Below are 144,179 nucleotides of genomic sequence, written 5' to 3'. Positions count from 1 at the left end.
GTCCTGGGGAAATTCTAATCCTTTGGGGTCTATTGTTTCAAGAGCCTGATAGCACAGGCATCTCTTTAAAATACACCCTTTCCTGCCAGGAAGACGACACAGCAGGAACTCCAAACCCACATCCTGCCCAGCCCTGTGAAATGAGCTAAAGAAGAAGCCATGCTCTCCTCTACTCCTGGCACTCCATAGGAGCAAGCTGGTAGCAGGATCTTGTTGGTGTTTATGAAGTTGCTTCTACTTTTAAAAAGTCAGGGACAGGCTCTGTAATGGTGTGGAAGTAGTATGTGTGCCACAGACTCTGTGGTGTGTGTGTGTGTGTGTGTGTGTGTGTGTGTGTGTGTGTGTGTGTGTGTTTGAAACATGGTCTCAAGCTGGTGGTGCTGTTTCAGGAGGTTGTAGGAGGTGGAGCCTTGCTGGAGGAAGTGGGTTTCTGGGAGCTTGAGGGTTCCAGTTTGGGGCTCTATCTCTAGTCTGTCCCTCTGTCTGTTAGCTGGTTTGAACTAGCAGCCCTATCCTGCTGCCACAGCTGTGAGCCACTTTGCAGCCATCCATAGCCATCTCTAAACGCAGCTTTACACACAATAGTGACACACAGAAAGAGCCAAAAGGCTACAAGATTGTCTTTGAGTTTCCAAAAGAGGAAATGTTGCAGTTCTTCAGGCAGGAGCTTGGAGGATTTCTTGTGCTTTATTTTAAAAAGAGAGAGCTGTGATTTGAGATGAGATTTGAATAAGGAAGTCAGTGATGGGGGAGGGGTTTGGGAGGGACTTCTTTTACATCATTCTTTGCCTCACCCTGTCTCCATCTGATGCCCATCAAAACATATTTCATGTTTTAAATAGAAGAAAGACATGTGCTGGTGTAGATACCTTAGTGGCTTCATGTGTGTGCTGGTTGATACTGTCAGGCTGAGAGGACCTAGAGTCACCCTTGGGCATGTCTGTGAGGACCTTTCTAGATTGGGCTGATGGCGGTGGGAGATTCACCCCGAAGGCTGCATATCCCCTGGGCTGAGGAGGGGCTGTGGGAAAAGGAGAAAGTGAGCCTTCAAGGAGAGACCATGCTTTGCAGACAGTTTTTCTCTCTGTGTGTCTTGCTCTCTCTCTCTCTCTCTCTCTCTCTCTCTCTCTCTCTCTCTCTCTTTCTCTCTCTCTCTCTCTGTGTGTGTGTGTGTGTGTGTGTCCTCACCCCTATAAAAAGCCTTTCTTTAATCAGAGAGAGAGAGAGACAGAGAGACAATGCTGAGCAGCAGCAGTCTTTGCTCTCTGCTTCCTGACTGTGGATGCCATGTGACCAGCTGCCTCACGCTCCTGTCTTGATAGATTGATTATATTCTCAAACTGTGAGCTAAGATAAACTCTGCCTTTCTTAAGCTGCATTTTGTTAGCACTTTTGTCATAGCCCTGAGAAAACTGATGCAATGTACAATAAAGGAAGTGAAGGGAGAGAAAAGACAGCAAGTGCCATCATTGGGGTTTTCCTGTTGCTGCCAAAACTCAGAAATCACATGATCATCTTCTGCACATGATTATGAAAACCCTGTGTCTTTCATGGAGCTTCCCAACGGTCAGCATGTTTTGCTCAGAGCTGTAAGATGGCTCATAAGATGCCTCAGTGCCGAAGGGCATTTGCAGTTAAGCCTGATGACTTGAGTTCGATCCCTGGAAGCCACATGGTAGAAGGAGAGAACCGATTCCCACAAGCTGTCCTCTGGACTCCACATGCTCACTGTGGCATGCACACTCTCCCACGGGGTGTCTTTCTCACCCTGAGGTTCTCTTGCTTTTTTTGTTGTTTGTTTTTTTGAGACAGGATTTCTCTGTGTAGCTTTGGAGCCTATCGTGGCACTAGCTCTGGAGACCAGGCTGGCCTTGAACTCACAGAGATCCACCTGCCTCTGCCCTTCTTACCCCCCCTTTTTATTTTTTGGCTAATTGCAGGATGTAGCAAGTTTTGGTGTATCCTCAGCTGACGCTAATCAGGTCCTGTCCCAGACCAGCAGTGCCTAGGAGCAGCCCTAGAAGGAAATCTATTAAATCCTCTGTCAGTCCAGCCTCCTGGACTGAGGCCCTGGTTGGGCAATCTGATTTTCCACTCTTCCATGCCACTTTCATCTTTGTCTTCTAGCCTCTTCCATTTGTCTGAGGCCACAGAATCTCAACAGCTAACCCCACCAGAAGAGGAGAAAACAGCCAGGTGCGTGCACACGCGCGCGCGCGCGCACACACACACACACACACACACACACACACACACACACACACACACACACACACACACACACACAGATAACAGCTATGTTGGTTAATATCATTTATTACCTTAATCTAGTCACCACAGATAGGACCAAGCCTTAAACCTTAGGGAACAAACCATGTCTGTTATAGTTTGAACATGAAATGTTCCCTGATAATGTGTTTGCATATTTGGTTCCCAGATAGTGGTGCTGTTTGGGAAGGCTTTGGAGCTTTGAGGAAGTGGAGCCTTGCTGAGGAAAGTATGTCCCTGGGGGCAGGCTTTGAAGGATTATAGCTTGGCCCCACTTCTGTTGTCTCGCAGCTTGCTGACTGCTAGGCTGACCTCATGCTCCTGTAGTTAAGCATGCTTGCCCTGCCATAATAGACTGTTCCCCCTGAAACTGTGAGACAAAGGGTCTGCAAGATGCTTTTGTCCAATATGCTCACATTGACAGAAAGGAGCCAAGGCAACCCCCAGGCCATGGTAGTCTCCACAGGGTGGACTTAGGTAATGGCAGCCTCCTCTGTCCTGCTGTGCTTTTTCTGTCACTTCGTAAGATTTATTTTATTTTTTAATTCATGTGTATATCCCCATTTTCTAAATTGATGGGGTTTAGAAGGGCAGACAAGTTACTTGTTCAAGGTCATACACAGCTGTACATCTGGCTCTGGAGAGTGAGCACTTCGCTCAGGCAGTTGGTATTCAGAGTCATTCTGTACCGACAGAACTTAGTAAATGGGTACATCCTTGCTTAAAAGGAAAAAAAAAAAAAAGGAAACACCCCTTTTCTCCTTTAGGCAGGGTTTCATGTATTCCAGACTGGCCTCAAAGCTACTATGTGGCCAAGGATGACCTTGACCTTGCAATCCTACCTCTACTTTCCATGTGCTGGGATTGCAGCTGTGAGCCACCATGCTTAGTTTTATGTGGTGTGGGGATCAAATCCAGGGTTATATGTATGGTAGGCAGATATTCTACTGACAGGGCCATTCTTTGCTTCTTTTTGTTTTAACCTGAAATAGTTTGTATTTTGTGAGGTAAGTTATTGCTCAGTATCACTGGCAACAGACATAGCTTGACTAATTTTTATTTTCCAGTTAAGTAACTCTTTTAAAAATGTTGTTTTTAAATTTTATTACTTTTGTCTATCATCTATTTATTATCTATTATTTGCCTATCTACCTACATCTATCTATCTATCTATCTATCTATCTATCTATCTACCTATCTACCTATCTACCCATCTATCTATTATCTATCTGTGTCTGTGTATCTTTGTATGTGTAAAGGCACATGCATACCATGCCTTGCATGTAGAGGTCAGAAGACAACTTGCAGGAGAGGTCTCTCCATCCACCACGTGGATCCCTGGAATTGAACTCAGATTGTCAAGCTTGGTGACAAGTGCCTTCACCCACAGAGCCATCTTGCCAGCCTTAATTACTTCTTGGTGTCACCTTAAGAAGCAGACTCTTTACTGCTGGGGATGTAGTTCAGTGGATGGGCTCTTGCCCAACATGAGTCTTCAGTTCAATCTCTAGTATGGGGTTGGAGGAGCAGAAGCCTGGGCGTCTTTTGTCCCCACCACAGTCAACACTGCCCTCTTGTACTTTGTCTGCCCTTGTATTCCTTGGAGAGCAGCAGCTGTCTCAGTCTCCCTCGTGTGAACCTGCCATCTTCCTGGCATCATTAAAGCAAAATGGATGGTTCAGCTGCACATCCGAGTGCCTCTGCGGCTACTTGATGCAGTGGAGAGCTTTGCCCTTGAAAGACAATAGTTTCGGGATGATAGAATGGTACATGATGAAGCCTTCCTTTTGGAGCCATAAAGAAAGGTAGAAAAATGATAAGAACCAACACAGGACTAGACTTGAAGAGAAATCAGGGTGACATCTTGGCTCATGTGTATCCAGAATCTTCAAAACAGGAGTAGATGAAGGGCCTTGGGGTCAAGCTGAGTGATGTAACCCTTTCTGTTTTATAGGTATATATGTTAAAAGAACATACTTTCTTATCAAACATATAGGGCCATTTGTAACATGTATGCTAAGTTCCAAATATTTAGTTATACCAGAAGGTACTAACAGCCCCTAACCTCGATGACATTGAAGCAGTGCTTTCTGCTCTCTTGAGATTCTTCCATGGGAGACAACCAATACTTGCCTTCTCTTCATAGGTTCCCAGGGACAAAGCAAACTATGTTTCTACTTGAGGGTTCACCCCAGAAACCAGTGAGTTTATTAGGTGTATTACAGAGGCGTTGCTTATAAGAGCATGGGAGACCACACAGCAGTGTACTGGGTTCATCACCCAGCTCGGATGACGGCTTCTCTGGGGCTGCCTCTTCCCTAACCTCCTGCTGCCTATGTGCTATAGAAACACTCAGGATCCTGAGACACAGGCCAACTTAATATACAAATTACTGGGCAAAGAAGTTACATCATAAGAACTCTTCTCGTGACCCCTTCTGTGAGAGACAATCAACAGTCCATCACAATGGACACTTGCAAGCAGGCAAGGCTGGTCTGCTGGGGATGGCAACTCCAAGCTTCTGCTTGGAGAACTGTTCTACAAGAACCAGCCATAAGCATACTCTAATCTAGAAATTACCACCAGGTTTTACCACTCTCACATATCCTCATACACGTCCACTTCCACCTTACCTAGAAATATAAATGGATAAGTAGGAAAAACATAATTTAAAATTGAAGAGAAATGTAAACATACTATGGCAAAAACCTGTGGGTGTTACCTGGAGGAATATTTATAGACCAAAACACATTTATTAAAAAAAAAGATTAAACATTGACATAACTACTTAGATGCAGAATTTCACTAACAGCAGGCTACTAACCAGCTGTAGCTATGAAATCTGTTAAAAGTGAGTGAAATTATCAATTCAACTCTTTGGTTGCACAGAATACACTTTAAGGGCTCAAGAGTCACATGTGGTTGATGGTGGACATAGATGTTTCCATTAGGGCTGAAAGTCCTATTGGAACATATTCTGGCAGATAGCAGAAGAAGCAATAAGAATCACACTGCTTCAGAGAGATGCGTGCGCCGGCACACATGTGCCACAGTGCATCAATGACGAAAAGCTTAGGCCCTCAGTTGTAGGGGAAGCTGCCTGCTTAGGGGTGTACCTAACCACACCTGCGAGGGCGTGGTCAGGGTGATGTAGAGTGAGAGTTTCAGGTGGCTGGGTTTTGCTTTCGCTTTTCAACTTGCTATACAGACTGCTGCCACGCCGGCTGGCTAGGTCACTCTGTAAGTAAGGCTTTTCCCTATGAAATACCCTTATATTTCTGCTTTGCTCCATATTGGTAATTTCCCACTTTATCTGGAGTCAGAAGTGGGATAGGAGGTGTTCAGGCTTGGACACCTCTTTCAGAGGACTATAGGGTTTAGTTAAAATAGATAGGATGTGACAAAAGCAGATTGTTGTATCTTCTTACATTTCACCTTTATGATTGTTAATTTTGGATACTTTACACTGTTAAGTTTTAATCCTCTTTTAGACTAAAAGGGGAATTGTAGGGGAAGCTGCCTGCTTAGGGGTGTGCCTAACCACGCCTGTGAGGGCGTGGTCAGGGTGATGTAGAGTGAGTGTTTCAGGTGGCTGGGTTTTGCTTTCGCTTTCGCTTTTGCTTTTCGGCTTGCTGTACAGACTGCTGCCACACCAGCTGGCTAGGTCGCTCTGTAAGTAAGGCTTTTCCCTATTAAATACCCTTATATTTCTACTTGGCTCTGTATTGGTTATTTCCCACTTTACTCAGCAGACCATTGAACAGAAGTCTTCAACAAACATTATCCACGAGCAAAGGAAAGGCAGCTCAAGGGATGGCTCAGCTGTAGAAATGCTGCTGTCAAGCCTGGAGACCTGTGTTCTATCTGCCTGACTTACACAGTGGAATGAGAGAGCTGACTCCTGCACAGTGTCCTCTGACCCTCACACATGAGAGCCTTGATGCAGGTGCACCACCACCTCCTGTAAATAAATAAATAAATAAATAAATAAATAACAATTTTGCAGAGAGAAAGATAAAATAGACTTGGGAAAAAGACACAAACAAGAATGCAGAAGAGCTTTCCATAGTATTGTAGATGGTTGGGAGGTGGCCTAGTGGCTAAGAACATTTCCTGTTCCTACAGAGGACCCAAGTTGGGTTACCAGCACCAGGGTCTGGCAGTTTATAATCCTTCCACCCAAGTGGATACAGCCCCCTCTGCTGAACTCTACAGGCAATGCACACAAAAATTTACACATATACACAAAAATTTAAAAGTAGTGTGAGTGACTTCTTACTGATAACATTGGGGACCTAGATAAAGTGCTTTTGATAAGAATAAGAAAGAACCCAGTAGACATTCCCCAAGGGGGAAAAGCAAAAAATACCATAATGACACTGGAGAGAAAAAAGATCTACCTGGCTGAAGAGACTAGGCTGATACTACTTAGGGATGGATTCTGTTCCATGTTCAAGGAAGAGCTAATGGCAATCTTAAACAGCAGCAGAGCACACAGAAAGTGTGCAGAGCTGTTGAACTCGGGTCAGCCTATTAGCATACTAAACTTGATTGGCAGAGCCAGATGCATTCTGGTGTCTGCTCCCGTATGGAGTGCACTGAACTTTTGTGTGTGATGTCATCGTCCCTTGAAAACACTGTAGACTTGTGTGGGAATAAGAGTGAGAAAACCAACAGCCTCTTGGTATTTAACAGAGACGGTTTTGACCTCATGAGTGCTCAGAAACGATCTCTAAGACAGAATTCCTGGGCACACTGGAAGACAGTGCAAGCAGATCAATATCAGTCAACATGGATTTGTGTTTTTAACAATATTCTGAACTTGGTGCTTTTGTCCGGCTTCTATCAAGAACATGACATGAAAGATTACGCTCAGGTAATTTATCTTGGGAAATGATTCCAGAGGTGATGTGTTGGGATTCTGGAGAAATGTGTTGGGGAAGTCAGTTATTACTGTGGGGACTCTCAGGGAGATCAAGTGGGATTTGCCTTAGAAATCTCTGCTGCAGACCTGGAGGTGTGGACTGTTTATTTACTGTCCCATCTTTGATTGGGCATGGACTTTTGGAGGGAGGGAGGGTCACTTCCCTGAAATTTATGGATTTGCCAGTGTAGCAGAAGGCTGGGGTGGAACAGGAGATGGGTATACCTGGTGTTGCTAAGGGGAAGCCAGCAGTCACACCTGGAAAGAGTTGGTTGCCACAGTAACCTCTGTGCACAAATAAGCCAAGAGAATGGGAGACAGTGCTGACATTATGTGGGAAAGTTCCAGAATAATACACGTAGCAAGACAGCCTCTCTGTAAATAACAAAATTACCAAATAGCATATATTTTCTCTATATATGTGCAGTCATGCATTGCATAATGACATGTGGTGAATAAGTGATGCCTCTAGATAGTGGTTCCATAATATTTTATCACTTAGTGACATCGTAGCTGTCTTAGTTTGGGTAAGCACATGCCCATGTTCACACAAAGACAAAATAATCCAACAAGGGCTGGGGATGTGGCTGAGTTTATAGATTGCTCAGCATCATTGTGTGATACTGTTCCTGTGGAGATATGAAAAGTCTATTCACCCCAGATAGGAAACCAAAGACAGACCAAAGTCCCAATACCACCAAAGTCAAACTTGGTAAATGCAAAGGGGAGTTGGAACAGGCCAATCTACCCCTTCTAGGCAACAGCATATGTTTGAGCTAGGGAGAAAGAAGTTCATGCAATGGTGAATTTTGATTTAGATGGTCCCATGCTTGAAAATACTACCAGGGCTAAGTGGTGCAAAGCGCCTGAGAAGCTGCTGCCCAGAGCTGAGAGTGATGAGAGCAGAATTGGAGCCATTTTTTTTTTCTTTTTTTAAATTTTTTTTATTAGTTCAATTTAGGAACAAGCTTGTTTCACATGTAAGTCCCTTCTCCCTCTCCCTCCCCTCACCCTCACCCCTCCTACCCCACCCCGACCTACCCCCACCCCATCCATCCTCCACTCCCAAGGCAGGCTAGGGCCCTCAACGGGGGCTCTGCAAAGTCTACCAAATCTTCCTGTACTGGGCCTGGGCCCTTCCCCATGTGTCCAGGGCCAGAGTGTATCCCTTCATGTGGGATGGGCTCTCAAAGTCCCTTCTTACACCAGGGAAAAATACTAATCCACTACCAGGGGCTCCCTGGAGTGCAGAGGCCTCCTTATTGACATCCATGTTCAGGGGTCTGAATCAGTCCTGTACTGGCCTCCCAGACAGCATCTGGGGTCGATGTTGGAGCCATTTCTTGACTGTGCCCATAGAGTTCTACCGTTCTGTAAGTCAGCCATTCTTCCTTGCATTCACTTTTATGTAGCCAGGCTATGGCTGTGGCTGTGGTAGTAGAGTGTTGTGTTGGGGTTTAAATGTGAAATGTCCCTCATAGGCTCATGTGTTTAGACACTTGGTCTCCAGCTGGTGGCACTGTGAAGGGAGGCTGTAAAAACTTTAGGAGGTAGATCCTTGCTGGAGGACTTGCTGGAGTGCATTTTGAGGCTTTATAGCCCTGTCTCAGTGTAGATGGAAGTTTCTGTCCCTGGTCCCACAGCTGTTTAGTACTAAATAAACTGTTTGGCTTATAGCTCAGGCTTCTTATTGGCTAGCTCTCTCTTAATTATTAACCCATCTCTAGTAATCTGTGTATCTCCACATGGTCTTGGCTTCCCAGTGATGCCCAGGTCTCTTGCTTCCTTTGTAACTACTCTGCCTACTACCTTCTCTATTCTTGTTTGGATTTCCTGTCTGGTTAAATCCTGCCTGTCCATTGGCTGAAAGAGCTTTATTCATCAAGCAATAAGAGAAACATATTCACAGCATACAGAAGGATATCCTCCATCACCCCCAGGCAATGCAAGGTGACAACGGTGCTTCATGCTCCGGCCTCTGTGCCTTCCCTGCTGTGAGCTGTATCCCCCTTGGAACTGTCAGCTGGAGTAAACCTGAGTTGCTTTGCTCAGGTATTTTGTCACAGCAGTGTGTAAAGTAACTGAGGCAGCTAGCCTAGCAAAGACAAGGCCCTGTATTTGTGCCCAATCCCCAAAACTTCATAACTAGACCATGTCCAGGACTAAGGAGGTGGAGATGGATGTTGGAACTACAAGATCCTCCTTGGCCACAAAGAGTCAAAGCCCTTCTTGAGCTATATGAGACTGTATTGCAAAAAAAAAAAAAAAGTACATATAGTTAGGGGTCTTTGGTTCATACTTACAGATATTTGAGAGGCTAAGACAGAAGGCTCAAACACCAGGGGTTTGAGATCAGCCCTGGGAATATAGGAAAGTAAATAAATAAATAAATAAATAAATAAATAAATAAATAAATAAATATGTACATACAGAAGCCAGTGTAGGTTATATGTTTTAAACATATATAACACACCATACCACATAAAACATATATATGTTTTAAACATATATAACACACCATACCCCGCCCCCACGCACACACACTCATGCATGCTGCCATAGTCTCTGTGAGTTGTATGTGCATTAATCCTGCTGCAATTGGAAGACATGTTTTCCTTGGAGTCATCCATCCCATCTGGCTCTTACAATCTTTCTGCCTCCTCTTCCGCCTAGCTCCCTGAGCCCTGACGGGAGGGGATAACCTAGTTTTAGTCAGGTGCAGCTCTGTGAACTCATGTGGTCAGGGAGAAGCTGCTTGGTGAAGCAAATCTCAAGGAGGTAGGTGTGTAAGTGTGTTCGGGAACAGGTGGGAGCTTTGACATTTGGGGAGGATCTTAGGCAGGGCTTCTATTGCTTTGATAAAACACCATGACCAAAAGCAACATTCAGTTTATAACACTCAGGATATACTCATCATGGTGGGAAGTCGGGGCAGGAACTCAAGGCAGAAACCTGGAGGTAGGAACTGATGTAGAGGCCATGGAAGAACACTGCTTACTCCTCATGCTTGCTCAGCCCACTTCTTTTTATAACCGAGGGCCACTTGCCAGGTGAGGCACTTTCAGCTGTGAGCTGGGGATGGGGTGGGGGGGGTGGGGGGCTCTATGAATTAGCAATCAGGAAAACATGCTGAAGACTAGGATTGTCTTGTGCATATGATAGACATTTTTCAATTGAGACCCCTCTTCCAAAATAACTCTATCATGTGTCAAGTTCACACACACACACACACACACACACCCCACCCAGGACAGGGAGAAAGATAGTATAGGGTGCCTTCAGCAGGTTTTATGTGTGTGCTGGCGAATGTGCGCACTTAGATACCTGTCTGTGGAGGACAGAGGCCAACCGCGGGTGTCATTCTTCATGATCTAGGCATCTTCTTTTTTGAGACAGGGTCTTTTGCTGGAACCTAGGGCTCATTGTTTTTAAGCTAGGCTAACTGCCCATTGAGACCCAGGAATCTTCCTGTCCCCACCTCCCCAGCACTGGGACATTAAACTCACACCAGGCTGGGCTTCTTACATGGGTGCTGAGGAAAGAACTCAGGTCTTCCTGCTCATGTAGCACTTTACCAACTGGCCATCTCCCCACCCCACAGATGTGGCTTTACACTGAAAGAGAACCCTGATATCCATGACTTTCTGAAGCCCCATGAGACTTTCCTGTGGGTGAAAACCCCTTTAAGCCTGAAACATTATTCTGTGTGACATTTAAGCTCTGGGTAGCCTTCTGCATGGCTTTAATACCCAAACTCTCCTAGGAACATAGCCACTCTGCCATTCAAGGAGAGATTGTAGTGTGTTTTGTTCAAAGCATCACCTAGAGCTGTTCGCCACCTTGGAGTGCGCTCGGTAAATGGCAGTGGCCTTGTGCTGGCTGAGTCATCCCTGCATCCCCATGTAGTAACACTGGCTCAGCCTTGGCATTTCCAATACATCTACAAGCACCTGGCTCTCTCAGTGCATCTTGCAGTGCCCCGAGCATCTACTTGGTAAAACGCCTTTTATTCTAAGCTGTTGTTACTGTTCTTTGCAGGATGAAGGATCAAACCTGAGACTTTGCTTGCACTGGGCAGGCACTGTGCCACCTAGCTACACCCCCAGGTCACAAATTGCTTTTAATTCTCTTTTTATTACAATAGGGCTTCATTCTGATTGCTTTCTGAAACATGTCTTTGTAGGTGGATTGTGTTATCCATGAATTTTGGTTTGGGGATTGAAGAAGAGCTGTTCTAAGAATAGTTGTTTTCTGAAAGAGAGGGGTTACATGAACATCGTTTTTCAAGAAGGGCAGCCTGTGTGGACAGCCTGCTTGCTCTGACAAGTTCAAAGTGGTCTCTTTTCTTTGACAGAGGTTGTTTTGGTTATGAATTTTTGATGTTCTTTTGTCCAGTGAGATAAGGGGGTGGGGGTGGGGGTCCTTGGGTAGCTATGGGGGCCTTTCTCTCTTTCCCTTCTTTCTCTCTTCAATTGTTTTTATTCCTCCCCCCTCCCAAATATTGGAGGTTGAACTCAGGTTCTTGCACATGCTAGACCCACTCACCCCTCCTGAGCTACATCCACAGTACTTTTTAATTAAAAATATTATTTGGTGCCAATCTTGCAAATTTACCCAGACTGGCCCTGAACTCACTATGTCACTAAAGTTGGCCTTCAACTTGTGATTCCCCCTGAGGCAGGACAGCTGGGATCATAGCCTTGGATCACCAGGCCCTGCTTCCTTTTCTTCTTGAGCAAGATTTTAGTATATAACCCAGGCTAGTCCTCAAACTGGAGATCCTCCTGCCTCTACCTCCTCAGTGCTAAGTTATAGGCATGAACCACTGTGTGTAGATTTGGAGGCTCAGAAGAGATGGCATCTCTGTCCCTTGATCCCAGGCTAAGAAGTGAAGGACAGTGTCTGTAAGTTGAGGTGGCAAAGCTCAAGGAAGCAGAAGCCACATCACCTGGCATGTTGTTCGCTGTTAAACAACCAGCCCTGTGGGACTGTTCTTCATTTGTACTTAATCTACTTGTAAACCAGAAGTTATGAGAGACTCTGGGAGGGTGCAAGGTCTGGATGGTACCACCATTTGGCTTTGTTATTGTTAAAATTTGCCTCCCCAGATGAAATAAAACCAACAAAACCCAAATCCCCTCCAACAGAAAGAAGTAATAACGCAACTGATTAAAGCAAAACATAATGAAAAAGTTGCTTCTCTTCTAGCAGATGCCAATCTGGCCTCCAGAGGCAACAAATGGCACCGATCTCTTGCACATTTTTCTAGAAATAGTCTATGCACATACAAGCATGTACATCTATGTATTCTCATACAAGTGCATCTGCTGGGGCTATGTCACATTTAATCTGTCCTCAATAAAAAAACTGTAAGTTATCTGGGCATGGTGACACACACCTTTAATCCCAGCACTCAGGAGGCAGAAGCAGGTGGATCTTTATGAATTTAAGGCCAGCCTGGTCTATATAGTGTGTTTCATGCCAGCCAGAAGTACACTGTGACATCTTGTCTTAAAGAGGCTGGGAAGATGGCTCAGTGAGGAAGAGTGCTTGCTATGCAAGCATGACAACCTGAGTTTTGATCCTGCACAGCCACTAGAAGCCAGGTGGGTCCACACGAAACTGTAACCCCAGTGGGGGCAGAAACGGGCTTGCTGGCTGCCAGCCTATATGAACTCCTTGTTTCAAGGGAAGAAGGCCGAGAGTGATAGAGGGTGGCACCAAAGTCCTCCTCAGGCCTCTGCACACTCTCACCACCCCCACCCCCACATACACACAAAAATTATCTGTAGAAAATTCTCTGAACAAGTTTGGCCCATTGGCTTGGTGCATCTTGCTTCAACTGTGTCCAGAGCACTTCCATTAGCTGACAGTTGATAAATCACCTAACACTAGTTTGGGTTTTTCTTTTCTTTTCTTTTTTTAAATTTTGTGTTTTTAGAGACAAAGTCTCCTGTATCTCAGGCTTGCCTCAAACTTGCAGTGCTGCCAAGAATAACCCTGAACTTTGGATCCTCCTGAGTGCTGGGATTATAGATGTGCACCACTGTAGCAGGCTTTCTTTTGGGCTACCAACCAGCTCCCAAATCATGACACAGAGACTTATTATTAGTTATGAATGCTCAGTCTTATCTTATGCTTGCCCCACTAGTTCTTATAACTTAAGTTAACATGTTTCTCTTCAACTATGTTTTGCCATGGGGCTTTTTACCTTTCTTTCATTCTGTTTGTCCTACTCTCTGCTTCCTCCATGTCTAGCTGGCTGCCTGGCTGGCTGGCCCTGGGAGCATCCCTTTCTTTCTCCCTGGTTTCCTCCTCCTGCCCACCAGCCCCACCTATGTCTTTACTGCCTCGCTATTGGCCGTTCACCTTTTTATTAGACCAATCATGCACCTTAGGCAGGCAAAGCAACACATTTCTACATAGTTAAACAAATGCAGCATAAACAGTGTAGTACATCTTTACACAGTCAAAGTAATATTCCACAACACACCGCTAAGCCTGCTTCTGTGGTGCCAGGGATGAAACCCAGGGCTCTGTGCATGCTAGGAGAGTGCTCTACCACCTGGCAATTAGCAAAGTTGTTTTTTTAATGCTAGTGCTGAAAAGCTCACTCCAGGGATTTACTGAACCTTGGTAATCCGAGCTATCAAATCTTAGGACACCCATTATAGAAATAAAATTTGGCTGAGTGTGGTGGTGCATGCCTTTAATCCCAGCGCTCAGCAGGCAAAGGGAGGTGGATCTCCATGAATTCAAATCTGAACCCAGGTCCTCATGTTGCATAACAAACACTCTTGCCCTCTAAGCCACCTCTCCTGAACCTCTCTCTGCTCTTCCAGAGGTCTAGGGTTCAGTTCTTAGCACCACATGGCAGCTCACAGCCATTCCAGGGGATCCTGGCCTCCACAGGCACAACACAAATGTGGCATAGACACACATGCACATCAAATAAATTTAAAAGTCTTTAAAGAGTGGGGAAAGTCATCTGGGCAGAGCAGGCATGCATTCATTCATTGCTGTATATTATCGGCTGCGGCTGTGACATTTCTAGCTGCTTCAAGTCCCTGCCTCTTTGGCTTTCCACCAGTCTGGACTGTAACCTGGAGCTGTAGATGCCCTTGAACTTTCAGCAGCCATGGTGACCTACATGGAACCTTTACAAGGTTGGGCTCCTCGACACTCTGGCATGGAGTGGGGAGGGGCTCACTCAGCCTGGCCTCTCCCGGAGGACTTCTAGGTGGTTAATGATTGTTGGGAGAGGGGGGACATTTTCTCCAGGAATATAGCTGCTGGCAATGTGCCTATATTCCAGTAAGCAACCCTCATGAAGCACAGGAACCTTCAAGATATGAAAGTGATGAGGGGGGCTGGGCAGAAGATGGTCATTGGGAGAGGAAGGAGGATGAGAGAGGGTAATTGGGGTGAATATGATCCAAATGCATTTTGTACATGTATGAAATTGTCACAACAAAACCTACTGTTTTGCATAATAATATAGACAAATCAGAAATCTTTTTAGAAGATTGACAGAGTTGTTGAAGCTGGAGGAGGGCACAGGTGCTTTCTTTGTATCATTCTCTTTCTGTCTATGTTTTAATTTTCCCATTAAAAGAAAGAAGACTCTAAAGAGAGGGTTTGGGATCAGATTGAGTTTATATACTAGTTATGCCACAGCAGTCACGTGGGAGCACGGGCAAGTTCCTTAACCTTTCTGAACCCTGGATTTCTCATTTGTAAAATGGGTATAGTAGCATGCACCCACAGTGTTATTGGGCTAAACTAGGTAAATTGAAAGTATAGTCCCCAGGAGATGGCTCAGTGATTGCCACATAAGCATGAGGACCTGGGTGTGATCTCTTAGAGCTCACATACAAAATCCAGGCATGGTGCCACATGCTTACAGTTATAGTGCTGGATAGGAGGAGATAGGAGGAGCCTTGGGGGCTCTCTGGCCAATTACTCCAGGCTCAGTGAAGGACCCTGTCATAAAATGAGGTTGAAAGTGATTGAAGAAGACGCCCAATGTCAACTCCATACATGTAAGCACACACTTGCAGACACACACGCACCCATGTATAAACATGGCTGGAGAAATTATTTTTTTAAAAAATACTGTGCTCTAATGTGGTAACAGCTCCATGGAGCTTGTGTAGTAACAGAACAAAAAAAGCCATAAATCTCTGTACTTTTCAACTACACTTGAGGAGGGATAGAAGGATGAGAAGAATGGGGACATGGAAAGGGAATGGAGGCTTTCCCTTCCCAAGAAGTCTAGTGGAAGGTCTCCAGCTAGCTGAGAAACAGAAACTCCAATACAGCCAACAACATTTGCTTATGACCTTCGTCCTTCCCAGCTGTGACCCACTAGTCTTTTAGGAATCTCACCATAAACCCCATTCACAGTAAAAGCCATGTCCTGAGGTCGCTGTCCAGCCCCAATGGCTCCCGGGCTTACTTTATCAGATCATAATTCCATGACTGGTACCTCTGAGGACACCCAAAATCTCACCTATCAAAATGAGAGGGGAAAGGGAAAAGGTGTCTTAGGACTCCTCTGAAACGCTCTATGTGGGTGATGCCAGTACACTTAACTGTGACCCCGCTTGAGGATCCCAACCTACACTTGAGTGTGTCTTGTTCTCCCCCTCAGTGTCTCTTTTTCTCTTAGTCCCCATAATTAAAATTGATGTCAAACATTCTCTTAATAGGACTGTGGACACTGCTCAGTCAGTAAAGTGCTTGCTTTGTAAGCATGAGGACCTGAAGTTGATTCCCAGAACCCAAGAGAAAAGCTGGCTGTGGAGGCACAGGCCTGTAACCCTACTGTTGAGGAAGTGAAGACAGCTCAGCAGCTCACTGGCCAGATGGTCTAACCAAATAGTCGAGATCCAGGTTCAATGAGAGACCCTGTCAAAAAAAAAATAAGATGGAGAGTGAATGAGAAAGACACTTAATGTGAGCCTCTGGCCTCCGTGTGCATGCTCGCTTGTGAGCACGAACGCACGTGTGCGTGCACAAACACACACATACTCACACACACCCCACAAACACATACCCCACCCCCCACATCCATGTCTTTATAAACTGCAACTTGTCTTTGAGAGTCTCACACCCATGCCCTTGCCTCCTCCTTTGCCACTGCTAACATGCTCTGTGTGTTACAGTTCAGTGGGGGAAATCCACCACAGGCCTCAGGTACTGTCTAAAGGCCTTCAGATCAGTGGAAACAGCCAATGTGTTAGCAGATTTCAAACATATTTACCTGGTAGTCACAAGGATTATGTCTCTTAGCCCACATGTTAGATCAAACATACATGTCTGCAAAAATGAAGTTCTTACTCTAAAAGGGATAAGAGACAGTTTATTCTGGGCCCAAATATAAGTGATCATGGCCCCAGAACACAGATTTCGGTCATCTCAAATTCCATGCTCCAATGAGGTAACAGTTTCATGGAGTTTTTGTTGCAATACAACAACAATCAAACCCCAAACCAAAGCACTTTTCAAATACAGGGAGGGGAACATCAGGTGGACACAAGGGGTGGAGTTGGGGGTGGGGTGGGGGTGAGAGCTGGGGGAAACTACAGCAAGATGGTTGGACTGCTGTGGATAACACTCTTAGCTCTTGGTGGAAAACTAAGGGTTTGTTAAGTCAATGCATTCCAAAAGGTACTGTCTAGGTACTGGTTTCAGGATGTTAGATGTGACTTCATCTATTGTTACAGGATGTTAGGTCTGTCGCAGAGGCAGGCAAGGAATGGTAGCTTTGGAGGCTAAAGGTAAGTTGTGTGGTAGTTAGGCTCCAGACCTCCGACATCCCTATCTCTCTGTATACTGAAGTTTTAATCAGTCCATCAGCTTTTGCCGACACAGCTTCTTTTCTGGGATTCTCAGTCACACAAGGATGGGCAATGAAAAGCTATTTGGCTCCGGACCTGTAACATTCTAACTCCTCAATCATGAGTGGGCTAGCCTTGAAGAAAGAGTCTTTAACACAGGTGTGGGTTTTTGTTTTTTTTTTTTTTTCTTTCTGGGAATATCAGTTCATACTTGCATGTCAGTATCTCAAAGCAGCATAGATGTCACTGTTAGGTGGAAGGTCCACCCAGCCTGCCTCACTCTTCCCATTCCAGATCCTGCCCCTGAGAAAGCCCGCCAAGGGTCAACTCCTGCTCCTGAGATGCTCAAGACCACGCCTTCAGGCTATTTAAGGCAAGGTCTGACCTGACACAGATTGTCCTCTCTTCCCCTGGTACCATCTGGGAATCCTTTGCTCAGATTAAAACGCGGCTTGATTGGCTTATTATATCGGCGGGGTTATCAGTCACGAGAGACTTTTCTCTGGGAACCATGTTTTAGATATATACTCACCCCAGCCAGGGCATCAACGATAATAAGTTTGTTGGGGTTCTTTTGGGGAACATGGGTAACGCAAAGGCCATCACCGAGGCCACTTACTGTGAGCAACCACTGAAGGGAGCTGTAGCTAGGAGCATTTAGCAGCTGAACAGCTGCCTCCTCCAGGCGGCTGGCCTCCCTCTGCAGCAGTAGCTCAAGCTTCTCTCTGGCTTCCCGGTGAGCCTTCTTAGTCTCGCTTCAGGACTCCCTTGTTTACTTCACTACTTACAGACCGCCCTCCAGCACAAAGCTTCTCAACTCAGGAAACTGCTGGACAACAGAGGGCCACCTTGTGGCCCCCAGCAACTAAATCCTTTTGGATTGGAAGAGTTACCACTAAGCAGGCAGAAGCAGCACGGGTGGGAGGTGGGGGGTTGGGGAATGGGAGGCCGCTCTGAGGAAATTTGAAGCCCAACACCTTAGAGAAGACAGCATAGGCGGAAGGCAGATTGTGGACCCGTCTTGTTAGTCTCGGAGGAAGGGAGAAATTTTCGTGTTACAGCAGTCACAGCACCCACTGTTCCCACTTCCTGGATGACCTGAAGGGGAGGGAATTCTGAAGAAGGGTTGGGAGGAGAGGTTAAGGTGTACCCATTTTACAGGTGGGGGATGTGCCAACCTGAGCTCAGTGAGCTTCCTTGGGAAATGACAATGGCACATGCCATTCTTCTGGAAGTCCAGCATTTGGGGAGTCTGTTAGGGAGTGTGAGATTCACAGACAGGCTTTGGGCAGGAGCCTTCCTTATGTGGGCTGTGATTGTGAGAAAGAGGCTGTAAGTGGGTGGGCATTAGCTTACGACTGGAAACACCTGCCACCCTTCCACCTGTCTGCCCTTCAAGTCTCCAGGAGCCAGGACCAGGGCATCGCATTGGAAAGGAAAACCAGCCTCTCCTGTTCTTACCCACCGAAGAACCCCTACTGTCTACTTCCCAACCCGCAACCTTTTGTCCATTTCCTTATGGACAAAACCTGGCTATCCTTCCACGAAGTTTAATTGACACCACTTGGGTTTAGCATGGGACCGAGGGCTAAGGGCTCAGTTTTGCCAGACTGCCTCCACTTCAGATGGCAAGCACAAGTCACAGGTGATAGCATTGCTCATGACATCTGTCCCACTGGGTCAGAGTTCCCACGGCCCCTGTGTGGGTTTGCTCATTTGGTAGAGTGGCTCTCAGAACCCGTGAAAACAGTTCACTTACTACTGCAGACCTATTACAAAGGATATTATAAATATTTAATGGAAGCATTTAACAAAGGATATTTTAAATATTTAATGAAATATTTTATTTCATTGCAGATGAACACTAGATGAAGAAATTCATAGGGTGGGGCTCAGAAGGCCCCTAATTGTGGATACTTTTGTCTTCTCAGAGTTGGGGTGAACTAACACGGTCAGTTTGGGCTTTTACAAAAAAATGTGGTAGCTCAAGTAATTTTTATGACATTGAAAAATTTATTCTCTCTCTATGTGCACGTGTGTGTGTGTGTGTGTGTGTGTGTGTGTGTGTGTGTGTGTGTGTGATGGTATGCATGTGGAGGTCAGAGGACAGTTTTTAGGAGTTAGTTCTCTCCTTCCACTGTGGATTCCAGGATCATCTCAGGTCATCAGACTTGCCTGGCAATCACTTTTACCCGCTGAACCATCTGATTGGCTGGATCACGCATTTGCTTTTGTTTTGGTTTTGTGCCAGGGTCTCACTGTATATCCCTGACTGCCTTCAAAATCACCATGTAGCCTAGGCTGGCTTTGAACTCACGGAGACTTACCTTCTTCTGCCTTATCAGTGCTGGGATTAAAGGTACAGATTAAGTATTTTGACCTTGGAGATCAATTCAACCTTAAACCACTCTCTTCTCCCTGGAGGAAGGTGGGGAGTGGTGAGCTGGAAGTCCCAACCCTCCAATACACAATTGATTCTCCTGGCGGCCAACTCTCTCTCAGCCTGTGGTTAACTAGCAACCCCCTCCCCCAAAGATCCAGAACATCAATGGACCTTGGCTGTAGTATCATGGATGTGGAGTGATGGAACTTTGCAGATCCAGACCCGGAATTAACTTGGGTTATCTTAAACCCCTTAGAAAAATAGCCATTTATGAGCCAGGGAGATGGCTCAGCAGTAAACAGAGGGTGCAGCTCTAGCAGAGGCCTGGGTTTCAGTTTTCAGCACCTATGTCAGTCAGGCCACCCATGAGGGCCTGTAACTCTTGCTCCAGGGGAACTGATGTCCCCTTCTGGACACTATGGGCACTGCACTCAGTTGCACAAACACCAATACACCTGCATACACAGAATTAAAAATAAGAATAAATCTTTTAATAAAACAGCCATTTACTTTTAACCTCTACCTGACTTAACATTCTCATGACTATAATGCAAATGTCTCACAATGTGTTGTTCAGCTTAACAGGTCTTGAGCATCTACAAACCCTGAAGCTAGGATGCTATATAAAGACACCAGATAGAAGGTATTTCCCAGGAACTAAGGAGATCGCTGTGTCAGTAAAGCAATTGCCATGCAAACACAAGGATCTGAGTTGGGTCCTTAGAATCATGTAAAAAAGCAGGATGTAATGACATGTGTTTCTAATCCCAGCACTGGGAAGGCAGGGACAGGTGGACCCATGGGTCCTGAAGAGCATCACCTAAGGCTGTCCTCTGGCCTTCATATGGAAGGAGTGAGGGGAGAGGATCCTACCTGTGTTGTAGGCAGCCTACTTGTCCACCCATAGAAGTATTGTTAGCTATACTGATCCATGTATGACTTCCTTTGTTTTTTATCTGTAAAATAGCATTCTCTTTTATAGAAGACATATTATTTAGAGTAACTTGAATCTTGTTTTAGAGCCATGATTCTTCCTACTTGGCTCGGGATAAATCATGTTGTATTTCCTTTAGAGTTATTTCACACTGACATGCACTAGGGCAGTCCTGATCTAGATATATCATGGGATGACATCCAGATGTCAGCTGGGGCTGCTGTCACACAAGGGCTTGATGGGGCTGGAGGAGGTGGCTTTACCGTAAATGTCTTATTTCTTTTTCTGAAGCTGTGATAAAATGTCCTGACAAAAGAAACTCAAGGAGGAGAGGATGTGTTTTAGCTCCCAGTTAAGGTGGTCCACCCTGGTGGGGAAGTTAAGGTGGCAGGGCTGGAAGTGGCTGTTCACATTAAGTCCAAAGTCAGAGGGGAGGGCAGATTGCATGCTAGCGCACAGCTCAGTTTCTCATGTCATAGAGTCTAGTCTGCCTGTAAGAAATAGGTTATGGTGTTTTCAATATGGGGTGCACTTAGAATTAGTTCAGGGAACTGGACACGCTGGGACCCTCTCTTTCCTAGCTGGCAGCTGGTGCTCCATCGTTTTGTAAGTCTGAGAACTGGAAAGTTACAGGTGCTCTGCTATGTGACTGAGCCCACCTCAGGAAGAGGGGGCAGTCTCAAACCCCAAGGTACCTACTAGGCGCTGTGTTCTGAGCCTGAGGTGGGAAGAGGGGAAGGGGACAAGCCCCAGTGTATGAGAGAAGAAAGCAGGGACTCTCAAAGGGCTTTAGAAACCATGGTCTTAGCCAGAGAAGCACCCCAGACATCCTGTCTTTTTCTGTGCTGGGTTATTTCATGCAGAACTGTATAGTAAAAGCTGTCTTTTGAGTTTGCTATTATCTTATTTCCAACACACTCACAATTAAGATCTGTCTTCTTACTTCAATACATAATCAAGATAATCCCCACAGGCAAGCTCAGAGGCCCACCTTCTCCTGATTCTAGATTCTGTCAGGTAGATGTGTGCACAAGTGTGCCTTGTCAGGAAGAGCATGGGGTCCTCACTTGATCATTCCATAGCCTGCTGAAGCACTTGTCCTGCTAAAAACACTCATGGGGGACGAAGTCCAGGTCTACCTATGTAATCTTCTTATAGTGGACACTTGGAATGGTACCTGCAGATTCACCAGTGACCAATGGTGACACTAAGGGTCACACACACAAACTGAATAAAATGTCAGCACTAACATTTGCTCCTGGAGGAACTTTGTCAGACTCAAGAAGGGAAAAGAGAAGAGACCAGTGCATTTAATTAGGGCTGACATTTATTGTTCTTAGTGATGCCGTATTTTATCAGCATCTTTGCTTGTGAGTGGGGTGTGTGGTATATGTGTGTGGTGTGTGTGTAGGGGGGTAATATGGTCTCATGCACCCATGAATGCACACATGGAGGTTGGAGCAGGATATCAGATGTCTTCCTCTGTCACTCTGCCTTATTGCGTTGAGACAGCAGGGTCTCTCTCTTAGTTCAAAGCTCACCATTTTGGCCAAGTCTGCCGGCTAATAAACATCTGTGGTCCACCTGTCTCTGGCTTCCAGTGCTGGGATAACAGGCATGAACAGCCATGCCCAAATTTTTATGTAGGAGCTGGGGATTTGAATGTGGGGCCTTGTACTTGCAGAACAAGTACTCATATCCACTGAGCCATCTCTCCATCCCCTACTTGCAATACTTTTTTAAAAAGAAGATTTTATTTTAATTATGTGTCTATGTGGGTGTGAATTGGTGCACATGAGTGCAGTGTCCATCGAGCCAGAGAGATGCCCTGGATCTGGAGTACCAGACAGATGTGAGCTGTCTAATTCCGGTTCTGGAAAGTAAGCTTGGGTGCTGGCAACTGTGCTTGGGTCCTTTGCAAGAGCAGCGTATGTTCTTAACCACTGAGCCCTCTCTCCAGCCCATACTGTCAATGTCTTAGTGAAACTGTGCAAAGACTCTACTTCCCTACCAGGTACAACGAAAGCATTATCTTGGAGGTCTAGGGTTGTAGCTCAGTAGTGAGTGATTGTAAATCACACACAAGCCACTGCAGTCCCAACAAAACACTGAAAGTACTCATCGTTATAGCCTCCTGCTATTTTCTGTATTGTCTGCTGTACTGGCCACCGCATCCAGCTTCTTCATGCTCTACCGCAGAGCTGTGCCCTTAGCCCTTTTGCTGGAGCATATTTTGCATGTTCTTGAAATGTACATTACTTATTAATGCTCCAGTTCCTAGGAAAGAGATGTAAATATGCATATCGTGGTGGGGGTGGGGCTTGAGATGGGTTTAGAATCATGAAAGGCTGGGATAGGAGCCCTGCAGCTACTATAGGATCTCCCGATTGAGAGGCAAGGAAACCCAGGGCGCTGCAGTCTGAACAGCACTAAGGAAATGAAAGTGGACACCAGAGAAGGCTTGGGGCAGGATTTTCCAACAGGTACCTTTGTGCTTCTGGCGATCACAGCTCCTGGGCAGGCTATGTTCCCCTTTTGGAGCCAGGAAGCCTCCATATGAGGAAAGGTGAGTGCTGTTATAATTCAGATTGTGTGTGTGTGTGTGTGTGTGTGTGTGTGTGTGTGTGTGTGTGTGTGTGTGCGCGCGCGCGCGTGTGCATGTTTGTACATGTGCACACATGTGTGTGCCATGACCCACACAGCTTTGGACTTGATCTGACTAGAGTGACAGGGAATGAAGAAATGACAGACACAGAGCATAAACGTAAACATAAAGCTGGGCTCGGGTGGGCTATGTGCTTGGCTGAGGAACACCAGCAGCCTGGATTAGGGGGTTTATTACATACTGGAAAGGGGGTGGGTTACTTAATCTTGGTAGTGGGGTCATTAGGTGTCTTCACCTTGTTTTCTGAGGCAGGCTCTCTCAGTCATCTTGGAGCTCACCAATTAGGCTAGACTGGTTAGCCAGAGAGCCTCCAGGGTCCTCCTGTCTCTACTTCCCAGTGCAGGGATTATAGGAGCATACTGCCTCACTCAGCCTTTTCCATGGGGATTGAAGTTGAGTCCTCACGCTTGAGTAGCAAGCAGTTTTACCAACTGATCCATCTCCTCAGCTCCTATCCTTGGATTTTAACAGTTTCCTCAAGGCCCATGTTGAAGGCTTGGTCCTAGGTTTTAGCACTAATGGGAAAAATGAAAAATTTAGGAGGTGGGGCCTCATGGGGGATGTCAGATTGTTGAAGGACTCCAGTCTCTTCCGGTTTCTTTGGTTTCCCAGGCATCATGGGGTGAGATGCTTTACTTGCCCATGGGCTACCCACCATGATGCCTCACCACATACCTAAATCAGTATATCCATCTTATGAATTGAAGCATTCCTTCTTGGAGAGAGGAGGGGGGCTTAGAAAGTAAACACAACTTACAAGTCTTAGAAAGCTAAAACTTACAAGATTCACAAGCAGCACCCCTCCCCCAATGCCCAACCAAAAGCTCTAGCACACAGCTTTTGTCAGCTGTTACTCATGCTTGGAGGAGGGGGTCTTTCTGGTGACACAGTTGTCTTTGAGTCACCCATGCTCTGTAAGTAACCCCAATAAACTCACTGGTTCCCTAAGATAGGCTTGGATAGAATTGTTTCCTTGGTCTGCTGGCAGTGCCCTGCCTAGGGTGAATAGACATTTGTCGCATCTTCCAGGGGAAGTCATACCACAATCCAGTGGCTTTGAATTGGCACCAAGAGTGCAAATAAAACTCCCCTTTCTTTAATTTTCTTAGGTATCTTGCCACAGTTACATTAAGTTGGCAAGCACAGTAGAACTTCAGGGTAAGGTCATTGTACTGGGTTGATTTACCTGAAGGTGTCAGGTAAATGAGAGTCATTTTCACACTGTTAGTTAAGGAGTCAAAGGTGGGCTAAAGCAAGAGTAGAACATGAAGACAGGAGACTTGCCACTCTTTAGGACCCTGAAGAAGAGCATCAGGCCATAGAAGAAGCGGCTTGTACCCCACCCCTGGGTGGAGTTCATCGTTACCTATAGGCTACAAGGAACTTCTTGGACAAGCATGGCTTCGAGGAATCATCCCATCTTTTTTTTTTAAGATTTTATTTATTTATTATGTATACAGCCTTCTGCCTGCACACCAGCAGAGGGTACCAAATTTCATTCAAGGTGGTTGTGAGCCACCATGTGGTTGCCGGGAATTGAACTCAGGACCTCTGGAAGAACAGTCAGTGCTCTTAACCGCAGAGCCATTTCTCTGGCCCCAGGAATCTTCCCTTCTTTTAATAATTACTGTCTCTGATTACCTGCCATGGAGAATTGTCAGCTTCCACCTGACTGAATTTAGAGTCATCATGGGAACACACCTCTGTGCTTGGCTATAAGGGCTTTCTAGACTGGGTTAAATGAGGAAGGATGGCCCACCTTAAGTGTGGACAGCGCCATCTTGAGTCCTGGGCTGAATAAAAGGGAGAAAGCGGGCTGAACTCCGGCATCTCTCTCTCTCTCTCTCTCTCTCTCTCTCTCTCTCTCTCTCTTCTTTCTGACTGTGGTTGCCACGTGAGCATCTGTCTCCTCTGGCTGCCATGCCTTCCTCACCATGATGGTCTGTACCCTTAAACTGTGAGCCAAAATGAACTTTTCCTTCTGTCTGGAGTTTTGGCCAGGCATTCCATCTCAGTGATGTGAAAAGTCACTAACACACTACCCCTCCCTTGGCTTCCTTCATCTTCTTTGCCCCTCACTTCGTCAGGATCCTCCAGCCCTTTTTCTCCTCCACCTGGTCCTGACGCTTCTCCTGACTTTTCCTCCATCCCTTTTTTCCATAGCTGTCCCCTGTCTCTTCTCACTACCTTTCTACCTGTCTTGGTTTCTTTCCTGTCACTGTGATAAAATGACCCGACAAAAGCAACTGGAGGAGGGAGATTTTGTTTAGGCTCCCAGTTCAAGGGTGCAATGCATCATGGTATAGAGAAGGAGGTGGTGGCAGGAGCTTGGAGCAGCTCATCACATCTAATCCACAGTCAGAAAGCAGAGTGAGAATGCATGTTCCTTTTTATCTGGTCTATGGAATGGTGCCACCAACAGTGGGCAGACCTTCCCATCTTGGTGAACGTAATCCAAACATTCTCTCGCTGATGTCTCCTAAGTGGTTCTAGAGCCCATCAGATTGGTAATTAACACAGCCCCTGTGCCTGGTCCTGGGCATCACCTTCTGTCATGGCTCCATCCCTGGAGACAGGAGATGGAATCACAAGAGGAGAATCTAAGGCAGGTTCCTGCCTGTGCAGCACCTCTCACCTGCAAGTCATTTGATGATCTTCCTAGGTTGTGTTTTTATTATTTTTAAAAGTTGTATGCGCATGTGCCAGCATGTGGGTATGTGCATGTGAGTATAGGTGCCTGGATCCCCTGGCACTGGAATTGCAGGCACTTGTGAGCCTCCTGATTTGGGTGCTGGGAATGGAATCTGCAAGAACAGCAAGTGCTTTTAACCATTGAGCCATCACTCCAGACCGTCATCCTGTTTTGTTTGTATCTTTCAAGATAAGAAAAACAATGTCAGCTTTAATTCTTTCTCTGCTACTCTCTGTTACATATTTTAGACGTTATTTTTAAGTGTGTGTGTGTGTGTGTGTGTGTGTGTGTGTGTGTGTGTGTGTGTGTGTGCAAGCACAGGTGCCTGCAAAAGCAAGAAGAGGACAAGGGATCCTTGGAGCTGGAATTGCAGGTGGTTATGAGCCATGGTTTCTGGGAATCGAACTCAGGTTCTCTGCAAGAGTTGAATGTGAGGCTGAGCATAGTGGTGCACACCTTTAATCCCAGCACTCAGGAGGCAGAGGCAGGCAGATCTCTTTGAGTTCAAAGTTAGCCTGGTCTACATAGAAAGTTCCAGTACAGCCGGGGCTATATAGGGAGAGCATATCTTTAAAAAATAAAAAATAAAGCAGTATGTGCTCTTAGTCACTGAGCCATCCCTCTAGCTCCTGTCCCAGAAGTTTTTTTTTTTTATTTTTAATTAAGAGTTAAAAATTTAGAAATAAACCGAATAACGAAATATAGGAGACCATGTGAATTAAACAGATAATATACATAAAAGTATTGTGTTGCTATAATAGAATGCACCTTGCTGTCAATGAAACAGTTGCTTTGCAAGCATGGGGATTGGAGTTTGATTCCCAGAACCTACATTTTAAAAAGCTAGGTGTGGTGGTGTGCACATGTAAGTCTAACACTGAGGAGTTGGGAACAGAGTGGGTCTTTGGAGCTTGCTGGCTAGGCAGCCCAGACAAATTGGTGTGTTCCAGACCAGAAAAAGACCCTGTTCAAAAAATAAGGGGACTGGCTTATGAGGAGCAACACTGGGGGTTGACCTTGAGCCCCTACATGCATGTGCACACATATGTACTATCACAAACATGAACTCACACATATACCCTCACATAAAAAGAATGAGTCTGAACCATGTGCCAAACTTGGAGAGATGTGCAGGCTTGATTCCTGGGAACTGTGGGTAACTGAGAAGTTGCCAGCGTCATAGGCAGTATAATATCATTTGATAATTAGGCACCAAATATTAGTATCCTTTAAATAACAATTTTTAAAGTTCATTACGTATTGTGTGTATGCATGTCCATGGGATTGTGTGAGTTTGTAGGTGAGTGCATGCCATCACGTGAGTCAGAGGATGTCAGAGGACAACTTGATTAAATTAGTTCTCCCTCCATCTTCAAGGGGGTTTCAGGGACCAAACTCAGGTTGCCAGGCTTGCTTAGCAAGTGTATTTACCCTCTGAGCCATCTTGCCAACCCCACACCAGCTAATAATGTCACCCTGGGGGTTGAGAGTAACAGAGAGAACGATGTGGGTGTGCCTTTTGGCTTTATGTTCTTGTGTCTTATTTAAATGTTATTAAAACAGATGTATTCATTTTGTTATATAAATAATTTTGGAGAAGGGAAGAAAAACATTCACTAGTCCTTCTCCCAGCCAGATGAATATCAAGTGATGGAACAGCAGAAGCTGGGTTCCGGGAAAGCATGGCAGGGGAAGAGCGAGATTCTAAATTCTGTTCTGACATGTTACTGGTTCCTTTTGCCCTGGGCTCTGTTCTCCCAGGCATCTTGCTCTCTGCTTCCCTTTCCCAGACTTTTTCTTCCTGTGTATAGCTTGTGACAGAGATGACAGGATCAGTCTTAGATGCATTCCAGTACTCTGGCTGGAGGCACACATGCAAATGTCCATGGCTGCCCTTATACCTCTGGCCCTCCCCCAGAGCCCTGGGTGTTTTGCTGGCTGCCCTGGTTCCTGCCCCATGGCACATGGCTTTGAGAACCTGGGCTTCCTTCCCCAAAGCAGGGCAGGAACAGAGCCAGGCGCAGCCAACATAACCAACAAAGCCCCTGGGATTCACTACAGTGGTGTTGAACTTAGAGCTAACAGATGGAATCGTATGAGCAAACTAATTATATTTTTTTTCAGTTTTTTTTCTGGGTATTTGTGAGTCTGCAGGAGCTTAATTTATGTATTAGTTACACCTCAGATCTGAAGAAGGGGGCTGGGGTACCTCAAACAGCCTCTGTTGTATTAGGAAACATGGTACACTGAGTCGGGTTTGGAGGGAGGGAGCTTCCTGCAGTTTCCTTCTGAGAAGCCACTGGGCCTCCAAGAAGCAGAAGCCACCAGATGGTCCAGGGGGGTGGCCCAGGTGGAGCAACTGTGTGCCAGGCTTCCATTCTGCCTGTGGGCTGATTTGACACACTCAGCTCCGCTGGGCACCTTCTCCATCCAGCCACCCAATTAGTCCCTGGTGCCTCCACCTTGTGTGAGGCTCTTCCCTGATTGGCTGTGAGTGGCCGTGTCCCATTGAGTTTCAGCTTCCCTGTCACAAGCCCAGGGAGGTCACAGACAGGTCTTTGGGGGCTGAGGCATCTGGAAGGCTGTCATTCTCTGTGAGACACCTCCACAGAGAGGACAATATGGAGGGTTAGGCCTCACTGAGACTGCCTGGACCTCTTTGTCCCCCTTCCCAATGTGGTCACAGTAATAAATTTTCCTAATCTGTTTTCTACTATTAATGTGGTTCTTTTAATTAGTTTATTAAGAACAGGTAGCTGAACCTGTCTTGGGGCACAGACAGTGACCCCCAAATTTGATAACAGATGTATTTTCTAAAAAGAACTCAGGAAATGCCTACAGATTGACAGATAGGTACCCACATGGTGGCAAGTCCTGAATGCTGAGCTGAGACACCTAACCAGCCCATCTGGATCTGGCCCACAGAATACCACTATGTGCAGCCCTCAGATGGCCCTGCCTATGGCTCTAGCTCTTTCAGGGGCTGGGAGATCCCCACAGGGCAGGGAGAATGTGGACTTACACAAGATGTCACACACACAGTGAGCTCAGGAGAGAGCTGGACATTCATGAGTGTCTAATGATGAGGAAGGAATATGTTGGGAACACATTTGCTCATTGAGGTCTCTCTGTGGGTTATGGATGTTTTGTCTACTTTGTTCATTGCATTCTGGAACTCCAGGCTCTGGACAGGAAGCTCAGAGATAGAGCACCTGACTGGAATCCCCTGGTGAGGTACTAATGGCATGCTTTACAGGTAGGCATTACTTAGCATCTACCAGTGATGGGATGTGGGCATGGCTCAGTGGTAGGGCACCTGCCTAGAATCCCCCAGTGGTGGATTGGGGGTGTAGCCTCACTGTAGAGTGTTTACCCAGTATATATGAGGCTCTGGGTTCCAGCCTAGAACCAAAGGAAAAGGAAAAACAAAGTTTTAGTTCAATTGCAAATGTGTTTAAATCCGAGGTCTTGAGCATGTTAAGCACACATGCTATTATGGGGCTACATCCCAGCCCTGACAATTATGGTCTAGATTAAATCTGCCAAGAACCTAGAAAAGAACAATGTATAGAGCAAGTGATCTTTGAATGGACATGAAGGAAGAAAGCTGGGAGAGCTGGCTAGTGATGTTGCCCAATCGTCTTTGTGGCAGAGCTAGTGAAAAGTGAGTACCAGAGAGTCTCTCCATTTGACCTGAGGTCACACAGCTAATTAAAAGGTTGGGCTTGGCTGAAAAGTCTTGACCAGGACTCTTGGACTAATTTTCATTCTTTGACCCACCTGTGTCACACACAACCCTTGCCTGTGGCATTCATAGTTGCAGCTCCCAACCAGTTGAACTAATGAAGTAACCAGTTTGGCCAGGTGCCTTGGGTGATGCTTAGTTTTGTTTGTTTGTTTGTTTGTTTTTGTTTTATTTTTTCTTCTTCTCCAGGGATGCCTCAAAGACAAGGAATTTTCATGAGTGAGATTCTATCACTTCTGTGGAAGTGTTGACTCTGTAGCAATGGAACAGAAGCTAGGGGAATGCCAGGGGATGAAGGAGTGGCCTCCATGTGGATGCTGGCAGCTGAAGGATGATAAGGAGTTCCAAGCTGGTGGGCTTCCTTCCTGGTGTTCCATCTGTAGTCCACTACCAGCTGCATCACCAGCTTGTCTGTTGGGGGAATGTATGGCAACTGAAAATGGGAAATAGGAAGCTCTGTGCATTTACCTAGTCACCAGCTTTCCCTCTATCCACCAACCAGCATGGCAAAAGGTTGGCTGGAAACTGGAGAGGTGGCCATCAATAAAGTGTTTTGTACACAAGTGTGAGGACTTGAGTGTCATCCCCAGGTCTAATGTGAAAACCCCAAGCATGCTGCTCTGTGCTTGTAACCCCAGTGCTGGGGAGGGAGACAGGAGAATGCCCTTACTGACCATTTAGCCTACCCTAGTAAGCTCCTAGATGGATGGTTCCTGTAGAACAACACCCAAGGTTGACTTCTAGCCTACACACACACCTGCACACAAGTGTGCTCACTCATGTAAACATATACTAACACATGTGTGCTCAAAGGAAGCCTGGCTCAAGGCTCTAGCAGGACCAGATGAGCCATGTGTTAGCATCCTCCTGGGGTCAAAACTCAGGTGTATGGTCACACCCCATGTAGGGCAGTAGCTAGCTTTGGCCCCTGCAAGGATCTCTTGCTTTCCTGACAGTTCCCCCTAGGGTCCTGAGTTTGTGAGCTCCTGGCTTCACCAGTGTTCTCCTTCGAGTTTCAGTCCCCAAGTCCACATTCCATGTGTTTGTTCTGTTTTTGAGACAGTATCTCTTGTAGCCCAGACAGTCCTCCAATTGACCGTATAGCCAAGGATAACCTTGTATTTCATATGCTTTTGCCTCTACCTCCCAAGTGCTGACATTACATGCTTGTAGCTCTACTCTGCCCAGTTTTCTGGGGGTGCTAGTTTGGAACCTAAGGCTTCATGCATTCTAGGCAAACACTCTATCAACTGAGCTACAACCCCAGCCCACAGCCTTCTTAAGATAGGGTTGGAAGATCCTGCAAGATCTTCCTGAAGAGGTGGCCAGCATGTCTGACAGCAGTGCTCCAGATCAAGGCTGTCTAAATACATTTGTCTTGTCCCCTCACATGCCGCCAGCCTGGAGACAAGACTAACCCTTCATGACAGAATCAGTTCATCCCTGTCCTCTGAGCAGAGCCCAAGGTGGGTAGAGTCTGGCTGGGGCCAGCTGGGTGCTCTGCCCTGATGGTTGGGGGTAGGATTAGGGTTTGACAGCCAGGTGATCAGGACACCGAGCAGCAACTAGGAGAAGCTGAAATGGGGTTCTGCCTCTATAGTTCTTCAAAACTCCAGACAGCAGTCAAAACAACAGGGAGATGGGTTTCTCTTAGTGTGTGTCTGTGTGGTGTGTATCTATCTCTATGTGTATGTGTTAACACTGGAACAACATCCTCTCTGTTGCAATTGTGTACAGAATGCAGTAATTAATGACCATGCTACTGCTTTATATATTTGCTGTACTATATATTTAATCACTAATTTTGAGTGCACTTCTACTTATATTGAGATTTTATTCCAGGAGGGTAGCTCAGCAGATAAAGATCCTTACTGCCAAGCCTGGTGACCTGAATTCAATCCCTGGGATCCACCTGTTGAAAGGAGAACTGTGCATGTGGAGTCTGTACTCCTTGCTCTCACCAAAATAAATAAGTAAATACAATTTAAAGAAAAATCCAGTTTACTCTGGAAGTGTTGAGTGTACAGCAGCCTCGAGCACCTCAGTTATCACGTTTTTTTTTTCTTTTTTTATTTTTGTTGTTGATTTGTTTGAGACAGGGTTTCATGAAGCCCAGGTTGGCTCAAGGGTGGCCTTGTATTTCTGAACCTCCTGAGTTCCAGGATTACAGATGGGCTCCACCAACCTGGTTAGGTGGCTGGGGATGGAGCCTAATTCTTTGTGCAGGCTCGTCAAGTACTCTAACCATGAAGCCACATTCCCAATCCTGCCACCTATCTTCATGGCAATAAGGAACCAATCAGAGACTGATCTGGAACCTTTCTGGTCAGTGATCACACAATGACAAATTGTCTAACAACTCATCTCTCAGAAGCTGTCCTGTGGTTAAGCACCCAATGTCAATTCATTTGGGAGGTGAGGCCAGGAGATCCAGGAGAAGGTGGGATGAGAAGCCATGATTCGTGTACAGTGAGGAACTCAGAGTGGCCCTGGTCAAGCCCAAGAGCACTGGGCTACTCACAGCCAGCTCCCATAGCCTTGGTGAAGGGCTGTTCTGCTGGGTAGTGTGACCTCTGTGGCAAAGGTTAAGAGTCTGAGCAGTGTAGGAATGGATGTGACAGGTGAAGCAGCTGTCTGGGTGGGTGTGTCAGGTGAAGTAGCTGTCTGAGTGGGTGTGGCAGGTGAAGCTGGGTGGGTGGGTGTGGCAGGTGAAGCAGCTGGCTGGGTGGGTGTGGCAGGTGAAGCTGGATGGGTGGGTGTGGCAGGTGAAGCAGCTGGCTGGGTGGGTGTGGCAGGTGAAGCTGGATGGGTGGGTGTGGCAGGTGAAGCAGCTGGGTGGGTGGGTGTGGCAGGTGAAGCAGATGTCTGGGTGGGTGGGTGTGGCAAGTGAAGCAGATGTCTGGGTGGGTGTGTCAGGTGAAGCAGATGTCTGGGTGGGTGTGTCAGGTGAAGCAGATGTCTGGGTGGGTGGGTGTGGCAAGTGAAGCAGATGTCTGGGTGGGTGTGGCAGGTGAAGCAGATGGATGAGTGGGTGTGGCAGGTGAAGCAGCTGTCTGGGTGGGGTGGGTGTGGCAGGTGAAGCAGATGTCTGGGTGGGTGTGTGGCAGGTGAAGCAGATGTCTGGGTGGGTGTGGCAGGTGAAGCAGATGGATGAGTGGGTGTGGCAGGTGAAGTAGCTGGGTGGGTGGGTGTGGCAGCAAGCTGGCCCTTTCTGCTGTTGCCAGGGTAAAACTGACTCTTGTCAGGTTCTGCCCAAGCCCCAGCTGGTAACTGCCATGCAAGGTTTAGCTACCCAAGCCCATGTACTTTTTAGGCAGAGTTTCACACAGTACATGCTAGAGTATAAATCACTTCATAGCCAAGGGCGACCTTGAATTCCTGATGCTCCTGCCTCCACCTCTCAAGTGCTGAGATTACAGGTGTGCTCCACCACTTCATCTGAGTAGGGAAAGGTGTCTGTTGCTAAACCTCCTGACCTGAGTGTGACTCCAGAGCCCATGTGGTGGAAGGAGAGAACTGACTCCATCAAACTTTCCTCTTCTATATGTATGTTGTGGCACATATTTCCCCAATAAGTAATAATAGATGTAAATTATTTTAAGAGCCAGACATGGCGGTACATGTGTGTAACCCTGGGGCTGTGAAGGTAGAGACAGGTGGATCCCTGGGGGTTGCTGACCAGACAGTCCCACTACTTGATGAGCTCAGGGCTATGAGAAGCACTGTCTCAAAAGGTGGATGACACCTGACAAATCACACTCACACTCACACACACACACACACACACACACACACACACACACACACACACAAGCATGTGTATACAAAAAGCCTGTGATGGCTTCACACAACTGGAGTCAAATGGTACTCATGCTACTTAATAACTGTGTGACTTTGGGGAAGATGCTCAACCTTTCTGATCAACAGTTTTCAAATCTGTAAAATGGGTCCAATAGTATGTATCTGGAGGGGTTGTTTTGGGATTCTATAAAAAAAACCTGGTGACGTGACTGGCCCATGTCCTCAAGGCTGCAGAGATGCTGCTACTCTCCTTGTCCCTTCACGCCTGTTATGGTTTTGAATAGAGGTCTGAGATTTAAATCCCCTGATTGGTCCTGCTCGGGGCAGCTACAGCAGGGCCTCCCTCAGGCCTAGTGCTCCCTTGGTCTGGTGCTTGTTGTGGATGGCAGTGCTCCCTGCCTGGCTCCCTTATGATCCCACAGCTCATCTCTCTGTGTGTGTGTTTTCTGATTGAAGATCCCTTTATGAATCACATAACCAGGGGCCTGGCAGGGAACCTTTGGACTCTCTCCAGTCTTCCCACTAGTGAGGGCCCTGTGTGATGCAGGGACCCACAGAAAGCTTCTCCTGCTTCCCACAGTAACTGTGGCCCCTTCCCCTTTTGTCTGTTGGGAAACACCCCAGCACCCCAGGCCTTCTTGTATTAAGTAATTTAAATAAGACTTGCTTACTTATGTGTGGGAGGGGAAGCATGCATGACATGTATTACACATGTGGGGTCAGATGACAACATTTAGTGGTCATGTTTCTACCATGTGTGTTCTGGGAGCAAGTCAAATGTCAGTCTTGGTGGTGTACCAGCTAGCCATCTTGTTGAACCCTGGATTCTAATATTTTACTAGCTTGCAGCAGGATTACCGTGCCTTTACAGATGTTCTCTGAGTCTCAAGAGCCTCTTTCATTTTTCATCTCTCTCTCTCTCTCTCTCTCTCTCTCTCTCTCTCTCTCTCTCTCTCTCTCTCTCTCTCTCTCCTCTCTCTCTCACTGTGGCGCTGGGATGGAACCCAGGGCTTGCTTTGAGCACGCGTTCTGCCACTGAGCTACATATCCATTCCATATCTTCTGGTTTATAAAACTCAGATCAGATGGTCCTCCTGTCTCGAACCTTTCTGACCTTCGTAGGCAGAAGGAACACTTTAGCTACCCCAGGCTGTTTTGGTCTATTTAATCTAGGCATAAAAACATTGTATGGCAATGGTAGCATATGCCACCAGGGGGCGAGTCTCACACACGCGTTCAAGGCGCACCTCCAGAAGACTGCCTCCTAGTTTGAATCCCAAGTAGCAAAGGGACACTAGAACCAGTGTGCTGAGTGCGGGGCTACTGGGCTCCAGGAGACCTCAGGAGGTTGGTCCTCAGGCCGGCAGAGTCCGGCTGAGGGTCCAATGGCGTCTGTTTGATTTTGCAGAGCTCGGAGTACACGGAGCAAAAAAAAGAGACGGTGTCAAAAAGAAGGTAGAAGGGGAGATCTGACTCTGAAACTTGTCCTTTAACCTTTGCCTTGGCGCTGTGTCACACACACACAACACACACACACACACACACACACACACACACACACACACACACACACACACACACACATGCCCACGTATTAGCACATGAGCACAAACAGCACTCTTGAACATACACACACATACACATATACAAAGAAATTACATTTGTGGAGGCAGGTGTGAGAGTTCCTCTGCACCAGAGACAGCCCCACCAGCCCCCACAGGCCTGTGAGCCAATCCTTGGTCACAAATTTCCTGGTGATTTCGTCTACCTCAACCTGGTTTTGTCTGTCTGGTGGAGTTCTATTCCAGCAGGTGCACAGGCAAGTTCCTACTGCCTGGAGCCAAAGCAGGAGGCAGGCTGAAATAGGGTCTGCGAGGGGCATGTACCAAGTGGTAGAGGGGTGCTGAGACAGTTGTCACATAGCCCTCTTAGTTGAAATGTCAGAGGAACTATTACCCTCATTTAAACCATTTTTGAAAAGTATTTCACTATTTTGCTTATATGGTTGTTTTGGCTAATTTTATGTCTGTGTACCACATGTATGCCTGATTCATAAGATGACAGCAGTGGGTGTTGAAGCCCCTGCAACTGGTGTTAAGAACAGTTATGAACCACCATATGGGTACTAGAAATCTAACCCTAGTCCTCTGGAAGAGCCTCTGAGCCACCAAGCCATGACTCCAGTTCACATTGTTGTCCCCATTTTAGAACTGAGGATATTGAGCATGGAGCATACACAAGCACTAGCTAGAGGCTCTCCTTAACTGTGTGTGTGTGTGTGTGTGTGTGTGTGTGTGTGTGTGTGTATGCAAACAATCCCCTTTGCACCCTGATAACATATAGTATTTTCCTCTGAATAAATCTTTTTCATATGTTTAGAATAAAACAAATGATGTTACAAAAGAAATCATTTTTAAAATGACTATTGACACACACATTATTTAGACAGAATCTTATGCATCTCCACTGACCTTGAATTGGTTACGTATCCGAGGATGAGCTGAATTTCTGATCCTCCTGCCTCTACCTCCAGAGTGCTGGGGTTACAGTTGTGTGCCATCACCCCCACTTTATGTGGTAGTGGGGATGGAATGGAGGGTTTAGTGCATGCTGGACAAGCACTTTACTAAGTGAGCTGCTCCTCCAGTTCACATGTGACTTTTAAAAATCAATATGGTCCATTAGCCAGACTATGGATGGCGTACAGATCATGAGATTCTCTGCTGTAACCATAGGGACTATCTGAGGCAATAAGAATACCTGTGATTCCTGGTGGCCAAGTCCTACCTACTGCCACCACCACTCACCTTCTTTACTTCCTTGTATTAGATTGTATTTTTTTTTGTGTGTGTGTGTGTGCGTGCGTGCATGTGTGTGTGTGTGTGTGTGTGTGTGTGTGTGTGTGTGTGTGTGTGTGTGTGTTCAAGTTCACAGAGTCCTGGTGACCCTTGATTAAGGACAGGCTTCCCCACTCTCATGGTGCCTGCTTGATTGGTGGATTAAGATCTCATTTTCCCCTCCCTACCTGGGGCTCAGATGGTCTCTCACATGGAGCCCTAGGGGACCACATGGTAAGACAAAAGAAACTTGCACAAATGGCCCTTGTATCCTTGACACCTGACACTGGACCACTTGTATTCTTCACATTCTCCCTGATGTCACTTGGAAGTCTGAAGCCATTGCTCCTCCCAGGTACAGAGGTTTCACCAGCTAGCTTTTATGTCACCTTGACACAAGCTAGACTCATCTGAGAGGAGGGAATCTCAAGTGAGAAAATGCCTCCATAAGACCAACTGCAGGCAAGCCTGTAGGACATTTTCTTAGTGATTGATGGCGGAGGGCCCAGTCAATTGTGGGTGGTGCCACTCCTGGGTTGGTGGTCCTGGGTTCTATAAATAAGCAAGCTGAGCAAGCCATGAAGAACAAGCCAGCAAGCAGCACTCCTCTATGGTCTAGCATCAGCTTCTGCCTCCATGTTCCTGCCTTGTTTGATTTCCTGCCCCGACTTCCTTCTATGATAAACTATGACGTGGAAGTATATAAACCCTCTTCTTCCTCAAGTTTCTTTTGGCCATGGTGTTTTATCACAGCAATGGAAACCCAACTGAGACAGAAGCCATGGCGCCATGTGTTTCTGTAGACCATTCCCATGTCTGTGTCCACAGAATGGACACACTTAACCATTTGGCTTGTTCTGCTGCAGGCAGAGTGCCTTTGCCAGTTGAGGGGGATCAGGCAGTGTCTCTCAGTGGATGTTTCCAGAAGAGCACAGGGGCAATGGAGTCTATTGCCCTGCCTCTCCTAGGTGCCTACTATTGGCTCAGGTACAGCAACTTGGGAGGCCCTCTGGACCCCACATTTCCCTCTTGTTGGTGAAACAGCTCTCACTGCAGAGGAATAAAAAGAAAGGTAGTTTATTCTGGGATCAGAGATGAGTGCACATGTCCAAGGAACACCTATAGGTCATCCCAATCACCATGTTCCAATGAGGTAGCAATTTCACTAACTTGTTACAGTAGCAAAGAAAATCATAAGCAACACACAATTCAAGTATATTGGTGAAATATTGGGTAGGCAGGTTAAAGGAAGCAGGGAGTCTTTGATGCTGCCTGGCAAGTTTCTTAGCCCTAGGACTGGTAGAAACTAGGAGTGTGTGCTGGTTAGTGTTTTGTCAACTTGACACAGCCAGGGTCATCTAGAAAGAGGAAACCTCAACTGAGAAAATGCTTCTACCAGGTTTATACTGTGGGCAAGTCTGCAGGGGCATTTTCTTGATTAATATTTGATGTATGCAGTGCTATCCCTGGGCAGGTGGTCATGGATTGTGTGAGAAAGCAGGCTGAGCAAGCCATGGGGAACAAATCAGGAAGCAGTGTTCCTCCATGGCCTCTGCTTCATCACCTGCCTCCAGGTTCCTGCCTTGAGTTCCTGCTCTGACTTCCTTCATGATCAACTGTGATCAAAGGCTTAAGCTGAGATAAAACCTTTCTTCTCCAAGTTGCTTTTTGGGTGATGTTTGGCACAGCAAAACAAACCAACAAACTAGTAGTCACAAAAAATGTTAGGTCATTAAAACAGAGGGCAATAAATGGCTATTAAGAGTGCTAAAGAAGCCCCCAAGGTAATTTGCCTCTGGACCTGAAACATTCCAACCCCTCCACATCATTGAAGCTCCAGTCAGTCAATTATCAGCCTTGCAGCTATGGCCTCTTTGCAGGAGTACTCACTCACATGTATTCACTGGATGAGCCATCTTATCTGCTGCACCTTGGTTTTTGAAACAAGGTCTCCTACTGGTTTGGAAGCCAACTAGTCCTGGGGACCAAGTACTTCTGCCTCCCCGCACCCAGCTAGAGATTATAGGCTCACACCACCATCTCCAGCTTCCCTCTTTAATTTAACCAAGGGTTCTGGGGACCAAATGTGGTCCTCATCTTTGCACAGCAATCCTCTACCAACTAAGTTTATCTCTCCTGCCACGGGAGCTTAGACCTTTGCCTGTAGAGGCAGAGGAAGTTTTCTAATTGCCAGTGACCCTGAAATGGAGTCATCTGTGTGACCATCTCACTGAGCTACAAGCCCTCAATGGATCTGCCAGCATCCTGTGTCCTTCCAAACACTTTGCAAGTTGAGAAAGCACAACTTCTGATGGGTTTGTTGATGCCCTTCTGATCTTAAGCCAGAGCTGTTCAACTAGTGGGCACAGAGAACCAAGGGGCAAGAAGAAAACTGCCTGTGTCCCATGCTCTGGACAGCCTGCTGTGTGGGGATGTTCCTGGAAGGAGAGGCATATTTGAAGTGTCTGACGTTTTCACAGAGCTCTGACCTCACCTCCAAGACAGGCAACATGAAATAATTCTTGAATCTTAGAAACCGAATTCTTTCCTGCAGAAGGAAGGCTGGCTGCCTACAGCTTTTAGAACCATGGACAGTGGCAGGGTGACTGACAAACCTTGAGGTATGAGGAGGATGTGCTTAGGTGGCTTAAGGAACAGATGAATCAGAGGGTGCCTTATATACAGTGTGATGTAGATGATGCTTGGGTGGACTAGCTGCCATCTGCCCCCTCTCTTACCAAACAGGCAGAGGGTCCTTGTGAGTGGAGACAAGAAGAGGATGATGTCATCATATCTGTGCCCTCCAGGAGGGTGCAGAGCTGATGAGGTTCATTGATAAGGTAGCACCACATTGTTTGTAACAACTCCTTGCCCTGCCGTGATGAGTCTTCAGTGTCTGGTATTCAGTCGATACTCTAGCTTATGTTGGTTCATTGCAAGGATGTGACTAGTAATATCAGTTGTCAACTGGACAGGGTCTGGAATCACCTGGGAGACAAGCCTCTGGCCATGCCTGTGAGAGAGTTTCTAGATTACCTTGACTGAAGTGGGAAGAGAGACTCTTGATGGTGCAGCGCCATCCCACGGCTGGAGTCCTGCTCTGCATAAAAAGGAGAAAGTGAGCTGAGCCCCAGCCTTCATCTCCTGACTGTGCATGCGATGTGACCACTGCCTCTCACTCCTGCTATCATGCCTTCCTGCAAGATGGACTGTATCTCCAAACTGTGAGCTAAAATAACCCTTTCTTCCTTAAGTTGCTATTGTCAGGTATTTCGATTTAACAATGAGAAGAGGAACTAACATAGAAACTGAGCCAGGATCTACTGTTAAGTTCTATGTCAGCATCAACACAGGGCCAAGATTTCCTCTAGGGGAAGCCCTAGGTCTCATGTTAACTTTTGATCAAAGTCTGCCTTCCCAGAATTCCATAGGTATTTGGTGAGAATTCAGAAGCTTACTTCACTAATAAGGTTGCCAGGAACAAATAGCCACACCTTCTGGTGGCCTCTGGGGGCTAAGGCCAGCTTACTGGGCTGGCCAGGGACAAACACTCTCAACTCTTTTCCTTTCCCTGGATCCCCAAATCCAGTCCTATTGGGAGACCAAGGCACTGAAAGACAGAGTCTTTCCCTAAAGAATACATCATCATAAAGGAAGAATTCCCTCTCAGGAGACAGGATGCCTGCCACTGGTGGCATGGTCATTTATCCCTGGGACATAGGAGGCTTGGGAGAGGCAAGGTATGTATGAAGAGGTATTAACAGGAAGGCAGAGGAGGAGGTGGGTGGGTCACCTGTTCATTGGCTCTGCTGCTGAGATACGAATGTTTCTGACTGGACTCCTTTCTGTCTTGTACATGCTGGGGCAAGTAATGAGGCAGTGCCCCCTTTGAGACAGAAGACCAGGCAGAGCATCAACAGGCAGTGAGCTGAGAAGCTTGGCTGGTTCTCTGGCCAGCATGGGTAGGAATGAGGTTGCCCAGTGCAGAGTACCGGCATAAATCAACTTGGCATCAGACAGCTGGGTTGCAGTTGAGAGGATTATGGGGGACCTGTCTCCAGGAGGGACAGAAGCAGGTCCTCTACTCTCTGAATCCCCATCAGGAGAGATAATTAGGGCCTTAGTCACTGCCTCTGAGAGACCAGGCACGGGCTCTCTGGGACTCGCCGACCCTCTTGACTCAAATGTGTTACTGTGATCTGGCTAATGGCCCTGGAGGGTGTCTCCTCACTGGGCCCTGAGGAGAGCTGTGAGCATCTTCAAAGGATGAGGCTGGAGCACCCCCCCCCCAGTCTTCCCTCATTTGGGCTCAGTAGCTGGGAATGGAATGACTGTTTGGGTTACAGAGGCCCTGTGGGCTGAGCTGTGTCTATCCCTGGCCATCCACTGTGGGGTACAAGTTCCTTCCCAAACAAAACTCTACAGACCATGATTCCCAAACCCCACTGCATCCTAGACAAGTGACCTGCACCCAGTAGACAGTGTCGTCACCTTCCTTAATATGCTTAGTCAAGCCAAGGAGGGAAGGAATTAATAAGACTGAGGGAGGCACAGAGCACACTTGCTTCTGTGGTACCTCCAAACAGTCCCAGGGACAGAATGGGGATGAGGATGAGAGGCAGGTGGAGGGCAAAGGGAATCTGGGAGGGATACTGGGGAGATGACCCAGTGGCTAAAGTGTTTGCCCTTAAGTGTGAGAACCAGCATTTCAGTTCCCAGCATTTTGGGGGCAGAGAAATGGGATTTGGGGGCAAGATGACTGGCTAGGCTGACTGAATTGGTGAGCTCCAGGTCCAGTGAGAGAGTCTGCCATAGTAAATAAATGGAGAGCAACTGAGAAAAAAAACCCAACATCACCCCAGGTCTCCACATACATGTACACACATGTTCGTTCACTCCTGCACCTAAGATTACTGAAATACATTTAAACATACATACGCCATGCATGTATGCACAACACACACACACACACACACACACACACACACAGTTCATCCGCATGAGTAGGAGACAGGTAGGCTAGGAACATACAGTGTGGCATCTACACCAGTCCCATGTGCAATCCCTTTCCCCCACATGCCTTCTGTTCTGTGTATACCACTGTCTTGGGCACTACATGCCATTTAGTCAGCTTCACCTCGACCAGACAGACCTTTCCCATCTTCAAACCCAACCTGTCCTGGCTTTACACACTCTCTCTCTGTATCCTGAGACAAGTTTCTTCTGTGTTGTGGTGTAGCTGACTAGCTGTGGGCAGCCTCTGTCTGTATGCACCATCTATGTCTAACAGGCCTGTCCAGGCCCCGTGTCAGGCTTGCTCCTCCAAACAGAGCATAAGCTATTCATCAAGAGCAGCAGATGTGTGCTGGTGCATGTGTGCATGTGTGAAGGTGCATGCGTATATGTGTGTAGGTGCATGTGTATGTGTCTGCATGTGCATGTCTGTATGTGTGAGGGCAAATGCATGTGCATGTATGTGTGGAGGTGTGTGTGGAGGTAAATGTGGAAGCCAGAGGGCAACCTCAGGTGTCACCTTCAGGGTCACCTTCCAGTTTTTTGAGATAGGGTTTCTCCTTGGCTTGGAGCTGGGCTGGCTGGCCAGTGAGCCCTAGGAATCCTTCCATCAGCATCTCCACCCTCACCTCCCTAGTACTAGGATTATAGCACAACCCTCTCCACCAAGTGTGTTTGCATAGCTCTTGGGGATTAACTCAGGTAATCAGTAAGCACCTTACTCAGCCATCTTCCAGCCATCTTCCCTTACTCTTCCTCCATAAAGAGCTTCTCTTGGATTCTACAGGTGTGAGCCAGAGGGTGGGTACTTGCTTAGGATGTGTTAGTCCTTGGAAGAAAAGAAAATAAGGATTTAAGAGTATCTTTAAATTTTTCTTTACTTTATCATCTCTCTCTCTCTCTCTCTCTCTCTCTCTCTCTCTCTCTCTCTGTGTGTGTGTGTGTGTGTGTGTGTGTGTGTATGATGGGGCAGGAGAAGGCATGCCATGGCGTGCAAACAGTTGTCATAGGATAACTTCATGGAATCAGTTGTCTCCTTTCACTTTTTTATGGGTCCCAGAGATTGAACTCAGGTCTCCGGATGTTCACAGAAAGATCCTTCAAATACTGAACCATCTCCCTGCTTCTGTTTCTTTTTTTTTTTAAAGATTTTATTTATTTATTTATTAAGTATACAACATTCTGCTTCCATGTATATCTGCTCACCAGAAGACGGCACCAGATCTCATAACAGATGGTCGTGAGCCACCATGTGGTTGCTGGGAATTGAACTCAGGACCTCTGGAAGAGCAGTCAGTGCTCTTAATCTCTGAGCCATCTCTCCAGCCCCAAATTCTGCTTCTTGAGAGAGCTTTGTTATGAGATCATGCATGTGAAAATGCCCAGCCCTACAAAAGAATCAATAATCTCTAGCCGTTCTCTTCTCAGGCCTTCCCCCTGGCCCTTGGTGGGGGTGGGGGCTCACCCGCCAGATTGAGCTGACACAAATTGGGTGAGACAACAGCACAAGGAAACATTAGCCAGTTAGAACCAGTGGCTGGGAGCTTCAGATCTGGAGAGGCGCAAAGTTTGGGATTCCATCATGACCTGGAGCAACTAAGGGGACATTACAAACACCAGTGACATTTGCAAGAGTGGGGGATTCATCTCAGTTGTCCAATCTTAATACTGGAGCATGTGTCTCAGTACTGTACGCATGAAAAGATAAAAGTACCTTTAGAAAACAAATAAAGAAGCAATTCTCTTTGGTGCTGAAGAGATGACTCCGTGGGTGAAAGTGTGAGGACCTGAGTGCGAATCCCCAGAATCCACACAGAGCCAGACCTAGCACATCTGTGACCCCAGTGCTCCCACAGGAGATGGGAGGTGAAGGCAGGAGAAGCCCTGCATGCTTCCTCCCTCCCTCCCTTCCTTCTTTATTCTTTCCCCCCTATTCTTTTTCGCTCCCCCCTTTTCTCCCCTCCTTTCTCCATCCATGCATTTCATCCCCCCCCCCCACAGCTGCATTTTAGGTCCCTTTGCAGAAGTTCCTGCCTTCTAGCTGGCTGGAGGTAAGGGCTGGTTCATCTCAAGCCACGGCTTCCTCTCCTCTCCTCTCCCTTTCCTACTCTTCTTTCTAGCTCCTCTCCCCTCCACTCTCCACTCCGAGGACATTGCTGTGTGCATCTGCATCTCCACATCACCTCTGAATCCCAACACTGTCCACAGCAGACATGAGGTCTCCCTTCAGAGGTTCGCTGTATCCCATGGTTTGCCTGAGCCATGCATGTGGCTCTCAAAGCTGATTCGTCTCAAATTAGTCCCTTCTAATGTTTATCCAGCCAGTCCCTCACATGAAGAGGTAAGAGCTAACCCTGACTCAGCCTCCTCTGCCCTCTTCCTTGGCTTCTGTCTAGATTCTATCAACTAGGCTCAGACTTCTTTGTTCAAGTAGAATTCACCACCCATCTCTCGTCTGCAGTCTCACACCAAACCCCATCGCATATTGCTAGGTTATGAGACAGTTTCTTTACTTTTGCTCCTCCCACTATCCATCCACCATTGTCCCAGTCATCAGAGGTGACTAGGGAAATGCAAGTGGCCCTTGTCACTGCCTTGCATAAATGCGCCCAGCATAAATCCAATGCATTTCAACATAGGTACGTGTGTGTGTGTGTGTGTGTGTGTGTGTGTGTGTGTGTGTGTGTGTGTACACCAGAGGCTATCCCTGAGTATCATTCCTTGTTTTTTGAGACAGAATCTCACTGGCCTGGACCTCACCGGGTAGGCTGGAGTAATAGCAAAAATCTCCTCACCCACAACTGAGTTCAAAGGAGAAAGAGACTCAGGTTCCCCAATTCCCTTCAAGGGCACACCCCCAATGACCTAAAACACCAGTCAGCCCTACCTTTCAGAGTTTTTACTTCCCTCAATAGCCCCAGATGCTGGGACTAATTTCCCCCTCCTCACTCCCCCCCTTTCCCCCTCTTCCCTCTGTCCTTCCCTGCTTCCTTTTCTTCTTTTCTCTCCCACCTTTCTTCTCTCCTCTTTCCTTCCTTCCCTTTCCTCGTGTTCTCTCCCCCATTCCTTCCCTCCCCCATTTATTTCCTTCCTTCTTCCCTCTTTCTACAATATCATCTGTATCCATAAGACACTTCCCTTCCGCGTGTATGTCAGTTTCTGCCTCACCACCTGCCTCCACTTTGAAGTCTGGAATTGTATGATGGTTTAGTGTGGCACTGGAGATGAAACCCAGGGCTCTATTTTTCCCTTCTCCTTGACAAGCACTCCGCTAGCTGAGTTACAATCCCAGACTCTGGATTTGACTTCAAATCAGGCCTTGCAATTTAAAATCATGCCTTAATATTTTAATGAAGCTCATAATTGATATTCATGAGAGGACACTTGCTGAGGATGACACAGACCCCTTAGGAGAAGCAGAATCCCTGGTGACAAGGGGTTCTCCAAACGCTACTTACCACACTACCAGACCTCGCTACTGGGGGGTAGAAGACGGTAGGACCAGTCACCTGCTAGCTCTGCTCTGCTCAACCCGCCACCTAGTGGACACTCGGTGGAGGAAGCCTGCACCCCCTGCAAACCAAAAGGGCTCCCAGCAAAGCCGAGGCTGTGAAAGGCTGCTTTGTGGCAGGGAGCTACGGGGTGGGCAGGGCTGCACAGTCCACATTCTCTGCTTTGGAGGAGGTTACAGTGTGATCATGATGTTTGAATTTCTTTCATTAACCATAAACCCATCTATTCCACCTTGCTTGGTATGCACAACTGTCACCCCAATTGTCACAACCCACAACAGCAGAGGGGAGGATGGTATCTGGTGGTGATGATGGCATTTTTATACCAATTCACTCACTTAATTGTCCCAGGAACCCCAGGCAGATACTTGCTCTATTCCCACTCTGCATGTGGAGACAGAGACTCAAAAAAGTGAAGCACTTTGCTCAAGGTCACACAGGTTACAGGGACAGTCCTGGAACCCAACACTGTGCTTCCCAGAATTTCTCATTCTAGGGTCACTCTGGGCAGAGAGGGGAGAGATCTGAAAATGCAGAAAAGCCATTGAAGATTATAGCCCAGAGCCACATTGAGGCAGGTTTTGAGAGACCCTGGTCTAGGTGGAGGAAGATCCCAGTTCTGACACATGTATGGACCCTGGGAAATCCCTTTGTATCTTCAAAGCATCTCTTTTCCCATCTGTATTAGAGGAGAAGGAACATAAATGCACAAGACTGTGTCTGTTAGGGAAGGAAAGAGCACTCACAAAGCAAATAAGGTGTGGTAGGTATCTCTGTCCCAGGTAAGGCTGGCCCAGGCTAAGCCCAGAAGTTCTTTGTAGGAATATCTCTGAGACCTATGTTATGATGGAATAAACTGCAGCAGCCAGGGGTGGGGAGCATGTGACCAGAGTGACAAAATGGGTTAACTGAGCCTCAAGAGCATCCGATAAACACTCATTCTCTTTAGACCACTGTTTTCAGAAAGTGGACCTGTTCTGGAGGGCTGGGAAGCTAGAAACAAGAGGTGGGTGTCATTTATCTGTGCTGGGAATGGATCAAACCCAGGGCTTCCAGCAGATGCAGACCAGGGGCTTTCCCCTCTGATGTAGGGGTCTTCCCTACACACAGGAGGGGCTCCTTTCCCTCTTTTATCCATCTTGCTGCAGTAGAGGGAAATAGAAAACCATCCTTTAATCTGTGTCCAGCTGCTTAAAGACTTAGGCTCAGAGGAAAAGCACACATGCATTAGGGTACAGGAAGAGCAGGCTGGGGCATTATAGGAGATGAACTCACACACCTGTCTGGAGTGGGGCTCCCCATGCCCTCAGTGTGCATACTGAAGGTAAGGGAGGGCAATCTACTAAAACATTCAGTGTCTAAAATGTCGTGATGACATTTAATACTTTGTATGATACTTTACAAAAGGAACCAAGTTTAAAGAAGAAAATGAGTATCAACAAAAGGATGAGAGGGAAGGGGGCAATGCAAAGGAAGAGAAAGGAAAAGAAGGAGGAGGAGGAGGAGGAGGAGGAGGAGGAGGAGGAGGAGAGGTCTGACTTTAAGAAACCCAGGTTTAACACCACTACTGATATCCTGTCTCCCCAAAGGCCACACTTTGATTATTATTTTTGTTCTCTGTTCTCACTTAGTTCCCTTTTTATTTTTTAAGTTGTCCATCATCAGTTACTAAACGTGCTCAAAATCTCACTTTGAAGGGCTAACTAGACCTATAAGACTAATTGGCCACCTCTTCCCTTCTGAACAAAATCAAGGTGTGTCCCATGTCGCCTTATTCCTTTGCCTGGAAGTTAGCTGCATTCTGTAGTGTGTGACTCCCCACACCCAGTGAAACAGCTAAGTTTTGAAAAAGAAAGTGAGGAAAACAAAAGACTGCAATATACAAGTGTGAGCACTTCTGTTTTCAAGTGGGTTTTCTCAGGGAGATGAGCACTAGCCATTGGCCCGTGGAGGAAAGTGTCTACACCAAATAGATTCTGCCCTGGGGTATTGGCTTTCTAGAGTTCTTCCTGGCAGTCAGCGTGGCTCAGCTTGTAAGGGTACTTGTTGCTAAGCCTGAGTTTGATCGCTGGACCATCCCACATTGTGGACAGAGAGTACCTAATCCTAGTAGTTATTCTCTGACCTCCACACAAAAAATATGTATAAATGATTTTTATTTTTTAAAGAGTCCTTCCAAAAGTTAGTGGGGGCTCGCTGGAGAGGCGTTTTTCACAATTTGAAGTCCTAGTTTTAGGAAAGATCACCCAGAAGCAAGACGGATTAAAATCTGGTCACTCTGAGGCTTCTAGAGGGTCCTTCCCACAGAGCTGGAGGCTGAGGCTGTCCTGGACTTGGGGCCGGTATAGACAGAGGATGCATTTGGTGACCCCACCAGGACCTTGTAGGCACCACGATTCTGAACACCATCATAGCCATGTGTGACAGGTGCTGTGTGCACCCGCTGACTGCGTGCGTGCGTGGGTGCCAGTGCATGGTGGTCTGTGGGAGGTGTGTGTATCTATGGAGCCCCAGCGGGGGGCTGCGGCCCGCGGGTCCCACTTGTGGCTCCTGGGCGCCGCCAGCAGGCATATCTCCGGAGGACGCCGCGGGATGAGAGCTGATGACAGGAGGGCGCCGTCTCCCGAGTGATGGCAGCGCACGCCGCTGCCTCACCGCCTCCGCCGCTCCGTCCTGATCTCCTTACGTCAGGGTAGCTGGGTCCCCCCTCCACCCGGGAGCCAGCGAGCAGCGGGAGAGCAGAGCAGAGCGTGCGGTAGAGCCGTTCCAGAGTCCGGTTGAACCCTGCCAAGACCCGTCAATCCCAGCAGAGCAGGAGCTAGCGCCGTTGAGCCAACACCGGACGCCTCACCGGACCCAGCATTCTCAGCCACTGCCACCTGGTACCTGCCGGGGCGCCAGGCTCGTCCTGTGCGCCCCTCGCCATGCGTGTCGGACTCTTCGACTCTCCAGATCAGTTCCAGCGCGGTGGCCACCGGATCCCAGGTCCGGATATCTCCCGTTAAAACAGTTGTGTAGCCAGGACAGGGGTCTCCACGTCGGGGACCGCGGCGGGGACCCGCGGAGTTGGCGTCCGAGCGCGTAGAGCGGGGCCACCCGCGCCGCTCCACCATTACCTCCCAGGCCGGCAAGGAGGAGCTGGTGGCGGTCGCCTCTCGGCTGTGGCAGCGGCGGCGGCGCGCCTGCTTGGCGGCCGTCGGCGTGCTCCTGGCCATGGCACTGGGGTTGCTGATCGCGGTGCCCCTGCTACTGCAGGCGGCTCCCCCCGGCGCAGCTCACTACGAGATGTTGGGCACCTGCCGCATGATCTGTGACCCGTACAGCGTCTCTCCCGCAGGGGGACCCGCGGGCGCCAAGGCTCCACCGCCGGGACCCAGCACTGCTGCCCTGGAAGTTATGCAGGACCTCAGCGCCAACCCCCCGCCTCCCTTTATCCAGGGACCAAAGGGCGATCCAGGGCGACCAGGCAAGCCGGGGCCTCGGGGTCCCCCTGGAGAGCCAGGGCCGCCTGGGCCCAGGGGTCCCCCGGGGGAGAAGGGAGACTCGGGGAGGCCAGGGCTACCCGGACTGCAGTTGACAACCAGCGCGGCCGGTGGCGTTGGAATGGTGGGTGGCGGAGCCGGGGGCGGTGGCGACACTGAGGGCGAAGTGACCAGTGCACTGAGCGCTGCCTTCAGCGGTCCCAAGATCGCCTTCTACGTGGGACTTAAGAGCCCTCATGAAGGCTACGAGGTGCTCAAGTTCGACGACGTGGTCACCAATCTTGGCAATCACTACGACCCCACCACCGGCAAGTTCAGCTGCCAGGTGCGGGGCATTTACTTCTTCACTTACCACATCCTCATGCGTGGAGGCGACGGAACCAGCATGTGGGCGGATCTCTGCAAAAACGGGCAGGTCAGTGACTTTCTCCCACATACCCCTCCCTACTTTATCAGACCCAAAAGAATCCGCAGACCGGGATTGCCAGGAATTTTCCTTTTTCCAGCCACCTTCCAGAGACCCAGAAAACTCTGGGATAGAGTGGTCTCTGGAGCACAGCATCCCGTTCCCCTGTGCAGTCCTCTATGCTTGCCCAAATGCTGCACGCTTCAAGCTGGACCCCGGGTACACAGTGACCCTCACACCTAAACTAGGTTCTAGGTCCCAATAGCACGCTCCTAGAACAATGTACTTGTCTTTTCCTCTATGATTGCACGCGGGCCATCCCATTTCCCTCTAGCTTTCTTCATCATGGCTTTAACCCCTTTACACACTGGGCCAGTGTCCGCAAGCCCTCTCCTCTTTCTTTGACTCTGCTGCAGACAGAACTTGGAGCTGGGGAGGGAGTGTTGACACTGAAGTAGCAGACAGAGTCTGCAAGGGGATGGGCAAGGGAGGCCAGGCGTTTACTCTGGAAGAGGTGCAAGGGTCCACCCACTCCTCTGGTTCGCCCCGCAGGTGCGCGCCAGCGCCATAGCCCAGGATGCGGACCAGAATTACGACTATGCCAGCAACAGCGTGGTACTGCACCTGGATTCAGGCGACGAAGTCTATGTGAAGTTGGACGGCGGGAAGGCTCATGGGGGCAATAACAACAAGTACAGCACGTTCTCGGGCTTTCTCCTATACCCAGATTAGGGGCTCAGAGAGCGAGAGCGCGAGACGGGGTGGCTTCAGGCGCCCCATCCCCACAGGGTTCTCACCGCCATTCTTGGGTGAATGTCACTCTGCGGCTTCATGACACTTCCTGACATCTCCGTTGGAAAAGACACATCCCTGCTGTCCTACTTGTCCTGCCTCAGGCCTCAGTGTGTCTGATTCACAATGCTGTGGGGAGGCTGTGTCCCTGGTCCCAGTGCCCATCCCGGGGAGGGAGAGGGAACAATTAAGTGGAGAGTTGGGTGAGAATCTTAGCTCTGGCCAGGAGGGGTGGTGGTGGTTGTGGGGCAGCCCAGACTTGGGAAAGCTGATTGGACTGGACAGACAGCCCTAGGGAGCACGGAGTTTCCCCAGCTCACTTCTCCCTTCCAGTGTCCCCAGGTCAAGGGCTGCAGGCCTGACCCAGGTGAATGCCACTCCCTGGGACCTCCCTTTTTGTGACCCGAAATGCCTGTGCAGATTTTCCTGTTCATCAGCCAAAACCCCACCCGTAGCTGAATTCCAACAAACAGAATATTCACCTTGCCACACATACTCTCCTCTGACTTCCTCAGCCATGCATTAAATTATGTTTTTAGAGCACCGGCTCCTGTTCTTTTTATTAATGCAGCTCCTTTACCTGGACTCCAGAAATCATCCTGGCCTTACAACCTGGCCAGTACCTTATCTCTAGCCAGAGCACTGACCCTACACCCGAGGTTGGTTGAAAGGTGTGTGTGTGTGTGTGTGTGTGTGTGTGTGTGTGTGTGTGTGTGTGTGTGTCTGCGGGGACCAGAGCAGCAGCATCCCATCATTTGCACTGCAGTCCTTAGTTGGGGGGGGGGGGTGGAAGGATGAGAGGTGAGTTAAAGGGAGGGAGGAGACAGGTGATAGTGTACAATTTGTGCAACTAGATCTCCCTGGCCCTGGTGGAGGAGATCAGAAAGGAGGGTCCCTGTGAAATAGAAGACAATTATGAGATACTTGCCAGTGGGGACCCTGTGAGTTTGGCGGCTCTAAAACAGAGGAGCAGAAAGAAGCGTACCTCCTCGGCTGGAAGTTCTCACTCCCCCAAAGACCAACAGCACACTGTGGGGCAGGGTGTGTATCTGTTCACAGGGCAGCTAGGTCCTTGCTCTTTGAGGAGTTAGTAAACTGAGGTAGTTCTGTGGCTCATGTCGCAGTTCAGCGGGGGACATTGTGGAGAGGGAGATGACACCACCTCCAGGAGGGATAGATGCTTTTGGGGGTCGTTCCTTCCCTGAAAGAAGTGACACAGCAGCTGGGGGGCCTGTTAGCTTTGTCTCTCTTCTGGTCAGTATCCTGTACACCTAAGTCAGGAAAACATTCCCACGGTGTAGGCATTTGGGTTCCATTTTCTTCCTTCCTGCTTGTTTTATTTTTATTTTTATTTTTATGGACACCTAGTTGCAACAGATAGTAAGTTAATATTTCGGCTTTAAATTAAGTGAAAAAATAACTGGAGACAGATTCTCACTGTGTAGCTCAGGCTGGTCTGGAACTGGCCATTCTCTTGTCTCAGCTTCCTGAGCACTGAGATGATAGGTATGTGCCAGCACATTTCCTGGCTGTACGGAAAAAAGCCCTTTTTATCAGAAGGAAATGTGTTTGTGGGACTATGAGATGTCTCAGTGGGTTAAGGTACTTGCCACCAAGCCTAAGGACCTAAGTTCAATGCCCAAAGCCCACATGGTGTAAGGAGAGGATCAGCTCTTTTACAAGTTGTCCTCTGACTTCCACAACTTCACCGTGTCACACACACACACACACACACACACTCACACACACACACACACACCCCTAAATGCTTAAAGAAGTGTGTGCACGCATGTGCATATCTACACAGAGGTAATCCTGGCATGTGTGTATCTAGGTAAAGCTGAACACTTGAAAATTGATAGTGTAGGTATAATTGTTCTCATTCAATTCATGTTGCACAGTGGCATGCATTCATGCCAATGTGGTGTGTGAAACGTTCTTGGTTGCTGTCTACCCTCAAATGGCATTGTTTGGGAGGTGATGAAAGCTGCCAATCCCCTTTACAAGACGATTATACCCCCTGCCTTGAATCCTGTGGTTGCCACCATTCCTTTGTGCTCTCATTTTATTTGAATAATGTTTTCTAGTCATTCGTTTGAATATAAGCAATGATTATGCCTGCATTGAGTCCAAGAATAAAGTGCACAAAGAAAGCTAGAGAAAAAGAAATACTGTCAAGCTATCATTTCCCAGTTCCATACACAAACAGAACCCTGATTTCCTACCACATGCCATGCTACCCCCTCTGACGGTAGATCCCAAACCTGACTGAGCCCACCTACACCCAGGAACAGTCTATGGTTACATGGTGGGTATCACTTTCGGATGCCTTGTTGATTGTATCATCCTGAAATGCGATTAAAACCCAATGTCTGCAACCCAAATGAAGTCTAATTGCTATGGATCTGCAATCCCCATCGGGCCCCTAATCCTTTTTGACTTATTCCTCCCCTTCCTCTGATGAGATGGAGCTTAGACACAAAGCCCTTGGTTTAAATTTCAAAAATTAAAATTGACATGCAGCTATGGCTTTCCTGAGAGCTGGGAGGAATTGCTAAGGAGGTGCCCCAACCCAGTTTTAGTCTCTGCATTAAGAAGCAATTTGTACTTCTAACAAAACCCCCGCCCCTTCCCCTTTGTCAGAAGGCAGGGGAGATGCCTTGCCTGGGTCCAACTATTCACAACACTTAGACAAATTTGAAGCTGAGATTCCTCCATCTGTCTTTGCCTTCAAAACCGGGCTTCTTGTAATTCTAATACTGGGCTGCTGGAGCTTGTGCCAGAGGTGTCAACTGCTAAGAGCATGATGGATTGATGAGGGAGCTTTGAGAGGTTCAGTTAGCAGAAGCTGGCCAGCAGTCACTGTGTCTGCCACTCCCAGGTCCCAAGCTGGCTCCTCACACCAGCTAAGGGCCATCCTTGTGGGAACTCTCTGCCAAGGGGACAGGCTTGGATGGAAGACCAGGTCTCCATTCTAGCCACCTTTATGAAGTCATCAGATTTTTGGAGGGGGTTATGGGATACAAGAAGCCCTTTGCCCCAAATACTCATCCTTATAGTTTATTAAGCACTTCCCCAGTTTCTTTCCTATTCCCAGGAATAGAACTATGAGTATCATACACTCAGGGCCAACAGACACACAAGGCACTATTTTTGTCTGTTCAAAAGCTGGAGAAATGGGGCTTGGAGAAATTCATGACCTATCCCAAGTCCTCAAACTTTTAACAGTTGCATCTGGGAGCTGAGGAGATAGCTTACTTAGTAAATTGCTTGTGGTGCATGCAAGAGGATCTGAGTTCAATTCCCAGAACCTGTGTAAAATAAACCCAGGCATGGTGCAGCACCCCTACAATCCCAGTGCCGGGAGAGGATTCCTGGCACTCACTGGCCAGCCAGCCCAGCCTATGTGATGAGCTCTAGGCCAGTGAGAGGCCTTATCTAATAAAAAGCTGAGGAATGACATCCGGGCCTCATCTCTGGCCTTCAAACACACATGTACAATGTGCATGTGCACACATGTCCAAGTGTGAGGGTATATGTGCACACTCACATGCACACATAAAGAAATGCAGTTGGGATTCGAACTTTGACCTCCAGGCTACTGTCCTGTGTGTACAGAGAGGGAATGTCTACCTTCCATTCCCAGGCCTCTAATATAGGTGGGTCAGACAAGAAGACTCATGTGTTCCTTCTTACCCAGGCTTCCCCCTTCAGGGACCTCCAGATCCAGACTCCTCCAAGCATCAAGCCTCGGGATTGGGCCAAGCATCTGGCCGTGGGGCCTTGCTGATGGCCTAGCAGGGGTTTAGACCATTAATTCCAGATGCTCTGTTGGGAACAGTTTGTCTCCACCAGCACACCCTATCACAACAGCTTTTCTTCTCTCCCTTGGAGGTAGTGAGGAGGGAGTGTCCTGCAGGTGCCAGCGCTTAGCTGAAGTGGGCGCTGGCTGTCTCTGTTTGGCAGGAAGGCTTGTCTCTGTTCTGAGCTCATTGTCCGTGGGAGTGCTCATCTTCAGGATTGCCTGAGTTCAGGAGAGATGCACCTGGCCCGGAAGACTTGGGTGGAGGCTATGCCTTCTGCTGCATCTCTCGCCTATCTTTGAGCAGCTAACTCTTTTCAGACTCCAAGACAAAACCCCAGATCCCCCCAGCCCTGCTCCGCACCTATTAAGGACAACACTGCAGAGGCCACTGAAGGGGCTGGTCCCTTTAAATGCCCCTGATCATGCATTCGTATTGGTTAAACATTTTTTTTGGGGGGAACTCTCGTATCAACATATATATTTGATATATGAATAATTTATGTATACTGTCATCAGTCTATACTTTAAGAATTTTCCAGCTTTTGTATTTATATTCATCTGGAGGGCTCACATTCAAGTCAGAAGCCATAGCCTAGCTGGCTAACCAGGTTTGGAAGCAGGTCTCCTTTTCATTGGAACAAAAATAAAAGAGGGTTAATTTGTTATTTTCTCAGTGTTCGGCATGAAAGTGTGTTCTCTATGAGTCACAGATAAGCCTGTGCCCTTTAATTCTTGGCAGGCAGAGCTCTGGTCCTGTTTTAGATATTAATATTAGTAATTCTTAATTTGTTTGTCTCTCTTTTCATTCAACGAATAATTAGTTTCATTAATTTATTTATCATACAGAGTAATGTGTTTCGTTATGACATTTTCATAAACACATGTCATTGTATTTTGTTCAGGTTTTTTAAAATAGCCTAGACTGTCCTCAAACTTGAGATCCCCCTGCCTCAGCAGCCTCCCTGCTGGGATAATAGGCATGTGCCATCATAGCCAGTGTTTTTCCCTCTCTGTCACCAAGCCTGGCCTTGAACTCTTGAGGTCACTGAGGATGATCTTGAACTTCCGATCCTCTTGGCTACACATCCTGAATGCTTGAGATTACTGGTGTGTGCTGCCAGGCCCTGTGAATTCTCTCTCTTTTAATATTTGAGACAAGTAAATATAAAGTTTCTGCCAAGCACATACCCGTAATCCTAGCACTTTAGGGGAGGGGACTAAGGCAGGAGGAACATGATTTAGAGGTCAGCTGGGTAAAGCACTGTCTTAGTTTCTTTCCCTGTTGCTGTGATAAGATATTCTGATAAAAGCCACTCAAGGGAGAAGGGTTCAGTTTGGCTCATAGTTTAGGGAACAACGATAGCAGGGAAGTTAAGACAGCATCAGATTGAAGCAACTGGTCACATTACATCCATAATCACTATGGTGGTTTGAAAGAAAATGGCCCCCAAAGGGAGTGGCACAGCTAGGATGTGTGGCCTTGATGGAGGAAGTGTGTCACTGTAGGAGTGAGCTTTGAGCTTCTTTTGCTCAAGCTTCCCTCAGTGTGACAGTCAGTTGACTTCCTGTTGCCTGCAAGATGTAGACTCAGCTATTTTTCCAGCACCATGTCTGCCTGCATGCTGCCATGGTCCCCACCATCATGGTAATACACTGAACCTCTGAAACTGTAAGTGAGCCACCCCAATTAAATCTTTTCTTTATAAGAGTTGCTGTGGTAATGGTGTCTCTTCACAGCAAAAGAATCCTAACTAAGACAGTCAAGAAGCAGAGAGCAATGGATGCATGAATACCACTGTCCACCTTCTCATTTCCATTTTGTACAGTCCAGGATCCTCCACCCAGGGAATGATTCCACAAAATTAAGATGGGTCTTTTCACACTAGCTAATCTAATCAAGATAACCCTGAGAGGCATTTTCAGAAGCCCACTTCCCAGGTGATTCTAGATCCTATCATCCTCAGTTCATACTAACCATCACATACAGTGAGGTGTGGTCTCAAAACAAAACGGCAACAACCAGAGTTCCGACACCTCCCTCTTACACTTGACTTTTGGAGACTTTGCATTTGTGGTTGGGGGTGACTCATAGAATCATGCAGGTCTAAGCAGGGAGGGTCACTCCTGGAACCTGAGTACTGGAGAATATGTCTAGCAGTTGAGAGTTACTACTCCCCAGTCATGCTTGGGCCTCCTGTGACTCCTGTGTTTGGATTTCTTTCAAGGCGAGAGAACATTTCCCAAAAGATGGCAACTCACAACAGCACTGCACCGAAGAGTCTGTGTAGCAGATTTCAGAACAAATTCTACCATACTAGTTTTGAAGAGTGTCACTAGACCACATGAGATTGCCGTTTAGTGCTAACACCTTTAACAGCACAACCTGTCACCCATCCCTTATAGTATGTTAGGAATTACGACCGGGTACAGCTGTGGCCTCAAAGCCCCACAAGGCATATTGACATCATTCCCATTCCACAGCTGACAACACCAAGGCACTGAGAGAGAAGAGTAAGTGTTGTTACCAAAGTTCATGTGATGTCAGAGCTTCAATCCTATGGGGAATGTGAATAAGGAGCTTACTCACTTGGTAAAGTGTTTCCTAGGCAGGCTGAGGACCTGAGTTCACTTCCCCAAACCCATGTTAAAAAAAGAACTGACTGCATTGGTGTGTACTTGTAATCCCAGCACTGGGTTGTCAGGGATAGGCATATCTGTGGGGTTTGGTGGAGATCCTGCTTAGTTTACTTGGCAAGTTCCAGCCCAGGGAGAGTGCCTGTTTCAAAAACAAAAGAAGGTAAACAGCTCCCAAAGAAGGCACCACTGAAGATTGACCTCTGGCTTCCCCAAGTACATATACACATATGCATGGGCACATACATGATCACACACAAACACACACCCAAGAAAGCAAGGCACAGTGAGGGTATATTTCTACAAATGCACTATGCAGATAAGTGAAGGTCAAGAATCTCATGAGGTCCAGGTAGTGGGTGCTGACTTACTCCTAATCATTGTAATAAGTTGTAGGCAGGGTTTATCAGGATCACCGTCTCCCTAATAACTGACAAGGAGACTTTTTTATTAGTTATAAATGCTTGGCCAATAGCTTAGGCTTGTTACTAACTAGCTCTTTCAACTTAAATTAAATCATATTTCTTATCTACGTTTTACCATGGGGAGGTACTTTTTTCAGTATGTTTATTTCATGCTTCCTCTGCATCTCCCTGTGACTCTACCCTCCTTCCCAGCATTCTCTGAGTCTGGCTCTCCTGCCTAACCTCGTTCTGCCTAGCCATTGGCCAATTGGCTCTTTATTAAACCAATGAGAGCAAAACATCTTCACAGTGTACAAAAGGATTATTCTACAGCAATCACTTTGTCTTTTGGACTCTTCCCGGCCCCCCCCCGCCCCCCCGCCCCCCCCCGCCCCCCCCCCCCGCGGCCCCCCCCTCCCGTATGCTGTTATACAATAGTGGGTATCCTGCTTCCTCCTCCTGGAACTCTTTTCTCTGGGCTGGCTCCCATTTCACGAAGGCTTAGCTTGTATAACATTTCCAGGTTCTGTCACCTGATTGCTGCCCAGGGATTCTGTCTGCCTTACTCTTGGGCCCAGAGAACTCAGAACTTTGCTGCCATAATACTTATCATGGTGCTATGATTACTTGTTGGGCTGTCTGAGTTCTTTGTGGACTATAAGCTTCAGAAGGTAAGACCCTGTGTTCCTAGAAATGGAATGACCTCTGTCCCTAGAACTTACAGAGGTGCCTGGCACCAGTGAGAACTCCATAAACACTTGCTGAGTAGATAGATAGATGAACAGTGGGTAAGTGAATGGGTGGACAGATAGACGGGTGGATGGGCAGATGGATTAATGGATGATGGATGGGTGGATGAGTGGACAGATGGATAGATGTGTGCATGCATGTGTAGATGGGGTGTGAGTGGGTGAGTGGTGGCTAGCTGGATGGATGCAAGCATTCAGCGTGATCCAAAGGAGGTAAATCTTAGAAGGATTTCTCTGTGGGTGTGTAAATTTTCATATTTATTTATTTATCTATTTATTTAATTTAAGACAGAGCTATATGTAGGAATACTGGCCTTGATTTTACTTTGTAGACTACAGTGACCTTGAATTCTTGATTCTCCTGCCTCTACCTCACAAGTTCTGGGATTATATGTGTGTGCTGCTATGGCCAATTTATGAAGTACTGAGAATATAAGCTAGGGCTTCATTCGTGGTAGGCAAAAACAAAAACAAAAACAAGTCCCCAAAATCAAACAACAACAACAACTACAAACCTGAAAAACTTCTAAGTGAGCTCAATTCTTATGTTCTTATTTTTATTAAATTAAATATATTTATTTACTTATTTAGAGACAGGGTCTCATATGGCTCAGGCTGGACTGGAACTTGCTTTATAGAGAAGGATGTTTTTTAACTCATGAATTCCCCCAAATGCTAACATTACAGGTGTGCATCACCACATGCATCTTATTGATTTTATTTTGGGGACAGGGTCTTGCTCTGTAGCCTGGGCTGTCATGAGACTCAGGACCAACCTGCCTCAGCCTTCTGGGTCCTGGGATGACATTTGTGCCTGTTTCTGCAGTGTGATTTCCCAGTGGAATCAAAGTGGGGCTGAGCCAGTATTCTGAGAAGATGGGGTGTTATCTACGTCAAGCCTTGGATTGGGTGAACTATATCACTTTATATAAAGAGACATTATTAGTGCCCATGAGACCTGAGCTGTGCCTCTAGGAATCACCAGAACCTTCCAGTCCAAATGAAAGCATGGCCACGGTCACACCGAGCCCCCTGGGCTGTTAAGCTCCTTTATCCAGGACCACCTCCTGTGTTCTGGCTCCTGGGAAGATTGCTGCATTTCTAGTGGGTCCCTCACTCAGTGCTTTCGCTGTCACGATGCTTTCATTTTCTTCAAATGGAAAACATCTTTTGAAAACCATTGACATAATACACACTTTTAAAAAGATGTAAACCATATAGATAAATATAAACAGAAAGTAAAAAATTCCTCTTCCTTTTCTTTGATTTCTCCCCCAGAGATAATTTCAGTAATAGCACAGTGGTTTCTATTCTTCTAGAAGTTTCCAACACATATCAACATGGATTTGCCCACAACTTATCAGCTGCTCTTTGCCCACCCTCTTCCCCCAAGATGTAGCTACAGTAACTGCTTTTTAAATTTGTGTGCATGTACGTGTGTGTGTGTGTGTGTGTGTGTGTGTGTGTGTGTGGGTGTGTGTGTGCACATTCATGTAGGTGGATATACTTGTCCAGTGACTTTCCCAATCACTTTCCACAGTATTATTATTATTATTATTATTATTATTATTATATTGTTATTATTTTTTCAAGACAGGGTTTCTCTGTATTGCTCTGTAGACTAGGCTGGCCTCGAACTGACAGAGATTTGCCTGCCTCTGCCTCCTGAGTACTGGGATTAAAGGTGTGAGCCACCAAAACCTGGCCACATTATTGTTTTTAAAGAGTATGTTGTGGTGGGTATGTGTTTAGGCCCACGTGTGCCATAGTGCATATTTAGAGAGGACAACTTTGGGTGCCAGTCCTTATCTTCTACCTAGTTTGAGACAGGGTCTTTTGCTGTTCATGGTGAAGTTCACCAGGCTGGCCGGCTCATCATCTTCCAGAGATTCTCTTGTCTCTGCCCCCCAGCTCACTGCCAGTGCACTGGGATAACAGGTGCATGCTACCACATTGGGCCTTTGCATGGGTTGTGGGGATGCTGATTCAGGTCTAGAATGCTCACACCCACTGAGCCATTACCCTAGCTCTCAACATTGTTATTATTATCATCATTTTTGTTTTTTGAGACAGAACTTCTCTGTGGCTTTTAGAGCCTGTCCTGGAGCTCACTCTGTAGACCAGGCTGGTCTTCAACTCACAGAGGTCCACCTGTCTCTGTATTCCAAGTGCTGGGATTAAGGGTGTATGTCACCACCACCCAGCTCAACCTCATTTTTTAAAGCAAGGTCTTTCACTGAATTTGGAGCTTACAAGCTGGAGTAGGCTGGCTGGTCAGTGAGCTCTGGGAATTCATCTCTGCCTCCCCAGCATTGGGGTTGCAAAGATTTGCGTATAGGTATGGAGGCCCCCCACATTGGTACCAGTTTTCTTCCTTGATCTCTCCCACTTTGTTGAGGCAGGATCTCTTGCTGATCTCGGGGCTTGCCAGTTCCACTTTAGTTGTTCAGCTTGCTCTGGGGATGCTTGCCTCTGCCTACCCATAGGCTTTGTTTTGCCTTTATTCCACTCGTGAGACAAGGACTCTCTGTGTATCTCAGGCTGCCCTACATAACCTCTTCACTCTCCTTCATTGATGGGGTTACAGGATATATACCACCACACCCAGCTAGAGCTGTGTTTCTTTTCTGAGTGAACATACATATGTGTGCATATGCATGCCATATGTGTCCCAGTGATTGGATTACAAGCATGCATTACAATATCTGTCTTTTTTTAAAACATGGGTTCTAATGATTAAACTCAGGTCCAGGTGCTTGCAAGGCAAGCACTGTACCTCCCTAAGCTACCTTTCCTTCCCAAACTCTGCTTCCTAGTGTGTTTCTGCTTATCTAAGTGTGACTTTGTTGGGTTTGGCAAAATAAGTCCCTTTCTCCAGGTGGAGATGATACTCCCGCAAGACTACTGTTTCATGGATGTGAATCAGGCAAGCTCAGTCAACTTCTACCTAGATCCTTGGTGGTTGGCCCAGGTTCCCAGGTCTGGAGCTGGAGGACAGCCCCTCCCCCCTATCTTCTTGTCCTGCAGTCCCCATGTCCAGGGCTGGTAACTGATGAATTCTCTCACCCCACACTGGACCTGGGGCTGAGGGGTGACCAGGGGAGAGCAGGAGGGTCTACCCTGATGCCTGGCAGCTGGAGGCCAGCAGACACCAGGGTTCTGGGACATCAGGACTTCTGATGTGTCTCCAGCAACCAAACTGAGCAGTGGACAGCAGTGGAGTGTCCCAAAATAGCCTGGCCCTTTGAAAGCAACCAGGTCAGAAGGTAGAGAGGAACCAGGAGAAAAAAGCAGTTTTAACCTTTTGGGTTTTATTGAGACAATCCTTTTTATCTTTGCTAACTAGCTTAATCTCAACAATGGAGTAAGATGAGACTCAGCAAGTGAAATGTCTTAAAGGCTGAGATAGAGGAGAGAGTGATATGCCCAAGGTCATACAACAGAGGAACTCCCCGAGATTGAAACCTGGGAATACCTGATCTCAGAAGATCCACTTCTTGTCACCCAGTCCCCTCCCTCCCCCTCCCTCTTACTCCCTTCCTCTACCTCCATCCCTCTCTCCTCCTCCCAACTACTGGTCATTTGATATTTATCATCTAATTTCTCGGCTAAGGTCTTCAACATTTAATTTGTTGTTGTTATGTGTGGCCATATACGTCAGGCACACATGTGGTGTATATTATGGACTTGTTTCTCTCCTTTTATTGAATTTTTATCACATTGTATCTATTGTATATGTGTATGTGTGTTTGTGTATGTGATGAGGGCTTCCCATGGCAGGCACGTGGAAGTCAAAGGACAACTTGTGGGAATCAGTTCTCTCCTTCTGACATGTGTAAACTGAGGTCATCAGTGACAAGAGCCTTTACCCACTGAGCCATCTTGCTGGCCTTCTTCTTCCACTTTTACGAGGTTCCAGGGAAAATTTCAGGCCAGCAGGTTTGCATGGTAAGCAACTGCATTTGCTGAGCTGTCTTGCCAATCAGTTTTTCTTCTAGAAAATGCCACCTAATGTACAGGACCAGTGCAGAAAGGGAACGCTTTGTGTTCCATAGCATCTGGCACTCAAACATTTATTTTGAAAAAGAATCACTCTGGGGGCTGGAGAGATGACTTGCTCAGTAATGTGCTTGCTTTCACATTTGAATCTCAGTATCCACCTGAAAAACCCAGGTGTGGTGGTGACCATTTGTAATACTAGCTCTTAGGACGCTGAGACAGGTGGATACCTAGATCTCAGTGTCAAGCCAGCCTAGACTAAGTGGCAAGTTCCAAGCCAGTGAGAGAACCTGTCTCAAAGAACAAGGTGGTGGTTCCTGAAAAATGACATCCAAGATTATCCCCAGCTTTCCACATACTCATGCTCATAGATGAACAAGCCCTCATACAGGAATCACTTTCTGTTCAGTAGCGCTTGCTACTTTTCTAAGCAACTCATCTTTGGTAAGCCCTGATTATGGTCTGTGAACTAGGATTCAAAGTGAGTTTTACTATAAACTACCTCTGCAATACTTGAGCAGATGCTTTGCTTTTCTGTAAGATGTGGCTTGTGTCCCTCTATGTGGGTGCTTGGGGGGAATCCATGAGGTGTAAGAACACAGTAGAAGGTACAGAATAAGCTTTTGAGAAACAAGACAATAGGTAGTCTTGTTAAAATGTTGACCAGATGTTATGCTGCCCTCTGATGAGCCAAAATATTTTAGAAATGATCAAACTGAGGCTGTTGGAGTGAGAGAAGAATGGATTTCAGTTTTAACAACATGTGTCTGTGTTGGGAGTCACCAAGAACATTTCCAGACATTACTGTAATCCTTTTAGTAGTTCTGTGAAGTAAAGACAAGTGTGACAGTCAGCTGTAACTACCACCTTAACACATCCTTGAATCACTTAGGCAGAGTCACAATGAGGGATTGCCTACATTGGGTTGGCATGTGGGATTGACTACAGGGATCATCTTAATTTAAACAAATTAATGGATGTGGGATACCCATCCCACTGTGGGTAGCATCATTCCCCAGGCTGGAGGTCTTCCTAAGAGAGGAGAAGCTGAGCTGAGTATAAACAAGCAAGTGAGCGAGTATGCACGCATTCATTTCTCTCTGTTCTTGACTGTGGATATGATGTGACTAACTGCTTGAGACTCCTGCCCTGATTTCCCCACAGTGATGGACTGAAACCTGGAGTTGTGAACTGAAATATACCTTCTCTAAGTTGCATTTTTTCAGGGTGTTTTATCACATCAACAGAAGTGATATCAGAACAAGTGTATTAGTCATTTCCCTGTTGCCGTGACAGAATACCCCAACAAAAAGCAGCATAGGGGAGAAAGTGTTTGTGCTCACAGCTGGGGGGGGGGCACAGTCCATCATGGTAGAGAAGGCACCACCACAGGAGCATGAGAGAGAATGGGAGGTGGATCAGGCTCTAAAACGTCGTAGCCCACCTCTAGTGACCTACTTCCTCTAGCAAGGCCTTGCCTTCTAAAGGATCTACAACTTTCTAAGCAGCACCAGAAACTGGGAATAAGAATTTAAGCACATGAACTAGTGGGGGGGGTGGATTTCATATTTAAAGTACCACAACGAGTGCATTCATTGTGCAGGTACAACAGGGGTTGCTATGGTTGTTTTGTATATCCAAGCCAGAATTTAATACAGGACCCTTCTCACTATTCATGCTTTGGCCTCCAGAGAGGATGAGGTTGTGGTAAGCTTTACCTCTCACTGGTAAACACTGAGATGTGTATGCAACTCAGGATTATAGCACAGATCCTGATGGCGGAGGGGTGGTCCAGGTGATTCTAGGCTAATAAACCCCTGTGTAACTGGGCCTGGAGCCAGTAACTAAGGCTTAAAGCTCTGCTACATGAATATGCAAGCTCCTATTGACAGCCCAGGTCCATTACAGCCTGCTTTCAAATTGATGTACACAGCCTGTCATGCATAGCAAGGATACCCACTAATCCCACTAAAGCTCCCAAGACTAGAGGTTGTGGTGGGTCAGCACAGCCCATTCCAGTAGGTACATTGAGGGCATACTGTCTAGGCTGAGCCTCGTTCAAGACCTGCCCCATCTTTGGAATCAATATGGACCTTGGAAAGCTTTGAACAACTTTCCCCAGCTCTAAGATGCACCTGCAGGAGACCCAGCTCTAAGATGCACCTGCAGGAGACCCAGGCCTTGTTCAAGGGTGGAGTACTCTGAAGTTTGAAAGCTGGTTTGGCAAGCAAAGTCCTGGGATATAACTGCTCATTTGGTAGAGTGTTGCCTAGCATGCATGAAGTCCTGAGTTCAAACCCCAGCAGTATATAAACTGGGCTTGGTGCTACACACTGTAATTCCAGCAATTACAAGGTAGAAGCAAGATAGTTCACTTAGGAGGAGTTCAAGATTTTTCCTGGTTAGTTTTATGTCAACTTGACACAAGCTAGAGTCCGCTGATGAGAAAAATGCCTGAATAAGATCAAGTTATAGGGCATTTTCTTAACTAATGATTGATGTAGGGTGGTGGTTCTGGGTTCTATAAGAAAGCAGGCTGAGCAATCCATGAGAGCAAGTCAGTAAGCAGCACTCTCCATGGCCTCTGCATCAGCTCCCACCTCGGGCCCCTGCCCTGCTTGAGCTTCTGCCCCAACTGCCTTTGATGATGAACTGTTATAAGGAAGAGTAGGCAAAATAACTTTCCTACTCAACTTGCATTTGGTCATGATGTTTTGTCATAGCAGTAGCAACCCTAAGTAAGACAAAGGTCATCCTGAGATACACAGACCCTGTCTCAAAAAACACTCAAACACAAATATCCTGTTCCTTGTGTGTCCACCACACCCCTTTTATCTTTTTCTTTTAGGATTTATTTATTTACATTTGCATGTGAATGTCTATGTGAGCACATCCACACTTATGTGAGTATGAGTGTCTATGTGAGTGCATACACACTTGTGTGTGCGGGGTGCCTGTGCCTGTGCCTATGCATACTTTGGGAAAACAGAGGAGGGCAATCAGGTATCCTTGCCACTTAATTCTTTGAATCTAGGTCTCCTTCCGAACTTGAGATTTGCATTTTCTTGGGTACACTGAAAACCAGCAAGACTCCGCAATCCTCCTGTCTCCACTACCTTCAAAGCTGGGGTTACAGGCATGTAAAGGATATCTGGCTTGTTAAATGAGTGCTTGGATCTGAAATGCATCCTTATGACTGTGCAGCAAGTACTCTTAACTGATAATCCATTTTTGTGGTTCCTGGCACCAAGTTTTGAGTGGGGGATGGGGGTGGAACTTTAAGGATGGCTTCTGGGAAGGACTGGGGAGATGGCTCAGAGGGAGAAGTGTGAGTTTGGATCCCCAGCACTCATACAAAAGACAAGCATGGTCATAGTCTTCTGCAACTCCAGACCTGGAGGTAGGGGTGGAGGGGGAGAGGATAGGGTCCCTGAGCTCATTAGGCAGTCAGCCTAGCTGAACTGGTGAGCTTCAGATTCAGTAAGAGAACTTTCCTCAAAAGATAAAGGAGAGAGCCAAGTAGAGAGAGGTTTGATGTTGACCTTTGGCTCGCGCATTGCCCCCCCCCACTTATACACATACACACACACACACACACACACACACACACACACACACACACACACACACAGACATACCACCACCATCACCGCCACTGCCGCAGCCGCCACCACCACCACCAGGAATATAATGATCAGTTATGTTAATGCTTGTTTTGATTTTGAGACAGGATTTCATGTATTCCAGGCTGGCCTCAGACTTGTTATATAGCCAAGGATAACCTTTAGCTCCAGCCTCCAACTTCCAAGTTCTGGATACAGGCAAATGCCATCACATTTAGTGTCAGTCTTGATAAGAGGGAGCCACATCCTAACACCTGAGGCCATTGAACCACATGTTTAACCTTGTGACCCAATGTACAGTTTAGACTTGAGGCCCCTCCACACCTGCAGGGGATCCACTGCCCCCAACTCCCACTCAGGTCTGCGACTGGAACTTCAGATCTTGGTTATGCTAGACATGTGCTCTACCACTGAACTACACTGTAGAATTGGACCATGGCTGGCCTGGAGTACACAGCTTTGCCTAGTATGTCTAGAACTTGTCTTAGGTTCCATTCTCCTGCCACAACTAACAGGGCTGGACAGATAAACTTGTATCTTTACCTTTTTTTCACATTTACCTGTCCCAACAAAGACTTCGACAGTAACCGTTGTGTGTCAATTGCTCGACATGTGTTAGGTATCTCGTTTAATCCTCTCAACTACAAAGAAATAAGGTAGGATTAACTCTGGGTGAGAGATGAGGATACAAAGGCTGAAGTCAAGAATCCACAGACAGAAGTCACAGAGTCTCCCTTTCGTCCCGTCCTGTCCTCCCTTCTGAACTGTACTGGAATGATCCCTACTGATGGGTAGTGCAGGGATGCCCTAGTGGCAACTTGCGCGGGCCAGGAACCCGCCTTTGATGTTCCAGGCAGCATTTCCCGGAGCCTCCCACCCTCTCTGCACCCCTCCCACAAGCCACAGGGCTCCTCAGAAGCCATTGCCATCAGCCTGCGTGGAAACCTGCCAGGGGGACAATGAAGGCATTCAGGCAGTTATTTATTTATTTCGTAATAAAGAAACTTCATGAATAGACGGATATTTGTTCACCTAATTCACTTTTGCAAATGCAGTGTCCTTCAAAGGAAGATTTGTTTGCGGAGCCCGAGTCTCAGCTCAGGCTGGAGGTTAAAAATAGCTCCCGGCAGTACCGTATTTCTCAGTAAATCAGTGTTGATAATTTAGTAATAAAATTAGTCTTACATCAGGTACCAGATAGCAGCTCCTCTGACATGCAAATCGAATTCTGCTCCCCAGATAAACTCGGGCAATTTGTGAGGCTGCGGGTTATCAGGCTGAGACTTTGGGGGCACTATAGAGCCTTCTACTCAGGTCAGTAGGAAGACCTACAAACCCTTGTCACTCTGATGTGGTCATTTGTAACATTCAAGTTCCGCTTGGGAGGAGGGGCTTGCCTCACTCTACCTTTAGTGCTCAAGCCTCCCATACCTACCCAGTGAGTTTCATGACCACTTACTATGTGACATGTCCCATAGTAGGTTCAGGGGAAGAGGTAATCTAGATGCTGCTCTTACGTTGCTCATGTCTGCTCTGGTCTAGGAGTCATGGTTAGAAGACAATGAGAGAATCAATAGCAGGACCCAGGACCCAGAGGAATATAGTCCATATCACATCCAAGGAAAGAGCATGTAACTCAGGAAGGCTTGTCTCCACAAGTGACAAATCTACGGGTTTTGTAGGACTAATAGAAGTTCTCCAAGCAGTTAAGAATTGGGGAACCAGGAGAGGAAAAGGGAATGGTATATAAAAACTGAGGGGGATGGCCGAGAACAGGTACTGTGTGGAGAAATTATAATAGGCTCTTGTGTGTACAAAAATATATAGTGGTGTGAGGGCACAAATGTGTGGGTCAAAGTGTGGAGGCCAGAGTCAGCTTTGGGTGTCTTTTCTCAGTGCTTCTCCACTTTGTCTTCTTTTTCCTTTCTTCTTTCAGTATGTGTGTGTGTGTGTGTGTGTGTGTGTGTGTGTGTGTGTGTTGGTGTATGTGCATGCATATTTTGGGGCATGGCACTGGGTGACCTGCTCTATTGTCTGCCTTACTCCCTTGAGACAAGATGTCTTGCAGATCCTGGAGCAGGACGGACAGGCAGCAAGCCTCACAGATTCTCCCATCTCCTCCCACCACAGCACTGGGGTTGAAGGTGCAGATAAGTTCTTGCTGGACTTTTAGTGGAATGCTGGGAATTCAAACTCAGGTCTTCACGCTTGCTCCACAAGCAGTCTTAGGTAACAATCCATCTCCCTGACCAACAGTCTTTTTTTTTTTTTTTTTTTTTTTTTGAGGCCAACTCTTTCAATTTTATCTGATGCTCACCAATTTGCCTAAGTCAGAGAACCCGGAGAACCTTGTGGCTGTAAGTATAGACCCATGCCACTACAGCCTTCTTTTTATATAGATCCTGGGGATTGAACTCCTGGCCTCATGCTTGCCTAGCAAGGATTTACTCAATGGAGTCATCTCCTCAACCCTGTAATTGAGTTTTCATAGCTGGAGACTAGCGAGAGGGAAGCTGGGAAAACTCACAGACCACAGGGCTTTGGGTAGTCCATACAGCTGAGAAATTTATCTGAGAGCAGGGAGTGTTGGAAGGGAAAAGAGGTGGGACCTCTGTGGGTAAAGGCATTTGCCACCAACCCTAACAACCGGGGTTTAATCCCCGGCCCCCGCATTGTGGAAGGAGACAATCAACTCCTGAAAGCTGTCCTCTGACCCCCACATGTGGAAGTGAAGCACATGCCCACATATCCACATACACAGTCATTCCTTGTAAGGCAAATGGTGGGGCTCTCTATGACTGAAGCAGGATTTAGGAGCTGAGGTGTTTTGAGGAGAGAACAGAAGCAGCAGGCTGTCTTGAGAAGAGCTGGGGGAGGGAGTTCCCTGCTATGTCCTCTGGATGGGACTCTCAGGCCCCACCCATAGGCATTTCCTGTTTTATGACATATAAAGTTTGCTGACATCACATATGTAAGGGATCATGTTAGATGTACACAGGCTGAAAGCCTCTGAAACTGGCAGGGCAGGCAGAAAAATGCCCATCACACAGATGAGCAAAATAGAGTAGGGAGAGGGATGTTGCTCAGTTTGTCAGCTGCTTCCCTGGCATTAATAAAGCCCTGGGTTCCAGCCCTAACACCACACAAACTGAGCATGGGGGAGCAGGGCTACAGTCCCAGCACTTGAGAGGATAATCCATCCTGAGATAGATGGCAAATACAAGGCTAGCTTGGAATACACAAGACCCGGTAACAAGGAGAGAGAGAGATAGATAGAGAGAGAGAGAGAGAGAGAGAGAGAGAGAGAGAGAGGAAGTCAGAGGGCAAAATGGCCTAACCAAGGTCATTGCCTGGAAAGGGACAGAACTGAGACCCTAGTCCAGGGTCTAGTGGAGACGTAGCTCGCACTTTAGTGAGTCAGTGTTATCTGTCAGCTTCCAGCCACTGCTAGGAAACACACAGAAAATACATTGTTATGGAAACAAGGTTTATTTGAGCTCATGGTTTCTGAGGTCTCTGGCTAAGGATGGCCCTGTTAAGATTGTGTGTGTGGCAAGACAACTCATGACATGGTGGTGGGAGCATGTAGTCTCAGAGGCTGCTCAATTCGGGGGTTCCCCAGAACCTCCTCTGATGCATCCATGACCTAACTTCCTCCCACTTAGGCCCACCTTTTTATGGTTGGACCACCTCCCAATACTGTCACAGCTTAGAAAACAAACCTTTAAACACACGAACCTTGAGGAACATTTAAGACTCAGACCGTAAGAGTCCAGCAGCTCCGGTGACTGCTGGTATGTATCTGAGATGCAGAAAGAGAGGTTGAAGATACATCGCTCCTGTTCTCACAGCCCAGGATTCTCTTTAGAAAATGTATTTTTTCCTTTTTTAAAAATTTAAATTAGAAACAAGCTTGTTTTATATGTCAATCCTAGTTCCCGCTCCCTCTCCTCCTCCTCTGCCCCCCCACCCCTTATCCCACCCCCTTTCTGCTCCCCATGGAGGGTTAGGACTTCCACGGAGGATCTTCAAAGTCTGTCATATCATTTGGAGCAGGGCCTACACCCCCCACCCCCCATGTGTCTAGGCTGAGAGAGTATCCCTCTATGTGAAATGGACTCCCAAAGTCCATTTGTATACTAGGGATAAATAGTGATCCACTACCAGAGGTCCCATAGATTGCCCAGGCCTCCTAACTGACACCCATGTTCAGGAGGTCTGGATCTGTCCTATGTTGGTTTCCCAGCTATTAGTCTGGGTCCATGAGCTCCACTTGTTCAGGTCAGCTGTTTCTGTGGGTTTCTCCAGCCTGGTCTTGACCCCTTTGCTCATCACTCCTCACTCTCTGCAACTGGATTCCAGGAGTTCAGCTCAGAGTTTAGCTGTGGGTATCTGCTTCTGCTTCCATCAGTTACTGGATGAAGGCTCATGTTTGTCTTTTTGTGACTGGGTTACCTCACTCAGGATGGTTTCTGCTAGTTTCATAAGATTCCATTGCTTTTCCCCCCCTGCTGAGTAATACTCCATTGTGTAAGTGTACCACATTTTCTTTATCCATTCTTCAGTTGAGGGGCATCTAGGTTGCTCCCAAGTTCTGGCTATTACAAATAATGCTGCTATGAAATAGTTGAACAGATGTCTAAAGTGGGAAATTACCAATATGGAGCCAAGTAGAAATATATGGGTATTTAATAGGGAAAAGCCTTACTTACAGAGCGACCTAGCCAGCAGGCGTGGCAGCAGTATGTACAGCAAGCGGAAAAGGTGAAACCGAAAGTGAAACCCAGCCACCTGAAACTCTCACTCTATGTCACCCTGACCACACCCTCGCAGGCGTGGTTAGGCCCACCCCTAAGCGGGCAACTTCCCCTACAGATATCCTTGTTGTAGGAATGTGCATCTTTTGGGTATATGCCTAAGAGTGGAATTGCTGGATCTTGTGGTAGACTGATTCCCATTTTCCTGAGGAATCGCCATACTGATTTCCAAAGTGGCTGCATGAGTTTGCACTCCCACCAGCAATGGAGGAGTGTTCCCCTTTCTCTACATCCTCTCCAGCATAAACAGTCTTTGGTGTTTTTGATTTTAGCCATTCTGACAGGAGCAAGATGGTATCTCAGAGTTGTTTTGATTTGCATTTCTCTGATGGCTAAGGATGTTGAGCACTTTCTTCAGTGTCTTTCAGCCATTTTAGATTCTGCTATTGAGAATTCGCTATTTAGTTCTGTACCCCACTATTTAATTGGATTATTTGGTGTTTTGGTGACTAGCTTCTTGAGTTCTTTGCACATTTTGGAAGTGAATTTTTATGTGTGTGTCTGCGTGTACATGTGTGCACGTGCCCAAAGAGGCCAGAAGAGGGTTTCAGATCTCCTGGAGATGGAGTTTGAAGCCATTGTGAGCCACTTCGAATGTTTCCTGGGAACTGTATTTAGGTCCTCTGCAAGAACAGCAAGCAAACTTTAACCACTGAGCCATTTCTCCGGCCCCAACCCAGGGCTTCTTAAACTTCCTCCACTCACCAGCATTTTTTGCCCATGAAATTTTTATATCAGTGTGGATATATAGGTATATAAAATATGTATACAAACCAAACATTTACTGATACTAAGTCATAAAAAGATTTATCTTAAAATAATTCTTTGGTATACATATAATTTTACCATTTATTAAAGATGAAAGCTAATTTGCATACTAATGAGAATGTGTGCTTTTTCTTAAACATAAAGAATTAAATCATGGCCGATCGTTTGATACTGCAGGACGCAGAGCACCTTCAACATTGGTATTAGTTTCTTTTCTGTTGCTGTGATCAAATACCACGGCCCAGGGGCCCTGCCGAAGTAGGGTTTATTTGGGCTTATGGCTTCAGAAGGTTAAGAGTCCATGGGGCCAGGAGGTATGGCAGCAGGCAGGCATGCAGGCCAGAGGAGGAGGCTGAGAACTCTTATCTTCCACCAAAAGCACAAAGCAAAGAGAGTGAGTGAACCAGAAGCAGGGTGAGGCTGTATCATTTCCAAGTCTGTTCCCAGTGACATACTTCTTCCAGCCAGGCTATACACACTAAACCTCCCTGTCATCGACACCAGCTAGAAATCAAATGTTTACCGGAGCCTGTATGGGACATTTTTCATTCAAACTACAATGGTTTTGTTTTTTGTGCTGATTGATATTTTGATTTTATAATAAATAATGCTGAGGATGTTGTTTTGCATAGATATTTGGTACAGAAGTATGCTTAGGGACAATTCCAGAATTGTTCAGTATTCTGTTTTAATCCCAAGCCAAAGCTCATTGAACAAATACTTTTATGAAAACCAAGCTGGCAACTCAAACAGTAACTAAATTTTTGCTATTGCATTTCATTTATCTGTGTTCATATGAGTGTTTGGGGGTAGGTACATGTGTGCAAGGTGTGTGTGAGAGTCAGTGGACAGCTTTTGGGAGTCAGATCTCTGCTTCTGTTGTGTGGGTCCTGAGGATGGAACGCAAATCTTCAGGCTTGGAGCAGGTGCCTTTACCAGCTCAGCCATCTCAACAACCCTCAGGTAGCCTTTTTAAAATCAGACATGCAAACACAATGCAGACCAAACAAGCCTCTCTTCTTTTCCCTAAGCAGTGCTGTGTTTTCTTAAGTCTTTTTATCACAGAAAAAAGGGAACGAATGATGACAAAGCCATAGGAAGCGCCTCTGTTTTCCATAATTAAGCCATTATACTTCTGTAAGACTGGGAAACACACACAGAGTGAAAGACATAACAATTCAAAACACACAACAGTCTTGAGTCCAAGCTCAGGGGTTTAAGGACGCGTTTGCTGGCATTGTGAGGCAGTGCGAAGTGAGCATGCAAGAAAGCCCCATAATGCAACATGGTTTAACACTACCCAGAGTATCTCAGATTCATTATACCTTTTGATTTTTGATTAACTTTTGGCCATTGAACGTAGAGAAAGCTGTTGCTTCACCAGTTTTTTGGTGACTGCCCCCACGTGGGGGTGTGCTCCACAGTTTAAGATACTGTAAATAACTGGCCTAAGGTCTGAATTTAGATCTATCTGGGAGGTATGCTCATGCGTCCATCCATTCATTCACTCGTCTCACTGTTGCTCCATCCCCTTCTCTGCCTCAGTTTCCCTTACCTCTGCACTGCTGTGTCTTTTCTTGTCACTGTCTGTTCCCCACCTGAGAAGAAGTTCATGGGTGAGAGTGGGGCCTAGACTTCTGCATGTCATTTCCTGTCTAATGGAGGTCCTCCTCCACAGTAGAATACCAGGTGGTGGTCCTCAGGCAAGGGACATTGAGCTAGGGTATGATGACCTTGCTAATTCTGCTCAAACCCTCCCACCCTATGCTGGAGACCCAGGCTCCTAGGCCTGCGCCATACACTGGTGAGACAAAGTCCACGTTGGTGTGCCGAGGAGCCATGTTACAGGTGAGTAGTAGCCTGGGGTGCAGGAAGAGAAGCCTGCAGAACCTGATTCGATCACATGCATACTCAGTGTACATGCTCCAGACACAGGGATCTGGGCGTCTCTGCAGCTTCCCTCTGCGCCTGTAACATGCACACTGAAAAATGAAAGTGTAGCCCTAGAAGATCCAAAGGGAATAGGCAGCAGCACCTCGAGAATACCAGTCCGTCAGTCTTTACTGACACTGAAACTGGCTCGTGCTCAAGTTCTGGGACTCAGTTTACCTACAAGTGGGTAGAAACACCCCAGTTTTATTACCTCATAAAGCTCTGATATTCAAAAGCCAGCATAGAGTTTCTATTCCTTTTAAAAATTGTTACCATAACTTTCAAAAAACAATTTTTATTTCACATGTATGGGTGTTTTATCTGTATGTGTGTCTATGTGCCACATGTGTGCAGTATCTGTGGAGGCCAAAGAGAAAATTTGATCTATTGGAAATGTAGTTTTAGACAGCTGTGAGCTGCCTGTGGGTGCTGGGAATTGAACCCTGGTCCTCTAGAAGAGCTGCCAGTACTCTTAACCAGTGAGCCATCTCTCCAGCCATGATTATTTCATCTATCTATCTATCTATCTATCTATCTATCTATCTATCTATCTATCTATCCATGTTTCTACTTTGAGAGGGGTCTTAAGTATTTCAGGCTAGCCTAGAACCTGCTAAGTAGCTGAGGAACTTGAACTCCTGATTCTCTTGCCTGATTACTCAATCTCCTGATTACTGAGGTTACAGGAAAACTCTACCATACCCTGTATGGTGTGGAGGTCCATATGGAACCCACAGCTTTGTGCATACTAGTCAAACACTCTACCAACTGAGTTGCATGCCCAGCCCCGTGTGTGTGTGTGTGTGTGTGTGTGTGTGTGTGTGTGTGTGTGTGTGTGTTCTTCATCACCCCCTGGTACCCCTTGGTTCCTGTGGGAACAGGGGTTGCTGGAACCCTCCCAAGTGCTCCCAGAGTGGCTGGGTTCTGACCTCCCTCTGTCCCCGAGAACTACAGAGCAGGGATGAGAGTGCTATCCCCCAACATACAAATTTGCCGCTGGTCGAGTCCAGTCATGATGGTGAGATGCAGGGGACTTTTTCTTCTGTGATGGAGAGACTTTAAATGGGAAAATACAGAACAGTTGAGAGGAAGGTTAAGGAGAAAGACAGAGGGACTGACCACACTTCATCAATAATAAAAAGAAGACCCAGTGTGTTACAATGCCACACTCACCCGGGTGTTAGGACAGTGTGGGCAAGGGTTGGGGGTAGGAATGGGAGGTGCCAGTTTCTGCCACTCACTGCCTCTCCTGACAGTGTTAGGAACATCTGTTCCCAGACTTCTACCCAGCTTAGCTCAGCTCCCACCCAGTACCAGCATATTCAAGACACATGCCTGGGGCTGGTGAAATGGCTCAGTGGGTAAGAGAACACTTACTACTACAGCGTGAAGACATGAGTTCAAATCCCCAGTACCCACATAAAAGCTGGGCATGTGTCTGTTACTTCAGTGTTGTGTGCTGGAGACAGGTGGATCTAAGTAATTTCCTGGCTGGCCAGTCTAGCGAAAATGGCTAGCTTGAAGTTCAATAGAGGACTTGTGTGAAGGGAATAAGGTAGAGAGTGAAGGGGGAGGATATTGGCTGTACTCTGGTTGCCACATGGGTGCACACATCTTCATACACATGCGTACACCACACCATACAAAATGATACATCACACACACACACACACACACACACACACACACACACAGACACACACAGACACACACAGACACACACAGACACACACAGACACACACACACACACACACACACACACACACACACACACACACACACACACACACACGGCAGGGGATGGTGGTGGAGAAAGGGAGGTGCCTAGATACCCCTGCCTGTATTTGTAGATTACTTACCTATTATTTAATATTTAATATTATGATTCTGTTGCCTGGGGTTACTTCTTAAAACCCCTGGGCCTTCAGAGCTTGGATAACCAAAGAGTTAACCACTGACATTCTTGGGCTCCTAGCTCTGGGTATCTCTGATTAGTCATCATCAATGGCCCAGGTTTTTAGTATGTTCAAGCCCCCCAATCTTCCAAGCCCTGCACAATCCAATTCCCCCTCCTGCCATACATGTGAGAGGCAGCCAGTCAAGAATCCTCACATGCCTATGGCAGCCCTACACTCATGCTCTCCGAGGTTGCAAGAGGGCAGGCCCTGCGCCTGCCTACTCACTGTGAAATACCAGCCTGGAGCTTGACTCTGAGTTAATGCTCAACACATGACTCACTGTGGTTGATGAATAATGTCCCCAAATGCCCACATCCGGATCCTTGGAAATACAGAACCTGTCAGGGTAACTTTCTATGGGAAAGGGGACTTTGTAGGTATGACTACACAGAGAAGGGCGGAGGAACCTGGATTAGCTATCCAGTGGGTCCATGGCCATCACAAGTGTCCTTGTAAGGGTGGTGGAGGGGGAAATCCCACTGTTCCTTTGAGCCCATATGTCCAGTGCCCTGCGTTTCTTCGTCTCCTCCTATACCTTTCATGCTGCTTGTTGCTTACCCCATAGCAAGTCCCCCTTGGTCTGCTGTCTTTGAGACATCTTCAGTAGCTTCCTGCTTCCTTCTCCACACTTCAGCAGCACAGAGACTATCTGAAGTTGCATCCTCCCCATCAAAATACTGAAAACTTCTCCTTCCAGGGTCCTTTTCACCTGCCTCATAAGAGAGCGTCCATGTTCTAGTTCGATTTCTGTCACTGTGATAGAACACTGGTCAAAGGCAACTTGGGAGAGGAAAGGGCTTATCTGGTTTATATTTACAGGTCACAGTCCATCACTGAGGGATGTCACAGCGGGAACTCAAGTAGGAGCCTGAGGCAGAGTGCTTGTGGGGATGGTGATGATCTTAGCCACAACCACAGACAAACTACTTTGGGCAAAGGCTTCACAGGGGTGAATGGAGCAAGCCCCCTGGTTGGTTGCTAGGCAGCTTGGGTACTCTGTCCTTGGGTCTGGGCAAAAGTGACAGATGTGTTTGTCCAGACTGTTGATAGCTAAGTCCTGCCATGTACCTACTGATCAGGGATGCCTGCAGAGGGACCCAGGGGAGCCAGAAAAACCAATGCACTCCAAAACTGACATCCTGGAATCACAGCACGATCTCATTGAACATCATTTGGAACACATCCATCAGGCTCCACATTGCCTCCCCAGGGCCTGGATGACACCTGTACACAGTAGGAATGAATGAATGAATGAATGAGTGAGTGAGTGAGTGAGTGAGTGAATAAATACAGGAGTGAGAATACTCTGAGTTGGACTTGGGAGTAGAAAAGAAGAGGAACACGAACCATGTAAATCAGGTAGGGAGATCTGTGTGTGTGTGTGTGTGTGTGTGTGTGTGTGTGTGTGTGTGTGTGTGTGTGTGTGCATCTGTGCATGCACCCATACACACATGCATATGCCAAGGTTAATGTGAGTATCTTTCTCGATCACTCTCAATTTTACTTTTTAAACTAGGTTGTGTTGATTACTTTTGTCAGCTTGATGCAGAGAAGAGTTATCTGAAAAAGAATAGGATAAGGAAGCGGGCTGAGCAAGCCACTGGGGTAAGCCAGTTAGAGGCATTCTTCCATGGTCTCAGCTTCAGTTCCTGCCTTGAGTTCCTGCCTTGGCTTCAGTCAATGATGGACTGTGATCAGTATGTGTAAGCCCAATAAACCCTTTCCTTTCCCAATTGTTTTTGGTCATGTTATTTTGTTAGAGCAGCAGAAACAAAACTAAGACCTTGGGTCACAGTGAACCCAGTGTTCACAGATGTTACTAAGTTGTTCACCAGCTCCGGGAATCCTCTTGTCTCTGTCTCCTCAGTGGTATATTACATGCACGTGCCACCACACAGCTTTTTTTAAACATGGATTCGATTTGTGAGTATTTTATTGAGCATTTTTACATCAATGTTCATGAGGGAAATTGGTCTGTAATTCTCTTTGTTGAATCTTTGTGTGGTTTGGGTATCAGGGTAACTGTGGTCTCATAAAATGAATTTGGCAATGTTTCTTCTGTTTTTATTTTGTGGAATAATTTGAGGAGCATTGGCAGTAGGTCTTCTTTGAAAGTCTGGTAGAATTCCTCACTAAAACCATCTTGTCCTGGGCTTTTCTGGTTGGAAGACTTGATGACTGTTTCTATTTCCTTAGGGGTTATGAGTCTATTTAAGTTGTTTGTCTGATCTTGATTTAACTTTGGTAAGTGGTATCTATTGAGAAAATTGTCAGTTTCTTTTAGATTTTCCAATTTTGTGGAGTACAGGTTTTTGAAGTATGACCCAATGATTGTTTGGATTTCCTGGGTGTCTGTTATGTTCCCCTTTTCATTTCTGATTTTGTTAATTTGACATTCTCTCTCTGCCTTTTGGTTAGTTTGGATGAGGGTTTTTTCTGTCTTTCTGCTTTTGTTTTCAAAGAACCAGCTTTTTGTCTCACTGATTCTTCATATTGTTCTTTTTGTCTCTGTTTTACTGATTTCAGCCCTCAGCTTGATTATTTCCTGTCATCTACTCCTCTTGAGTGTGTTCACTTCTTTTTGTTCTAGAGTTTTCAGGTGTGCTGTTAAGTTGCTACTCTGAGGTCTTTACAATGTCTTTATGCAGGCTCTTAGAGCTGTGAACTTTCCTCTTAACACCACTTTCATTGTGTCCCATAAGTTTGGATATGTTGTGCATTCATTTTCATTGAATTCTAGGAAATCTTTAATTTCTTTCTTATTGACCCATTGATCCAGTAGCATTCAGTAGGGAATTGTTCAGTTTCCTTGAGTTTGTAGGCTTTCTGTTGTTCCTCTTGTTGTTGAAATCCAGCTTTAATACATGGTCTGATAGGATACATGGAGTTATTTCAATTTTCTTGTATCTGTTTAGATTTGCTTTGTGACTGAGTATGTGGTCAGTTTTGGAGAATATTCCATGTGGTGCTTAGAAGATATGCTTTTGTGTTTAGGTGAAATGTTCTGTAGACATCTGTTAGGTGGGACCCCTTTTCTCACACTGGATTGCCGCATTCAGCCTTGATGTCACAGTATGCCCTGGGAAGCCTGCTCTTTTTTGAGGGGAGACAGAGTCAGGGGTGGATGTGGGAGAGAGGGGAGTGGGGAGGGGAAGATTGGGGGAAGAGGAAGGAAGGGGAAATTCTGTCAGGATGTAATATATGAGAGGAGAACAAAAGACCTTAGCCTTTTGAGTGGTTTTAGTTTTCAGTTACAGTCTTCTAGTTCATTCAGAAATGAGTGTCCTGTCCAGGAGCGAACAGTGCAAATGGAACCTCCTCGTGGTGACAAATTCAGGTGTCTGGGGAAGGCAATGTCAGGGAATGAGGTTGAAGTACAGGTTAAGAATGGAGGGGGCCACACCAATAGAAGATGAGCTGGTTCTTCAACTCCAGGAGGAACATAGGAGTTGGAGGAATGGAGGGGGTTCCACAAAGCAGATTAAGAACCTGGGGGACAATCACAAAAAGACAAACATGATATGGACTCACTCATATGTGGACCTGCTTTATGATACATAGTAGTGACCGTGCTTTATCAGAGCTGTTTTTAATGATGTTGCTCAGAATGGTTTCCTTCCAGATGATGATGGAGAAGCTAATTTTAAAAAAAATGGTGCCAGGTACCACAAGAGTAACAGAACTGTGCTGTTTGTTTGGGATTTTATTTTTTACTTTTTTTTTTTAAATGGAGAGTGCTGGATGTCTCTACAATTTTGTTCAAATGACTGCAGAACCTGGAAAAGCTGTTGCTGCTATTGATGCATAACATACTGCCATTATTGGTCTTTTTATAAAATATAAATATATATATAATTTGAAGTTTTGGAAACTTTAGCTGTGCTGTCAACTTTGGAAAAAAGAATCCCAGTTTACCATGTTGAGTTGGCATTGTACAATAATTAACAGCCATATTTGTCTAGAAATGTTGAACTTAATATTTTTCCATTTGTACAGAGGTAACACATTGTATTAAATATGTAAAGTCTTAAAAAAAAGAAGGGATTTTGAGAGCCCATCCCTTGTGAAGGGATGCTTTCTTGACCTGGACACATGGGGTAGGGTCTAGGCCTGGCCCAGGATGATGTGGTAGACTTTGGGGAGCCCCTTTTGAGGGCCTTACCCTGCCTGGGGAGTGGATGGGGGATGGCCAGGGGCAGGTGGGATGTTGGGGGGAGGGGAGGGAGAGGGAGAAGGGATTGACATCCGAAGCAAGTTTGTTCCTAATTTGAACAAAAAAAAAAAAAAAAGAACCTGGGGGACCAACCAGCTATAGGATGAGGTTGTCTTTCAAGCTCCAGGAGGAACATGGGAACTAGAAGCTTCTGGGAGTGAGGGAGGGGTTCCACAAAGGGCACCTCCATGGCTTTCTTATGTAAGAGTGTCCCTGACCCTTCTGCTCAGACTTTAAGCCATGCACAGGGGTAGGAATCATGGAGTCCACTAAAAGTAGATGCTTGGCTGTGAATGTTAAGTTGGCATGCAGATGGAGAGCGGCAGCAGGCTCAGGGTGTGGGAGATGGGTGAGGTCTGTGGTCTGGGACCTTGGTCCTTAGCCAGCGTGGGCCTTGAAGCACAACACAAGGCTTTACAGGGCTCTACAAAGGGCTCTGTCTTCTCTCACTCTGATCTTTACAGAACCAAGCTGGGAGGTAGGGTGAGAGAAGGGGCCCAGGCACTGAGGGTAGCCTTGGGCCACAAAGCCATGCTTTGGGGCAAATCCTAACCAGAGAACCAACATCCTTATTTGTTCCCACAGAGGAGCAGAAATGGCATCAGGAGAGTCCAGGAGGCCTCCAGGTGCCCCAGAGGAAGACATGTATCCTCTGGGGATGGGGCATCAGAGTACCTGTATGGATGTGTCTTCCCAAAGGGGTTTTTCCTGGGGAGTTGTGGGCAAGCATCTATTCATGCCAGATAGGACAATAGAGAGCAAAAAGAATCTTACATCCAAATTCAGCTTGGTGAGCCAGTGAGTTCATTAGGGGGACTTAAGCAGCTGCATCACTGGAAGGTTCACCCCAGCATGGGCAAGGACTCAGGACAGCTACAGGCAGCTCTACTGGTTTCCTCTGGTCATCAATTGTGTAATCTTGGGAAGGGGCCTTGTGACTAACTTTCTGAATTCATGAGCCCAGTGACTTGCATGAGTTTCCCCAGCCTTGTAAATTGCAAGAGCACCTGTCCTCTCTTCAGCAGGGATCATTCTAGTTCACAGGAAATGGTTACAAAATATCCCTCCAACCATTCCTCCTAGAGCATGGACTTTAGACCTCACACATGCTAGGCAGGGTTCTGCACAGAGCTACCCTCCTGAGGCCCTTCTAATTTTTTGAGACAGGGTCTTAGTAAGTTACCAGTGCTGATCTTAAACTCACTCTGCAGTCCAGTCTGGTTTTGAGCTTGTGATCCTCTTGCTTCAGTCTCCCAAATACTGAGGATTACAGGCCTATGCTACTAGGTCTATGCTACTAGGCCTGGCTCCCAGGGTTCCTTCTTCAGTGCTGTAGAATGAACTGTGTTCTCTTTAACTCCCAAATTGGGCTCGTGATGTATCTCAGTTGGCTTGCTTGGCATGCATGAGGCCTTGGGGTTCATCCCCAGCACCACATAAACCCAGAGTGGCAGTGCACATTTATAATCCTAAACTTTGGGATATGAAAATCAGAAGTTCAAGGTCATCCTCCACTACATAGCTACATAGTGAGTTCAAGGCCAGCCTAGACTGCATGAGTTCTCAATCCCCTGGTGTGCCTATATTTGGAGATGGGATTTATAGGCAGTGAGTAAGGTTCAGTGAAGTCTGTTCTAGTTTCCTTTTTTTTTGTTGCTGTGAAACACATCATGACCAAAAGCAACTTAGCAGAGGAAAGGGTTTAGTTGGCTCACAATTCTGGGTCACAGTCCATCATTGAGGGAAGTTAGGGCAGGAACTTGAAGCAGAAACCATAGAAGAATGCTGCTTCTGGTTTGTCCACAGGCTCATGCTTAGCTGGATTTCTTATGCAGTCCAGGATCACCGGCCTAGGCATGGTGCTGCCCCATGGGGCTGGGTCTTCCTACATCAATTCACAATCCTGTCCATTCCTGCAGACTCCCTTCTCTAGACAGTGTCAAATTGACCAAGCTAACGAAGACAAGGTCATAGTCCCATAGAATTAATGATTAATGCCATTAAGTTCTCTCTCTCTCTCTCTCTCTCTCTCTCTCTCTCTCTCTCTCTCTCTGCCCTTTCTCAGTCCTGCTATGTGAAGTTGATCACCTAAGAATGGAGGCCTCTTGCCAGAAAGAATTAGGCCCTCCTAATTCTTGGTTTAGACTTCCAGCCTCCAGAATGAGAAACTCATGTCTGTCTACTGTTGAAGCCTCCAGGCTGCTGTGCCAGTTAGAGCCAACTAAGACATGTGCCGAGCATCCTCCCTCCATCGATGAGATAACTAAGCAATGTCATGGGAAAGACATGGTGGAGATGAGAGCAGAGGCAGGGCCTGTGTTTCTAAGGGCCTGTGATGCAAGCTGCTAGCGCTGGAAATCACAAGGGACATAGCAGAGCAGCATGGAGCTGTGTCCTATCTGTGAGTTGCTTGTATATGTGTGTGTGAAGTGTCTGTGTATGCAGGTGTTTGCATGTATATGGGCACATGCATGTGTGCGCTGGTGTGCATGTACATCTGGAAGTACATGTGAGTCACTGAAGCTGACATGAGTGTCTTCCCTAATCACTTTTCACCTTATTTATGGAGGCAAGGTCTCTCAATTGAGCTCCGAGCTAACTGATTGACTAGACTAGCTAACCAGCTTATGTCTGCACCCCATCTCTGTTTCCTAAGAGCCAGGATTACAATTACAGACAGCTACCATGCACACCTAGTTTTTTTGTTTTTAAAGATTTTTTTACTTCTATTTTAAAATTACATGCGTATGTGTTTGTCTGAGTGTTGGTTTGCTCATGGAAGTGCAGTTCCTGTCAAGGCCAAAAGCTTTTGGGCTTTAGATGCCCTGGTTCTGGAGCTGTAGATGTTTGTGAGCTGCCAGATATAGGTTCTGGGGATTGAACATGGGTCCTCTGCAGGTGCAGTAGATTCGTTTAAGCTCCAAGGAAGGCCCCCAACCTCCAACTAGTTTTTTATGTGAGCTCAGGGGATCCAAACTTTTGTATTCATTGGTGTCTGCATTTGCTTTCTGTTTCTTGGATAAACACCATAACCAAAAGCAACTTGGAGGCAATGGATTTATTTCTGCTTACAGCTGGTAGTCCTGCATGAAAGGAAGTCAGGGAAGACTCTAGGCAGGAACCTGGAGGTAGGAGCTGAAGCAGAGACCATGGAGGAGAGCTGCTTACTGTCTTGACCCTCCCATCTTGCTCAGCCTGTGTTCTTATATAACCTGTAACCACTAGCCCAGAGGTGGTATCACATACAGTGAGTTGGGCTCCCCATCAATTATTAATGAATAAAATGCCCCTCAGACTTACCCTCAGGCCAGTTTGATAGAAGATTTTTCTCAACTGGAGTTCCCTCTTCCTAAATGGACCTGGCTTGTGTCAAGCTGACAAAGCAACAACAACAACAAAACCCCCAAAATTCTTAACCAGCATACCTGGAAGGCACCTTGCCCATTGAGGTGGGGTGGACAGAGCAAATTCCAGTAATGATACCCTTACTATTTAGGGCAATGAACCAGCGTACGGTGTCCTGCCATTTCCTGAGGGTGCAGCTTAACCATTCCATGATTGCCTAGCTTGCTCTCAGCACTGTGGGGAGGAGGGGACACTCACTGGGTCCTGGCAAGAAGAAACCTGAAGGGGCCTTGTGTGTCATGCTCTCAGATCTATGCTTTGTATGGGAATCTGATGTGGTCGGAACCCTCCATCCAACCAGCTCAGGAAACATCCAACACAACAGGGCCCCTGCCTTCCCAGATTGGCTGCTTTCTGGGACAAGGGCAACATCGATCTTCTCCCATGACCTGCAATGGGACAGCAGGATCCCACTCTTATCCCAGAGGTGGGCACCTCACTAAGGGACAGGTTATTTGGAGACCGGAGTGAGTGGAAATCAGCCTGAATGGTCCCAAGGCTCAGAACAGTATATAAATAGCCCGAGATGAAGATTTTTTTCCCAGAGATATTATCTGAAAAAGTTTACATTAATTCAACATGTCATCTTTCCCATGAGCCATCTCTGAGATCAGAAGCCTCGGCCAGGCACCCGTTCAACACTACGAGGGTGATTAGGCAGCATGTCAAGAGCTGAAATGATGGCATCAGGCAAGCGAGGACCCAGGCTTCAGGCTGAGAAGGCAAGATCTGAGCCCTTGGGCAGGAAGCCTGTGCCTGCTTCCCAGCTGGCTAGTACTATGAGCTCTAGGAAGGTTTGGTTCAGGTGCCAGGTCTAGAAGGCATTTGCTGTGTGACTTATGTGTGACAACTTCCCACTTTTGAGTTGTCCTCTTATCTAAAGAAATAACTGCATGCCCCTCACATATATCTTCAAAGATCCATTCCCCCTCCCCGTGTGTGTGTGTGTGTGTGTGTGTGTGTGTGTGTGTGTGTGTGTGTGTGTGTATGCATATAAGTATTGCGTGTGTGTGTGTGTGTGTGTGTGTGTGTGTGTGTGTGTGTGTGTGTGTGTAGACCAGGGGTCAACCTCTATTGTTCTTTATACTTTATCATCTTATTTTTTGAGACAGGCTCTGTAATTGGCCTGGAGCTTTGCAATTTGGCTAGACTGGCTGGCCAGGAACCCCCAGGGACCCATCTGTCTCCACTTCTCCAGTGCTATGATTATATGCATACACTCTCCTGGCTTTTTTTGGGGGGGTCCAGCTTAGGTCTTCCCATTTTAGCACTTCACTGACCGAGCTACCTCCCCAACACAGATTTTTTGATAATTTTTTCTGTATTAAAATTATTTACATGAGTGCAAGCAAGATGGCTCAGCAGGTACAAATATTTGCTGCCAAGCCTGAAGGCCTGAGTTCAAATCTGGGACCCACATGGTGGAAGGAGAAGACCAACTCCCTTAAGTTGTTCTCTGGCCTCTATATACATGCTGTGATATGTATGAACATACACAAATAAATATAATAATAGGTATTTAGAATTTTATTTATATTACATGAAATATCATACATATTAAAGCTTTACAAAAAACACATGTAGGGTCATTTTCTAAAACCTAGTTTAGTGTTTTGCTTAAAATGTTTCTCATTGCAGATATTCAACTTTTTAAAAAGTTCATTATATTGTTAAATAGCCACATAGTAAATTTGACTTTATCCTATCTTATCTATCTACCTTGGTATCCAATTCTATGCACTTTAATACAATATAGATTTGTACCACCACCAATCGACTACAACCTGGGGAGACAGCAGGCCCATCTACCCAGCTTGGGCAGCTCAGTGCTCACAGATGTCAGCTTCTTCCTTCTCTGAAAACTCAGCACTATCTACAACATTCTCCTCATCTGGAGGACTTCTGAGTCAGCCTTGTGTGAGGGACAGGACCCCAGCTGGGGCTTGCTTGCTGCCCCATGCAAGTCACGGGGCATGGCTGGTGTCAGCATCTGCTTGAGCCTCTAGGTTTTCTTCTAGAACTGAACACTAGGAGAGTTGAGGACTTGACACACACCAGGAAAAGGCTGGCCACAGCTCCAGGCATACCTCAGGTGTTCAACATATGGTGGTCACTCTGTGGATTATGAACAGATAGTCGTGTGTGGGTAGATGTGTGAGGCAGTGGGAGTCACCCTGGAGCCAGAGTCACCTCTAGATCTCTGTCAGGCAGTTTCCTAGGACTCAGGGATTGGAATAGCAGGTTGATGTCTGGGCAGCTCTCATCTTCTGTCTTCTGGCTGGACCTCCAAGCTCTAGTCTGAGGGCACTATGGCTGAAGGAGTAGCCTCTCCAACATTAGATCATCTTTCTCAGGTCCCACTCCTGCCTGATTTGACTAAGGTCCTAAGCTTTAAGTTTGTTTAATAACCTCCTGACATTAAATAAACAACCTTGCAAAAAGGAGTAATTTGTGAGACAGAAAGAAAACAAATACCAGGCAAGGACATGGGGCACAGTGGTGGTGGCGGCCAGGCTAATTACATTCCTGGGCCCACCTAAGTCCGACACCAGCTCAGAGCATATAGATCTTGGCTCCTCTCCATTCTGGGAAGACTTCAAAAACACAGGCAAAGGAAACTTTGCATTAGGCTGGTGGTGACGGTGCGTCATTAGAATTCTGGGGGCATACCTAATGCCATCTAGTTGCTAACACGATGCATCATTTTATGCTAAATAATTGATCATGGTGCAGAGATTGTGTTTGTGGAGTTTAAAAAAAGTGATTAGAATGGGGAAGATTTCAGGATGGCAAGTTGCTTCTGTAACCCAGAGCCTCTTCAAGCATACCATTCAGGGGTGGGGTGGGGCTCAGGACATTGGGGATTCTTGCCACACTGGAGCTGGGGGTGGCATCAGAGTGCTGATGGAGCAGTATGAAGGGTGATGTTATAGATGGGGAAACTGACCTCATAGAAGGCCAGCAAGTATCAGGGTGGGGACGGAGTCCTTGTAATATCCTACAGGGCTATATTGGTCTGCAACCTTCTTAGGGACATTGCAGGCAGGCCAATGGTCTGTCATGGGACAAAAGAAAACATTGTTTCCAACCGCTGGTCCAAATCTTAAGTACTTCCCTAATGCCATGATCACAGGGCCTTGTTCTGAGAGATGTTTGCCCTAAGGACCAACTCCCTTCAGCTGCTGTTTCTGCCCTGTTTTTTCCTACAGTTTTTTTTCTCCTTTCTCTCTTTCTGTAAGGATACACTCTCAGAACTGGGGCATATGAACAAAAACAAATACTGACCCTGGGGACAGCGGGCTACAAGGAATCTGTCAAGTAGCTGGGCTGAGGAAGGATTTAAACGGGTGGAGGTAGTGAGACTTTGGCTTGTCATTGCAGTAACTTGGAAGTCACCATGTTTGGGATAAATGGCATGTCCAGAATACTGAGTCCAAGATTGCACACCGAGGACCACCTGGGTGTCATTGAGCAATCCTCTGAGCCTTTGTCTTAGTGAAAGTGTGAATCATTTTGACCCTGACCTTGGGCTTCTGTGATGGTTAGTGTTAATTATCTACAGGCTTCTAGGCGCACCTGTGAGAGAGTGTCCAGATCAGTGGTTCTCAACCTATGCAACTTGACCCCTCTGTAGGTGGAATATCAGAAATCCTGAGTATCAGATATTTACATTGCAATTTATAACAGTAGTGAACTTACAGTTCTGAAGTAGCAACAAAATAATTTTATGTTCCAGGCCAGACTGGTCTACAGAGAGAGTGCAAGGATAGGCTTCAAAGCAACACAGAGAAACCCTATCTTGAAAAACAAAAAAACAATAATGATGATGATGATGGTGATAATAATAATAATTTTATGATTGGAGGTCACAGCATTAGGAAGGTTGAGAACACTAGATTAAAGTTAGCCTCTGAGAATATCTGTAGGGGATTTTCTTGGTCATGGTAATTGAGGTGGGAAGATATACCCACTGTGGGCGACACCATTCCCTAGGAATGACATATGGAACTGTAAGAGTAGAGAAAAGGAGCTGAGCACAAGCAAGTGATCATTCATGATCTCTTCTTATGACTGTAGATGTAATATTGCCTCATGTTCTAGATACCTTGATTTCCACTACATATGCACATAACCTGGAACTATGATCTAAAACAACCACTTTTACCCTTAAATTGCTTTTGTCTTTATCACAGAAACAGGAATGAAACTAAGATAGCTTCTAAATCAACTATTCTCTGGTTGGCCATGAAATCCAATACATTTGAAAGATACCAGTGCTGGGGTCCAACCTTTAGAAAGACAGAATCGGCCCAAAGGTCCTCTTAGGATTTATCTAGCCATTTGTTTCTTTGGATTCTTTGTGTGTGTGTGTGTGTGTGTGTGTGTGTGTGTGTGTGTGTGTGTGTGTACATGTGTGTCTAAGTTAGGGTTTTTTCTTGCTGTGAAGAGACACTGTGACCATGGCAACTCTTATAAAGAAAACATTTAATTGGGGTGGCTCGCTTACAGTTTCAGAGGTTCAGTCCATTATCATGTTGGGGAGCATGGCAGCATGCAGGCAAATGTGTTGCTGGAGCTGAAAGTGCTACATCTTGCAGGCAACAGGAAGTCCATTGATATTGGGAATAGCTTAAACAAAGGAGACCTCGAAGCCCATCCCCATAGTGACATACTTCCTCCAACAAGGCCACACCCACTCCAACAGCTTCAGACCTTCTAATAGTGCCACCCCTTGTGAGATTATAGGAACCAATTACACACAAGCTACCACTATGTGTGTAAGTATTCACATGTGCCACTTCAAGTTGGCCAGAGAACTATGTCAGATGTCATTCCTTAAGATACTGTCTACTGTCAGAAGAATGCAAATAGATCCATATCTACTGACACACACAAAACTCAAGTCCAAATGGATCAAAGACCTCAATATAAATCCAGCCACACTGAACCTCATAGGAAAGAAAGTGGGAAATACATTTGAACACATAGGCACAGGAGACCACTTCTTAAATAGAACACCAGTAGCACAGACTCTGAGAGCAACAATTAATAAATGAGACCTCTTGAAATATGAGTAGTAATTAAAGAATTAAAAAAAGAAATCGAGAAGCTTCTGTAAAGAAAAGAACATGGTCAACAAGGCAAATGGCTCCCTACAGAATGGGAATAGATCTTCACCAACCCCATCAGCCCTCTATCAGCCCATCTAATAGAGGGCTGATCTCCAAAATATGCAAAGAACTCAAGAAACTAGAAATCAAACTACCAAATAATCCAATAAAAAATAGGGTACAGTTCTAAACAGAGAATTCTCAACAGAACAATCTCAAATGGCAGAAAGACATTTAAGGAAATGCTCAACATCCTTAGTCATCAGGGAAATGCAAACCAAAACCACTCTGAGATTCCATCTTAGCTGATAAGAATGGCTAAAATCAAAAGCACCCATGACATAAGCTGACAATGACAGCTTATGCTGGAGAGGATGTGGAGAAAGGGGAACATTCCTCCCTTGCTGGTGGGAGTGCAAAGTTGTATAGCCACTGTGGAAATCAGTATGGTGACTTCTCAGAAAATTAGGAATCAACCTACCTCAAGACCTTGCAATACCACTGTTGGCCATAAACCCAAAGGATGCACATTCACACCACAAGGACATTTACTCATAGTAACATTATTTGTAATAGCCAGATCTTGGAAACAGCCTAGATGCCCCTCAATTGAAAAATGGATAAAGAAAATGTGGTATATTTACACAATGTAGTACTACTCAGTGGTAAGAAACAATGACATCCTAAAATTCACAGGCAAATGGGCAGAACTAGAAAAAAAATCCTAAGTGAGATAACCCAAAACCAGAAAGACAAATAATTATGTACTCACTCATATGTAGATACCAGAAGTAAAGCAAAAGATACCCAACCTACAATCTGTAACTCCAGAGAAGCTTGAACCCTCTTCCAGAAACAGATGGAAGCAGATGCAGAAATCCACGACTAACCAATGGGCCAAGCTCCTGGAGTACAATCAAAGTGAGGGAGGAGCAAAAATATGAACAAAGGCATCAAGACCATGATGGGGAAACCTACAGAATCACCTGACCCGAGCTAGTGAGAGATCACTGACTCAGGTATGACAAATTGGGAATCTAATAAGACCAAACTAGACTCCCTTAATATAGGTGACAATGGTGCGACTGGGACAATACATGAGGCCACTGGCAGTGGGTCCAAAACCTAACACTAATGTAAAAACTGACTTAGTGGAGCCCATTCTATATGGAGAGATACCATGCCCAGCCTAGACACAGAGATGTGGGGGAGTGGAGAGGTGCCTTGGTCCTGCCTCAACAAGATGATGGGACAGACTTAGTAGACTTCCTAGGGGAGGACTTACCCTCTCCGTGGAGCAGATGGGAGGAGGGGGAGTGGAAGGAGTGGGAAGGAAGAAGGGAGGGTTTCCTGGGATTGGAATGTAAAAAAAATAAATTAATAAAAAAGAGAAAAAAAGATTCTGTCTACTGTCACACTGCCCTGGAGCTCCCTAAATAGCTCCGGGTGGCTAGCATGTGAGCCTAAGGTCCATCTGTCTCCATCTCTGGCACCAGGATGGTAAGTGCATGCCACTATGCTCAGCATCTTTCACGGATTCTGGGGGGTTAAATTCTGGTCATCACACAGCATTTTATCAGCTGTGTTATCTCTGCTTTTCCACTCCAGTCATTCTGATAAGTGACAAGGAGTCCAACCTTTGGAGGGGAGTGGGTGACTTGAGAGGGCCAGTGTGGCTCTGGGCCGGCGTGCTCTGGCTGTGTGTAGGTCACCAGTTTTGGAGCATGAAGAAGTGAAAGACTGATGGCAGGACGGTTTTGGCTGGTACTGAGCATTGGGTGGATGAAAAGCCCTGTTCTCAGTGGGTGCCTCCACTGGGTGATTTGTCTGGAAATATCCAGAGAGCACCCAGGATACCCAAGACTGCTGTGAGTTTGAGGGGGGCAACCAATCAAGGCTAATTTGCTTAGGAGCAGCTTCCTGTGCATTGTGGACAGGAGGAGGTGTTCTGTGTCTTGTTAGTGCAGATGACACACAGAAGGCTCCCCTCCCAGCCAGGTGTCTGCCCCTGGCCTGCTACCTCTTTCCCTGGCAACCCATTTCCCCCTCACTGCCCAAGACTGCTGACCCATGAATTCCAAACATCTCAGTTTTCAGCGTGTTACTGAATTGGGGGTCACACTCTGTACCCCAAGAAGTCAAATTTAACCACCTGTCCTCAAGGGTAAAGCAGTGAAACTAGTAGAAGGGGGGTGCAGAAAAAAAGGAGAGTCTTTTTTCAGTGTGGCCACATTGGGGAGAAGAACAAAGGCCCAGTGACCCCTTTGGTCCACTTTTGGGCTACTGAAGTGAGATTAAAATTGAAGTAGAGAGCCAGGGGTATGCTTGCCTAAGCAGTTCAGATTATCATGTGACCCCACCCACCATAGATGTCATGGTGTGGACTCCGCCTCATCCTGTAAATTGTCTGACTAGCTGTAAATCTCTTTTCCAGATGGCAGACCCCCTCCTGGCTGCCATCTTTTCCTCCTTTCAGCATGAGATTCCTGGACAAACCTCTAATTCTTTGGGTCCATTATTCCAACCGTCTGGTAGTTTGAGGGACACAAGTGTCTCTTTAAAATATCTTCATTTCTGCCCAGGCGGTTTATAAGCACACATGTCTTGGGTGGGTGACCTCCTCATTAGCTGGAGAGCTCCCTCGGGCCTCAGAGCTATCTCTCGACTCCCTGGCATAATAAAATGTGGCATGCTTGTTAGTGAACTTGCTAGTAGTTCACTAAGACTGCCATCTCCGAGTCCCTGACATCTGAAAACCAACTGCTCAGGCCCCTACTGACTCTGATGGGTCCTCAGATGTGACCCCACTCCACAGATAGGGCGACAGAGGCTCAGGGATAGGACGACTTGGCCAAGGTCATCTGTTCAGCTGGTAAAAGTCTTCTGAATCCTGTCTGAGACAACCTGCAACCAGCAAACACCAGTTACAGGTCAAGATCCCTGGGCACTGTCCCAAATCTCCAGGGAGAAAAAGTGTTTGTTTGGAGATAGGAAGTTATTTTGGAATGGCCTTGTCCCTCTCAGGATCTGACCTAACTGATTAACAACATGCTGTGATCTAGATGGTTCTGTCTTTTGTAGCTACCACCCATCTGGGCTGCCTTTGTCCCCTGAGGGCCCATGGCCTGGGCACACCAGTCCCAGCTGACCCAGTCTCTCTGTGATCTTGTGTTGGCCACCCACACAGTGTCTGGCAGAGATTGGTTTCTAAGTAAAGGTCACAGTGAGTTGTACAGGGATCCCCAGGGAGGTCGTACCAAGAATGCTTGCAGGGGGCATCCTGTGTCCTGTGTCCTGACATCAGGATAGAGGACAGGAATATGAGTGGAATCAGGGTCAGAGCTCATGCCAGACAGCTACCCCAGCTGCCTCCAGGATGTGCCCCAACAGGGTGGGGCACTTTGTAGCCATCAGACACCGAGTCTGACTAAGGAAATTATTCTCTGAGCTCATTCAGACTCTCCTCTGGGGTCTGTTCAGCTTGAGATACAGGATTTTGACCCAGGGAAAGGAGAATGAGACCCCTGAACTTTGCCAAGGACAAAGTCACTGAGACACTTGGTAGAGCAGCAAGAAATAACTTGCTAAGTGTTAGGATCATTGTGACAGCTACCACCCTGAGTATGACAAGGTCATAGTGAGAGGCAATGGATAGATGACAAGTAAGAGGAGCCATCCAGGTCAGGGCATTCTGTTGAAGACAGACAGGAATGATCAGAGATTGTGGGTAGGGAGTTGGCTATAAAGGGTGGCCAGGTACGGAGGGCAGGGGTTCGCTCTAAATTGACTCAGGTTTCTCTCTACAAATGGACAAGGCAGACCAGAGGTTTGGTCAAAAGGAGGCCTCCAGGCTGGGAGATGGCTTTATCAGTAAAGTGCTTGCCTTGAAAGCATAAAGGGCTGACTTCACCACATAAGAAAGCCCAGTGTGGTGTGCACACCAGTAATTCCAGTTCTGGGAAGGCAGACCCAGGCTGATCACTGGTCAGCCAGGCTAGCCTAGCTGGTTGAGCTTCAGGTTTCAGTGAGAGACTGTTCCTAAGGAGGAACAATACTCAAGGTTGCACTCTGGCCTCCAGAAGCACACATGTGCACATGCACCTACTCACAGGAACATATACAAAAAAAAAAAAAAACAAAAAACCCCACACATGATATGTAGTTGTATGTATGTATTTTTTGTTTGTTTGAAGAAGGCTCTGAGGGAACTGGAGGTCACAGGAACCAGAGTGGTCTAACTTGATCTCCTCATGGCCAGTGTGGTTCTTTCCTCAAAGCCACTGTGGCCCAGGCCAGTACTCCATGTCAGAATCACAGTTCCATGGCTCAGCTTCCAGAGTCCTGAGATCAGGGTCACACTCTGAGAACTGCTGTTCTCTCCTCCTGCCTCGGTTCCCAGCCTCACTGGAAAGGAATCCTGGGAAGAATGACATAGGTCATGGTTTCAAACAGCCTTAGAATCCTGCCTCTGCATCTGCCTCCCTGTGCGACAGACCTTGGATAAGCCTCTTACGCCGGCAAAGCCAACCAAGATTCTTCACAGGGCCAGGAAGGCCTCTCTCATAGGAGCCAGGTGAGAGCCGAATGGGACAGCAGAACATTTGTGAAGCCCCTGGTCAGGCAGGCACTCAAGAGTCTTTTCTAGGATGGAGAGTTCAGTGTTGCAGAGGTAGAGAGAATCCAGGCTTTCCAGTTCTCCCTTGCTGTGCAAAAAAAAAAAAGGGAAACCGAGGCTAGGAGAAGGCATGAGTCAGCAGCGGCTAGGCTGGGAAGTTCTCATGTTCTTTCTGCCTTCTGGTAGGACATCACCATCCCCAGGCCCAGTTCAGTGGGTAACAGATGAGGTCCCCTCTGTGCCCACTGCCTCCCACTGTGGAGGTTCTCCTGGGGCTGGAAACAGAGCAGTGGAGGAGCCAGGTTCGCAGTCTTCTTCCTGCAGGTGCATGGGGACTGGCAGCTACCTGGAGCCTCTGCTGGCGTGCCTAGCCCAGCAGTCTGAAGCTGCATTCCCACATATGTTCTCACTTTTCACCATTCTTCACCATCTGGCCGAGCTCTGCTGGAATGTTACAGTGTTACCCTAGGGACACTCCAGAACTATGGGAGTGACAACTCCGGCTTGATTACTCCCAGGATTTCATCAGGCCCTGCTCCCAGGTTGAGTTCTGGTCCAGGAGATCCATTCTTCACTGCAATTCCCTCATCCACGACACTGACAGCAGTGCTCACCTGGAAAAAGGTTTCTCCGAATCTTTTCATTCTGTCCGGAGGAGCATGGACGAGACTTGAAGCTGGGGACTCCACTTATGGAAAAGGTAAAGAGGCTTCGTGGGGGCCTCTTGTACACCTGGCATGACTTCCTTCTCATAGAAATTGGAGTTACCTGACCAGCAACCAAACTAGATTTTGGCCGTATGCTCTAGGATTCCTCGTGTTATTGGGCCTTCCCTGGTTCTGCCTTCCCTGGATAATGTTAGAATCCAGGCTCAGTTCAGCCCTTCTCTCACAAATACTGACAGGCGCCTTACGTGTCTGGGAGTCCTCAGTGAACAGGTTTACAAGTGCCACAAAATCTCACCTGGGAAGTGAACTTAAGTCCAAGGAATTCACATTCTATTCCCTATACCTTTCCCAGCCTTTTGCTGGTGAACTAGAGATCCTAGCTGCAGGCTCTGGCTGTAAACCTGCCAGCATTCTCCAAGGGCAGAAGAGATAGTCCTTTCTCCACCAAGTGGGCTCTGATTTTCCTCAGAGACCCCACCATGCTGTTACTGCTCTGTCTGTCTGTCTGTCTGTCTGTCTGTCTGTCTGTCTGTCTGTCTGTCTGTCTCTGTCTGTCTAAGACATTAAATAGTTCTTCTGATAAATTCCTTAGTCCCCAGAAATCCATCTCAGTGTCCTCGTGAACCACCTGCCCCATCCCAAATCTAACACTTCCCTCCTGTGGGTTCTGCCCTCGTGTTTCCCACTCTCCCTGGGTTCTGTTTCCTTTGTTCCAGCCTCACTGGCTTCCTCAACCTTGGGTTCTGTCTTTCCTGATTCTACCTTCCCTGAGTTCTACCCTCTCTGGTTCCTGCTCTTCTGGGTTATGCCTTCCCAGGTGCTACTCTCAATGGGCCTACCCTCCCAAGAGAGCTCCTTTCTGTCCTGTTGCACTCTAAGATGTTTTCTGACCTAGCTGCCCCATGCACTAACCATGTGATTCCCCCTTTCTGGATCTTGCATCTGTTGTCACTTGTGTATACTTATCTTAGTTTGGGCTATTATTAAAGTGAAGAGACACCATGACCATGGCATCTCCTACAAAAGAAACATTTAATTGGGGCGGCTCACTTACAGTTTCAGAGGTTCAGTCCAGTCTTATCATGGTAGGGAGCATGGCAGCATGCAGGCAGACATAGTGCTGGAAAAATAGCTGAGAGTCCTGCATCTTGCAGGCAACAGGAAGTATCACACTGAAGGAAGCTTGAGCAAAAGAGACTTCAAAGCCCGTCCCCACAGTGACACATTTCCTTCAACAAGGCCACACCTCCTAGTAGTGATACTCCCTTTGGAGGCCATTTTCTTCTAAGCCACAACACTGCTCTCTCTACTCTGCTGTGCAGGGAGCTCTTGAGGCCAGGGCATCTGCTTCAGTCTCTTGGGATGAGTCATAGGCAGGAACAGAAAGGTGCCCATGCACAAGTAGAATCAGAGACCAGTACCCCTGTGGTTTTGTTTGTTGTGTGCCTTGTAGAATTTGTTTTGTTTTTGAGAAGCTTGGGTGAACTCAAGCTATTTTGTACTCTACCAGTCTACCCTTGTGCCACACCCCAAATCCAGGTTGAATTGCCTTTGGAGAGCATCAAGTGTGTTCAACACGTAGCTCTGGACTACATGCACCCCAGGATAGACTGAATGTGACCCAACACAGAATCAAAAACTTACTTAAAACATTGTGAAATAATTTTGTGGTGTTTTTATAACTTGATTGTGCAGTCATGAATATGAACTCTGTAGATGCAACATCAAAAATCTGGACATTGGATATGGCTGTTGGTACCTGCACAACAGGGATTATAGACCCATAGGGAAACTGGATGAATGTAGCCCTACGTGCCAGGCAGAACCTATACCTTACCCCAAAACTTTCTAGCATTTTTCCATTGCATCTTTTCCTAAAGTGGAGACTGTGGGTCAATGGACTATTAAAATCTAATGTTACGAGGCAAGGATGGATCCTCATTTGATAAACCAACCCAGAATGAGATGACTTCATCCCCTTATCTCTACACATTCATCCACATCCATCCCTTTGTCCTGTCCTTAGTTAACCATCACACACACACACACACACACACACACACACACACACACACACACACACACACACACACACGGGGAGGGAGAGAAAGATCGAGCGATCTTACTGAGCCCATAGGTGTGCCTTCCCCCAATAGTCCCCTTTGGGAAGGAGCCCACAGGGCCCTGGCCTGCCACCACCAGCCACTGCCATCTCTATTCCAGGCATGTGGGGCTCTGTTAGCTTTTGGAGTCCTCCAAAGACCCTCTGGTGATTTTAGCTCAAAAGAACCCTTTGATGTCCTAGATGACAAAGCTAGGCATCGTTGAGACTGCTGTGTGGTGACGATGACTCCCAGCAGACAGCACAGGAGGGGCAGCTGCCTGGCTGTCAGCACTCCTGGCCCTCTGAAGTATTTTGTCTCAGTTCCATGTGGATGTCTTTGTTGTCATAGCTGCCGTTTCCTGGTGTTTCTAGGCTTTCCTTGGGGATATGCAGATCCCCAGGCCAGCCTAACCCAGTCCAGATGTGACAAGGAGAAAGGACAGACTCCAGGTTGGCTTGGGAATATGAAAGGCCTACTTTGTCCACAGATGCCCTGGGCTCCTATAACCAGGGGAGATCCCTCTGCCTGGTACAGGTGGCTCAGTCCTCTGATCTCTGGGGAACTCTTTGTAGGTAGAGAGCTTTGCATACGGGGCCTTTGAATATCCTGGTTTTAAAGTCACCTCTCCCATTCCAGAACTGGGTGGTTTTGGCTACACTCAGTCTTGTTATCTGTAAAATGGGAATGATGATGGTGATAATGATGACTATGGTGATGACAATGCCTACCTGCCTATAAGGTTGCTGTGAAAGTTGGATAGAGCAGCGTAATTCTGATTCAGCTACAGGCACAAACAGAATTCCAATAAGTAGCAATGTCCACCTCTGTTCTTTTCCATTGTTTCCATAACTTAGAGACTCTCCATCTGTTCTAGTTTCCTTTCCATTGCTGTAATAAAACACTCTGACCAAAAGCAACTTAGGTGGGGAAGGGTTTATGCCATCTTACACTTCGAGGCCAACATACATCATGGAGGGATATCAAGACAGGAACTCAATGAAGGAATCTGGAGGCAGGAACTGAAGTAGGGGCCAGGGAGGAGTGCTGCTTACTGGCTTGTTTCCCATGGCTTTACTCAGCTTGCTTTCTTTTACAACCCAGTGCTACCTGCCTGGGGATGGCACTGCCCACAGTGAGCTGGGCCCTTCCACATCTATTAATTAAAAAACCATCTACATACAGTTCTATGGAGGCATTTTCTCAATTGAGAGTCCCTATTCTAATGATTCTAGCTTATGTCAAGTTACACAAAACTAACCATCATACGTGGGGATCACCGGCTAGCCAGCTCAGCCTACTTGGTGAGCTACAGGCCAGTACAGACCTTGTGTAAACAACAAAACAAGTGGACAGCACCTGAAATTATGCTCTGGCCTACACACACACACACACACACACACACACACACACACACACACACACACACACACACACTTTCATTAAACAATTATTTGGGGAAGGGCTCCTAAACCCCACATCTAGCTAAAATGCTATGGGGAGTTGTTAGCCTCTGAGGGATAAAGGATCACTTTTCTCTGGGGGTGTGGCCACTAGTAGGCTGCCCATGCTCTGGTCCACAGCCCCACTCTAATGCTTGCGTTATCATTGGCAATTGGACACAGGGGACTACTAATAATATCACTATTAAAAAAAGAAGAAGATATGAAGTTCTGAGAAAGATGGGTTGGTGGGTCCAGGGTGGCAGTAGTTGATGGAGGTTAGATGTTGTTTATATGTATGAAATTTTCATAGAATAAATAAAAAACATTTAAAAATTATTATTATTATTATTATTATTATTATTGTGTATGTGTGAGTGTGTGTGTGTGCGCGCCTCAGTGTGAGTATATGTATGTGCCTTGATGCGAGTGTGGCAGTCAGGGGACAATGTTCAGGAGCCAGTTTTGTTCTCTCCTTCTGTGTTGTTGGGGCCAGGTCTCGTTGTTTCTGATGTGCTGTGTACTCCAGGCTAGTTGGCCGTGAGCTTCTGGGCAAGTCTCCTTTCTCTACATCCTTGCTCACTGAAGTACTGCTGGAATTGCATTGTTTCCAATTACACATGGCCATCTGGAAGGCCCCACACAGACTTCCTTTATAAAAAAATTTATTTACAATAATTTTTATTGATTTTTTAGAAATTTCACATCATGTACTACAATCGTACTCATTTTCCAGTCCTTCCATGTCCACCCTCTACCCTTGTACCCTCCCACCAAATAATAATAATAATAATAATAATAATAATAATAATAATAATAATACCACTCCTCTGTCTTGGTCACCTTTCCATCACATACATGTTTGTTCATTGTAGTGATATTGGGAGCTTCAGTGTGTTGGGCAGTATACCCTTTTTCCCGAACAGCTTTACTTGCAAATGTTCATTGTAATGAGAAGTAGGTCTGGTTTGAGACCCCCATACCATCAATACTGGACCCTCGTGGAAACTCCTCTCAGATATCCTGCTGCTGCCCCAAATTATGGAGATCCTAAGGCTATGGTTCCCTAGGACCAGCCCCTTCACACACTCCAGTGGGTTAAACATGGGGTAGATGTTGGGGAGTGCCAATTCAAAACCCTGGATGTGGGCCTTGGTGGTAGCTGAGTTAGTTAGCCTGGGACCTCTGACAGACTCCCCCACCTCAGGAGAAGGGCAGGGCCAGATCTCCTGCACCTGTACCCCATGGCAGCTGGAGAGGGACAGAGCCAGCTCTCCTGAGCCCGTGCCACTGGGGCCAGCTCTCCTGTGAGAGTCAGGACCAGCACTCTCATGCCCATGCTATCAGGGCCAGCTTTCCCATGGTCCTGCCACCAGGGCCAGCTCTCCTGTGAGAGGTGGGACCTGTCAGCTTGGCCCTCAGACATCAACGTAGTTTAATACGGCAGTCCAGGCCCCAGGCATCTGTATGGCCTTTGGTGGTAACATGGGCCACAGACATCAAGGCAGACCCTGGCCGCAGTAGGGCCATTGACTCAGACCTGGCTCTTGGCAGCAGAATAGGCCAGGACATCACATGGCCTCAGGTGGCAGTGCAGGTCACTCACATTAGCCTGTTCACCATCTTGTCTCCAGTTCCACCTCTCTCCACAGCATGTGGACAGCTCTGCTTCTCTTTCTCTCCCATTTCCCCACCACATATTTGCTCATTGTAGTGGTGCCTGGCAGCCTGCACCCACCTGTGCAGTGCTATTGCAGGCTGGTTTCTGTGCCCACAGACTTTCCAGTGGCCATTTATAGCAAGTAAAAGGAAGTAGTACACTTAATTTCAATAATATATTTTTTTTACCTAGATCCAAATAGGTGTCTTGGCATGTGATCAATATGTAATAACTTGATGCTGTATTTCGTCTTCTGCTTTTGTACAATGTCTCCAAATGCTGGTGTGTTTGTTATACAACATACAGTTTGTAGGGCATCCTCTGAGGGTCTGGGCTGTGTAAGAAGCATGTGTAGAGTCCCTTCTTTTCTTTCTTTCTTCCTTTCTTTCTTTCTTTCTTTCTCTCTCTCTCTCTCTCTCTCTCTCTCTCTCTCTCTCTCTCTTTTTCTTTCTTTCTTTCCCAATGCTCATAAGCTTTACTTTTTTCATGTGTTTATAAAACCAACAACAGAGGATGTTAACACTTCACTTTCTGTTAAAGTACCAATTTCTATAAAATGTAACAGTATAAAAGTTTTCTATTTTAGCAATACAATGGTTAAAGTTACTAACAGGGATTGGTATTTGTGGAGAGAATTTTCTTATCAGCTATATAGGTTCCACAGCTTATGGACTACAGTAAATTATACTTTTCGCTCACATTGGAAAAAAAAAAACCTTATCATTCTAAAGATAGCTGTTTCCCTAAAATAACCCACTTAAACCAGCTTTCTTTTTGCTCATCTCCTTGTTCTCTTATGCAAACAGTGATAAACAATTTTTCCTTCCAAGTGCTTAGTATCAACAAAATCCTAGCATCAAACTCTACCTAAGAAAGTACTTCAATAATAAGTCTAAAGTCCAACATTCTAAGAATATATTTATGCTCCTAAGTATGGTTCAGTGCAATTAGCAGCTAACACCTAATAGGAAAGGACAGTTCAGTCTTCCCATCTTCCTTGTCCATTGTTCATACTGTTTAATCTGGCACGTCTCAAAGTCCTCAGTATGGTGAATCTAGTATGGAGAGACAGGTTAGTCTGTCAGAACTTCAGTCACTTTGATCAGAGCTGTAGCCTTCTTCTATCAGCCCTCCATTCAGATTCAGATTAATTAGCTCATTTCTGTGCTGTTCCTGATCAAATAAGTATTCAGTCTGTTCTCTTATTGTAGAAGTTCTGTCAATTTCAGGGTCAGATCCCGGTGATGTTTGGATTCTTCCAAATCTTTCTCTTTGACCACAATCTCTCTCTTCAAGACTTCGAGATCTCCATGTACGGTTGTTATGAGTTCTCCTTACACAGCCACGATGAAGTCTCCCTAAGCTCTCCCAGCATGGCTGTTACGAACTAGCCCTGTACGGTTGGGACGAGCTTTCCCTCTTTGGCCACGACAAGCTCTCGCTCTGTGACCATTATGAACTAGCTCTGTGTGGCTTAGATGAGCTCTCTCTGCATGGTTGGGAAGAGCCAGCCCTGTGTGATTAAGATGATCTCTCCCTCTCTGGTCACAGCGAGCTAGCCCTGCACAGCTAAGATGAGCTCTTCCCATGTGGCCAAGACGGGATCTATCTGAGTGGTCATGATGAAGTCTATCTGAATTGTCGTGATAAGGTCTATCTGAGTAGTCATGGTATGGTCCACCTGCATGGTCATGATGGGATCCATCTGAGTGGTCATGATGTGGTCTACATGCATGGTCATGCTGGAATCTACCTAAGTGGTCATGATAGGGTCTATCTAAGTGGTCAAGATGGGGTCTATCTGAGTGGTCATGATATGGTCTACTTGCCTGGTCATGACGGGGTCTAAGTGGTCATAATATGGTCTAAGAGATTCGTGGAGGATTTGACAGTCCCTTCTTTTCATAGTGACCTTTTCATAGCTCACCTGTCAGTGACTACCTTGCATAATGCAAGAGGTCCTCTTCTGAGGACAGTGGCTCTCAACCTTCCTAATGCTGCAACTCTTTAATACAGTTCCATCTGCTGTGGTGACCCCAAACCATAAAATTATTTTTTGTTGTTACCTCATAAATGTAATTTTGCTACTGTTATGAATCATAATGTAAATATCTGACATGCAGGATATCTGATATGCAACCCCTGTGAAACGGGTTGTGGCCTACAGGTTGAGAACTTCTGTCTTAGGACCTTCCCACTGCCATCCAGTTCTCAAGCTGAAACATGTATGCACCATAACCCCAAGAAATGTGGCAAACATATCACTGGGTAAGTGGGGCAAATGTATACATAGGAAAGGTGTATGCACTTCATCTGAGGCTGGCCCCTGACTATGCATGGGTAGAGTCATAATGACTCACCAGAGGGCCAGGAGCAAGTGGGACAGGTGGGAGATAAATGGTGATAGGAGAACAGAGCTGTCTGGGCTGAGAGACGAAGACAGTAGCGGGGATGGCAAGAATGTCATGGGTCCAGGAAGCTATGGGGACTTGCTCCAGGGCCAGGGCAGAGAAAGGAGGTCTCAGAGTAGGAGAAAGGATGGATTAGAAAGCCACCCCTTTTAAAAGCGGCCCCACCCAAGCTTTGTACAGGGCATTGGGCAGTGAGAGAGCTTCCTGCAGGATGTGTCTTTTGGGATCTAGAAAATGAGCAAGGTGGCTTTCTGCTCCCTTCATGTTTCTGTTGTGTAGGTTTGGGGTCTCTTAGAGAAGTCCAACACACAAAGCAGTTTTTAGGCACTCCAGCTCCTGGCCTTGGAAATGGGAGGTGGGGCAGGCAGGCTGGTCTGTGGGCATCACGGCTACCTGGTTTCTGTAAATGGTGAGAACTCACTCTGAAGTATACAACTGGGGCCACTTCCTTTCCAGCCTGGACTTTTCTTACAAGCCACTGTCCCTAGCCTGCCCCAGGTCCTCCCAGCTCTGGGGAGCTTATTTCCTCCTTCTTTCTTCACCCATGACTCCACCCTTCCTATCTCTATGGTCTTTAGCCGGCCCTCCCTCCATCCATCCCTCTCTCCCTCTCTTCCTTCCTTTCCAGTACTGGGAATTAAACCTAGGGCTTTTTGCTTGCTAGACAAGCATTCTACCATTGAGCTATATCCTTCCAGGATCCCCTCTTTTTGTTTGGTTTTTGAAACGGGGAGGGGGGCGGCTCCCACTTGCTATGCCATTAAGGATGACTTTGAACTTTTGATCCACCTGTTCCTGAATGCTGAGATTACAGGGGGCACTACCACAACTGGCTTATACAGTGCCAGGGATGGAACCCAGCATGCTAGGCAAGTGCTCCACCAACTGACCTACCTCTCCAGCACCCTCAGCACTCTTAACTTTTTGACACTTAACTTTTCATGAAGCTAAATTTCCCTGCCTGTTCTTGAACTCACTCTGTAGCCCATGATGGCCTTGAATTTTCCATTTCTCTTGCCTCGGCCTCCTTAGCAGCTAGGATTGCAGATCTGGGCCACCATACCAGCTTTCTCCCTTCCTGACTTACATTTCGTGCTCACCTCTCTGTCCCAGCTTTGGATAAATCACTATCCTCCTAGCCTTTGGGACTTTTTGGTCTGTTGGTATGGCTGTCAGCTCCTCTGACTTCCCCCAGACTCTGCCAGTGGGTAAGAAAATTGGTTCTGGGTCTCCTCTCTGATTGTCTTCGAGAGAATGACAGTGTCAGAGAGAGTGATCTATGGCAGGCCTAGGACAAAGATTCAAATCTAGAGACCGCTGGCCTGGGACAGCCTTTTTTTTTCAGTCATCTGACGCATCCTCGCTGATTACCAAATCCGGACCTACCGCAAGCCTCCCAGCTGTCTGGTTACGCCTCCGTGGATGGGTTTTGGCTAATGGGCTAATGAATCAGGATCGTCCGAATGCTTCCTGCAGCACCGGTGCCCAAATGCCAGGCAGTTCTGTTCATGGACTCTGTGGGTAATGATCCCTTCCGAAAAATCATAATCCATCAATCTCTCCTCTCCATACCATCCATCAATGTTCTGGAATTTGCAGCTGTGTTCTCGTTCCAGGAGTTTTCAATCACTTTTCTTTTCCCCTGTGCTCGCAGAGCAGCGCACTGACACTGGGAAATTGTGTTTTGACATGAAATCATTATGTGTTTTAAAACCTCTCCTTCAACACTGGGCTTTTCCTGGCTCCTGCTCTGCCCTGACTCGTCCCTGCTGTGAATATGGTGGGAGCCCTGTTCCTTTGTTGAGCCCCGGGACACACGGAAGGGATGCCTCCTGCCCATTTTATTGCAACACTATCACACTATAATTAATTTGTCTCCTCCAATCAGGGGCCTGCTCATTTATTTCCTCCAGCCCATTAAGAGATTGGAGGGGAGAAAGAGAAGAGCTGGGGCATGAGGTTCCTGAACATGCAAGTTTCATCTTGAATTTAACTAAGGGGGAACAGCAGTCAAATGACCAATGCATGAAGGAAGACAGGGTGGGGTGGGGTGGGGGATGAGATGCTCAGTGAGGTGCATTGATGTTTTCCTGCAGCCCCTGCACCACCAGGAGAGGGTGGATCTGGAGGAGGATGCTTGCTGCATGCTATGTCCCAGCTCCACTTGGCAGTGCTACTCATTTTTCTGATGTATATTCTGGCGTGGCACTTGCCTAACTTCTGGGAAACCATGGATTCAATTCTGGCCACTGCATAAGGCGAAATGTGGCAGTGCCCACCTGTAATCCAAGCACCAGACAGATGGAGGCAAGAGGATCAGAAGTTCAAGCTCATCTTCAACTATATAATAAGTTTGAGCCCAGCCTGGGCTTCACGGGATTCTAAGTCAAAACTGCATATAAAAGAGATTCTGGTGTTTATTTATTGGTATATATGAGTGTATGTGTGTGTGTTCAATGTGTGTATGTGGTGTATACTACATATAGGGACTAGAGAAGGACACTGGGTACCTTGCTCAATCACTCTCTTTCTTATCTCTTTGAGACAGGGTTTCTCTCTGACCCTGAAGCTACATAGTCAGAAAGCAAGCCACAATGATGTGATCCCCCTTGTCTCTGACTCCCCACAGGAGTGGGGTTACAGTTGTGTGTGAAGCCACATGCATCCTCAGTCCCAGAGTCTAGCACTCAGAGACACATCCTTTTTGCCCAGTAATGCCCTAAATGCATTCCATTTACTGATCTGGTGTCAGCCAACAGGGGTGCTTTAAAAAAGTGAATGAAGTTGGACTTCCACCAAAGGATTGTGTGTCAATTTGTATCTTTCCCAATGTGTTTATTTGCATGGGAAATATTCTTATGAAGTAATTCTAAGTAGCCCTTCTCTGCCAACTCTAGACCTTTATGCTCCCAAGTATATGACTGGACTGTATTCGGAGTCCTTTCTCTCCTTCCACCTTTATGTGGGTTCAGGGAATTGAACTCATGGCACTGGGATTTACCACAAGCCCCTTTACCCACTGAGTAATCTCATCACCCTACTTGGCTGTCATTGGCTGTGCCCTGATCTCTCACTAGTGACATCTTCTGGAGCAAATTACTAAACCTTTTTGAGCCTCCATTTTCTCATCTGGGAACAGGAACCATTGATGTGAGAAGTAAAGATGGGGTCCACAGATGTGCAATCATCATGGAGAAATGACTTTCTGAGGAGCACTGGGCTGTGGAAGTCACAGAGGTGCTCAGTTTAAAGCAGAATAGATGCCATTGAGTTAGTTCCTGCCAAACAACAATAGCTTACACTGTAGGTGATGGATGTTGTGAGCAGACTCCCAGCATTCCCATTCAGCTGGAGGGATGATGTCTCCCCATTTTAAATCACCTTCTCTTTCTTTCCCTCCTGGAATAAATGGAGCCTTGGCCAATGGTCAGACTGAAAGTTAAATGCCTATGATTTCCAGATAAAGTTCCTTGGGGGATAGTGGCTGCTTGCTCCTTTTCTGCCAGGTCTGGAAGTGCCCAGGCTGCTCCTCAGTGCAGTGAGGGGCTGGTACTGTATGTACCCAGACAGACTCTCCCTCCAGAGACTCTCTTGTCTTCAGGCAATGCCTTCCTCCAGGGTTTAACTTGTTTCTACATTTGACTGAGAGGCTCAGGTGTCCATGAAGACCAGAAGAGGGTGTCAGATCCCCTGCAGCTGGAGTTACAAGCAGATGTGAACTGTCCAACATGGGTGCTGGAACCTGAATTCAGGTCTTCTCTAAGAGCAATAAATACTCTTAACTACTGAGCCATCTTTCCAGCATCCCAAGTCCAAGTCCATCACACACACACACACACACACACACACACACACACACTTTAAAATTATTTGTTTGCATTTACACATGTTCTTTTTGCATATGAACCACATGAGTGGCTGGTGCTCGAGGAAGGCATCAGATCCTCTGAAACTGAAGTTCTGGATGGTTGTAATCCACCATGTGAATGTTGGGGAACTGAACCTGGGTCCTCTGAGAGAGCAGCCTGTGCTTTTCACTGCTGAGCACAACCCACTGCCAGCTCCCTGGTCTGTGCCTAGATTGGGTGCACCCTGATGACCTCATTGGGATATGTAAGGAGCAGAGATGAGGAAGTGCTCTCTTGAAGGGGAGGGACTTGCCCAAGATCACGTGCCTTGGAAAGGAGCAGCCAAAATAGGGCAGCTCTGCTTGGCTGTTCTCAAAGCCTGTCCCCCCACCCTACCCTTCATAGTCTCTCAAAGTCACAGGGTACAAGGTGAGAGTCATGGAGGCAAAAGCTCCATGTTGGAGATAAAGCCATGACACGGTAGATTAAGCAGTGGACGTTGGCAGTGGTGGTCACAGCCCTGCTGAGGGATTGAACTTCATGACCAACTCCTTATGCTGTGGGCCTGTTGCCTCCTGTCTGTCACTTGCCTCTTGGTGCTTCCATAATAGGAAGGCTGTGTGCTCTGGATGGGCAGGAAAACACTCAAGGGCAGATGCCAACTCTGGACCTGGCCTCACAAAGCAGAAACTGAGACCACAATAAAGAGGGACTTGGGGGAGGGTCTTGGGATTGTCAGGAACCTTGGAGGGGTCTGGGCAAAGGGAGAGTTTTCCTTAAAGGGTCCTAAGAGGTGATCACCTCCCCATCTACCTTCATGAAAGAAGAGGCTTCTGGTGCCCCAAGGGAGGTCCATGCTCTGATCTGTCACAGGACTTGGAGCCCCAGCATTTTAGTCAGATTGCCAGGAGGGCCACCTGCTTTCTAGTTCAACAAGGCCCCCCGGGGAAGGAACTTTAAAAAGGTTCAAATCATAACATTGCTTTCAGATGCTCAAACCCACAACTGTTTCCCTCCCCTCTATCACAGCAAGGGCACATGCAGAGATGAGTAACATTGAGAAAATGCCTGTTTCTGCCTGTCAGACCAAGCGGGGACAATTAACCCTTCCTTAGTCAATCTCCAGCCACAGGGGAACTGTTAGATAACTGTTCCCGTAGCCACTTCACATTTTTCCTCCCATCTCTCTAGAGACATCAGATTCCTGGGAACTGGGACATGCATGTTTTTCTGTCCAATGTGTCGGTTGTGAGCCATCCCCCTTCACTCCAGGGCTATGAGCTTGGCTGTACTTCGGACTCCTTGCTTGATTTCTGCAGTGGCCTCTTTGTACTGCCCCCTCACTTCCCAGCATGACCTTGCCTCAGCTCAGTGTGCCTCTTCAAAGCCATCCTTGAGCACCTTCTCTAGTGCCTCGGTATCACCATTTCCCCTGGGGAATGTCCCTTCCCCTGCACAGAAGAAACCTGCTTCTGGAGCTGTTAGTCACCACTGATTACCGGGATCCACCACTGTGCTGCACTCCATGGCGCTGGCCACGGTGCTGAACCAAGGGGTGGGTGAGCTAGAGCTTCCCAGGAAGTTGTAAAGGAGGAGGGAGATCCTGGTTCCACAGCATCTGTTCTTCTAGGGCAGCAATGGCACTGTTCCTTTCTCCTGTCCCAGTGCTGTGGGTGCTGAGTCCCCTGGAACGGTCTGGAGTAGGGCAGGGTTGTTGTCTTGCAGCACCCAAATTCCACTCTGGAACCCCCTTGAGAAGTTGTGGGCTACTTGATTTACTCAGAAAACTTTGTCATGTTCAGACTGGATAGAATGGATCCTGCTGACTGCATGTTGGAACCTTGACCAACACATATGGCACCACAGGGACCTGGATGCTGCTGCATTCCATACCAGGTGTACCCCCAACCTTTCCAGACACCTGAACGGGATGTCCTTCACTTCCTTATGTGATTGAGAGAGATCTGTTTCTGGGACTGGGGTGATAGCTCAATCTGTAATATGCTTGTGGACCTGAGTTCAATCCCTCCCCCTCAAATCCTGTAAAATAAGCTGGGTGTAGTGGCTTGTGGGTGCTGTAATCTCCATACAGAAGCAGGCAGATACCTGGGGCTCATTGGCCAGCCAGCCTACTTGGTGAGTTGTAGACAAGTGATAGACCCTGCCTCAAAGCAACAATCCTCCTCCCCATAAAGGGTTCATTTCTGAAATTTTTGAACCATCATGATCTGGATAGCAGGGTCACTCTTAGCATATCCCAGAGAAGCTCTAGGTCCTCCAGATAGCATTGCCACTTCCAAACCTTTCATCCCTTTCCATTGCTTGCTTTGCCCACACAGTGCCCCTGCTGGGAGGCTCCTCTCCCCAACCCTCCCTGCTCCTATGGTCTTTCACAGACTTTTTCAGCCAGGCAGCAATGATATCTCCTCTCCCAAGTCTTGAGATTGATTCAACTCAAGTCATTTCTTCATTCTCTTGTCGTATATATTCAGGACAATATGATGGGTGAGGGTACAACAGGGTTAGACCCACAAAATGGGTCACTCTGCAGTACACTGTACACTTGACCTTATACTGGAGTTGTCAGGGACAGGGCCTGGACCCTGCAGCCCTAGCAAGCCAGGCTGGCCTGCCATCCTCAACAGGCCAATAAAACATACAGGTGAAAGTGAAAAGCAGAGAGAGGAGAGTGATTCACTGTGGCCACATGGGGAGGAGAGCAAAGTGGTCCAGTGGCTCCTCAACCCATGTTTAGGGTCCTGACATAAGGTTCAGGTTTAAACAGGGAGCAAGATGTGTGCACAGCTAAGTGGTCCTGGTCCAGGTATGGTACTATCCATCAGTGACCCTTCACTGTCTGGGCTCCAGTCTCTCCTGCAAGGTGTTTTGACAAGTTGTCAGAACTGTGTGACCTACTCCTAGGAGACAAGAGCCCCCTTTGCTGGCACCAGGCATCAGCCTTCTCCTCCTGGCATGAGACTCCAGGGGAAATTTCAATTCCTTGAAGTTTGTTGTCTCAATAGTTTGATAGTAGAAGGAACTGCACAGGTATTCCTCATTAGCATATTTATGCCCCTGCCAGGGTGGTTATGTAGAGGATCAGGGAATTCCTGGCCACCTCTACACCAGGTTCCTCAGCTCCACCTACTGCCTCTTTTAATTCTCAAAACACACAAGGAAGAGTTCCAGTATTGTCATTTTGCAGTTGCAGTGCTGTAAGTGTAACTGACTCCCCCTGGGGTCACATCACTCTAGGGTGGTAGAATCCTTTCTGCCCATGTTCTTTCCTGATTGACTCTGCATGAGGTCTGGTCTGTATCGTTAAAGGGGGAACATTCAGAGCTGGCACCTGAGAGATTCCCCTTAATAGGAGAGAAGCTGCTGTTCTCAGCTCAGCAGACAGTCCTGGTGTGGGCCCTGTGTGAACTATGGCTGTTTTGGTAGAGGCAAAGAGAATGCCTCCCGGAGTGCAGCAGCGAGGAGAGGGCAGGCAGTCAGAGATCTCCAGCTCAAGATGCTGAGTAGTAGCCAGAGGGAAAGACAATGACTTTGAACCCAGGAGTCCTCCACTTGGGCCTTAAGGGCCACTTGGGATAGATGAGTGACGAGGACAAGTCAGATGGATGAGCCCAGGTGGCTAGAAGCTGTGTGGGAGGATTGGAGAAGACCCCAAAACATAGGTTACTCCCTCTAATTTCTCTCAGTGATCAGACAGCTTCTTGGTAAAAACTTAGACACATTTTAAAGAATAAAACATCAATAGTGTGGTGGAAAGTTAATAGCTGGATAAAGCTACACTAAGATTAAAATAAAGAGAGCTGGAGAGATGGCTCGTTGGTTAGGAGTGCTTGCTGCTGCTGTTCCAGAGAGTATCCCTATCAGGTGGCTCACAAGTGCCCGCAACTCCAGCTCCAGGGGATCTGATGCCCTCTGCCTGCTTCCTGACACAATGCACTCATAAGTACAGACCTACACATACACACTTAATCAGAAACACATAAATCATTTTTAAAAGATCAGCATAAAGGACATTAGATATCCTAGATGCCTTCCCTTTCCTGGGCTTCGTATGAGGAGCGGCAATGCTCCCTTATGTATCTGTAGAGAGTGGGATTTTCTTGCACATTCTCTGTCATGTCCCTTGGAGGTGGATGTGGTTTCCAGTCTTTCTGCTGTCATTGACCTCTTTCATATGTTAATCTTGATGGGCCTCTCTCCCTGCCCTATTCATCTTGTTTAAATTTTGGCAATTAATATATGTATGCAATGCATTGTGAACATATCTACCCGTTATCCCTTCTTAGGGCCCTTCCCACCCCTACAGATACCTCTCTTCTTCCCCACTTGTCTCTTCCCATCCTTATATCTTACTTTTTGGTGCTGATCTTGTGCAGGTAGCCATAGCTGCATTAAGTTTATGATTCTGTCCGCTGTGTGGTCTCCAGAAGACAGAGTTTCATAAGACACCTCTCCATCTTCTAGCTCATACAAACTTTCTGCCCTCTTTCTCATGATGTTGTCTTGGCCTTGGAGGGAATGGTATGGCTGTTCTGTCTACAATATGTAGAACTCTCAGCTCCTTCTCCAGCACTATGTTTATCTGCACACTGCCATGCCCATCGTGACAATGGACTAAGCCTCTGAACTGCAAGTCACCCAATTAAATGTTTTCCTTTATAAGAGTTATTGTGGTCATGGTGTCTCTTCGAAGCAATAGAAATCATAACTAAGACAGCCCCTAAACCTCTGTGCCACTGTCACACACATGGGAGCATCTTGCCTGGCAGGTCACTGTTGCAGTCCTCAGGACCCACAGCTGTGTAAGAATACTGATGCCTTTACTCTTCCAACAGCTGCCATGACAGCTTTCAGGACCTTGAAGGTTAATCAGCAGGGTAGAGACTTCTAGTTAAGTTCTGACTTGATCACTGTGCTACATCCTTCCTGTTACAATAAGTGCTAACTTGTCATAGGGGATTAGAGCAAGGTTTAGAGCTCATCTGGCATCAGAGGGGTGCTCAGTGGGTGACACATGCTATAGCTGACTATGGTGACTGTGATGGTTGTTCTTGGTTGTCAGTTTGACTCCATCTGGAATTAACTGTAATCCAAACTACTAGGCATATCTGTGAGGGATTTATTTTCTTAATTAAGTCCTTTGAAGTAGGAAGACCTACTTCTAATCCAGATCTTTGAGGTGGGACAACCCACCTTTAATCTCTTCTGCTGGCAGCCTATACCAAAGACATGGAATAAGGAAGCTCCAAACAAGTTTTTAGCCTGCTTGTTCTCATTTTCACAGACAAGGCCATTCCTTCACTGGCATCAGAGCCTACTTCTTCAGGATTCCAGTATGTACAGAAGACCAGCTGAGAAATCCAGCCTTGTGCACTGAACAACTACTGTATTCTTGGACCTTCCATTGATAGACAGCCATTGTTGGATTAGCTGGACCACAGCCTGTAAGTCATTCTAATAAATCTTCTTTCTATGTGTATAAAGATATGTTCTATAAGGTCTGCTCCTCTAGAGAACCTGGTGATCCTGTGTGCACAAAAGCAAGCACTTCTCATTACAGGTAAGGACAAATGAGCTGCTTTTCTGACCCTTGGCTTCACACAATCAGAAAGGGACATCAGATGTGACCTCCACTGTCTTCTTCCCAGACTAGGTTAAAGGGGCTCCATAGTCCTTGAGACTGAGATGATTTGATGAGGTCAGTGGCCTGGGGTGGGGAATGAGACTAGTTGGTCCTGCCTGGGAAAGTTCTCAATCCAGAAGCATGCCAGCCTGGATGGAAGTCTGGGGAGCCCTGAGTCTGTGGGTTGAGTCCAGGAATCAGTCTTGATTATGACAGCTGAGGCCAGTGCTCTCAGTGTGCTGATGTAGATGACAGAGTCCCTGGTGGAATATGGTGACTGGGAAGGTTTGACTCATTCTTCCCTGGAACTCAAGTGTGTGACTCCAGTGAGAAGCAGTCCAGGAGTGATTACCACCTAAAGCCCCACGGAAACCAGATAGAAAAACGAAAGGAAAGCCCTTTCCCCTAAAGTCTGATTGAGGCTTCTGGCCAGCTGAGAACTGAGAATTCCAGCACAATGAACACTTTTAGGAAAGCTGATGATAATCAGGCAATATTCCTCTTATAATTTCAAATAGCAATGTTAAGATAGCAATGCACCAGGCTTTAAGAGCATATATCTTGAGCATGGCATTACTCTTTTCCCAGGTATTTTCTGGGACTCTTAGGCTTTTAGCTTTGTTTAGAGTAAACACAGCCTACCTCCCTGCATTGCTATGATCTAGGCTTTAATCCCATTAGTTTTAACCCTCTCAGGTGCTCTCAGGAACTGGTTGTGGTCCCATTCAATTTCCTTCACAAAGCTTTTAGTATACTAGTTTCAGCCCCTGTCCAAATCCTGTCCCTGACTTTGAGTAGCCCACACCCATGCTCTGGTGTGTGCCCCACTTTCTTTTGAGCTCCTTCCTTTCGGCTACCCCTTGTTTGAGGCTACATTAAAATGTCTTTATCAATGCCCTACTCTGCTTTGTACTGTCCAGTCCTGAAATTCCTTTCTGTGTTGAAGCCAATGATTTAATTTTACTTGAGTCCCTAACAGATTAAGGGAACTCCTCAGGCAGCTGTGGGTGATAGCATGGGGCTGTCTCCATTTCTGCCCTGACAGGAGTTCCTGAGTATTTCTCTAACTCAGATGTGTTATTTCCATTTGGGATGCACGAGACTCAGAACAACAATGGCAATAAAGGTAACACCAGCAGCAAAGAGTAATGAAGCAAAGATTTCTTTGCTTCCCTTCTCCCTTTCCTCATGTTGTTGCTTTGTTTTTAGAGACAGGGACTCTCTGTGGCCTTGAACTTGTGATCTTCCTGCTTCAGCCCCCTAGTGCTGAGATTATAGGCATGTACCATCACACTTGGCTTTTGTCATTTTTTGAGGATTTCTTTCTCAAGGGAATCCAGAACTGGAGAGGAGACAAAGGATGGCTCCACAGGTGTCTACGGAGCCGTGGGGTGGGAGAGACATGAGACTTCCAGAAATAGCTAGGGAGACTTGGGGGTCCTGGGGTGGTGGGCAAAAGAGTTTAAAGGGAGTCTCCCTGTGATCTTGGGGGACAGCTCAGTTACTTGACTGATAATGATAATGAAGAGTTTGGGCTCCAGAACCCACATAAAAAGCCCTCTAGACTTGTTGCCCCAGCTCTGAAGAAGCAAAGACAAACTGATGCCTGGGGCTCCCTGGACAGCTAGCTTACTGAATTGCCAAATTTCAGGTTGTAGGAGACCCTCTCCTAAAATGCAAGGTAGATGGTGCCTGAGGAATGACACCCAAGTTAAGGTCAATCACACACACACACACACACACACACACACACACACACCCCACATGCACACACACCACACATGCAGAAGAGATGCCTTCTTACAGGGCTTTGCCTGGTGTGGGGCTGGGCACACAGTGGGTCCCTAACAGTCCTACCTAGCCAGTGCACTGAATGAGGCCTCTCTCATTAGCTGGGAAGCACACACTGCTCCTTCCTGCATCCCAAGCACATGCAAGCCTGAGTGGAATGACAATCGAGCCTTCAGAGGCAGATGCAGTCATGGTGCCTGGGCACCTCCTTTGGGAGCTCCTTTGACTACTTCCCCAACTATCTGACGGCAGATGCTGTTTCCCAAGCTGGAGCCGGACTGGGTCCCTTTGTTCTGGGAGCTCCAGCTACCTATAAGAGGGCTTGAGACCCAAAGGGAAGAATGAGACACTTGCAGAGGTGGGGGGCGCTCTTGAGTGAATTTCGTTTGCTTTCCAGAACAGAAACTTGAAGCCTATCCTGTCTCAGAATCTCACTGGCCAATATGCCTCATCCCCAAATGGACCGAGTCGGAGGAGCCCCCGAGTGCGAAAGGGGCTGAGGAGCCCAAGAGTGCGGAAGTGACAGCGAGCAGAGCAGTGGGTGGCCCTGTCTTCCTCCTGGAGAGCAGCTGCTTTTCCCTTCACTCAATTCCACTGCATTTGATTCAGAGCCACAAGTGGCTGTTCCTCTCCAGAGGAGCATTTGAATTTTAAAAAGGGACCCCAGCGAGGAAACACTTAACCCAGAGGAATGAATATTTAATGCTGGTATTTCAGGTTCTGTCGGGGAAAGGGCTTGGAGGGGCATTTCCCCAGGGTCCCAGTCAAACCCTGGTCGCTGTGTCAGTGCTCAGCCTTAGGTCAACCTTCAGAGCCCTCTGGAGGCTGCAAGGGGGCAGGACGGGGGATGGCAGGAAAGACTCCCTGCTCTCCTGAGCCTTAGGTAACTTCTCTTCTGCAGCAGCTGTCCAAGCAGCAGCTGCCTCCAGTATTAGTGTTCTCAGAGGATGGCCCAAGGGGCACACTGAGGCAGGATAGAAAGAAAGACGGGAAAGCTGTGGATCAGTGAGATGGATCAGCAAGTGAAGGGACCTGCCAGGAAAGCTTGCTGGCCTGAGCTGGATCCCAAATCCTCTTAGACAGAACTGACTCCACCGAGTTCTCTCAACTCCACACACATACCATGCTTGCTGCCATGAATCGCACCATGCACAAACACAACAACAACAATAATACAAGAAGGTTGTGTTCCATTGTGCCTGTGCTGTCTCTCTGTTGGCCTTAAAAACTGCCCTTCCCTTAGGATTATGGCCCTTCCTTGTCTCCCAGCATTTGCTCCAAACATAATGATGTAAAGAGTTCATGGCCAGCGTGGCTGACAGGATCATTACCAGCTTTGGGGTCAGACAAACCCAGGTGGGTGAGATGCCCATCCTCTGACTTACATTGTGGCGTTGGCCGAGAGATGTGACTGGACTTTAGGCAGATGATGTGTATGTGAAAACATACCTTTGGCTGAGGAGATGGCTCAGTGCTGGCCTCTCAAGCTCAGGGGCCTTAGATCCGTCCCCAGAGCCCATGGAAAAAAAAAAAAAGGCTAGCATGGCTGTGGGTGCTTGTCATCATAGCAGGAGGGTCCCTGGGAGTTGCTGACAAGCATGCCTAGCCTACTGGGTAAGTTCCAGGCCAGCAAGAGACCCCGTCTCAAAAAATAAGGTAGTGGGCTTCTGAGGAGTGGCCACACACATGCACACATGCATACACAGTTGCATACAAATATTTAAATTGTGGCTTTTTATTCTAGTTCTTGTCTTTTTCCCATTTAAACCCTCCATTTTAGAATATTCAATATTGGGCTGGAGAGATGGCTCAGCGGTTGAGAGCACTGCCTGCTCTTCCAGAGGTTCTGAGTTCAATTCCCAGCAACCACATGGTGGCTCACAGCCACAATGAGATCTGGTACCCTCTTCTGGCTTGCAGAGATACATGCAAGCAGAATACTGTATACAAAATAAATAAATAAATCTTTAAAAAATAAAAAAATAGAATATTCCATATGTAGATGGACCTAAGGAGGTCCATCTACATATCTACTTAAAAATGTAGATCATGAGCTGTTTCCCAGGCCAACTTCCAACTTTCTGTATTGCCAAGGGCCAAGGACGACCTTGAACTTCCTATCCTCCTGCCTCCAACTCCCAAGTGCTGGGATGAAAGGTGTGCATCTCTAAGCCTGGCTTCTGCAGTGCTGGGTCTGGAACCTGAGTTTTATACATGGAAGGCACTAAGTTCCAGCTCCAGCTCCCTTCCCCCTCCATATTTCTGTGTGACTTCTCCTTGGTAAGGACAAGGCATGACTTATTTAGCAGTCCCCTTCTGATGGACATGGACACTGTTGACAATATGTCTGTGAGAAACAGTTCTGGGAAGACAGCTTTGTGTACTTGTGGTTTGGTTCAAATGTCTCGTGGTTATGAATCAGCTGACTCTCTCCTTGGGAATTTTCTCTTCTCCTTCCTCTGCCTGCTGAGGGTATCCTATGCACCCTGCTTCCCCCAAACACTCTGGCTCTCCTCCAGTGCAGTGTCTCTTCATCTTCAAACACCTACTACTTCCACCTTTTTCTTTTTTCTTTTTTTGAGACAGGGTCTTACAACATAGACCTGGTGGTCTTGGAACTTACTATTTAGACTAGGCTAGCCTCAGAATTATAGAGATTTGCCTGTCCCTGCCTTGTGAGTGCTGGGATGTGCTACCATGCTTGGCCTCCACCTTTTCTTTTTAATCTGTGTGTGGGGATGGGTGGGTGGGTGTTACCTATATATCTTTCTCTGTGTGTGAATGCAAGTGTCCATGTGTCATGGCCTGAGGTCAGAGGATAGCCTTAGACATTGTCTTCACTTCCACTTTTTGAAACAGGTTGTCTGGTTTGGCCACTGTGTGTGCCAGGCTAGCCAACCCAGGAGCTTCCAAGAGTCACCTGTCTCCCTTTCCCATCTCACCAGAAGGATTAGAAGTAGGCTACTATGTCCATGGGTTCTGGATGCAGACTCAGGTCCTCATGCTTGCACAGCAAGCTCTTTACACACTGAGCTGTCTCCCCAGCCTTTCAGTCATGTCTGTATGTCACATCAACTGAATGGTGAACTTCTGGATGACAGACTGTCCCTTTGAGGACAAAGGTTACAAATGTGTTCCCAGTGCTACCACTTTCCACATAGTAGGGACTTTGCTCTTTCTTTTTTTATTTTTGTTTTTCTTTCCCTTTCTTTTTTCCCCATCATGAATAAATGCAACACGGGTCTCTGCCCTCAGGGAACAGGTGGTCCAACAGAGGAAACTCATGCACAAAGATAATTATCATTACAATGCCAGGCAGGAAACACTAAATGCCACCAGAGGTACAGATTAACTATTCTATTTGGTGGTTCTCGGCCCTGACTGCAAATGAGTCAGTTGGGGAGCTTTTGAAAAACACCAGGACCTGGGTGCTGTCCTAGGAGTCTGACTTATTGTGTTGCTTGGGGCCTAGGGACTGGCAATTTAGAATCGACTGAGTCCACAGGTGGCAGGGTTGAGACCTGCTGCAATCCCATTCTACTGGGGGCAACCCTGTTAATGTAAATTCTTCAGTAGCAGGTTCAGATACAGCCTGAAAAGAGACAGTTTGTTCATTTTGAATTCTTTTATCTGCTTCATTGAAATGCAGGATTCTGGGCATCACAGTTTGGTCAGCATGGTTTACAGTTATGGCAACGGTCCCTTAACAGTATAGTCGAGCTGAAAATTGCTATCATTTAGTATTTTCACTATAGTTTTTCTATGTTAGATACACAGATAAGCACACTTTGCCTACAGAAGAGTACTGTGTGTCTTTGGAGCCTAGCAAATAGGCTGCACCATTCAGAGTTGTATGATTGTACTCTGCGATGTTTGTGCAGTGGATAGATTGACTGATGGCGTATTTGTCAGAGCACACCAGGCCTGGGTGTTGTTCTTTTGCTCCAAATGTTTAGGATAAAACAGAAAGGGGGTCCTGCGCGGGGGACCTTGACTGATTCCACCGCCGGCGAGGGTGATGAGGTGGGGAACAAACACACCAGGCAGACAGAGCTTGAGTGAAAAATTTTATTAGAAAGGGGAGGGAGAGGGAAGGAAAGAGAAAAGAGGTGAAGAGACACGGAGAGAGGGCAGAAGAGAAGAGGGAGACAGGAGCAGAAAGAGAGGAGAGCAGAGAGAAAGAAGAGCTGGAAAGAGAGCAGAAAGAGCAGAAAAAGAGGAAAGCCGGAAAGAGCAGAGAGCAAGAGCAGAAAGAACAGTAAGAGAGCAGAAAGGACAGTAAGAGCAGAAAGAAGGAAGAGCAGTAAGAGAGTGTAAGTGGGTGGGGACCTTTCTTTTAAAGGGGCCCTTTGCACCTGCCTGCAGACTAGTACTCATGGAACCCTGGGCTGACTAGAGTACTGCCTGAGTGCATTCTGTCCGGTGACAGGGGCACGCCAGCACAATGCCTGAATCCTTACACTGGGGAGATGGCCCAGCCAGTGTAGTGCTTTCTGTATAAGTGTGAGGATCCAAGCTTGGTCCCCACCTCCCATGTAGAAGAGCCAAGTGTGGTAGCACGTGCTTGGAACCTTAGTGCTGAGTAGGCAGAGACAGGAGGGTCCCCTAGAGGTCATTGCCCAGCCAGTCTAGCTGGGTCAGTGAGCCCCAGGCCAGCAAGAGACTGTTTCAAAAAACAAGGTGACAAATCAGAGCTTAAGAGCCCTTGCTGCTTAAGGGGACGTGAGTTTGGTTTCCAACAGCCACATTAGACAGTTTGCAAGCCTGCAACTCCGGCTCCAGGGGATCTGACTCCTTCTTCTGGCCTCTGAGGATACTGTACACATGTGGCACACACAGACAGACAGACACAGACACACAAATATACACACACACACACACACACACACACACACACACACACACACACACACCATACACATGATGGGGATACAGGGGGAGAAAGATCTAAAACAACAACATAACCAAAGCAAATATCTCCTAAGGAACAGGTTGATTCAGTCAACCTAGAGGTTGACTCAGGCCCCAGGGATCTGTCTGTCTCTGCCTACCTGAGGTTAGGATTAGATTACAAGCACATGCTACCAGGCCTAGCTTTTTATGTGGGGTCTGTGGATCAAACTCAGGTCCCCTATCTCTCTAATCCCACTTTAGTTTAAAGGCACTAAGAAAACCATGGTTGTGGGGGTCAGAAGATCTGGGACCCATTTTAGTTTTGTCAGGAACTATCTGAATGCTTTTAGTTCATCCATTCATTTACTCAAATATCTGCTGAATGTTAAGCATTATATTGGGTCTGGAGAAATAGCAATGAACAAGACAGGTTTGATCTTTACTGGATAACAATGACTCAGAGAAGCAAGCCAGGGATTGGCAGAGAGTAGGGTTTATGTTATAAGAAGGAATCTATAGGTCAGTATTCCAAGTTTCCATTGGTCAGTCAGATGGAGAATGACCTTTTTGCTTTTTCCCTCACAAAGTATATGATAAGGGCCACATGGGACATGGGTTTGAAGCACTGTGCAAAACTGCACAAAAGCTTGAAGGGATGCCACCCATGGAAGTGCAGAGTGTGTGTAATGGGATAGTAGTGATTCACCTGGAATGTCAACATGGTCTCAGCTCCCTGCTCCCCACTCAGTACTTGCTGTCCTGGACTTCTGTGGGTCTTCATTAGGAGTTCTGACTTTAACCTGATGGCCCTGACACTCACACGGGCACTTAGTAGAGTGTGGTTTTCATCGAGTTGCTTTTATATATAACATCTATCCATCACAGTCTTAAAGATGACACAGTTTTTCTGACGGGTATGCAGAGTGACCCTGGAGGAACAGCAGAGAGAATTGTGGTCCATCTACTTGCCAGCTACACAGGAATTCCCCAAACCACCTTACACGCTGGACCAACTGAGGTCGCAGAGCCTGAAATGTCGGATTGTCCTTGGCCTTTGCTGTCTGTGAAATGAGATGCCATGAAATCCCTATAGTTCTATACTTCTTACTGTTACTCCATGAAATCCAAACTGTTACACACAGAGCCTATGGGTAGAATATACCACTGTTCTACCTGGAGTGTTTTACATACTACCTTAACGAAATTCTTTCACTGTTTAAATATGATTCTCAACAGGTATCTACTATGTTTGCACTGAGCTCAATTCAGTTATTGTCACTTACTCTACCTGTTTCACCTGTGCCAATCACATCTTTGCAGGGGATGACAGCTGTCTTGCATTCAGGGACTATGCTGGCTGTGTTTGATCAGCTCTGCTCCCCTTAGCCTAAAGCTGGGTGCTAGGTCCCTGAATGGCCTGCAAATGGTAGTCTTCATCCCCAGGGTGGCATTACTGGAAAGTGGGCTGGGACATTAAGGAGGTGGTGCTAAGTGGGAGGTCTTTTGGTTATTGGAGGCAAGTCCTTTAAGGGGATTGTAAGACACAAGCACCCTTCACCCCTCTGAAGTAAATAGCTTCCCTCTGACATCCACTCCTGCCATAATTTACTATGTTGCTTTAGGCCCAAAATAATGAGGCCAATCAGTCATGGACCAAAGCTTTGGAGTCATGAACCAAAATGACACTTTCTTCTCTGATAAGTTGATGAGTTCAGGCACTTTCTTATAGTAGCAGGAAGCTGACTAATGCACTTGTCATATGCATAACTCACTTAACCGGTTGAGATAAACTCCTATTAGCAAAAACAATGCAATCTGTCATTCAGAAGGGCCAGTCTTCCAGGTGGGGGGCAGGGATGATGAAGACCTGGTGGGGGAAGGCAGCACACATGGAAATCAAGAACTTTCAAGAAAGAAAAGCTCCTAGCATTAGAATGTTATTAAAAGGAGAATTTAATTCCATTTAAAAATCACTTTATGAGTAACTGCTATATAATCGGAATAAATTATACCTATGTCCTGTCTCCAAAGGAGCTCGGAATTCAAGTTAAAAAAAAAAAAAAAAAACAACTCATGCATAGCAGCTATAACACAAATGCAATACCCTAATAATATGATTAAGACCTCTAGAAGCAACAAATGTAAACACACAGTGTGTGATGATTTATTGGTGCGATGGTTAATTGTCAACACAACCCAGAATCAACTAGGAAGAGTGTCTCAGTGAGGGACTTGTGTAGATCGGGTTGGTCTGAGGACACGTCTGTTGCAGGGAGTGTCTTGGTTGCTCAAAAGGGGATGACATCATTTCCTGACTTAGGGCCCTGGACTGAATAAGAGTAAAGAAAGCTAGCTGAACACTTAGTGTGTGTGCATTCTTTCTCTTTGCTCTTGACTGGATGCGATGTGATTAGTTGTTCCAAATTCCTGCCACTTCATTTCCTTGCTATGGTGGGCTGTAATTTGGAACTGTGAGCTAAAGTAAACCCTTTCTGCCATAAGTTATCACAGCAACAGAAGCGAGGACAATAGGCTTGTCTTGGTCATTGATTGGGGTGAAACAGGTCACGAAGAGGAGATGGTGGCTACTTCTAGGGAATAGGATGAGGCCACAGAGATGACACTATAATTAGAAAGAGCCTAGGCTTTAAGATCAGCAAGACTAGGGTTAAAACTCCTGCTCTATCTTGTACTAGACATTACTCAAACAAATACTTTGGAGACAGCAATGCTTATCTTCCTAACTAATACATGCCTTGTTGCTGTAGCAAAATGTCTGACAAAGGCAACCTAAGACGGGAAGGTTTTAGTTTCGTCATGGTTTGAGGGTACAGTCTCTCATGGTGGGGAAGTCACGGAGGTAGTAATGTGAGACAGCTCATTACATTGTATCTACAGTCAGAAGCAGAACACCTCAAATCCCGGGGCTCAGTTCTACTTTCCTTTTGAATCCTGAACTTGGCCCATACAATGGGACCACCCACAACTGAGGTGGGTGGGTCTTTCCATTTCAGTTAACCTAATCTGGATAACTCTTCCCAGGCTCTCTTAGGGGCTTATCTCCTAGATGATTCTAGATCCTTTCAAGTTAACAGTATTAACCATCACATCCTGGGTCTCTACATGCCTGTGCACACACTTGTGCCCATATACATGTTAGCATGCATTATTAATACATGTACCTTCTCCACACACATGTATTCATGAAAGGAAAAAGCCAAGTGCTTTTATACATGTGCAGAATTCATAAAGACCCCAGGAGGAAGGCTCTGTAAATCCTCAGCTTTGTCCATTAGAAGCTAGGATTGGGAGAGGATGACTAACTTACACCAAATCATGTGATTGATACTTTGTGGAGCAAAAGCCCATCTAGTTGGCTTCCAGTGTCTGTGTGAAATCCTGGAATGATGCTGTTTCTAGAGGTGAGGACATGTTTGCCATGAGCCTGGGAAGCTTGGCTGTGAAATCAGAGATGCTTAGTGTGCACCATTGGGTTTAGTTTCTTCTCTAGACTGTGGGGCTCGGAGTGAGGTCCTGGTGATGCTATCTTGGTCCCTGTCTGGGTTACCTGTCCAGTTGCTGTGAGAAAACACTCACAAAAAGTAACTTAAGCAAGAAAGGGCTTATTTTGACCCACAGTTGGAGGGTACAGTCCATAGGGAAGGCAGGAGTGTGGGGTGGATGGACACATCATATCCACAGCCAGGAGTATGATGGAGCTCAGCTCACTTTCTTCTTTTTACAGAGTCCAGGCCCCAGCCCACAGAAGGGTACTGCCCATATTCAGGGTGGGCCTTTCCATGTCAATTGACTTGGTCAAGAGAACTCCTAATATTCATGCCTGGAGACTAACCTGGACTATCCCTAATAAGCAAGTCTGGAAGCTTGTGTCTTAGATGGTTCTAGATCAGCAGTAGTCAACTTGTGGGTTTTTACCCTTTGGGGGTTGAATGATCCTTTCACAGGGGTTTCATAGCAGATATCCTGCATAGCAGAAGCTTACATTACAATTCATAACAGTAGCAAAATTACAGCTATGAAAGAACAACGAAATCATTTTTTTATGGTTGGGGGTCACCACAACATGAGGAAGTGTATGCAAGGAAGGGGTTGCAGCAACAGGAAGGTTGAGAACCAATTTGCTCTACATCTTTGAAAATCAACATTAACCAACATAGTGTTGTGGAATAAAATAATTGTTTAACTATGTAAAGATGTGTCACTGTTTCACCTTGCCTGCCTGAGGCACCTGATTGGTCTAATAAAAAGCTGAATGGCCAATAGCTAGGCAGAGGAGGGATAGGCTGGTGGGCAGAGAGACAAGGGGAACAGGGGATAGGGGAGGGGGAGGAGCAGAGAGCAAGGGGCCAGTCAGCTGGTGCCCAGCCAGGCAGACATGGAGGAAGTAGGAAAGCAGGATGGACAGTATGTAGATGAGGTAAAGGAACCTCAGGGCAGCACATAAATTAATAGAAATGGGTTAATTTAAGTTACAAAAGAAAAAAAACTGGCTAGAAACAAGTCTAAGCTAAGGCTGAATATTCATACTTAATAATAAGTCTCCATGTCATGCTTTGGGAGCTGGTGGTCCAAGAAAGCTTGCTATAAGACGGTCCCCCACAAAGACTTATAGAACACATTGATCACAAATGTGTAATCAATCCTGAGCTTAATGTAATTACACATTTCCCATGTGATTCTCATGTTGTAATTCACAGCTCATTCTTTGAGGACCTTATCCCAGTTGAGAATCAGTACGTGAATTACAGAGCAAAAGCTTGTGTATAACAACTCTAGCACAAAGAGAACAAGTCAACCTGGGATTCTTTTGTAGACTCTCTGGGCAAAGAGAAAGCAACCACTTTTTGTGTTGGTAGAAAACTATAGCAGTCCTATGCCCAGGAGGTCTGAATACTGACCCAGGATCCCTTCACCAGGGATTGTCCTGTAGAGCATCAACCCAGAGGATAGGAATCCACTGTTAGTTGTTCCACTTGAGAGAAGAGGTCTCTTGTGTTGTAACCATACAAGTCCCTGCCATTTGTGTAATCTACAAAAAGTCATTAGTTCTCTGGCTAGAGTCCTGGTTTTCCACACTTACTTTTCATTTTCAAAATTCATACCCTGGCTTCCTCTTCCAGAAATGTTTCGTTAAAGTTAAAAATGTCAATTCTTCTGTGCACATGTCTATGTGTAGGAATCCAAGGACTCCAGAAGAGGCATTGGATCACCTGGGGCTGGAGCTTCAGATGTTTGTGAGCTGCCTTTGTGGGTGCTAGGAACTGAACCACATCCTCTGCAAGAGCAGTAAGTGCTCTTAACCACTGACATCTCTCCAGCCATCCTGACATAATCTTAGCCTTAAAAGCAGCGGTTGTTGGGTTTGCTTTCTCCCAAAAAGCATGTATAAAATATAACAAATACTTTAAGCAAGTAAAGGAGTGATTCTTGTGTGTGTGTGTGTGTGTGTGTGTGTGTGTGTGTGTGTGTGTGTTGTGTGTGTGTGTGTATGTATGTTATGTGTATGTATAGAGTATGGGGCTGTATAGTGTATGAGTGTGTATGTTGTATATGTGTGTTGGTTCACACACTAGTACGTATGTGTGGAAGCCAAATGAAGGCATCAAGTGTCCTGTTTTACCACTTTCCACCTAATTCTGTCTCTCTCATTTATTAAGATTTATCTTATTTTCATTTATGTGTACATGTATGTGCATGTTTGTAGGTATAGTGCTGGCTAGTTTTATGTCAACTTGACAAAGCCAAAGTCATCTGCAAGGAGGGAACCTCTAATAAGAAAATGCCTCCATAAGATCAGATTGTAGGCAAGCTTATGGGGATTTTCTTAATCAGTGATCCATAGGGGAGGGTCCAGCCTATTGTGGGTGGGACCGCCCCAGACTAGTCATTCTGGGTTCTATAACAAAGTAGGTTGAGCAAGCCAGTAAGCACATTCCCCAATGGCCTCTGCATCAATGCCTGCCTCTAGGTCCCTGCCTTGTTTGAGTTCCTGCCCTGACTTCCTTTGATGATAGACACTAATGTGGAAGTGTAAGCCAAAATAAATCCTTTCCTCCCCAGCTTGGTTTTGATCATGGTGTTTTATCCTAGCAATAGCAATCCAAACTAAAACAGGTGTGTACAAATGTGTGACGTACGCAACAGAGGCCAGAAGAGGGAGTCAGATCCCTGGAGTTGGATTTAACTGGTGGTGCAAGGCTCTGTAAATGGGTGCTAGGAACTGAACTTGGGTCCTCTGTAAGAGAAGAGAGTGGTCTTAACTGCTGTGCTGTCTTTCCAGCACCTCTATCTTATTTTCTTAAGATACAGTCTCTCACTGAACCTGGAGCTAGGGTGACAGCTAGCAAGCCCAGACACCCTTCTGTCTCCACTGTGCTGTGGTTTTAGATGTGTATAGGAGCAAATGCCTGGCTTTTTACATGGCTGCTAGAGATTTTAACTCAAGTCTAGAATTTCACACAAGTGCTCTCACCCACAGAACCAACTCCCCAGCTTCCAGGATTGATTCTGGAGATGAGAAAGCCACATGAAGAGCATATCAGAGTTTGCCCTGACTCTCTCCTGGGAAAAGTTTTTTTTGACCGAAGTACAAAGAAGAGTGAAAGTGAGGATTTTATTGATCTGAAGAGGCAGTGATTAAAGTGTGGGGTTACAGATGTATCTAAAATTTGCAATGAATGCATCAGACGGGAGGAAATTGCACGGGAGGGTGGGGGCAGAGATCTACATAGGAGCAACCCTTGTGTTCTTGGCTGAGGTTAATGCGACATACACACAGCCTGTGATGCTGGCCACTGGCTGGTTTGAGAGTGGCTTCTGAAGAACCGAAAGCTTAATGGTGGGACCTGAGGTTATGCACCGCCTAGAAATAGTGAAGCTGCCTTTTAAGCATGGTAAGACCCCCTCACTGACAGCACAGGCTCGTGTTGCAGGAGTCAGGAGCCTGAAGACCAAGAAGGAAATCGAAATGAAGCCAACTAGCACTGGCTATACAATTCAGTCCATAAAGCGCTTGCCTTAATACCCACTACATAAATTGAGTATGGTGGTGTATGTCTGTAGTGCTAGAATATGGTAGGTGGAAACAAGAGAACCAGAAGCGCAAGGGCATCTTAAGCTACATAAAGAGTTGGAGACCAGTCTGAGCTACACGAGTCTCTGTATTAGCAACAATAACAAAGCCTAATAATTGTGGTAGTCAGAGTTCTCTAGAGGTACAGATCAATAGCGCGCGCGCGCGCGCGTGTGTGTGTGTGTGTGTGTGTGTGTGTGTGTGTGTATGCATGTATGTGTGTCCTGGCTACTTTTATGTCGAACTAAAGTCATTTGAGAGGAGGAAACCTCAATGAGAAAATGTCTCCACAAAATCAGACTGTAGGCAGTCAGTATGTAGACCATTTTCTTTTCTTCTTCTTTTGTTTTTTACATTGGAAGGAAGTTTATTGGGGAAAGGGAGGGGGGAGAGAGAGAGAGAGAGAGAGAGAGAGAGAGAGAGAGAGAGAGAGAGAGAGAGAGAGAGAGAGAGCTAGACCATTTTCTTAATTTCGTGATTGATGAGGGAGGTTTCAGCTCACTGTGGGCAATGCCATCTCTGGGGTGATGGTACCAGGTTCTATAAGAAAGCAGGCCAGTAAGCTGCACTCCCCCATGACTTCTGCTTTAGTTCCTGCCTCCAAGTTCCTCCCTGAGTTCCTGCCCTGACATCTCTCAGTGATAATGAGTTATTACCTGGGGGTGTAAATGAAATAAATTCTTTCCCCACAAGTGGCTTTTGGCATGAAATTTTGCCACTGCAACAGAAACCCTAAGTAAGACAATACAGATTTATTTTTAAAATACTAATGACTGCAGAGTCCCACACAAAAGCTGAGAATCTGGTATTCTTCCTTGAAGCTGTCTCCCCTTAGCAGTCAGAGTGGTCCTACAGTGGCTGCTGCTCCCTCAGGCATGGAGTAGTTGTTGAGTATACAGGTGCTTCAAGTTCCAATGTGACACCAGACACCCAGAAGGTTCCTGGAGTGCTGCTGGTCCCTGACTCACAATGAAAACTTGGAAGTGCTGGTTCTGCTGTAAGTGAAGGGACCACCAGCAGCAGCAACCACCTGCGGATTAACACAATGGAAAGAGGGAGGCCAAACCAGCAAACAGCCAAAGAATCTTCCTTCTGACTTAGGCTTTTTATTTGAACTTCTGTCAGAAGGTAGACCCACAACTAGAGTGGGTTTCCATAAATCAAGGCAAACAGGAAATTTCTTCAGGTGACAGGTCTCCCTATCTAATTTGTGGCAAGCTGACATTAAAACCACCTGTAATAATCTGCTCCTTGTCAACTTGATACACAAACACATCGCCTTAAAGACTAAAGCCTTAAGCAGGCACATATACCTACACATAATAAAAAATTAATTAATTAATTAATTAAAAGTAATAAAAAAATAAATCTTAAAAACCCTATCTTGGGCTGGAGAGATGGCTCAGAGGTTAAGAGCACTGGCTGCTCTTCCAGAGGTCCTGAGTTCAATTCCCAGCAACCACATGGTGGCTCACAACCATCCATAATGAGATCTGGTGCCCTCTTCTGGTGTGGAGATATACATGGAAGCAGAATGTTGTACATGTAATAAATAAATAAAATCTGAAAAAAAAAGCAACAAAAAACCCCCTATCTTGGCCAGGAGGTGGTGGCACATGCCTTAAATATCAACACTTGGGAGGCAGAAGCAGGCAGATCTCTGTGATTTCGAGGCTAACCTGGTCTACAAAGCCAGTTCTAGGATAGCTAAGGATACATAGAGAAAACCTGTCTTAGAAAACTAAAACAAACAAACAAAAAAAACCCCAAGCCCCCTTATTCCCCAAGTCTCATGTTTATTTCATAATATAAATGCAATATATGTTAAAAGTTCTCTCAAGTCCTTAAAAATCCCAATATTTTAAAGGTTTCAGATCTATTAATTGTAAGCTCATATGAATATCAAAACCAAACACATACATTCCACACACAAAGGACCGAGCAGACATTCTTATTCCAAAAGGGAAAACAAACAAAATCCAAAAGTAACAACCAAGGCCATAGCAGTGAAACTAAATCTATGAAAGAAAACACTAAATCTTGCAGCTCCAGTGACCAGTTTGGATATTAAAGTCCTTTGAGAGGTGTTTCATAGCATATATATATATGCTATGAAATATATATATATTTGTGATGCCTAACCCCTAGTATCATCTCCATAGATGTTATATTTAAGAAAACCACAAATATATACTTAATGTATGAACAAGCATATTCTTAACAAATGGAACAAAAATATTTACATTAATGACAATCCTTGTTTCTGTAACTGGTCTAAGCTTTCTCCCTCTATTACCCATTCTGTATTTCCTCTACTCAGCAAGCACTTCAACAGATAATTTTTTCCATGGAAGGGTTTTACCATGCCTTCATATCTGAAGGGTCTGTGTCCTTTGTCATCCTGCCTGGATTGGGTTGCTGTAGCTTTCCATTTACCTGATCACTAGACTTGCAGCACCAACAGTTGTTCTAAAGGATCTCCTCGCTCCAGATGTGATCTTCCTTCATTGTGGAGAAGCAGCACAATTTTTCCCTAGTGTTGACCAACCCCTCCCCCCATCCCCCCCCCCCCCCCAACACTGCTAGTTCTTTCTTAGCTTGTGACTCAAGGACACCAGGAGCTCAAAATGGCCAGGAGAACTTAACTTCCAATTCAGTGGGATGTTTGTTGTGCCTCCTGGCAGAAGTATTCCTTCCTTGGGAACCAAAACGCCTATTCCCCTAAAGTACAAAATTTTAGGAACAGGGAGAAAAAGATTCTAACAGGTGACTAATGGTGATAGTGGGACCATTCCCATTTCCATTTCTTGATTTCTGGACCTGTGAGTTGTAGCTATAGGAGAACTGGTGCCATATATTGGATGATGATATGAAGCATATGCTGTCTTCTGAAAAGCCTGTTCAGGCTCTGTAGGCTATTGTTTTAGTTGTATCTTTAAAAGGCCATCCCACCATTCTTTCAAGCCACCTGCTTCAGGATGGTGGGGACCATGGTAGGACCAGTGGATTCCATGAGCATGGGCCCACTCTCACATCTCTCTGGATGTGAAGTGAGTTCTTTGAACAGAAACAATGGTGTGTGGAATACCATGATGGTGGGTAGGGCATGTGTGTAAATCTATAGATGGGAGTTTTAGCAGATGGATTACTCTGCTAAACTCACAAGAAGAATAATTATCTGTCCCAATAAGTGGTACAATGCAGTCAACCTGTCATTAGGTCACTGGATGGGTCACCCCAGGGAATGTTACCATATCAGGTGCTCAGCCTTCAAACAGTATCCTTACCTGTCACTGACACCTCAAGGCCTGCTGGATTGTATGGCCCAGGTTGTAGAGTAGCCTACATTGCAGCCTGGACTTGATGAAGAGCCTTTACTTCCAGGCCCTTATTGAAAGTCAGCAGATTTCTGACTCACTTGACACATTTGTAAGAGTAACAAGTTAGGAATGTGCTGTCTCCAAAACCCAAATAGGCCCACTAAGCATTGTGCTTCTTTCTTGATGGTAGGAGGGGCCAGGTGTAACAACTTACCTTTCACTTTAGAAGAAATATCTCGTATGTCTAATACCACAGGGAAGAAGGAACCTCAACTGAGGAACTGCCTCCATCAGATTGGCCTGTAGACAAGTCTATGGGGCATAAAGCTTGATGTAAGAGGGCCTAATCTACAGTCTACTGGTGACATTCAGGACGAGTAAAAGAATCCTCATGAGTGACTTAGTCAGTTTTCTGTTATTGTATCAAAAGACTTGAGACTAGCTACTACTTGAAGAGTAGAGGCTGGAGAGATGGTGCTGAGGTTAGAAGCACATTCCGCTCTTGCAGAGGACCTGAGTTCAGTTTCCAGCACCCATCTTGAGCAGGTCAAACCACATGTAACTCCAGCTCTAGGGGTATCTGACAGCTCTGGGCACCTAAACTCCCATGCACCTGCACTCCTGGGAGACACACACACACACACACACACACACACACACACACACACACACACACACCAATTAAAAATAGTTAAAAAAAAAGCTTTAAAAAAAGAGATTTAGGGCTGATGAGATGACCCTGTGGTTAAAGTGCCTGCCACGCAAGCAGTAAGCATAAGGGCTGGAAGTTGGATCCCCAGAACTCACATAAATCCCAGGGGGCTTGGTGACACACCTGTGGTTCCAGCACTTGGAAGGTGGAGGCAAAGGATCCCTGGACCAGACTAGGTTAGCTAGGCTAGCTGTATCAGAGAGCTCTTGGTTCAGGTGAGAGACCCCAATTCTATAGATCAGGTAGACAGGTAGAAAGCAGTCAAGCAAGACTCCTGATGTTAACTTCTGCACACCCCCCCCCACGTACATGCACATGCACACATACAACGTGAACACTTTATCTGTCCCTACACTTATGCAAACACATGCATACATATGCACATACACATGAAAATACAAAAGAAAATCAAAAAGCAAAGAGGCTTATTTAAATAGCAGTTTCAGATGCTGAAAGTCCAAGGTCCTTGGCCCAGCCTGTGGTGAGAGGGCCTTCTGTCTCTGCAACCTACTGGAGTTCATCACAATGTAAGCAAATGTGAGAGGGACAGGGCAGTCATATGGGGATGCAGAGGTCAGGCTTCCTCTTGTATGAAGTCTGTTTAGAGAACTAACCAGAGTTCTGTAATGGCTAATCAATCTCTTTGGGGGCGGGGCCTCCAATGACCTAGCTACCTCTTCCACTGCCCCCAGCTCTTTAGGGTCCTATCACCTCACTACCCTGGGGCACATGAATTTTGGGGAGGACTTACTCTAACCCCAACAGTAAACAAAGACATTTTGTTCTCTCTCTAGCAGCATCTCTTGCACCCCTAGGACATCTCTGTTCTAGGGCAGAGCTCAGGAGCCAGTCTCTGCACTTTCTTGGCCTTGATATTGTTCATTGATATAAATTAGTGAGCACATTGACTTGTCAGGTCACATCCATTTATTTGAATTTATAAGGGAAAGACTGCAAGGTAGTGTCGAAAGGCTGCTGGCCAGTTGGAGGGAGTCTAGGAAGGGCTGTGTGTGCTTGGACATAGTGCCCATCAATCACATGACCCACTCTCACCTGGTGTCTTCTGGGGCCTGACATGGTGCTCACTAAAGTCCTGAGAAACCAGATGACTGCCCTTAACCTTGCTGGGAGGGCAGTAGCCACATAGCACAGGCAATTCAACAGATAGCACAGGTTGGAGGAGCTCGTTGGTGTGAGGGAATGCTAATATGAGTTGTGGCTTTGTGTTTCTTCCCCCAGATGTGTGTTAGAACCATGGGCTTCTGCAGAGGACCATGGAGCCATTGGAGGGTGTGGGGTGGGATGGGAGACAATGGCTTTTCCTCCCTGCTTTGATCAGGTCAGCTTTACTGGCCTGTCTCACATAGCAGATGTGGGGTTAAACTCCACCCAAGCCTGTCCTGTCCTTAAAGAAAAGAATGGGACTGGGGAGATGGCTTAGTCACAAAAAACAAAAAACAAAAAACAAAAAACAAAAAACAAAAATAAACAAACAAAACCCCCTAAACAAAACCAACAACAAAAACCCCCAAACCCCCAAATCCCTAAATTTGATCCTTAGAACCCCATAAAAAGCCAGGCATGGTGAATGTTTGCTATTCCAGCACTGAAGAGGCACGAATAGGAGGATAGTGGGTTTGTGGCCAGCCTAACCTACTTAGAATATCCAGGTTAAAGTGAGGGACCATGTCTCACAAAAAGGGGGTGCAGGAGAGAAACAGTGCCCAAGGAATGGTTCTTGTGGCTAATTCTCTGGCTCTTGTACACATGTGTACCCCTTCACATGAACATGCATACGTGTGTGTGTGTATGTGTGTGTGTGTGTGTGTGTGTGTGTACACATACTCACATAGCTGAAACGACTGAGAAATCACCAGAGACGTTGGGTTAGACTCATATCCTTGGCCGTAGGGCTCTGGAAGATGAACTTAGAAAACAGAACTGGCAATGGGGAAGAGTCCCCAGGAGGGGGTTGGGGTTAAGTGAATTCAAGAATCCTGTACTCTCAACCCCCCAATCCTGTCTTCGTTTTCACTAGCTGGCACCTTCCATTGTGACACTCCTGAGAGCTGAACCGAGGATGAGCAGTCTGGAAATGGATCCCTGAGCTAGAGGAGCAAATCTTGTTTGTTTGTTTGTTTGAGTTGGGGGAGACCAGGATAATGTGGGCTAGATCAAGGGTCAGAACTGAGGAAGATGGGAATCCCCCCTGTCTATCTCTGGGATGTGAGTCTCTCTATCAGATAGTCCCCTGCTCAGAGTCCTGGTCCCTGCTACCCCAAGGGGGAGGGCTGTTGGAAGCACCTGCTGCCTCATTCCTTGTCACTTGTCAACTTTGGAACAATCAGTCCGCTACTTAACAGTTAACAGGCAAAGGCACTCGAGTGGCTGCATCCGATCTGTCTTTGTTAGCACTAACAGGAGGTGGGTGTGGAGGTCTCATTGTGGCACCTCCCTGCTGGTGCTGCACCTGGGGCCTGTAGAGCAATCACTTAGGCCCAGAACAATCACTCTGCTAGGAGCGGGCACACTCTCACCTGGCACTTTAAGCCATCTCTACCGAACCCAGAAGGAATGGCCACTGTGTGTGTGTGTGTGTGTGTGTGTGTGTGTGTGTGTGTGTGTGTGTGTGTGTAAGGGGTCCTTCAACTGGCTCCAGAAGGAGCCCCAGAATAGAAGCCCCTCCACCAGTACCTGTCTATCAGTACATGTAGGAACATGTATGGTAGAGTGAGCCCCTTCATAAGCAACGGGCAAAGTGTGGGCACAGACAGACCACAACCTTACCTCCACAGCTCAGTCTAGCAGACAGGGGCAGACGAGCCCACAGGTAATCAACCAGCATTTTAAGTGCTAGAATAGCAGCATGGGCAGAACTTTGCCTGGGGAGGCCAGGAAAGGCCTCTGAGGTTCAAACATGGGCAACAACCCAGCCTGCAGAAGGAAGGAAGTGGGCCACTGTGCTGCAAAAGAGGCATCGAGAGAAGGCGGCTGTGTGTGCAAAGGCCCAGACTGCAGGTGGCCTGGCCAGATGGAATGGTTTTGAACTATTGTGTTTCCATCTGTTATATATGTGTATGTGTTTCTTTTTTTTCTCAGATTTTTTTTAAAATTTGAATCAGAAACAAGATTGTGTTACAAGACAACCCCAGTTCCCTTCTCCCTCTGGTCCTTCCCTCCCATCCCCCCAACTAAAACCCTATCTATCACATGTCTTTTCTGCTCCCCCCTGGATGGTGAGGCCTTCCATAGGGTGTCATCAGAGTCTATCGTATCCTTTGGGATAGGGCCTAGGCCCACCCCCATGTGTCTTGGCTCAGGGAGTATTCCTCTATGTGGAATGGGCTCCCAAACTCCACACCTATGCTAGGGATAAGTACTGAACTACTACAGCAGGTACCATAGGTTTCCAAGGTTTCCTCACTGAAACCCATATTCCTGGGGTCTGGTTCAGTCCCATGCTGGTATCCCAGCTATCAGTCTGGGGAGCAAGAGTTCCGAGATGTTTAGGTCAGCTGTTTCTGTGGGTTTTGCCAGCCTGGTCTGGACCCATTTGCTCTTCACTTGTCCTTCTCTGCAACTGGATTCCAGTTCAGTTCAATGATTAGTTGTGCCTGTCGGCTTCTACTTCCACCAGCTGCTGGATGAGGGCTATGGGGTAGCATATAAGTCAGGCATCAATCTCATTATCAGGGGAGGGCATTTAAGGTAGCCTCTCCTCTGTTGCTTAGATTGTTAGCTGGTGTCATCTTTGTAGATCTCCAGACATTTCCCTAGTGTCTTATTTCTCTGTAAACCTAAAATGTTTCCCTCTATTATGGTATCTCCATTCTTGCTATCTTCTATTCTTCTCCTGACTCAACCTTTCTGCTCCCTCATGTCCTCTGCATCCCTCCTCTTCTCCCCTTCTCATTCTCCTAGCTCCCTCTCCCCTCTTCCCATGCTCCCAATTAGCTCAGGAGATCTTGTCCCATTCCCCTTCTCCAGGGGACCATGTATGTCTTTCTTAGGGTCCTCCTTGTTTACTAGCTTCTCTGGCAGTGTGGATTGTAGGCTGGTAATCCTTTACTCTATGTCTAAAATCTGTGTATGAGTGAGTTCATATCATGTTTGTGTTTTTGTGATTGGGTTACCTCGCTCGGAATGGTTTCTTTTAGTTCCATCCATTTTCCTGCAAATTTCAAGATTCCATTGTTTTTTTTTTTTTCCCACTGAGTAATACTCCATTGTGTAAATGTACCACATTTTCTCTATCCATTCCTTGGTTGAGGGGCATCTAGGCTGCTTCCAGTTTCTGGCTATTACAAATAGTGCTGCTATGAACATCGTTGGATAGATGTCCTTGTTATATGAATGTGCTTCTTTTGGGTATATGCCTAAGAGTGGAATTGCTGGATCTTGTGGTAGACTGATTCCCATTTTCTTGAGGAGTCACCATACTGATTTCCAAAGTGGCTGTACAAGTTGGCACTCCCAGTAGCAGTGGAGAAGTGTTCTCTTTCTCCACATCCTCTCCAGCATGAACTGTCATTGGTGTTTTTGCTCTTGGCCATTCTGACAGGAGTAAGATGGTATCTCAGAGTTGTTTTGATTTGCATTTCCCTGATGGCTAAGGATGTTGAACACTTTCTTATGTGTCTTTCAGCTATTTTAGATTCCTCTGTTGAGAACTGTCTATTTAGTTCTGTACCCCACTTTTTAATTGGATTGTTTGGTGTTTTGGAGACTAGCTTCTTGAGTTCTTTGTATATTTTGGAGATCAGCCCTCTGTCAGATGTGGGGTTGGTGAATATCTTTTCCCAGTCTGTGGAAAGTCTTCCTGACTTTGTCCTTTGCCTTACAGAAGCTTCTCAGTTTCAGGAGGTCCCATTTATCAATTGTTGCTCTCAGAGTCTGTGCTACTGGTGTAATGTTCAGGAAGCGGTCTCCTGTACCAATTAATTCAAGGGTATTTCCCACTTTGTCTCCTAATAGGTTCAGTATTTGGATTGTTTGTCAAAAATCAGGTGTTCCTAGGTGTGTGGGTTAATATCAGGGTTTTCAACTCTATTCCATTTGTCTACCTGTCTATTTTTGTGCCAATACCAAGCTGTTTTCAGGACTATAGCTCTGTAATAGAGATTGAAATCAGGGATAGTGATGCCTCCAGAAGTTCCTTTATTGTACAGGGCTGTTTTGGCTATCCTGGAGATCTTTCTCCATATAAAGTTGAGAATTGTTCTTTCAAGGTCTGTGAAGAATTGTGTTGAGATTTTGATGGGGATTGCATTGAATCTGTAGATTGCTTTTGGCAAGATTGCCATTTTTACTGTGCTGACCTACCTATCCAAGAGCATGGGAGATCTTTCCATTTTCTGGTATCTTCTTTAATTTCTTTCTTTAGAGAGTCAAAATTCTTATGGTACAGGTGTTTCACTTTTTTGGTGTTACCCCAAGGTATTTTATGTTGTTTGTGGCAATTGTAAAGGGTGATGCTTCTCTGATTTCTTTCTCCACCAGTGTGTTATCGGTATATAGTAGGGCTACAGATTTTTTGAGTTAATCTTGTATCCTGCCACTTTGCTGAAGGTGTTTATCAGCTGTAAGAGTTCCCTGGTAGAGTTTTTTTGGGACACTTATGTAGACTATCATATCATCTGCAAATAGTGAGAGTTTGACTTCTTCCTTTCTGATTTGTATTCCCTTGATCTCATTTTGTTGTCTTATTGCTCTAGCTAGAACTTCAAGGACAATATTGAAGAGGTATGGAGAGAGTGGATAGCCTTGTCTTGTCCCTGATTTTAGAGGAATTGTATTGAGTTTCTCTCTATTTAATTTGATGTTGGCTGTTGGCTTGCTGTATATTGCTTTTATTATGTTGAGGTATGTTCCTGTTATCCCTGATTTCTCCAGGACCTTTATCATGAAGGGGTGTTGGATTTTGTCAAAGGCTTTTTCGGCATCTAGTGAGATGATCATGTGTTTTTTTCCCTCAGTTTGTTTATATGGTGGATTACATTGATGGATTTTCGTATGCTGAACTATCCTTGCATCCCTGGAATGAAGCCTACTTGATCATGGTGGATGATTTCTCTGATGTGTTCTTGGATTCGATTTGCCAGTAATTTATTGAGAATTTTTGCATCAATATTCATGAGGGATATTGGTTTGTAGTTCTCTTTCTTAGTTGTATCTTTGTGTGGCTTGGGTATCAAGCCTCATAAAAAGAGTTTGGTAATAACCCTTCTGCTTCTATTGTGTGGAATACTTTGAGGAGAATTGGTATTAGCTGTTCTTTGAATTTCTGGTAGAATTCTGCACTGAAGCCATCTGCCCCTGGACTTTTTTTGGTTGGGAGACTTTTGATGACTGCTTCTATTTCATTAGGGGTTATAGGTCTATTTAAGTTGCTTCTCTGTTCTTGATTTAATTGCCCATTTCCTTTAGATTTTCGAATTCTGAGGAATATAGGTTTTTCGATGTATGATCTGATGATTCTCTGGATTTCCTCTATGTCTGTTGCTATGTCCTCCTTTTCATTCCTGATTTTATTAATTTGCATGTTCACTCTCTGCTGTTTGGTAAGTTTGGATAAAGGTTTGTCTATCTTGTTGATTTTCTCGAAGAACCAACTCTTTGTTTTATTTATTCTTTGTATTGTTCTCCTAGTTTCCATTTTGTTGATTTCAGCCCTCAATTTGATTGTTTCCTGGCATCTGCTCCTCTGGGGTGTATTGGCTTCTTTGTGTTCTAAAGCTTTCAGTTGTGCTGTTAATTCTCTCGTGTGATTATTCTCCTGTTTCTTCATGTGGGCATTTAGCGCTATAAACTTTCCTCTTAGCATTGCTTTCAAAGTGTCCCATAAGTTTGGGTATGTTGTGTCCTCATTCTCATTGAATTCTAGGAAATCTTTAATTTCTTTTTTATTTCTTCCTCGACCCAGGAATTGTGCAATTGGGTGTTACTTAATTTCCATGAGTTTGAAGGTTTTCTGTAATTCATGTTGTTGTTGAATTCTAACTTTAAAGCATGGTGGTCTGATAAGACATAGGGGGTTATTTCAATCTTTTTTTGTACCTGTTGAGGTTTGCTATGTTGCCAAGTATGTGGTCGATTTTAGAGAAGGTTCTATGTGGCGCTGAGAAGAAGGTAAATTGTTTTGTATTTGGATGGAATGTTCTATAGATATCTGGTAAGTCCAATTGCACCATAACTTCTATCAATTCCTTTGTTTCTTTGTTAAGTTTCTGTCCAGTGGTGAGAGTGGGGTGTTGGTCTCCCACTATAAGTGTGTGCAGTTTTATGTGTGATTTGAGTTTTAGTAATGTTTCTTTTACATTACTGGCTTTCAGAGTTTCCATGGAAAAGTCAGATGTAATTCTGATAGGTTTGCCTTTATATATTACTTGTCCTTTTTTCTTTGCTGCTTTTAATATTTTCTCTTTATTCTGTATGTTTGGTGTTTTGATTATTATGTGGCAAGGAGACCTTTTTTTTTTTTTTTTGGTTGAGTCTATTTGGTGTTCTGTAGGCTTCTTGTATTTTCATTGGCATGTCTTTCTTTAGGTTGGGAAAGTTTTCTTCTAGGATTTTGTTGAATATATCTTAGTTACTTTTCTATTATTGGGATAAGACACCATGACCAAGGCAACGTATAGAAGAGTTTATTTGGGGCTTACAGTTTCAGAGGGTTAGAGTCCATGATGGTCATAGCAGTGGCAGCAGGCAGGCAGGAATGGTGCTGACCTGAGGGATCACATCTTGATCTACAACATGAGGCACAGAGAGCTACCTGAGAATTGCCTGGACTTTTTAATTATTATTTTTATTGTTTAATTTCATTTTACATTCCAATCACAGTTCTCCCTTTCATACCTCCACCTACCCTTCCTCGCTTTCCCCCAGCCCACCCCCAACCCACTCCTCATGAGTAAGGGCTCCCATGAGGACTCAATATAGTATGGCACAATATAGTATGGCACAATAGGCCTGGATTTTTGAAACCTCAAATCCCACCCCAATGATAAACCTCCAACCAGGTCACACCTCCTAATCCTTCCCAAAAGGTTCCACCAGCTGGACCAACTATTCACATATAGGAGCCTGTAAGAGCCATTCAAAGCACCACACCTTCCCCAGGGTACAGGAACAGAGTGCATATTGCAGGATCCCAGGCAAGAGAGCCCTCTAGGAACTTCTTGCCCACAGATGTATTAGTTACTTGCTCACTGTTGTGACAAAAAGACTGGTGACAGCAACTTAAGGACAAAAGGGTTTGTTTTGGTCCATCCAAGAGAGGCATGGTGGCAGAAACATGAGCCGGCTGGTCACATTGTATCTTCAGTGCAGCTATTTCCTCTTTGATTGATGGGGAACATTGAGTAGTGTATGTCTGTAGCGGATGCGGACACACACACACACACACACACACACACACACACACACACACACACACCGTCAGCATGGGTCTATCATCTCAATCAACTCCAGTCATACAAACCACCAAAGCTGATATATCTAGTCACATCACTTGATACTCCTTAGTTATTCAGTACAGTGGCTGCAACTTACCTTGTTAGAACCCTGGGGAAGGAGGCATAAGAATAACAGTGGTTAGGGTCTTCTTCGAGAGCTTCTGATTTATCTGACTGAGAAATGGCTAAAAGGCGTCGAAGAGCCTCCCTGGTGGTTCCTATGGGCAGCCAAGGCTAGACCCACTGCTACTTTGGAACCTGTGCTGCACACACACACACACACACACACACACACATACACACACACACACACACACACACCCCACACACAGAGGCACACACATTCGTATACTTCCTGCATGTGTAGTCAAGTACACGTGCTGTTTGCTGAAATTTCTGTTCCCTTTCTCTCCTCTTTACTGTGTTTGTCTGGTGTGTGTTTGTGGATGTAGTATGCCATGGTGGACACACAGATATCAAATGATGTCTTTATGGAGTCTTTTCTCTCACTTTTACGTGGGCTCTGGGGATTGAACTCGGGTTGTCAGGCTTGCACAGTAAGGACCTTTTCCCTCTTGGATCCTTCTTTCCTCTTCCTTTACTTCCCTGATTTAGAAACTCTTTGCTTTCCCATGTTTTCTTGTCCGAGCTGCAGAAGGAAGTCAGGGCAGAGCTGTCTCTTATGGGAAGGGTGGCTCCACTATGCAGGGCCTTGCTCTTTCAAGCCCTGTCTGTGGGGAGTAACTATTGAGGAAGGCTCAGAGGTCACGTACCCCGCGCTTTGTTCCCTGGCCCTTCTCTCCACAGCTCAAACCTCACCATTCACAGATGGCTGAGCTGCAAGGTGTCTTCTCCGGAGCTCATCAAAAAGCAAACACTCAGGCACTTGAATAAGATAAGCAATTTGTGGCTTTGTAAAAAGTCAATGCAATTCAATTTAGGCCTCTTAAGGAGAGCGCGCCACTCACATTTATTGTTTCCATGTCTAACCTGCTTCGGTGGTGGAGAGACTGCTGTTTGCGATGTGGGATGAAGTCCCCAGAATGAGTGACCTTCAAGCACCACACAAAACTTAAAAGTGAAGCTGTCGCTGAGAAACCTCATCGCTGCCTTAGCTAGCTCACAGCTCTTCACCTTAATATAGATTTAAGTTTTGCAAAAGACAGATTATAAAACTAGCAATTCCCCCCACAAACTCGCATGCTTTAATTTCTTTCTCTCTAACGGAGAAGGATATTAAAATGCTGTCCCAACTCTAATGGCTGCTGCTCCTGAGAGGCTCCATGTTGTAACCTATGAAGACCCCTTTGGAGATCAGGGAAGACACTTGAAATAGACTTTGGTCCCTTTCATGTGTCTTGGGGCAGATGTGGGTTTTTCCTCTCCTGTCCCATCCCCTTTTGCCACAGAGCAGATTGCTCTTGGCTTCTTTATTTGTTCCTCATTGATTTTATTTAGAAAACTGACTAATTTAGACCCACCTTGGCAGGCAAATTCAGAGCAAGCAAGAATATGAATACTAAAGATGTTTGGTAGAGTCTCATCTGCTACATAAAGCTTCTTTTTCTCTGTGTGTGGTGTGCATGCACGTGTGTGTGCATGCTTTTGCATGTATGTGGGCATACATGTGTAGTGCGCATGCATGTGTGTTATGCTTCTGCATGTATGGGAGCATACGTGTGTGGTGTGCATGCACGTGGGGACCAGGGCTTGATATTGGGTCTCATCCTCCATCTCCTTTCCACTTCAGTCACTGACACAGGGTCTTTTAATCAAACCCAGAACTTGTGGATGTGGCTAGCCTAGCTAGCCACCTCTCTCTGGGGATCTGCTGTCTTTGTCTTTCCAGGCATAAGCTAATCTGGGATTTATGTGGGTTCTGGTGGATCTGAATTCCAGCCTTCATCTGGCATAGCAAGGGTTTCAACTTGCTGAGCCACTGCTGTAGCCCTTGTACCTGATTCTAAGCTTGTTTTCATGATGCTTTGAGGACTACCTGTATCATTTTACTGATGAGGCCCAGAGATGGTATTCAACTTTGCCAAGGTCACACAGCTCATAGATGCCAAGCTAGAATGAATGTCTGGCAGTTCCCATAGCCTCTATATAAGACTCCATTTAAGTTTCTTCCTGAGTAACCCTTGAAGTCTCATTGTAAGGAAAGTCTCCCTGGGCAGCTTGTTTTCGTATGACTTCTTTTGGCTCATGTTCCTGGAGATCAAAGGGAGCCAAACTGAAGTCTTCTCAAATGTTTTTATTGTTTGTCTCAATGTTAGGTTTCTGCATTACTGTGAGAAATAGAGCCTAATATGCCAGAATTCTGCCCACCTTAGAAATCCATTTCCTCTCTCCCATCACATTTGTGGTGAGCCCTGGGTACCTCCTACACACTCTTGACTTCACAGAAGCTACAGGTCTCACAGTTGTGTGCACAGCACGAGGGACAGGGTCAGGCTGCCATCCTGCCTTTTTTCCTCTCTGTCTGTGACCCAGGTGTCTCAGCATTGACACTGGGAAGGCAAGGAGATAGACATGAGTAACCATGGAGAACTGAAGCCACAGATTGGCAACACCTGATGGCCCGATGCCTGAAGCTGCAGTTAGCTCCTTCCCACGAGGTCAGAAGCTAAGGCACCAGGGCATTCTCCCACACAGTGCTCTAACAAAGTGCCTGCATCCTCAAGATGCCCACGTCATCATAATTGTTTGCATTGTGATTTTAACACCCTCCACTTTTGTGGCAATCATGGGAAAAATGACCCTTAGAAGGTGATTTGGTCCACCATGATTTGGGAGGGAAAAAGGGTCACCTTCATGAATATTCCACATACTTAATAAATATTCATAAAACTCCTTTAAAGTCAACAGCATTGAGCCCATTGGACAGCTCTTTGCCTTGGATGAGCCCACTCCCGTCTCTCTTTAGATTGTTTATTTTACTTAGCTTTACTCAATGAACTTTTGCTTAAACTCTATATCTTTTATGTGTGTATATATACATTTTGTGTGTGTGTGTGTGTGTGTGTGTGTGTGTGTGTGTGTGTGTGTGTGCACAAATATCTGTTGAAGGTAGGGGCTGATGTTGGGTGTCTTCCTCTAGCTATCTCCATCTTATTTTTTGAAACAGGGTTTCTTGCTGAACCTGGGGCTCACCAATTCTATGAGGCTGACTGGCCAATGAGCTTCAGGGATCTGCCGTCTTTGCCTCCCCCAGCTCTGAGAGGCAGCATGTGCTGACACTGGAGCCTTTTTCGTCAGTGCTGGGGATCAAAACTGAAACATTCTCTCCTAATTAGGCAGGGAGGAGCTGCTGAATACTCAGCCAGGAAATGAAAATAAGGCTCAGGAAGTCGACAAACCCACAGACTGGAAGCTCCTGAAGTTACAGGATTAACTGCCAGGGAGCAGAGACTCTGAGAAACCACTTTGTCTGCAGGTTGTCCAGGGGCAATGGGGGCTGCAGCTTTCGGGAGCCGTCACTCCTGCTGAAGGAAGCCTCTCAGTGAGGCAGTTGTCATTGAGTCATCTGTGCTTCTGTGAGGAACCCAGTAAATCCACTGGCTTACAAAGCTGGACTTAGACAGAACAGTGTCATTGGTCTGCTGTTGGTGCTTGTCTGCTGAAAATGATGTTTATTGGAGTCTCTCCTGGGAAAGCCATGAGGCAAGCCCTTGTGAAGCCTGCCTCCCCCTTCCCCTCCTTTGCACAAGAAAGCTGTTTGATATGGAAGCTCTAGAGCTCTGGACATTCAGGAGTTCCCCAAACGGACTTGTCAATTGATGGATTAATTTGTTGATTGAACATTTTCCCAAATTAAACTTTCACAGTTTCTCCAGCAAAAGTCAATCCTGCTCTTGGGAGCATTCAAGTTTCCCTCTGGCCCTCTGGGGCATTCAAGCTTATAGTATATGCAGTACACACCCCAATGATAAAGTCCTCAATAACTGCAGGAGGAGCTGGCAGGATGATTTAGGTCTAAAGTCCAGAGCAAGGCAATTACATCTGGCTCCCAGCTTTACAAAATTGAAATAATCTTTATCTGAATTTTAAAAGGTATGCTAACATAACGTCAAATGTCTCGATGACTTATGACATATGAGGGGAGACATGGACAGGACAGAGCCTTAATATGCATGTGGCCACCACTTAAAGGTTAAACACGTCTGCTGAGATCCAGTAAGCTAATTGTACTTTTATTGATCGATTTTGGAATCTGAATAGCATCAGGGAAATGAAATTCTTGAGGCCAGCCTTGCTACTGTGGGCCTTCCTCATCCTCTCTGGACAAATGAGACATTTGGAGAAGGAACATGTCTCTTGGGGCTTGCTGTCCTGCTAAATTATTTTCTATTTCTCATTAATTCCTGTCTTCCTTTTGCCCACACCTCCCAGCCCCTTTGTGCCCTCCCTTGCCTGTCTGAGTTGCATCAGCTGTCAAAATTTTCTGCTCTCTGAGGCTGGTCCTCACTGCTCCTTGAGCTCCACCCTGTCTCATCCTAGGGCTCCTGGGACCCAGCCATCAAGGCATAATTAGGTACTTCTGGAGTGGCTTGCTAATGATCTCATCTATGGTTCCTGGGACTTTGTCCATAGCAGACGCTAGCTTTTGATGTAATAAACATATTCTAAGTCATCTTTAGAACATAGACACCAATGCCTGTAGGAACTGCTTTAAGCTTAGCACAAGGATTGAGAATGTTAACTTAGTTGGAAAGTGATTGCCCAGCATGCACAAAGGCCAGTTCCATCCCCAGCAGTACTTAAACAGGGGGTGCATGCCTGTAATCCTAACACTCAGGAGGTGGAGGCAGGAGGTTCAGAAGTTCAAGGTCATCCTTAACTACAAGCTGAGTTCCAGGCCAGCCTGGGCTATGCTTCAGGAAAAAGAAAACAGGCAAAGACCAGAAAGGGGGTACAAACAAGGCTCAAGCAGAGGCAAGTGCATCCAGGATGTTATGTAGTTTTACCTTCGAGGGAGAAGCGAGGTTCATAGGCTCAATCAGGAAGCAAATAAAACTTAGAGGGTTCTAGAAGCTGCTGGTCCTTAGCATCCTCAATGCTCCCTCCCAATGCTATATAACCAGTGACAATGGCTGGGGAGAGAGGACTCCCACAAGCTGAAGTGGGCTTTTCAGTGGTATAGTTGCCTTTGACTCTCCCATGCCCCCGTTAGTAACTCAAAAATTCTCACTATTTCACCAAACTAGCAAAGGGCGATACTGTTCCTTTGCTCTGCCCTTGGTGTCCTTTCTGGGATGAACAGATGCTTGTTCATGCCTCCTGGGGGAAGTCAGACAGCACTAGAAGCTGGAGGTTAGAAGAGTGTTGTTTGTTTGAGGGACAGTGAGCTGCACCTTGATGTGCATTTGTGGGCACTTGTGGGAAGAGCCAGCTAATTAAGGCCTTCAGGTGTGTGCACTTTATCATATATACATAGCACTTCAATAAAAATAACAATGATAATACTGTCTTTGAGCCTTTCCTATGTCTCACGTGCCTGGAACTGTGTTAGCTTTAATTATTTTATATTTAGTGTGTGTGTGTGTGTATGTGTGTGCGTGCGCGTGCGTGCGTGCATGCATATGTGGTTTTATTTATTTGTTTAGTGTATTGTGTGTATGCAGGAGCATGTGCGTTTAACATCAGCTATCTTCCTCAGTCTCTCTCCACCTTGCCTTTTGAGATAGGCATCTCACTGGCCCTGGAGCTCACTCCTTCAGCTAGGCTGGCAGACCAGTAAAACCCAGGAGTCTTCCTCCCTCTGCCACCCCAAGGCTTGGATTACAAAGTGCCTGAGTACCTGGCTTTGTGTGTGGGAGTGAGGGCTCAAACTCCGGTTCCCCCTGCTTATATGGTGACCACTTTACCACTAAGCCTCACCCCCCACTCTGCACCATTTTCCTTACCCAGGTCTCTTCATCACTCCTCATCCTCCGTTCTCTGAAAGCTGAAAGAATGGATTCCATGTCAGGCCTTTAATCGCAGCACTTGGGAGGCAGAGACATCTCTATGAATTTGAGGCCAGCCTGGTCTACACAGAAGGTTCCAGAACAGCCAGGGCCACACACAGAAACCCTGCTCCCCTCCCAAAGGGTTGGAGAGATGGCTCAGCAGTTAAGAGCACTAGCTCCTCTTCCAGAGGTCCTGAGTTCAATTCCCAGCAACCACATGGTATCTCACAACCATCCATAATGAGATCTGATGCCGTCTTCTGGCATGCAGGTGTACATGCAGGAGGAACACTGTCTACCTAATAAATAAATAAATAAATAAATAAATCTTCTTTTAAAAAGGAATTTTCACTTCTGCCATGCCCTGAATTCTCTCTTCAGAGACTCCACCATGCCATCATCTGTCTCTGGCACTGAGGCTTGAACTACCCTGATTGCCCGACCATGTCTCTCTGTCAGTCTGTCCAAGCATTAATAATGCTTCCAATAAACTTTGTATTTCCCAATACTCTGTCTCAGTGTCTTCTTGAACCCCCCCCATTCAAAACCTAGCACTTCTCCCTTCTCCCCTGTCCTCTCTCCCTCCTCCCCCTCTCCCTTCTCTTCCTCCTTTCTTCCCTCCCTCTACCATATTCTTCTCCACTTTAGTTTTTCCCTCCCTCACTGCTCCCTCCTCTCTTTGACCCATTCCATGGAGCACTGCCCACCACTGCGCACTGAGGGATGCTGGTGTGCTGCTGCTGCCGCCGCTGCCGCTATCAAAGCATTTACGTCAGAGGTTCCAACAAGGAAGTAAACAGCATGGCGTGCTTCGTGTGATGGCAGTGCCAGGGAGAAAAGCCTAGCAGCTGAGAGTGGCTGTGGGGCCAGAGGCCGTGCGGAAGAGATAAGCTGACTGCAGGGAACAGATCACTCCTGGAACATGGCACGGGAACCTGAATATTTGTGCAACAACAGAGGAAGTGCCAGAGGAAGTCAGAGGAAGGGGCAGGGACTGCGGCAAGGAGTTTTGCTTTTGCTCTGAATATCACAGGGTTATTTAATGTTTTGGGATGGGCCATGATATGACGTAGACTTTCTTAGGAAGGCCCCCAACTGCCAACTGGACATCCAACTTGTGTCTGGAGAGAAGGAGGAAGGGAGCCAGAAGGACAGTGTCTGGGTAGGAAATAAAGGAGCCTGGATGATGCGGAGGCCTTCCAGGTGCTAAGAGGGTCCCTGGAAAGACCTTTTCCGGGCCTGTTTTCAGCTGTAGGTCCTCCAATGCAGGTCCCACTGGAGAAATTACAGTCACTCCAGGGACATGACATTAACAGCAAGTTGAATGAATTATTTTTCTGATTCTCCTGCAGTTTTTCCAGCTCCCCCAATGCTACACATCCCCAGGGATGTACAACACCTTTCAAGACAAGAGAAGAATGCTCTGGAACTTACATATTCATGGCCAGTTCTCAGTCTACCGCTCTCCAGAGCTGGTGTTTGTACCCACAAGTATATATAGAGCTGTAGAGATGTGGGCATTTCTGGAACTAGGGTCTGAACCTGGGCCCTAGAAGCTCTGACAGGCTTGGCTCAGCCTCATAGAGCAGTTATAGGCACAAATAGTGTAAAGTAGAAAAAGTGGATTTATTCACTGTGGCCACATTGGGAAAGATAACGAAGAGGTCAGATGACTCACTTCAGGGTCCTGACAGGAGGTCTAGGCTTAAGTAGAGGGGAGGAGGCAGGAATGGCCAAGCCACCATGGTCAGGGTGTGGTCCTGCCTGTCACTAACCCATTTAGTCTCTCTCGAAAGTGGCCTGACAAGTTGTCAGAACTGTGTGACCTCTCTTCCCAGTTCCCTCTCTGGCTGGCAACAGGCCTCAGCTTTCCCCTTCTTCCAACATGAGATTGCTGGAGAGGGACTAGAGGCATGGCTCAACAGTTAAGAGCACTTGCCGCTCTTGCCGAGGACACTGGTTCATTTCTTATCACCCACATGGTGGCTGACAAACTATTTGTAGCCTGAGGTCCAGGGGATCCAATGCCCTCTTCGACACTCCTCCTCCACAGGTACTGCATGCGTCTGGTTCAATAACACACATGCAGGCAAAAATCTCATGCATATAAAATTAATTTAAAAATCATAAAATAAATTAACAATTCCAAGGGCAATTCTACTTACTTGAGGTCCATTGTCTCCATAGTCTGAGAACCTAAGAGAGACACAAATATCTCTCTGTAGCATCTTTGTCCCAGTTATGAAGGTGACCCGTATTTATAAATATGCATCTTGGAGGAGGATCATTATAATATTTTCTGGTGGGTTGGGCAACAGAAAAGATTTTGGGTTTGTTGGCCTATAGGACAAACTCGAGAGTCTTTGGCAGGGCTCCCAAGTGTCCCTGTTTCCCACCCCTGCTGAGCACCTTTCTGTCACCTCTCTCCTCCTTCCCGTTCCTTCTGTAGACACAGAACTCCTCCCCACCATTTGTCTGTCATATTGTCAGGTTTTCCCAGCCCATGAGACAGTGTCACCCATGTTCAATTAACCAGATCTAGAAACTTCCTCACGCTGGAGCTGTGTCTCCTAGGTGATTCCAAAAGCAGACAAACTGAGAATGAAGACTAATCATCAGGGTTTAACTAATGATACTGTTGGGTTTTCAGAGCACCACTCAGTTTCTGTCACATGGAGATTCTGTTGACTAATATCTGCCATGTGTGTCAGGTGACAGGGTGGAGGTCTGCCCTTCTAAAAAGAGAGATGGACTGAAGCAGTCTTATAGCACTTCACCTTTTAATAAATTGTGCTCTTTAATGAATGAGGTGTGTGTCGGGAGGCACCAGATCGGTTACTGAAAAGATCTTACAGCAATAGACA

General features: G+C 46.4%; 1 protein-coding gene across 2 annotated transcripts; it reads left to right on the top strand.

Annotated features, from left to right (window-relative positions):
* The first annotated feature begins 47,829 nt into the window (after positions 1–47,829).
* On the top strand, positions 47,830–49,236 carry C1ql2 (complement C1q like 2). Of its 2 annotated transcripts, XM_035444840.1 has the most exons (3): positions 47,830–48,226; positions 48,266–48,513; positions 49,057–49,236. In XM_035444840.1, exons 1-3 carry the CDS (start codon positions 47,830–47,832, stop codon positions 49,234–49,236), a joined length of 825 nt encoding a protein of 274 aa, XP_035300731.1. The 2 variants fall into 2 exon arrangements, with proteins under 2 accessions (XP_035300731.1, XP_027273923.1); XM_027418122.2 differs by having other exon boundaries at positions 47,830–48,513.
* Positions 49,237–144,179: the final 94,943 nt, after the last annotated feature.

The sequence above is a fragment of the Cricetulus griseus genome, chromosome 5 (genome assembly GCF_003668045.3).
Source record: "Cricetulus griseus strain 17A/GY chromosome 5, alternate assembly CriGri-PICRH-1.0, whole genome shotgun sequence".
Taxonomy (NCBI): domain Eukaryota; kingdom Metazoa; phylum Chordata; class Mammalia; order Rodentia; family Cricetidae; genus Cricetulus; species Cricetulus griseus.
This window is presented reverse-complemented; position numbering and strand designations above follow the sequence as displayed.

Coding starts and splice junctions, on each gene's coding strand:
- C1ql2 (XM_027418122.2), top strand. CDS start 47,830: ATGGCACTGGGGTTGCTGATCGCGGTGCCCCTGCTACTGCAGGCGGCT. Junction 48,514..49,056: donor ATCTCTGCAAAAACGGGCAG/GTCAGTGACTTT, acceptor TTCGCCCCGCAG/GTGCGCGCCAGCGCCATAGC.